The 144,179-nt window shown below is 44.7% G+C and overlaps 2 protein-coding genes and 1 long non-coding RNA gene across 7 annotated transcripts; 2 read left to right on the top strand and 1 right to left on the bottom strand.

Annotated features, from left to right (window-relative positions):
* Positions 1 to 25,641: 25,641 nt before the first annotated feature.
* On the top strand, positions 25,642 to 30,968 carry SOD3 (superoxide dismutase 3). Of its 2 annotated transcripts, XM_010963047.3 has the most exons (3): positions 25,642 to 25,796; positions 27,288 to 27,428; positions 29,414 to 30,968. In XM_010963047.3, the coding sequence occupies exon 3, from the start codon at positions 29,430 to 29,432 to the stop codon at positions 30,159 to 30,161; it is 732 nt and encodes a 243-aa protein (XP_010961349.1). In that variant the 5' UTR covers positions 25,642 to 25,796; positions 27,288 to 27,428; positions 29,414 to 29,429; the 3' UTR covers positions 30,162 to 30,968. The 2 variants fall into 2 exon arrangements, with proteins under 2 accessions (XP_010961349.1, XP_010961348.1); XM_010963046.3 differs by lacking the exon at positions 27,288 to 27,428 and having other exon boundaries at positions 25,645 to 25,796.
* A 3,594-nt stretch (positions 30,969 to 34,562) lies between these two features.
* On the bottom strand, positions 34,563 to 130,873 carry CCDC149 (coiled-coil domain containing 149). Of its 4 annotated transcripts, none has more exons than XM_074349701.1 (13): positions 130,673 to 130,873; positions 97,785 to 97,946; positions 95,794 to 95,832; positions 82,051 to 82,158; positions 66,611 to 66,727; positions 65,626 to 65,798; positions 64,840 to 64,912; positions 63,323 to 63,407; positions 61,172 to 61,316; positions 52,563 to 52,639; positions 51,129 to 51,161; positions 46,448 to 46,564; positions 34,563 to 35,091 (listed from the first exon to the last, which is right to left on the bottom strand). In XM_074349701.1, the coding sequence occupies exons 1-13, from the start codon at positions 130,718 to 130,720 to the stop codon at positions 34,931 to 34,933; spliced, it is 1,338 nt and encodes a 445-aa protein (XP_074205802.1). In that variant the 5' UTR covers positions 130,721 to 130,873; the 3' UTR covers positions 34,563 to 34,930. The 4 variants fall into 4 exon arrangements, with proteins under 4 accessions (XP_074205802.1, XP_074205805.1, XP_074205793.1 ...); XM_074349692.1 differs by lacking the exon at positions 34,563 to 35,091 and adding an exon at positions 36,810 to 39,691; XM_074349704.1 differs by lacking the exon at positions 51,129 to 51,161.
* Positions 130,874 to 130,896: 23 nt separating this feature from the next.
* LOC123619161 (uncharacterized) lies at positions 130,897 to 132,489 on the top strand. The gene is made up of 3 exons (XR_006727706.2): positions 130,897 to 131,191; positions 131,879 to 132,092; positions 132,255 to 132,489. It is a non-coding gene; the product is annotated as an uncharacterized LOC123619161 (long non-coding RNA).
* Positions 132,490 to 144,179: the final 11,690 nt, after the last annotated feature.

Below are 144,179 nucleotides of genomic sequence, written 5' to 3'. Positions count from 1 at the left end.
GATCGCATGTATACTGTCATTGGAGCCATACACAAGAATGGGCATATGGGAAACATCGGAAAGAAATGCAAAAACTATTGTAGCTATTTTGTTATTAAGGATGATTTTTCTTCATTTATTTTACAATGGGAAAGAAAGAAGGAAGGAATGAAAACAACATATATAGCATATATCTAAGTGATTCCATGTTTTTGCTTCCTAAACTCTGCTCCATTTTTCTTAGAGTTGACATTTAGGGTGCTTGTGAGAATCTTTTTAAGCTGGGTCTGGACATGAGATGGAGCATTGAGAAGATGACTGGCTGGGCATGGAGGCTGCCCTGGCTGTGGTGGGCAGACTGAGCCTTGGTCTTCAGGCTTTTATATGACACTTCTAGGACTATCTAATTTGTGGCCATGCAGAAGCCCATAGGTGCTACCTTCTTAGTTGCAGGTTTAATGCCTCCTAAAGTAGGTTCATACGTTTCATTACAGTCAAATTCTGTTTCTTCTGTGAGAGAATTAAAAGGAGACATAGATCAAGCGATGCAACTGAAAAATTGTATAAACCTGTCCAGACAGAATGTTCTTACATTCAGCCACCCAAGCAATGCAGAGTCAAACGCCATCTATGTGTTATAGCTGTACACGCCACACCACACCCATCTTGCCCCCCCCAACATTGTGACTTCCAGGAAGCCTCCTTGAGCTACTTTTGCTCGCACATCAGGACCTGGATCATAATACAAGTGGAAGAACTCTCTTGGGCTGAACTGGGAACTCTCAAAATTCCTATGTTGAAGCCCTAACACCCCAATGTGGCTATACTTAGAAACAAGGCCTTAAAGAGGTAACTAAGGTTAAACAAGGTCATCAGGGTGGACCTTAATCTGACAGGACTAGTGCCCTTATAAGAAGAGGAGGAGACACCAGAGATCTATCTCCGTGCACACAGTGGAAGAGCCATGTGAGGACACAGAAAAAGCGCAGCAATCTGCAAGCCAGGAAGAGAGGCCTCAGCCCCTAACACCTTGCTGTGAGACTTCTGGCCTCCAGAACTATGAGAAGCTAAATTTCTGTTGTTTCAGCTCCCAGTCTGTGGTACTTTATTTTGGCAGCCAAAGCAGACTAATACGAAGCCCATTAAGCTGGTTCCTGGTGTCCTTTTGACACGTCCCCATAGGTTACTGGTCACTTCTTTACATTCTGGCACAGTAAGATGTTCTAGGTTATCTAATACTTTCCCTGCCTATGACAGGCAGAACAATGCCCCCCCACCTCCAAAGATGTCCACATCTTTACCCTCCAAAACCTATGCATAGGTCACCTTGATGGTGATCAGCCCGGTACGTCTGTACCACGTGAAACTGCCCTCAAGGAGAACCAAGAAAAGAATTTTGAAAACCACAAAAAACACAATTACAAATTACCATTTGTAATTTTTCCTAATGAGAGAAATGTTGAAAATGAGCTTAACTGAAATTTAGCAAAATGAGAAGCTGTTTGGAGGATGAGATAGTTCATTTCTTCCCATTTCTGCACAGCAGAGATAAGTGAAGATGGTACAGAGTTGCTGTCGGATGGACTTGAAGTGGGTGCTAAGGAGAAATGGAGGGCTTATGCCATTGCAGTGGGGAAGGTACAAGATCAAAGCTATCCTCTGAGGGAAGACCTGCAACATATGAACCAATTCCCAATGATTCCAATGTGTCTCCAGTGAGGCACAAAACCAGGAGTTGAGAAGAAGCCAAAGATGCTTAAGACATAATCCCTGTCCTCAAGGAATTCACAGTCTAGGGACAGATTCTTATCTACATGGGCAACCAAAGAGATGACCAAGACTACATAAGGCATGTTTCTGGTGCCGGCAAGTAAATCAGAGAACTCATTTACTGACCCAAGTGACAGAGGGATTTGAAGATACAAGGCAGAAAGACAGCAGTGAGGAATCTGATTTGAAAAGCTCAGCAGAGGAAATCCCACTCATCTCAAAAGGAGCTTTATCACAGTTGATAGAAGCCTGATACAAAAGAAATGGGAGAATGTGGCAGGTCAAGGGCTTATGAAAACACATAGCTGTTTGTGGTCATCGCACATGTGTTTGCTGATCTTAAACAGCTGCAGGAGAATCACGCGAGCAGGAACATGGCAAGTGAAGAACTCAAGGATGCTAGCTCCGTGGCTGAGGCCACCTCTCCTGACATCACTGATAATATGGTGAAGAAATCAGCTGGAAAATTTCAAGAATTCTGCTGATGTGGGGGAGGCTCTAAGCTTCTTGTCCTTGGCTTCTGTTCCATAGGAAACCCACCAGAGGTCTCTAAGCTCAACTTTATGCTTAACTCATGAGTGCCATATTCCTTTTGCACATTTCTAACAAGTTGATAATTGAAGATTTTTAACATTTCCCCAGATTCACACAAGAAGAGTGCTTTGTGTAGTGGTTAAAAGCTCAGGTTTTGAAGTGATTGTCCAGGTATAAGGTCTTAGAAGCTTTTCAGGCTGTGTGAGCTAAGTTGAGTTACTAAACCTTCCTGGGCCTCAGTTTTTCTTCTATAATATTTGGATGACAGTATAACAAACACTCTCATGGTAAGTGGGCTCTGTACTTGGTTGACTCCATGTCAGACTCCTTTGCAGGACGCTCAGACCCTTGGTGAGAGACTGACTTAAACTGGTGCTGTTTCACCTCAGTCGAGCTGTTGGTGTCTCACCTCAGGCCCTAGAGGTGGGAAAGAAAACCTTTTCCTCCCTATTGTGGAGTTTGGCTGAGTCAGTGGGAACATCTCACTCAGCCTTTCTGATGGCAGATGAGGGAAGCTTGTCCTAGCTCCAGAGCAACCAGAAGGTGCATGTCAGGGAAACTGACCTGTTAAGGATGCCCAGACAGGCATGCCCAGATAAAAACTATGAGGTTTTATCTGTATTTCACTTCCCTGTCATTACTCCCACACTTACACTAGGTCCCATTAAAAGTGACATCCTGGTCTCTGATACCTGGTGGTAACCAAGTGGAAGAGCCTGCCCATGACTGGGATTCAGTGAACATGATAAGGGGAGCCTTTGCTTCCTTGAGGTCAGAGTGGCGGTAGTGGTGGAGTCACCAGCAGAGGGTCACTGAGGGCAGAGTCACCGTATGGTGGCATGATGAAGTGGCCTGAGTGGCCAAACTCAAGAATCTGTGTCCTGGCACATGGGAGATGGCACTTAGAGGACTAAACTAGCTGGAAAATGCTGTGATGAAATGGGGGTGGTGGTATTTTCCACTAACCAAGTAGACAGGGTTGAGGATACAGTCCCTTGGGTTACCAGCCTAACACTTTTCTTTGATGGAACACACACATACCCACACCCAGTGTTAAGGTCACTGTATTTAACCACTGCTGTGTAGACAAGCACTAATCTCAAAGGATGTAGCTGGCCCTGGTGCTGAAGCTTCCAATTATTTATGGAAGAAAGAAAATCCCTCTACTGGTGATATGGAAAAAACTCCAAACCCTTTTATAAAGGAGAGAAAGGATAATTGGGTTGGCCATGATTTTCCCCATAAACCGTGGATTCCTTCCTGTTGAGACCCAAAGAACTCTCACCACCAAACTTTATGAATTCTGAATTGACACTGGGAATTTTTTTCAACAGAACAGAGGGAATTAAATTTTCTGGATGCCCCACTGTGCCAGGAATCAATCCTTTATTTGCTGGGTCCTGGGGAAATCGATGAGATCCCAGAGGAGGTCCTGGAGCTGATAGTGGGAAGCAAACAGAGGGCTAGGGTCAATGTCTCTTTACAAAGGAGTATGAAAATATTCCAATGTTTTAACAACAGGAGCAGCTGAGCACTGATGCACGCCAGTCCTGCCTACCTGTACCACACCTACACACAGCAGAGAGGCCCTCACCCCTGTGTCCTGTCCCGACAGGGCATAGATAGAAGACTGAGGCTCTGGGTGCTCCAAGCTTAAGCTAAGAAAGGGGTAGAAGGGCCACCCTGCTTCAGTTCAGCCACCTTCCACGCTCTGGCCGGTGCTTCTACATATCCCCCTGCGTGGGCAGGGAGGCTGTGTGGGAGGGGCTTTGTGCTACTGCTCCTTTCTCCCGAGTTTCCAAAGCGGGGCAGGTCCGCATGCCCCAGTTCCCATTTTAGGGCTGTGCTCTGCCTTGCCTAAAATTAAAAGGTTGACTTATTTTTAACTTTAGCTCTTCTGCTTCTGGGCCTGCATGAATGCTGGTTGATTCGTAGCTGGCAAGATGAAACTATTTCTATGACCACAAAACCCCATTCAAGGTCCCACAAACTCAACCCACATCCTCCTACTCCAAATCAATGAGGCTGACTCAGTTTCCCGCTGACTCATGGCAGTCCTGGTTTCATCCGTCAGCTGGTTCCACAGGTTTAAAGTACCGCAGGGCAGAAACCACGATCTCCAGGAATCAGCCACTGTGAGGGGCTAGGTGTGGTCCTCAGACCCCCTGCGTTGTCCTCATGGCCCAGATCTTCTCATTGGGCTGAATATGCCCAATTTGCACTCTGAAATGGGAGTCTGAACAAGAGTAGGGGGAACAGAGCCACACGGGGAAGCCCAAGGCTGAGATTGCTCCTGAGCCAAAGGCCTCCAATTCCCCATCCAATTCAAAGGCAACTTGAAATCCAACTCCTTGGGATAGTCAAGCAACCTGATGGTCAGCTGCTTAGAAGAACTAGATTCTAAACTAAACCGTCAATCATGGGGAAATCACTCTAAAAGGAAGTAAACTCTGTTGCTGGTGACATGGAAGGAATTTAAAGCTGTTTTATAAAGGAGAGAAGGGAAAATGAAAATTTTCCCAATAAACCACATATTACTTCTGGCTGAGACTGATAGGATTCTCAACACTAATATTTTTAATTCTGGGTTTTGATCCTGGGGTTCTTTCAAGAGAGCAGAGGAATCAGATTTTCTTAAAGGAATATGTTCCTGACAAAATCAACCTTTTTATATCTACTCTAGTAAATCTCTTCACACAATTAACAACACACACTCCTGTTGGCCGAAAAAAGTTGATAATCTTTTAATAAAAACATCCAATTCCAAGATGATGGAACAAAATACTTTATCTTCTCCTAATTCTTAATTTTAATAAAATCTATGGGCTCTGGGAATAGGGATTATGAGTGACAGGTAAATGGTTTCTCTTGTGGGAGCAGCTAAGGAATTTAAGAGAGAACCTGTCTGTAACCAAACCAGAGAAACACACTTTCAAATAACCACTGAATTCCTGTGCTTACACCCTAAAGATGCAATTTTTGAGTATCCCTAAACAACTGTTAAATTGTGGTGATTAATTCTGTATGTCAGCTTGGCTGGGCCACCATGTCGATATGTGCTCAAACATTCTTCTGAATGTTTCCATGACATTCAGTGTTTCTGGATGAGATTATCCTTAAACCAGTAGACCCTGAGCAAAGCAGATAGCTCTTTATAACATGGGTGGGCCTCATCCAATCAGTTGAAGGCCTGAATAGAACAGAAGACTCACCTCTCCAAGCTAGAGGGAATTCATCAGCAGACAGCCTTTAAAGGTGAACTATAGCATCTTCTCTTCCTCTTCTCTGGTCTCTAGCCTGCAGCCCCATTCTGCAGATTTTGGACTTTCATCTTCATAATCACATGAACCAATTCCTTAAAATAAGTTTCTGTGTACGTACACATCCTGTTGGTTTTTCTCTGGAGAGCTCTGACTAATACAGATGTGTTTCCCTATTTCCCTAATCTGATCCCTGCACATATTCGCTTCTCAATCTTGGTTGAACAGTTGACTCACCAAGGGAGCTTTAAAGACACAGATGCCTGTGTCCCCGCCTGATTTGATTTGTCTAGGCTGTGGCCTGGACATCAAAATTTTAAAAGCTTCCTAGATGATTCTAAAGTGCAATGAGACGGTTGAGAAACACTGTCTTTCAGTTCCTTGGTCAAATAATCTAAGTTAGCACTGGGCTAAAACTCCTCAACTACCCTATTTCCTCATCAGCTGATTGGCTCCCTCTGCTGCAGATCTCACCCGTATGGACTCCAGAGCAGGGTCACAGTGTCCCAGGAATGGATTTTTTTCCTCACCACCTACTTGTGAAAGTGCTTGGGGTCATCAAGTATAACCCACTTTACTTTGTATTTATACAAATTCCTATCTTTAAGGAGAAAAACATACTTTTTCACGTCAATGTTTTACATTAATTCTTTGACACTGGCAAGTGGCTAGTTAATTTACATATTTTACTCACAAGGAAACAGGGATAAAACAGACAATTTCTTTACACAGAATTATTCTTAACAGCCAAAACTGTCCAGTGAAGGAATAAATTGTCTTTTGAGAATTTTTTCCCGTAATGGTTCTTATGAAGTCATGGAACCATGTCTACTGCTCTATTTGCACATGAGCAACACATACAAGGTTATCCATTAAAGTCTGGATTGTGGAAGTAAAAGACTGGAAACAACCTAAGTGTCTACCACGAGGGACTGGTTAAAAAATTATAGTACATCCTAAAATGACCTGCTACGCAGTCATAAAAGGAAATGAGGCAGCTCTTCATGCTCTGATATGGAAGGATCCAGTCGTGCGCTGGAGGTGGTTTGGACTAATTCATGAGTGCAGATCATTAGCTTCTTTTCCTAACTCTGTAGTCAGTGACCTCACATAGCTTGAAATTGACCATGGTGGCAGTTACACCATGGAAATCTGTAAATGCTACCCATCAAGGCACTCCCTACCCAACAAGAGCTGGTTGTTAAATATTTACTAGCACACCACTGAAAAGGTCTCCAGAACCCATTGTCAAACCCCTTATTGTGAATAAAGCAAAGTGCAGTACAACATGCTTAGTATGCTAGCAACTGTGTAAAAATAGGGGAAATTACAAGTTAAAGAAACCTCTTACTCCTCAACATTTAAATACAAAATTACTGTATGACCCAGCAATTTCACTCCGAGGTATACACCCAAAAGAAATGAAAACATATATCCACATAGAAACTTGACTATAGCAGCATTATTCATAATAACCAATAGGTGAAAACAACCCAAATGTCATTTATCAACAGATGAATGAATAAACAAATTGTGGTATATACATAGAACAGAATGTTATTCAGCCATAAAAAGGAACGAAGCTGTGATACACGCTACAACTTGGATAAACCTTGAATACATTATAAGTGAAAGAAGCTAGACAAAAAAGGTCATGATTCCTTTTATATGAGATACCCAGAATAGGCAAATCCGCAGAGATGGAAAGCAGATTAGGAGTTACCAATAGGGGGGAGGGGGAAACAGGGAGTGATAATGTAATGGTTAATTTTGATTTTTGCTTTTCCTGGGGTGGTGAAAAAGTTTTAGAGAGAGGTGATGGCTGCACAACGCTGTAACTACACTAAATGCCACTGAATTGTATACTTTAAAATTGCTATATAAGAATTTCACCTCAAGTTTAAAAAAAAACTTCTGGGCAGCTATACATAGAAACCATATTGTATAAACTAGTTGTCTCTGGGGAGGAGCACTGGGTACCTAGGAGACAGGGCACCAAGGTGTCTTTTCATTGTATGCTTTTTTTGTACTTTAAAATTTTGAACCATGTGGACAAGAAGGGATATGAAGGTTTAAAGATGTATGTGTCCTCTCTACAAAGTCCAAGATAAATAGGTAAAGAATGAGTTAGTGGCAGGTCACAATTAATTCAAAGTCTACAAACAAAGATTCTAGCTCAGTTCTCCAAATACTTGTTTTCTAGAGGCTCCCATTGGTTGGGCTAAATTCATCATATCCCATCAGGGAGAGCATCATTTTGGAAGGCAACTGGGCATCTGGATTGGCTCTGCCTTGTGAATGGAAGATGCAGCAGAGTGCTCAGGAGACTTGGTGGTAGAGTGCGTGAGGCAGATCTGGGGAATGGCTACATGTCCTTGGGTTAGGTGTGTGACCTCTCTGAGACTCAGTTTTCTCTCCATAAAATGGGGATGATCAGACCTACTTCTCAGAGTTCGTGTGGCAATGTTATAGAGTATTAAGGTAATATAAGGATGTTCCCGGTACCCTGCAAGCACGCAGCAATGCTAGTGTCCTTTCCCAGGAAGGGGGCAGTGCTGCAGGTTTCTGCCTGCTCAAGGGACTCTACCCAGTGACTTTTCATGAAGATTCGCTCAGCCTTCATTGTTCGACTAGCCCAGCTACAAGCTCAATCTTTCTCCAGTATCTTTCCGAGCCCTCCATTTCCTCCATTTTTATAAGTCAAGACTGTATCATTGAAGTAGAGAATGAATAAAAAAGTAAAGAATTAGACTCCTAAGGGTGACTAGAGCTGTGATTCATTGAGTGCTTACCTTGGGCCTTGTATTTTAAATTTTATTTCTAACTCTTATAACAGCCCTAGAAACAATAGATTTCAATCCTCACTTTACAAAGCACAGAGAGTTTAAGTAACTTGCTCACAGTCACACAGCACTAGTAAGAGAGCAGAAGTTGGAACCCAAGACTGCCTGACTTTCTACCCTATCGCATTCCATCATGGAACTTAACTTGTAAACTTCCAAAGTCAAGGCTACTGCTCCAGGTGGACTTAGAACAATCACAGGATCTAGATGAAAGTTAGAGGAGGCCCCAAACAAAATCCAGTCTAACCGCCCCTGACAACGATCCCTTACTTCAACATCCCTGATTCTCTAATGGGGAGCTCACCACCTCATGTGACACCCCTTTCCATTTTTAGACAATTCTAATTACTAGGAAGACTCATAATGTGCTATTTGCCAGCCAGATTCACCTGCTATCTTCATTACAACTTCATACACCCTGATGAGGCCATCATTAAGACATCCTCAGTTGAAATACTAAATCCATTACCTCCTGGACGTGCAGAAGGTCCCTAACACCATTGCCAAATAAAGTCCCTCCAGAACACCAGCAATGCAGACAAAGTCATGAAGGGATGTTGATTGCTGCTCCAGTTGAGTCTGGGATAGGTGATTACCTCTTCCTGAGAAAAGGTCTTTCTGGATGGGATGTATTGTCACTTGGGATGGAGGTAGAGCATGTATTGCAAAAGTTTAAAAATAATCAGAGTCGTGTGTATGCAGCACAATTCCTTGGTTAATTAAAATACTGCAAAAAGCAATGAAAGCTGATTTTTGTGCTTCTCTTTCTTCCTGATTTTCAGCTTCTCTGGCAGTTTTCTGTTGAGTTGAAGGACAGTCAGCGCTAAATAATAAAAAAATGAGCTAATGTCATTAGCTTCCCGCACCATGAGTTTACTGTAAGAGCCACCTGCTAACAATGGGGATTAAAAGTGGATAAGAATTAAGAAGGGGGATCCAAGGTCTTCTGCGTGCATGAGCCGTGCTCACCTGATTCTCCGCAAGGGAAACGAAATATGTTTATGTGATTGTGCAAACTGCGGGAAACGAAAAGATGCCAGGGTCAGAAAAGGAATGTGGTTCCTCTGGGATTTCAGGTGGCAAATAGGATTGAGAATCTTAACGTTAATGAAGACAACAAAAATCACATAATTAACACACACTGTTAACACCTCATTAGTCTCCCGGGGCTTAAGTTATGCTAAAAATAATCAACACATTTTGCTTAAATAAGGTACTCTTACAGGTGGTGATGAAGGCTGCCTTGGCCACAGCAGAATGAGGCCATTTCTTGGCATTTTCTTCAAATGCTTTAAAGCAAGATTTATCTTCATCCCGAGGAAGGGATTATTAAAAACATATGTGGAATTACAGAATGGAAATGAGTGTATTATTATGAGCCTCTCAGACTCTGAGCCTGACTCCAAAATCTTACATAACTCTATTTCACAACCCAGGTCCCCTAAGGCAGGATTGTCTCCTAAATGAATTTCCTGGGGGACACTGGTGCTGGCTACCAGTCAAGCTGTAAAATAGGCCAGTTTTGTTTGGTGTCTCTCTTCCCTGTGACTCTCTAAGCATTAAGACTCCTAAACATTATATATTCACTTCCACCTAATCTGGCCTATGATGGTGGAGGAAGTAATGTTGCAGGACTCTGGGCCCAGGAGTTAGGAAGGCCTGAACCTTTCGCCATGCCTTGAGCTACCAAGTAAGAAGTCCAAGTACCCCTATAGTAAAACAAGGCCACACAGAGAGGCCCTGGAGGCTGAGTCATCACACGAAGGGCAGCCACATGGAGGAACACCTAAGGCTTGGATATCCAGCCCAGTGGCAGCCCCAGTTGCCCACTGACTGTAAGTGCAAGAAAGAACCCAAGCAGAACTTGCACTTGTAGGTCTGCTGTAGCGGAACTGCCAGGAGCCAATTCGCAGCCAGTGCACTATCAAAACCACCTATGAGACGTGATAAAAATGGTTGTCTGGGGTGAATGCTGCAAGGCAATAAATAACCAAATCTCTCTCTGCCCCTCCCCTGTGATGATGTCCTTGTTCACCCACTCTTGACCACCTCTCTGAGCATTTCCAAAATAGCTCCTGACAATCATGTAGATGATTTGGGAAAATCATCTACGTGGGTTCACACATGTCCATGGAAGAGGGTCTCTCCACATTTCTTGGCAAAATAATTGTATTCACTGGGATTTTGGGAGATGGGACAACAGACTTCTTTTTCTAAGCTAAGAAAGATAATGCTAAGTTGTTCCTTAACTTCTCTTGCTCTTGTTTTCTCTCTGTGTGAAAATAGAAACACTACTACCCCTGTGGGGTTAAATAGCAAAATCCCTGAGTTTAAGGGCTGATAGTGCTGGTTGGGGAGAGGGGTGAGAGTTATTGCTTAATTCCGCTGCACTGGACAGCCCCCTAAATTTTAGAGAGTCAGTGATGGCTCTCTAAAGGGATTTTTCAAGTAATCCTCAAACCGAAAGCTTTTCTTTTCCTGTCAAAAGTCAGGGCAGACAACAAAACTGCTCCTATTCCCCCTGTGAAGATTGGAGCTTGTGCTCAGAACAGAGAGATTTTTGTATATTAATCTTGCATCCTGTACCTTGCTGAATTTGTTTCTCTGTTCTAGTAGTTTATGTGTGGAGTATTTAGGGTTTTCTATATATAGTAACATGTCATCTGCATATAGTGACAATTTTACCTCTTCCTTTCCAATTTGGATCCCTTTTATTTCTTTTTCTTACCTTATTGCCATGGCTAAGACTTCCAATACTATGTTGAATAGAAATGATAAGAGTGGGCATCTTTGTCTTGTTCCAGATTTTAGTGGGAAGGCTTCCAACTTTTCACTGTTGAGCATTATGTTGGCTGTGGGTTTGTCATAAATAGCTTTTGTTATGTTGAAATATGTTCCCTCTACAACCACTTTGGTAAGAATTTTTATCAAGAATGGGTACTGATTTTATCAAATGTTTTTTCTACATCTATTGAGATGATCATGTGATTTTTGCCCTTTCTGTTGTTAATGTGGTGCATCATGTTGACAGATTTGCATATGTTGAACCGTCCTTGTGACCCTGGGATGAATCCAACTTGATTATGGTGTATGAGCCGAGAACTATAAAACACTGATAAAGGAAACTGAAGATGATTTAAAGAAATGGGAAGATATTCCATGTTCTTGGATTGGAAGAATTAATATTGTTAAAATGGCTGTACTACCCAAAGCAATCTACAGGTTACCTATAAAACTACCTATGACATTTTTCACAGAACTAGAGCAGATAATTCTACAGTTTATATGGAATCACAAAAGACCCAGAATTTCGAAAGCAGTACTGAGGAAAAAGAACAAAGCTGGAGGAATAACACTCCCAGACTTCAGGCAATACTATAAAGCTACAGTACTCAAAACAGCATGGTACTGGCACAAAAACAGACATATGGGTCAATGGAACAGAATAGAGAGCCCAGAAATAAACCCACACACCTATGGTAAATGAATCTTTCACAAAGGAGGCAAGAATATACAATGGAGAAAAGACAGTCTCTTTGGCAAGTAGTGTTTTGGGAAAGCTGGACAGCCGCATGAATATCAATGAAGTCCGAACACTCTCACACCACACACAAAAATAAACTCAAAATGGCTTAAAGGCTTAAATATGAGACAGGACACCATAAATCTCCTAGAAGAGAAAATAGGCAAAACATTCTCTGACATAAATCATAGCAATGTCCTAGGTCAGTCTCTGAAGGCAACATATATAAAAGCAAAAATAAGCAAATGAGACCCTATCAAGCATAAACTTTTGCACAGCAAAGGAAACCATAAACAAAATGAAAAGACAACCTATGGCCTGGGAGAAAATGTTTGGAAACAACGCTACTGATAAAGGCTTAATTTCCAAAATATACAATAGTTCATACAACTCAATATCAAAAAAAAAAAAACAACCCAATCAAAGAATGGGCAGAAGACCTAAACAGACATTTCTCCAGTGAAGACATACAAATGGCCAACAGGCATATGAAAAGATGCTCAATATCGCAAATTATCAGAGAAATGCAAACCAAAACTACAATGAGGTATCACTGCACACCAGTGAGAATGGCCATCGTTTAAAAGTCCACAAAAAGTAAATGCTGGAAAGGGTGTGGAGGAAAAGGAACCCTCCTACACTGTTGGTGGGAATGTAAATTGGTGCATCCACTATGAAAAACAGTATGAAGATTCTTTAAAAAAACTAAAAATAAAGTCACCATATGATCCAGCAGTCCTAATCCTGGGCATGTATCTGGAGAAAACTCTAATCCAAGAAGATACATGGACCTCAATGTTCATAGCAGCACTATTTACAATAACCAAGACATGGAAGCAACATAAATGTTCATTGACAGATGAGATAAAGAAGAAGTGGTGTGTGTGTGTGTGTGTGTGTGTGTGTGTATAAAATGAATACTACTCACCATAAAAAAGAATGAAATAATGCCACTTGCAGCAACATGGAGGAACATAGAGATTATCATATTAACTGAAGTAAGTCAGACAGGGAAAGACAAATATTACATGATATCACTTATATGTGGAATCTAAAAAATGATACAAATGAATTTATTTACAAAACAGAAATAAACTCACAGGCATAGAAAACGAACTTATGGTTACCAAAGGGGAAAGGTGGTGGGGAGGGATAAATTAGGAGTTTGGGATTAGCAAATACAAACCACTACATATAAAATAGAAAAAGAACAAAAGACAAATATCTGAAAGGGAACTATATTCAATATCTTGTAATAGCCTATAATGGAAAAGAATATATATGTATAACTGAATCACTATGCTGTACACCAGAAACTAACACAGCACTGTAAATCAACTATACTTAAAGAAAAAAAGGAAAAAAAAAAGAACACAGAGAGGTAGATTGGCAGAAAATAACCACAAGGCTTTGATAGAAAGAAAGCAAAACAAAGAATTTTGAGAACACATCAAAGGAGCATTTACACAGACCTGTGCAGTAGCCTTAACATTAGGAAAGCTAAAGTTTCAGAAGTATTGTTGACAAGACTTCTTTGACTGACTTTAGAAAACTTACATTGAATGAAAAAATGGATGGATCATTGGATGTCCTTGATGGGCACAGAGTACAATTTGCCCACCAGCTCTGCTAAAGGGAAACAACCATTTGACGCTGTCTGTGAATGGTGCAGAACCAGGATGATGATTGAGGTGCAACCTTTCCTTCAGCTGCAACTGGTTGAGGCTTATATCACTCCCTCCAGGTAAGGAGTATGCAAGACTTTGTTGTTGTGTTTCTAGTCTGGCGCTTCTTTATTCATGCTTAAGCTAACTGTAAGCAGTTAATTCCATGGGATGAGCTTGGTCCTTCTCATTTAATCTTGCTATCTTTATAAAATCCCAAATTAAAGAATTTCCTTAGTTCCTTAAAGAACTAAAGAAAAATATCTGAACTAGAAGTGGGACACCTACCTAATAAACATTTTTTCCTTCTTAATAAGGAAAACTCCATTTTGTTAGGGTAGCTGTGAGACTAAGAACACTTGCTCGTCAGATTCCCATGAATCTAGGGATGCCCTGCGATACATTTCTGCCATGAGACATAAATGGACAGCATCTGGGATATAGGGTGCTGCTACTGCCCCCGCTGTCCCGAGTGAGAAGCACATCTGGAAGTATAAAAGCCAACTTGCAGCAATGAGGCAACACGCGTGAAGTCAGAGGTCTATACACTGATGACGGTGGATAGGAAAGATGTAAATGCCCTAAACCCCAATGGTATAACGGAGCTGTGAACTTGCTGTTCCATGAGACTAATAGCTAGATGTTTAAGCAATTTGAAAATCATATTTTCAGCCAAAAGCATTCCTGGCAGATCCTCTTGGGTTGATCTGATTGAAAACTGTAGTCCGGGTTCTAGTGCCCATAGTAGGTAAGGGGGAAAGCATTCTTAATTGAACATTGCCTGAATAAAGGTGAATTCCTTACAGGGTACATTGTATTAGTTTCAGCTACAAATAAAAGAAACCCCTGGCTTGCACTAACTTATATAACAAATCACAGAGTGGGAAGTCCAGAGGTAAAAATGATGCAGAAGCAGAACCATCAGGGTCCAGATAATTCCGCCTCTCTGCTTGGCCATCCCTGGAGCACCTCACATGCTAGTTGAACTAGATTAATCAGAAACTTTCCTAGGTGACCCGCTGAATCCTGTTGGGTAGAGTTGGATCCTTGAACAAAATGTATGCCTGTCAGAAAGGAAAAGCAGGGATTGATAATCACAGCAAACCCAAAGTGTCCACAACACACATGTTACATAAGCACTTTGCAAAATGTGGAAAGCCCCGAAGTACGAAATGATGATGATTCTACCAGCCCAGTGCCAACACTGGTTTGAACACTTTCTGTTGCCATTTGAAAAAAAGAGGGCTTGTTTTCTTGTCCATTCAGTTAACATTTATGGCTTCCAACTGAATGGGCTGATTCATTCATCCCATTTGACTAGCCTCATAACAGGAAGTAATGAAAGTATCCCAAGGGACCAAATAGCCCTCTTGTAAAACTGGAATATTTGAAGAAAAATAATCCCCTCCTTTTCTTCCTCCCATCTAAGCCACCTTCACTGGTGGTGCTGAAGTGAACCCAAACTCCGTTTAAATGAAAAGAAAGAGATTCCAAAGTCTGTTCAATAACAAGACAAAGTCATGGATGTTTATTAGAAATAACCTTTTTTTTTCAGTGTGGTGCTCATGTTCTTAGGAATTTTAAGAACCAGCGCCTCACCAGGAATAGATGTGAAAACTGAGTGACAGGATTGTGTGGTGTGTAGGCAGCTTCACAGGAGTTCATTTCCCCCAGAACACTAATCTGCTTGTGCATAGCCCACTGTGGTACTCAGTGTGGCATACATCAGGGAGAAAAATTCGCAGGTCCAGGAATCACCTGCTAGATGTACAGAATTCTGACAAACCAGAGCAGCACCTGTGTTTTCCTTTGGGGAACTATGTCTTCCTCTCTCTCCCTCATACGGTTCTGGTGGTGCTGACCCCGCTCCTGGCTATAGGGGGTGGAACTAAGACACAGTATAGTATTCCATCCTCATTGATGCATTGCCTGGTTCAGATACGGGAACAGGATCCAAATACCCCCGTGAGACTCAACTTGTGATAATTATTAGAGCTACTAGAATATAAGATTCTGGCTTTTTCAGTTACATGAGCCCATAAAATCCCCTGTTTGCTGAAGTTGGCATGAACTGTATTTTTATCACTTGTAACTGAAGGAGATGTAGCTAATACAGAAACATAGGTACTAATATCGAGTCTTAAAGAGGAGGAAGGGCTACCTGCGGTGAGATAAAGAAATTCATTTTATATTCACAAGTTTCCCCATACTGATCATGATAGCTTTGTGTGCTCCCTGGCCTGATTTAGAAAATGAGTAATCCTCAAAAAAACAAGTGATAAAATGACAGAGTGCAGTGGTTACTGTATGCTAAGCACTATGCTGGTTATTTTTGCACACACTTCTCATTTAATCCTTACACGGTGACTGTCCCTGTTTTCACATGGGAGAACCCTAAGGATCGGAGTGGATAAAGGCTCTGAGTCAGTGCCTGGTTTAGTTAACCCAAGGTTGGGAGCAACACTCACCACTCGAGGTCTCCATCAGAGACCAGGGCGGAAGGTATGTCTAACAGTTGCTTCCAGGGATTGATTAGTTCCTCAACAAGATGACCATTCAGCAATCAATAGGAAAGCCTTCTCTTTTTACTCTAAAATCCTTACTCTTTAGAGGTTTGATCTCAAACTCTCCGAGGCTGAATTTTAAGGACCAACAACATAAACTCCAACTCCATTTAGATGACTTTGTCTGGAAAGAATTTGAACTTGAGATTATTCTCATACCAGTGAGGTCAGCCCAAAAGCTGCCAACCTGGTAATTCTGCTAATGTTTACAAATGCCTTTGCTTTTCAAATTTATTGAAGTACAATTTATAAGCAATAAAATGCGTGTTCTTTGACAAATATAAACACTCATGCAAGCATCCCACATTCAATATATCCACTTCCATCTCCCCAGAAAGATGTTTTATGTCCCTCTGCAGCTAACTCTCACACAGACCCACACCCAATGCTCCTTCACCTCCCTTCTAGGAAACCATTGTTCTGATTTCTATGACAATAGATTAGTTAACCTGTCCTAGAACTTCATTTGAATAGACTCATATGATGCATATTATTTTGTGTCTGGCTTCTTTCTCTCAGGGTAATATTGTTGACATCCATCCATATTGTATGTACCAGCAGTTTATCCCAGTGGAAAAATTAAGAATAAAACTCCTCTGTATATTCTTGTATAAGTCTTTGTGTGAACATATACTTTCATTTCTCTTGAGTAAATATCTCTATAATGAAATTATTGGATCACATGTTAAATATATATTTAACCCTATAAGAAACTTCTAAAGAGTTTTCCAACATGGTTGTACCATTTTACACTTTCACCGATAATGTTTGAGAGTTCTAGCTACTCCACATCCTCACCAACATTTACATTGTCAGTCTTTTTATTTTTAGCCAAGTACATGATGTACAGTGATGTTCAATTGTAGTTTTGTTTTCCTGATGACCAGTGAAGATTCTTATTGGCCATTTGTATTGAAGCAGTGGTTAAATTCTTCGATCAATTTTTAAAAATTGGGTTATCTTTTTTCTTATTATTTCATTGTAAGAATTCTTTATGTATTCTGGATATAAGTCCTTTGATAGATGTGTATTAGTAATATTTTTTTCTGGTTGGTGGTTTGCCTTTTCAGTTTTGCAAAGATGTATTTGAAGAGCAAAAATTTTTACTTGTGATGAAATCCAATTTGGCCATTTTTTCTTTTATGATTTATGCTTTTTTGTTCTACTAAGCAATCTTTACCTACTTGAAGGTCACAAAGATTTATCTCTGACACTTGATTAGTAGAGTTTTCTAATAGGTCTTGAAGTCAGGTAGTATGTCCCCTGACTTTTTTCCCCCCAAATTATTTTAGCTATTCTAGATCCTTTGCTTTTCCACATACATAGTAGAATCACCTCTTCAATTTCTGCAAAAAAATCTGCTGGACTTATGACCAGAATTGAATTGAATTTGAAATAACTGACATCTTAACAATACTGAATTTTGTATCCATGAATATGAAGTAACTGTATATTTAGATTTACTTTAATATCTCTCAGAAGTATTTTGTATTTTTGTACATTTTGTACATTTTAAGGGTTGATGTATTAAAATATTTTTATAAATTTATTACTTAATATTTTATTCTCTTTGATGCTATTATAAATGGTATTTATTTCATTTTCAATGGTTTGTTGCCAGTATGTAAAAATCCAATTGATCTTTACTGACTTTGCATATGTGACCTTGTTAAAATCTCTTACTATTTATAGCAATGTTTTAAAAAATAGCTCTTAGAATTTTCTATCAGGTTGATCATGATGCTTGTATAATATTTATTTCCTCCTCAATATTCATGCTTTTTTCTTGTCTTATTACACTGGCAAAGACTTCCAGTACTTTATTGAATGGAGGTGGGAAGACCAGATATCCTTGTTTTGTTCCTAATCTTAAGTGGAAAGCAGTCAATATTTCTCTATTACCTGTGCTATTACCTGTAGGTTTTTCATAGCCTTTATTGAAGGTTGCCCTCTATTCCTCATTTGATAAAGAGTTCTTATCATGAATAGGGGTTGGATTTTGTCAGATACTTTTTCTTCCCCTGTGGAGATAATCATGTGATTTTTCTCCCTTACTCTGTTAATGTGGTGAATTGCATAAATGACTTTTCAAGTGTTAAACGACTCTTGCATTTCTGAGATAAATTCTACTTGGTCATGATATATCTTCCATATCATATGTCTTCTGGATTTGTTTTGCTAATATTTTGTTGAGGAATTTTTCTCTATGTTCATGAGGGACATTGGTCTATCAGGATTTTGGTTTCAGGGTTATGCTAGTCTCAAAAATAAATTGAGAAGAATTTTCTCCTCTGTTTTCTGAATCCATGTGGGCCTACACTTTTCTTTGTGGGAAGGATTTTTTAAATTACAAAATAGATTTAAAAAAATGTATAGGGCCATTTAAACTATTTTTTCTTGTGTCATTTGTGGTAAGTTGTATTTTTCAAGAATTTTTCCAATTTCTCTCAGTTGTTGAATTTATAAACAAATTTATTCAAACTATTTACTTACCCTTTTTATAATCATAGGATATGAAATGATATGCTCTCTTTCATTTCTTATATTGGTAATTTGGATTTCTTTCTTTTTTAAAATTTGTCTTACTAGGACTTAATTAATTTTATTAATCTTTGCAAAATATCTACTTTTGGCTTTTTAAACTTTCTGTAAAGTTGATCTGTTTTCAATTTCATTGATTTATATTATTTATTATTTCTTTCCTTCTACTTACATTGCTGTGATTTTTTTTAGCTTCTTAACATTCAAACCTTTCTATTTTTCTAATATAGGCATTTAAATTTATATATTTTCCTCTAATAACTGCTTTGGCTGCATTCCACAAATTTTGATATGTTGTTTTCATTATGATTCACTTAGAAATATTTTCTAATTTCCCTTATGGTTTCTTCTTTGACTCAATGATTATTTAGTGTGCATTATTTAATTTCCATATATTTGGAGATTTTCTAGATATCTCATTGTTATGGACTTCTATTTTTATTTCATTGCAATCAGAGAATATAGTCTATAAGGCTTTAACCTTTTTAAATTTAATGAAACCAGGATAGACTTGCATATGATGTATCTTGGTGCATATTTCATGTAATCCTGAAAAGAACATTTATTCTGCAATTGTTGGGAAAATATAATTTCAGCCATGTTAGTTGATAGTGTTCTAATAACCTATATGACAACGATTTTGTCTATGTCTTCTCTCAATCAATAAGAGAGTATGTTAAAAATGTTCAACAATGATTATGGATTTATTTATTTCTCTCTTTAGGCAAGTTTTTGTTAACATATTCCAATGCTTTGTTATTGGGCATATAAACATTTAAGATTACTGTCTTCCTGGTAAATGTGTCTTTTATCATTGTGAAATGTCCAGTTGTTGTGATTATCTATAGCAGTCATCTTTGTCTTGACATCTACTTTGTCTGATATTACTATAATCATGCTCATCTTATGTTATGGTTTGCATGGTAAATCTTCTTTCCTTTTACTGCCAGTTTATCTGTATCTTTATATTTGATATGTATCTCTTACAAGCAGCAAATAACACTACTGAGCTATCCCTCAAAAATGAGAGATATCATATAAAAATATGAATCTCTGGCCTCTCTTGAGAAATAGAAGATCTGGTAAGAATAGGCAGCTTTCTCATGTGGCAACATCTGGCTGAGCAGCTGCCGCCCCCTCTGGATTCAGCATGTTCTCTCTAGTCCCCTCTCTTCTCTATTGTTTCCAAGGCACTGGGGTTGAGTTGCCATTTCTCAATGAGCTGTTGTTGTCTTTCCCATAGAACAGAAATATTTCTTCAGGCAAATATCTCCACTAAAATATGAAGATGAAATGTAGATAGGAAAGTTGAGAGTTTAAAGACGAAATAAAGACAACACATACGTGGCCCACTTTATTCATTATGTGACCTGTCTGGTTCTCATGGGCGTTTGCATTTTCAATTCCTGTTATAGTAAATATTCAACTTCTGTTGGAGACGCTGTAACTTTGAGGGTTAGAATTCAAAAAAGAGGATGGTTTCAGCCTAAGCACAGGCATTTCCTTTTACAAATGGCTGTTCTTTCTTTGTAAGACATCTTAAAAACAATTTCAAGACTATATTAGTATTTATATAATAAATACATGCTCACAAATGAGAAGATAACTTTATTCTGATCAATAATACCCAACCAGAGCAATGCTCTGATTATTAGAATACATCTCCATAAGTAAAATAAAGTAGTTTGGCCAATAGTTAGATCCTATCTTTTCTGCCCTGGTTTTTGAGGGAAATAGGCCAACAGGAGATAAACTCCTGCTTCTGATGTAAAAGTGTGGTGATGAAAGACCAGTGTGAAAAGCTTCTTATACTAAGATGGGCAGAAGATGGAGAAACATTCAAAAAGTTCCATGTCTTGGTCCTCAGAGGAAGTCCTAAGACCCTACACAACTCTTTCTGTTTTCTCCAGGGAGGACAAGATGGAGTCCTGCACAGCTGGGCCCTGGGCCCGGAAGAACTGTGAGGAGGTTGATTGCTTTATAATATTGCTCCAAAATTCTGTGAAATGAGATTCAAAATATACTACTAGAGCTATAACACAGGCCTTCTCATCTTCCAGATGCTGCTGCCCCTGTGGATTCACTCTCCAGGTGGCCTTGGTGGGTGATGGTGGTTTGGAGGCTGTGAAGGGAGTTGCTACCCACTCCATTTGAGACCATCACTTAAGAAGGGCCAGAACCAGACTGGATTCATTTTCTGAAAGAGAAACATGGATGCTTCTCTATTTTGTTCTGTGGGCTTCAAATCTGAGGCTTTCTGAATCCTGTCCACTTCCTAATTCCTTTTCTAAAATAGAGGCTGAGTCAGAGGACCTCTCTGTCCTCTACAGTTCCTTCTAGCATCAATTTTCTATAATCCTAGGAGGAGAGAATGTTATACCACTTCTGTCCCTACATTCTGTTCTCTACATGTTACAATGTTTGTGCATCTCACCATCTTTTCTGTTAGTTTGGTCGTTCTGAGGGTATGGAGAAAACGGGTGGGGACAGGCTAGCCTTCTGAGTGGGGAGTTTTTCTTCCTTATGGTGAGGCTGCAGGGTGTGTGTAAGAGGGGTCAGCAGGGCAAAGGTGATGAGATGGTCTATGAAACCTCAGAACTGGTGAGGTAGAAGGTCACCAATCTGATGGCTCAGTGATCTGGGCTCAAGTCCCTCCTCTACACCTAACAGGTGACACTGGACAAGTCAATTAACCATGGGGTCTCAGTTTTGTTATTTGTAAAATATGGCAGTGACACTGGGGAGGATTCTATGGTCACTCATATATAGATCTCTTCAAATAGATTACAAGCCACTTGAACTTAGGCTATGATTTCTACATCTTCATAGTCATGATCCCCAGTGCAGAGTCTGGCACATAATCGTGTCACTTAGGCATGAATTTGGCTGCAAGTAACCGAAACTCACTAAAAGTGAAACACATTGTGGTTATTTTCTCCTATCACAAGAAAACTAGAACTGTGCTGGTGCTGGTTAAGGTGCTCAGTGAGACACTTCCACCCTCTTTAACTTTTAATTTAATTAATTTTTTTCAATGAAGTTTTTGAGGACTTAGTTTCTTTTTACCTTTTACCCTTCATCCTGTGTATGTTGGCTTTTGTTCTCATTCTTACCATCTTACAGTCCCAAGGTAGCTGTCACATTGCTAGGCATCAAAGCGGCGTTCAAGACAAGAAGAATGAGAAAGAGGCAGCACCAACAAGCTGCCTCTTTTATAATGAAGGTAAGAGCTTTCCCCAAAGTCACATCAGGTTATGTCTCATTGGCTGTAACTGGGTCACATGACCACCACTAGCTGAAAGGGATGCTGGGAAAACAAGTGCCTGGCTTTCCAGCTCCTATAGTGGGAGGCAGGCAACAAGAAGAGGGTAGATGTGGCCACTGGGTCAACAAATATTTTAAAATAAATATGGCTAGAAAGTAAGCTGAAAATGCTTCTCTTTCCCCAAGTGGAGTGTACCATGCAGTTATTTTGAAGAAATAAGCACTTCAATGGATATGCTTTTAAATTATTTACACTGCTATTTTGTTTTTAGATGGCAAAGCAGTAATGACCTAAGTGTACTCTCACAGGTATGGGCAGAAAATGGAACCAGAGGCAGGGTCAGAGGCCATGAAGAACTGAGCTTGGAGGGATTCCACTTTGGTGTTTTCCTGGGAGAATACTTTGCACACTTTAACCTTCTGGTCAGAAAGGCACTGCTTTCATGTGCTACAATTGGATTTCTCCTCACATGGCCAGCCAAGTGTAACCAGTTGAGAAGTTCCTGGTTCTGACTGGTTTTCATCACCTTCTGATTCACGCACATTTGAACGGAAGGGTGACACGTTCACGGTGAATAGGAAACTTCCCAGAACATGGTGTGGACCCAGAATACAGTCTCTCTTCTTCCCTGAAGAGCAACGCTATTACTACAATGAAAAGGTGCATGTAAATCACTTAGCAAGTGCCTGGCACGCAAGAGGCACTTAATACATGTGAGATGGTATTATTTTATGACTGTTAATAAGAATGATGATTCTCTCCTCCCTGTCCCCTTGCCAACAAGTATCTCCTTTTCCCCAGATTACCCTGATGTGTTTAGACAAAGAAACAGGATCCAAGATTGAACAGTGCAGATCCCTGATCCCATTTCTACTCCCCAGGGGGCTCCTGGGAGAACCTCAGGCAGGCAAGTCACACTTGACGTATTCTCGGGTATGTCTGAAGTACTCTGGTTGGGTAAACTGTCTTCACTCAGAACCTGCCCTTTGAAGGAGGCAACCTGAAGCCCTAACGGTTGCTTTCAAAATTTTCTCCTCTTGGTAACTACTTTATTTCTTTATGGTAGAATTTAATGCTACCGGTTTTCTGAGCACGATAAAAAGGAAGCGATTCACAACTGATACCCCTGGTAAAAGAAGTACAACGTTCTCAAGCAGAAATTTCTTCTACAGAGACAGGAGGCTTTTGACTGAATCTCCTAATACGGCTGCTTTATGACGCTCGCTTGCTTTTCTGTGATGTTACACACTGACGGGTGGGGCAAGGACGACAGGTCAGTGGTTAGGCGTCCCGTCTGCAGAGCAGTCACAGATGTTACAGAGATAACTCCGAGGTGTAGACGCACTTGTTTCTAACTTTCTTCCATCTCCCCTTCAGGCCGGGAGGTAATAAAGTGCAATGGTTAAGGGGCCAGGATTAGGAATCAGTCTTGTGTTGAAACTTTGACTTTGCCATTTTCTAGTTCTGCAACTTTGGGCCCATTATTTCTTCTCCCCCCACCTTTTTTTTTTTTTTAACTTTAAGTATAATTGACCTATTATTCAGAAAGAATAATTGCTCTTTCTGAACTTCGTTTCTTTATCTATAAAGTGGGCAAATTAACACCCATCCCACAAAATTATTGCGAGCATTAAATAAATTCTACACAAGAAAGTGTTCTGTTAAGTGTTCAGTTGCAGATGAAGAAAACTCAACCCAAACAACTTAAGCAAAACGAGAACGTATTTGACTCACATAATGAAAAGAGAGTTTTAGACAGAGCTGGATCCGGGGGCTCAAACAGAGCACTGGGTCCAAGTTTCACTATTTTTATTCCACTTCTCCCCACCGCCCCATCCTCAGACAGGTTCTCCCTTAGTCGGGGCAATAACGCCACTCCTTCTCCTCCAGTTTTAAGTCTGCTGGGAAAAAGAAGATGCCTCTCTTACAACACAGTCCCAGCAGAAATGTCATTGCATCTCATTGGCTCTGAATAGATTATCCTGGAACCAATGCAATGTTATGACTGGTCAGGAGTCCACCTCTGGAGCAATACTCGTGCACAGACTGAAAACACAGTGGTTCCCAAGCAGGAAATTGGGGTGCTGTTGCCAAAGGAAAGAGGAATGGATGTTGCCAGGGTCGGGTGGGAAAAAAGGGCACATTTCCTGTAGAATTCCATAAAAAGGAAAGTGAATATAAACTTTCAACACCAATCCTAGCCTACTGTAATGGAGGAAATCTTTCTCGGCCTTTAAAAGAAACAAAATTAGGTTAAGTGAAGAGAGTGCCACTTGATATAATAGTTATGCAATTGTATACTTATTACTTCAAGAATTGAATGAAACACAGATTTTTTTTTTTTTAAGTTGGATGAAAGGTTCACAATGAGAAACCAGAATGTTTTGGGGTGGGGCAGAGTGGCAGGCAGCATCTGGAACTCTGAAAAGTCATTGTCAAGGGCACCCATGCCCATCAACAGACTGCGGAAAGGCAAGGATTGCGCTGATGATGCTTTGGGTCTCAGTGAGCCAGAAGGACTGGTGTCGGGGCAAAGGGCTGGAGGCTCTGAGTTCCCAGAAATCTTGTCTTGCGAAATGGCTGCCCCAGGACAAAGATCTTTAATTTGAGTTCTTCCTGCCAAGTGGAGGTTCCCAAGCCTGGTTGTCCCCTAGAATAACCAGCTTTTTTAAAAAGATGATTCCAGGAAGCCCTGCTGGCAACTGATTCACTCAGCCTGGGATGGGGCCCAGAAGTCTAGTTTTTTGAACAAGCTTTCCTGCGGCCAGGACCAGTGTTTGGGTGTCTAGGGACCCTGTCCATCCCTCCCAGCTGTAGTCCCCACTCTGTACTGGAGGGATCTGTTGACACTGCTGCACACTCCCCAGAGCATGAACCCCAGAGGGCAGGGACGCACACAGCTTTGGGTACCGGCACACAGTGGAGTGAGCACCCACTAGGCGTTTATTGAAGGAAGACTGGAGGGCAGACAGGCAGGCGGGCAAGCTGCCTTTTCCCATGTGGGCTTTTCTAGAGGAGGGGAGAGCTTCTATTTCTGGAAAGAGCTTCTGTGATTGAAGAAAGATCATGGCAGCAAAGCAAGAAAGACCCCTGGAGGAGGGAAAGACTCATGGTACTCCCAAACCACACACTCTTTTAAAAGACTCCTCCATCACTTGAATAAGGAAGTGAGAACAAAGGATGAGTGTGATTACGTGCCGGACACTGGGTTAGCCTCATATCCCCATTTTACAGATGATGAAACAGAGGCACAGGGAGCTGGTCCAGGAGCACATCCTAAGGAAGAAACGCAGCCGGGATTCTGCAGCATGAGAGTGTGACCACTACCCCACCTGCCTCTCACCTCTCACAGGTGCAGCAGCAGAGTTCTGGAGAAAACATCACACACATTTGCAGGGTGTCCATTTCCACCTTAGAAGCATCCAGCAAAAATAAATCAGTAGCTGAGGAAATCAGGGGAGAGCAAAGGGCCTCTCAAGAAAAGAGGCCATTGTACACCTCTCCAAACAGGCTATTTTTTGTCGACTTTTTATTCCCTTGCTGCACCCTGAAGGTCACTTGCTAAGTCTGCACAAATCAGTTACGTCACGAAAAGGAATACTGGGCCAGGGAACTGAGGTGGGGGGAGGAGGGGGCAGAGCTGGAAGAGGTGAGGCAATTCAGCAAGGCCCGCCCGGCCTGCTCCCCTCCCTAAGCCGGCCCAATGACCTTCTTTCCTCGCGGTGACCACTCCTCCCGCTGCTTCCCTGCACGGCCACAAACAGCCGGGAGTCTGCCCACATTCCTGCGAACTGCGGCAGGGTGCTGCTCCCCATTTCTCAGGAGGAAAAGCTCTCTTGGAAGAGCTGGAAAGGTGGGTGCCAAGTCAAGGTTCATTTCATGCTTCTCAGAGCCTGCTTACTGAGTCTGATCCTGGGGCGGGGCATCCGACCTCTTCTTGGAAGAGTATTTGTTCATCTTCTGGGGAGAGAAACACACTTCATGACCGGGCCCAGCTGCTCTGAAGGGGAGGAGTGGGGAGGTGGGGAGAGAGGTGAAGAAGGCAACTGGGGAGAAAGTGACTGTTCTGGGATCTAACAAGGCCAGTCCGAGAGGACTCTGGTGTCCTCAGGTTAGAGATAAGAGTGAGGAAGGCGGCTTCTCTGGATATTGCTTGGCGTGGGTGGCTAGGAAAAGCCACCTGTTTAGGAGAGGCACACGGGGGTGGGGGGTGGGGCTGACTGGCTTAGGGTTGCAATCAGGGCCCTTCTCGGAGAGAGCCCTGGCCTTAGAACCTCCCAGAGCCTTCAGGGGTGTGCAGTCTTCCCAAACCCAGACCCAGGAAGGAGGCACTGGCTTGGTGGCTTGCATTGTCTCTGTGCGGTGATAACCTTGGCCTCCCCACCTCTGGACCAGTGAAGCCTTCAAAAAAACCACTTGGCCACGCACAGCTCAAACTAAGTGGGAGACTGTGTGGGAAGGGTGAGCCTTCTGCGGGCTGGCCTCCAGGACTCGAAGGGAAAGTTTAAGACCCAAGGAGTCAGGACTTCCCCTGGTTCAGGATCCAAGAAGAATTTGCTTTTTGTTAAGAGGACAATTTCTCCTTCAAGTGTTAATTAATACCCAATCATTCTTCAAAAGAATGGCCACATCCAAAACAATCTGATTTTGCTCCATGTTTTTAAGAAAAAAATCTTCCAATTGGCAGAGCCCTCCTGAAGGGCAGGACCAGCTCAGAAGGAGGGGCATGGTCACTTGATGATGACGGAGAGCTTGAGGCCAAGGTCTGGCCTCAGGGTTGGTCCCCTCCTTCCTGCACCCACTCCTTGGGGCTTCACCATAGTAACCAGGCCACATCAGAGGTGGTTCCTTTGAGGTCACTTTCTAGACTTCTCCCCCTACCTGTCACTCCTTTCCGGAGCCTTTCCTGGCTACGTCCTCCTCCCACGGCTTCAACAGCATCTTTCAGCTTTCAGGTCCTGAAATCTATCAGCAGTTTCTTACTAAGAGCAGCCATTAACTGAGAATTTTCTACATACCAGGCTCTGGGCTAAGTGCCTTAGGTAAACAGACCACACACTTTCAAATCCTGCCTCAGCCATTACTGAATGTGTAAGCTCTCGGGCAAGACCCTCACCTAGGGTCTTGCCCCTCGCCTCTCGGTGCCTCAGTTTCCCACACAATAGAATGGGGATAAAGGTAACACCCATCCTATAGGGTTTTTGTGAGGCTTACATGAATTAACATATGCAAAGTGCTTTTAATAGTGCCTGCCCTTGTCTTCAGCAAATATCAGCAATTCTAATTGTGTCTTTTAAGCCTCACAGCAAGTCTCTAAGGGAAGTATTGTTACCTCTATTTGCAGATAAGAAAACCGAGGCCCAGAGAGGAGGGAGAGAGCCCAACTTGAGTCTGCAGTCCAGCGTTTTCTCTGCTACTCTGCAGTGAAAATAGCAATTCAGCTACCCTTAGAGACTGAGTGGCAGTCAGGCTTCAGATCCAGCCAGTAAGTTTCGGATTCCATTCTCTCAATCACCATACTAGACTGCCTTTCTGTAATGGTTATGGAAAGAATAAACACTCAACCTCAGAATCTAATTTTAAAATAGCACCTGCTTTGGGACTGGAGAAGGACTTTGAAAGTGCAATTGATCCTCAAATCAGTCCCTTGGAGGCAGTGATGATCCCTGTGGACAGACTTTAAAATGGGAAAATAGCCTGGCGTATCATATCTCATTTAATCCTCTCAGTGGCCCTCGGTGGTATTATCAGCCTTGTTTTACAGCCAAGAGAGAGTCAGTAACTTCCCCCATGATGTTACAGTCAGTTTATGTGACTGATTCTATGGTTGGGTCCCAGAATCTTTGATGGAGCTTTAAAAAAACAAAACAAAACAATTCATGCCCACTGAATCAGAATCCCTTGGGTGAGGCCTGGGCGCCTGATTTGTAAGAACCAGAATCTGATGTGCAGCCAACACTGAGAACCCCTTCCAGCCACTGCTCCTTCCGAGCACCAGAACCCTTGTTTCCAACCATCTGCTGAACATCTCACCTGGGCAGTCACCAGCATCTTGCCCTCTGCAGGCTCAGGCCGAATTCGCCCTCTCTCCCTTCTTCTCAGGGCCTGGTACCACCATCCAGCCAGCCAGTCTCTCCTGCTGGGAACTCAGTCATCCTCAGTTCCTCTTCCCTGCTGCCAGTGCTAGCCAAGATGTCTCCTGAACCCACGCCCTCCTCTATCTTTGCTTCCATCTCAGGAAAAGCCTTCATCTTTTCTGGTCTGAACTGTTGCTACTGCCTCTTAAAGTACCTCCTTCTGTCTGTATTTCTCCTCTGTGTCTCTATTTCTTCCTAGGCTATTCCCATTCCTTCTCACTGTCCTCTCCATCCCTGAAGTCCAGCCCAAACTTTCTCCAGAGTTAATAAACTAAAAACTATCTCAACACTCAGTCTTCTGCTTAGAAACTTCCGCCAGCACTAGCCTCCTGGCTAATAGCCACACACCTTAGCACAGCAAACCCAGCTCCTCAATCCCTGGCTCAAAGTTTTCTCTTCAGCCTTGAGTCCTCCCTGGAGGCACAGGCCATGTTCCAGCCACACTGAATTTCCCCCACCCACAAAATGAACTGTGTCCTTTCACAGCCGGTTGTGACTCTTGCCTGAAATGGGCTTCTGACCTGGCTTGGCTGAAAAACTGCTACTTGTCTTGTGAGACCCTCAAAAGTCACCTCCTCTGGGAAGCCCTCCTGGAGTCTCCCAGGGAGATAGGCACTACTTACTCTGTCCTTTCCTAGTACAACGCTCCATCTTCAATCACAAGATGGCATTGGAATGATTTGATGACATGTCTGTCTCTCAGTGAACTCCTCATTCAACATTTACATATTAAATGTCTCCTGCTGCCAGATGCAAACCCAGATGCTGGGGATACTGATGAATAAAACTGAGTTTCTGGATTCAAGTTCACAGAGCATGACAGGGAAGAGGGGTAGGGCACTTTACAGAAAAGGCACAGGAAATGCAAGTAGGCAGGGGCAGCAAGCCTTACCCATGCCTGCAAGAGAGGATGCAGAGGGAAGGGGGGCAGAGATGAGGGACGGAGATGGGGAGAGGGAGATCTGGAAGGGCCATGAGAGCCTCCCTCATGTATCTGGAGACAAGCCCTACCCCTGGGCAGACTGTCCTGAGACTCCCCATGCCATGGAGATGGGGCTTGGGAGGTCCTTGCTCAGATCTGTGGCTCAGAAAGACTCCTGTGAATTTTCTGGGATTATGTCTCATTTATCTTTACCACCACAGCACCGAATACAGTTCCTGGAACACAGCAGGCCCTGGAGAGACAGGGGCCGAAAGAACAAAAGCACGCTGGGCAAGGAAGCCCCCTGGTGGGGAGAGGGGAGGTTGGATTCAAGGACACCAGGGTCCCTGGGATTTCAGGTTTCCAGTGACTAAGTCTCGCTCTGCCCCCACCCCCTGCGGGTGCCCGCAGGTGCCCGACTCCAGCCATGCTGGCGCTGCTCTGTGCCTACCTGCTCACGGCGACACACGCCTCGGAAGCCTGGACCAACCCAGACCCGCAGGACCCCGGCTTCGGCATGGAGGAGCAGATCCGCGACATGCACGCCAAAGTGACGGAGATCTGGCAGGAGATGAAGCAGCGGCGGGCGGCGAGTGGCCAAGATGCTGCGCTGCACGCCGCCTGCCGCGTGCTGCCGTCGGCCGCGCTGGCCGCGGCGCAGCCCCGGGTGAGGGGCCTCGTGCTCTTCCGGCAGCTCCGGCCCGGCGCCCTGCTCGAGGCCTTCTTCCACCTGGAGGGCTTCCCGACCGAGCCCAACGTCACCAGCCGCGCCATCCACGTGCACCAGTTCGGGGACTTGACCCAGGGCTGCGACACCACCGGGCCGCACTACAACCCGCTGGGGGTGCCGCACCCGAAGCACCCGGGCGACTTCGGCAACTTCGCCGTGCGCGACGGCCAGCTCTGGAAGTACCGCTCCGGCCTGAACGCCTCGCTCTGCGGGCCGCACGCCATCGTGGGCCGCGCCGTGGTGGTCCACGAGGGCGAGGATGACCTGGGCCGCGGTGGCAACCAGGCCAGCGTGGAGAACGGCAACGCGGGCCGCCGGCTGGCCTGCTGCGTGGTGGGGCTGTGCGGGCCCGGGCCCTGGGCGCGCCAGGCGCAGGAGCACGCCGAGCACAAGAAGCGGCGGCGCGAGAGCGAGTGCAAGACCAGCTGAGCGCCCTCCTGCCGCGGCCAGAGAGCCCCCTCCACCTGCCCCGGGACCCCCTCCAAGCCCCGACACCCCTCCAGGCATCCGGGATCCCCTCCATGTGCCCCAGGCCCTTCTCTAGGGACCCCAGGATCCCCTCTGTGCCCTGACACCCCTGTAAGCACCTGAGACCCCTCCATGCTCTCTGGAATCCCCTCCACACCCTGACACCCCTCCAAGCGCCCGAGATGCCCTCCGTGTGACCCAGGACCTCCTCTGTCTATCCCAGGATCCCTCTATGCCTTGACATCACTCCAAAAACCCCCGGACCCCTCTACACCCTGACACCTCTCCAAGAGCCCAAGATCCCCTCCATGTGACCCAAGTCCCCCTCCCCACCCCCATCTTGATTTTTCTCCTGCTCCCAGAGACACTCTCCATCTGAGGTACCACTTCTGCCATGGCTGAGATCCCCCCAAATCCCTTCCATCTTAAGGTCTCCAACCATGTGCTGAGACAGCCTCTTTCATCCTGAGGGCACCCCGAGCTCTGAGGACCCCCAGAGATACTGAAATACTCCCATTTACCCTGAGGGTCTTCCAGACTCCCTGGGGTCCCTTTCCACCCTGACACCCCCCACCCCCACTCCCGCTTGGAGACCCCCTCTTGGGCTTGCCCAGCACTCCCACCCCCAGCATGTGCAGCCTGCACTTAGGAGCCCCTGCCCAGTGTCTCCAGCTATTCCCCCCACCCCTGCCCCAGAGAGCTGCTCCTTTGGGGGCTGTTTGACAGTCTTTGTGTTGCACATTAAAAGCTCAGCAATTCAGTACTGCATGGGGGCTTTGGTTACTTTTTTGGTTGGTTTGAGGCTTCTCTCCCTGCTCAGCAATTTTGCGAATGATAAAGGTATTTCCCAAATTCCTACAAGACCTCTCCTTCTCCCCTCCCCAGCTCCACTGGCTGAAATGTTTAGTCACTGTTTGTCATGCCCTTGGGTGTGGCTTGCAAGGTGGAGGAAACCAGGATCACCCAGGGAAGTGAAAAGAAAAAAAAAAAAAAAAAAGATACAGCTTCCTGGGCTATATCCCAGAGCTGTGAATTCCAAAGGGAGAAGAGAGAATCTATTTGCAACAAGCTTCCCAGTAATTCTAAGGCTGGAGCCACTGGCCAGGCACGAGATGAGCACCAACTCCCTGGGGCCCCGTGGCCTCCCACATCTGCCTCTGTGCGAAGCCTGTGGGCCCCCTTCCCGAATGGCAGAGACAGGGCCAGTGAGGCAGTGTCCCTGGGCAAGTTACAGGGGTTGGCATCTCCACAACCAGGGCAACGCTCTTCTTGACTTCTTGGCGTGAAAGCGAGTTGGAAGCAGTGGGGTCCAAAGGCAGGCTGGTTTTGATTAAGGCTAAATGAAGGTTCTGCCTCTCTTTTTGAAAATTATTCTCTATTCACAGGCAAGAGCAGTCTTGTGTGTTTGCTTTTATATACTGACTAGAAGTGCCCATGAGAGCTTTTCAGTCACCTGGGGCAGACTCACTTTCCAGCCTTTCCAGGCTTTGCCACCCTGGTTCCTCAGACTTTTAAGGCAGTGAGTCAAACTGAACCTTAGCCAGAAACCCATCCCCAGTGGTTATTTTTACCTTTTACAGGACTAATGTGTTATTTAAAAACCTTTCCTTGAACCCAACTGACAACTGAGAAGAAAGGCTATTGCCTCGTGAATTTGCTCCACCAACTGGTTCTCACTGGTTTTGAAACTGAGCAGGACTCTGCGGGGCCTTCTTCGTGGACCCCTCGTGTTCCCATCCTCTGGTTTATGGAAAACCTTTAGCCTCCTAGGCGTTCCTCGAGTTCCAAAGAGCAAATTTAATCAGAGAAGTGAGAAGGTGCAGAAACGAAGGAAAAGAGCCAAGCAAGACAAAATAATAATACTTTAGCCATCAAACAAAATTAAGGACCTTTAGTTCCTCCTCAGGGGCTATAGATAATATTCTTTGAGTTGTTTTGCAGATACTAAACCCCCACCACGTGAAAAAAGTTAACAGCATGCTAACCTCAAGCATGTAGACCCTGGACCATTTGGAACCAGAAGGTTGATGATGGAGATTTCCACATCACCCTATCACCTCACCACCAACCTACCAGATGTATGTACATGAGATGACCGCTCACCCCGTGACCCCCCTCCCTCACCTTAACTGTAAAAATCTTTCCCTGAAAGCCATCAAGGAGTTGGGATCTTTTGAAGATGAGCTGCCCGTTCTCCTTGCCTTGCCCCACATTGGGCACCTTGCAGTAAACGCTGCACTTTTCTTTGCCACAACCTGGTGTCAGTAGATTGGCTTTACCGCCCTTAGCCAAGTAGACTAGTTTGATTTGGTAACAGTTTGAGATATTAACTTGAAACTGTACAGGTCAGCACTGAGAAGGAATTAGCAAACCAAGCGTTTAAATATCCCGATTGCAAATAAACGCATTTGCCTATCCCCACAATTATAAATTGCGAAAATGAGGCAGCAATTACATCGGGACACACGACGGAGAGGGAGAACAGGCCGAACACCCCATCTTCAGCTCTGCTGCCCAGGTTACAGGGTAGTTCAGGGTCATCAAGGGAAGTGGGGCTTATGTTTCAGAAAGAGACTGGTGCTTCTCATCACTTACCTACTATACAGGTCCGTTCGAGCTGCTATCCCAAAATGCTGCAGACCAGATGGCTTACAAACAATAGAAATTTATTTCTCACAGTTCTGGAGGCTGGGAGTCCAAGATCAGGGTACCAGCATGGTCAGGCGAGAGCCCTCTTTGGGACTCATAGCCCGTACCTTTTTGCTGTGTTCTCACATGTTAGAAGAGGTGAGCGATTTCTTTGAAGCCTTTTTAAAGGCACTAATCTGATTTACGAGGGCTCCCCCTTCATGACTTTGGGACCCCCTACCAAAGGTCCCACCTTCTAATACTATCATATTTGGGGGTTAGGATTTCAACATGTGAATGTGGGGGGAACACAAACATTCAGATCATAGCACCTTCTGTTTTTAGTTTCTCTCTTCCCTACCCTTGACCCCCCAGATTGAAGAGATACCCTCACAGATCCGTTCCATTTCTGTTCTGTCCATGCATGGGAATGGGACTGATAAACTCTTCTATGGGGCTTCAGAGCCAAGAAACAAAGAGAGGAAATAAAAGGAGGACAAATGACAGTTCACTGTAAGGGCAAGGAATGTAATTAGCATGGTGGTTGACAGCTCAGGCTCAGGTGGAAAGGTCTGTTTGGAACCCTCCCTCAGCCACACTTACAAGCTGTGTGACCTGAGCAAGTCACTTCACCTCTCTGAGCCTGACTTCTCACATCTGTAAAACAAGGCTGTCACATTGGATTGTTGTGATGACTAAATCAAGTGTTACTCATGAGCAGTGTGTAACATTCCATGAAGACCTAAGGGTCTGATGCATGCCTAACTAACAACAATGGCTAAAGGTCAGAAAAATAGCTACCCAGTAATGGATTGGATGACCTTGTAAGGTAGTGAGGGCTGTGCAACCAGAAGGATTCAAGGAAAAGCAAGGCTGCTACCTCTTAGGAAGCAGGATTGGAAGGAGGATTTCTGCATCCATTAAGAGGCCAGCTGAGATGAATTCTGTGATGCCAGCTCTTGCGGGGAGGGGATCCAAGATGAAGGAAAGACTGTCAGCCTTAAGGGCAGGCATCTGGTTCTTGGCACAGAACCGGATATGTGCCACCCAACCCGCCCACGGGACCCCACTCGGCCCCTGGAGGCTATTTTTACTCCTTGCCTTTTCCAGATCTATTTTGTTAATCTCCTTATATTTGCTGTTTTGACTTCCCAGCCAGCTTGCTAATCAGTTTGCCTGTTTGACTCACAGGGTTTGCATTTGTCACTGAGACTTAAACACACGCTTCTTTTGATTTCTTTTTGTAAAATTAGAAGCGTTTGATGTAATGACTCTACCTAGACACAGCTGGTAAAGTGAGAATAATGCTCAAGTTTGCACAGTTTAAACACAATGTAGACAATAATTAGAAATGCTATCTTTAGATGTTTAGGATAAGCTTTTTCTCAGAACTGCAGTCAATTTTTTTTTTCCAAATAGGGCTTTTCAGTGCATATATATACAGAAATACTAAAAACTAAGAAAATAGAGCAAATCAGTGAGTGCTTTGGTCAACTTGAAAGCCTGCAGGAAATAAACCCACTGGTTTGAGATCTGGTGCTTTTGACTGAATGCATAAAACCTTTACATTCTCCATCTTTTTCATGACTACCATATGATCTAATAATTTTAGGTGACAGATTGCAAGTGATAAGTTGCTACAATATGCTAGAAGCTACGCTCAGCCTGGGCTTGGCCTTCGGTGAGGGCGGAGGAGGGAATGATGCAAATAATAAAGAGAATTCATCATCTATATCAGGAAAATTACATTTTAATTTCAGGGAACAAAAAAGGTATAGTTATGATACGTGATGGTCTTACACTCCAGTAAAGCAAGGTCTACAACTGAGTAGAAGTTACTTCTTTTTTTAAATCAAACTATAAAACAGCAGTTGTTTGCTTTTTTTTTCCCCAAAGTCAATTGTTTTAAATTTAATAGGCTATCTCTGGCCTCCACTAAGATCCCAAAATCTATTCCTGGGCTCATATAGATTCCAGAAAGTCATGCTTGCCAGTATTATGCAAACTTTCCCTACGCATCCAAAAAAAAAAAGTCCTCGTTTAGTAGAGAGCTGATATGAAACGTACGGCAGCACATCTCTATCTATCATTTTAAATTGCCTTCATGCTTTATCAACTTGTTCGGCTTTGTATTCGTGAGCAACTGTAACATAGGGAGACGGGGCCTTCTTACTTTTCTGCTTCTCATTTCTAATTAGATTCACTGCTGAGCTCTCTACTGCATCTCTCTGATCTTCAAATTCTTCTCTGTTCAGAACGACATCTGGAAAACAAAGAATGTATTAAAGTAGTGAGTTGAGGGGCATCCTTTGGCTTTTTGACATCCTAACTGAGCCGTGTGAAGGGAAGGTACCCTCAGTATTATTAAGGAGGGAGATTGTCCCAAATGGAGGCTTCCAGAGTGAAAGCAGAGGGCAGAGGGGGAAGGCGCTCACATAGAGATCTTTTTCCAAGAGAAATAAAGTACCAAGATCCAGCCAGGAAAGAGCTGCAGCCTTTTGGAGGAGCAGAAAACCGAGAGAAGCAAAGGCTTGCTGTAATTCGAAAGGGACAGAAAAGATAACCCCAATGACGAAGTAGCTGGTCTTCGAAATTCTTTCAGGAGAAGACTGGACCTCTTTCTGGAACAATTCACACGGCGAACTGGGGTGCAAAGGTTCCAGCAGGAATAACACATCCAAAAATTCACTCCAACACATGAATGACTGGTACCAGAACCCTTTTTTTAGAACTTCACTTCGTGATGATGGTGTGTGTTTGGGAATGAGGGCACAGAAAGAGGAACAATGATAAGAAAACAGATTTAGCCTAGTTAAGATTGCTAACTGGGAGGAGGTTCCAGGAGGGACTGAGCCGAACGCCACCAGGGACCTCCTAGCTAGAGAGGCTTCAGGAGTCACTGTTCCAGGAGAAGAAAGGGGGAGGGGGAGAGGAAGGCAGGTAGAGGAGGCACAGCAAGAAGAGTTAGGGATGAGAAATGCCTGTTTTACAAAAACCAATCCATTTCCACCAGCCTTAATTAAAAGAACGACAAACACTCATATGTAAAAATCCACACCTACAGGCTCTCAGGTACAGAGCGATCATAAGAAATGCAGTGTGTGCAAACAAGCTTTCATTAAGAGACCTGTCAGCTCTGTTTCATTTATCCAGACTGTTCTGCATTCTGCTGGCAACTGAGCTGGAAAAATAATGGAAGGACCGACACACTTGAAGAGGTAAACAAAGGAGGGAATACTCCAGCTACAAAACAGGTCGGATGCTAAAGAAGCCAGGGAAATGGAGAGATGAGATGGTATTTTTCTTAACAAACAACAAACAACAATTGCCCCTCCCTCCAACTCCATTCTCCTCAGTAGCATGATATTCTGACTTTTCAAAGAAACAAGAAAACAAAACAAGAACAGACATGTGGGGGGCGGAGACAATGCTGTTGGTGGCCTTCTCAAACCTACTCCCAACTCCGTACACACAAAGACCTGACTTTGTTTTAGTGTTCACCCTTTTAGAGTCTGCATCTCCAGGGACAGGACCCCTGCCCAGTTCAGAGGGTGATCTTGATGAACGTAAACCCATAACAGTAATAATTCCATCTTCCTTACTAAGGATTGTTTTAGACATAGGCATGTGACAATTCTGATCAATGAAATGTGACAAGAACTGGGTTACCTGCTTTTAAAATACACACACACACACACACACACACACACACACACACACACACACACACAGTGAGAAACTTCCTTCTGCCTGTGGACAAGATGTGTGAACAGGTGATGGCTGGAGCTGTTGCAGCCAACTTGTTAGCACGAGAGAATAGCTGACACTGAGGCAGCAGAGCATGAAGACCAGATCCTTGATAACTTACTTGAATGAACCAGCCCTGGAATGCCCTACTTTTGAGAGTTATCTAGTAGAGTAGGGGACAGAATAAAGCACACTTCCACAATGACTCTTAAAAAGACAAATGACAACCATAAGTAATTGCTGAAACTCTTTTTAATGTCTGTGGAACAGAAGAATCATGTTGGGTTAGGATAGCAGAGGTGGGACAGTGTCACATCTGCGTATGGGGCGTGGTCAAGGTTACAAATGTGACTGGATCAACTTATTGGCTCCAATTCCACCTAATAACAGAAGACCTCCCCCTATCAGGCTGACTGAACACACAGAATTTAGGTTATCGCTCCCTATGACCCCCTGCCCTGAGCCCCAGGCTCTGGGACTTCCTGCAGTTTTCTTGCCCATGATGGAATGTGTTGAATTTTACTACAAGCCCTGCTTTCCAGAAGGTGTTGAATGGGCCCTCAAGACGGACACCTGGCCAACTATGTGTCAAAACCAAGGCTTCTGTAGGGAGAGATTTTTCTTTTTATTATTATTGTATTCAATCTGGCTGTGTTTGCTTTTGGTGGCTCTGGCATCATATGCAGTAGTGCTGAACATTTACAGAGAATTTAGGCCTGGTGCGGCAGGAAAATTATTTCCATGGCTGCTGGCCGGGGCAAGCTTTGCAGCTGCAGAAGTGACCTTCCTGGAGAGAAGTGACCTTCTTGGGTCTGGGGAAGGGGAGAGGCTGGAGCACAGAGGGATGAATGGGGCATTGGGGCCTGGCAGGCAGGGGCCGATGTGTGTCCAGCTCACCAGGGGCCAGAGTGCACAGATGCAGGTGTGCCCACGTTCCGCCAGTGGGGGTGACCTCTAGTGAGCGGGAAGAAATCAGCTGGAGGTCCACCCAGGGTGCTTCTGGCAAAGCATGGGACCTTCTGGTCTGCACCTTGCCCTCCTTCAGAGCGAGACAGCAAGTGTGACAGGTCCTACCCTGCTGTCCGAGTGATGCCAGGAGATGACATGTGGCAGGGAAGTGGTGGTGGTGGGGTGGCTGGCCACCTGCATGTGGGATTCACACTTGAGATCACAAGCCTGGTCTAAACAGCCAATTTTTAGGATGAATTGCTGAATTTTCTACCTCTCCCACCTCGGGAGCTTCTCTTTTCCCTGCAGGAGAGTCTCTCAAAGGAGTGATTCTGGTTCTCAGGGGCGTTTCAAGCTTTGGGATCTGATATTAGGTCTTTCTGGGGAAATGAACTGAGTTCAGCACAAAGAAAGGTCTGTCGTTTGATGAGCCTTCAATGTACTGCAGTGCCAGATGCTGCCTAGAAAAGCTAATTTTATCCCCAAGTAAAGAAGCAGGTAGGGGTGACCACTCTGCTTTCCTGCTCTTGGAGCTTGAACTTGGTTCCACAGTCCCCTCCCCAGGCTGACGAGGTTACTTTGTTTTCTCCTTTCTTTCCACTCTAGGGTCATGAGCTCTGTCTTTATTTATTTATTATTTATTTAATTTTTGGTAATGCCTTTTTTTTCAAGTTTTTTTTTTTTTTAATGGAGATTCTGGGGATTGAAACCAGGACCTCGTGCATGCTAAGAATGAGCTCTACCGCTGAGCTACAGACTCCCCAGCGCCTTGTCTTTAAAACCCCAGTACCTGGCGCTCCCGAGGAGGCAGCCACAGTGCTCTGTCGGAGTGACGGGTGGTGGGGGAAACTGGCTTGGCCCTAAGCAGCTGGATTGGCTCCAACCTCACATGACCATAGAACCCTATACCAGCCCAGGCTGAGCGGAGAGAACCAGCACTTCCAGGTTCTGCTCTCATCTCAGAAACAAAAAATCAAACACCACTGGAGTCCCCATCCTCCCTGCTTATCCACAACGCCCCCATCACTCCAGGTCGATTAATCCTCTAGAATTACAGGCTGGAAAACTCAGCTCTCGCAGTCAGCAAACGGGTCTCCACGGGGGCTGCGGATTTCAAACCGGAAGCCTAACCTTCTGAGCCCTCTTAAGCCCCTTTCCACCTGCTGGTCGCTGCCACGACAGACAGTGCACAGACAGTGCTTCAGGCAGGCTGCCAAGAACACCCACGCCGGGAGGCCCGACGGGCCCTGACATGACGGAGTGGAGCGGGGCGCCCTCTGGACCCATTATGCTCAATTACACCTTTCTCTACATTACAAAGACAGGGACCTGATTAAAAACCCCATCCCTTTCAAGCTCTTCCTATAATTTTGATTGACAACTTTAAATGCTAATAGAAAAACATCTTATGTCTAATAAAACAAATGCTGACAGAAAGATGGAGGCCAAAAACCAGCCATATGGCCGACCCACTTCTGTGCCTGGCCATGTTCACAGCAGCGCATCTTCAGCGGAAAGAGATGACACCGAGAAGCTTGAGGACCCGCATTTAATAAATCAAACTGTGCTGGCCTCATCAGAATATTCACAGTTTGCGACAGGATCTGTGTCCTTCCTCACTTGCAGGCTTGGGGGTGTTTTAGGAGAAAGAGACTTTGGTGAGCTGTTCTGAGGTTTAGTTCTTTACTGTCCCCAGTGCCGTCAACGTGTCATCATGCCCGATCTCTTTCCCCTTCATGTTTTCGTGGTGTTCCTTGTGCTTCCAACCTCTGGGGTCTCCTTGCCGTCTTCCAGGGTGGAAGCTTCGGCCACTGGCTGGCTGGACTCAGAGGAGTTGTGGCAAGATTTGGGGCACGCCCCGTTGGCAGCTAAGCCAGGCAGAGGTGGCCCCATCTCGTCCCTCTGACCCTGCAGGGGACTCTCTCTTCCAACCCCTGCTGGTCCTGTAGGCTCCTGCTCCTCTGTCAGTTTCACAATTTCCCCTCCAGGCCTGTTTACTTCTTCTCCCTCAGAAGGTAGCTGGGCTAATGAGGCAAGAAAGTGTTTGCGTTGGTTCCTGGGGCTCTGATTTGCTGGGGAGCTGACAGCGGGCCTCCCAGCATCCTCCCACGCTGTCAACGCCTCAGCAGTCATGTGACTTTTGTCTTGTTCTTGCTTCCAAACCTCCCCTGAAACAGACCGGGGACAGCATCAAACCTTCTGCTGGAAGTCAGCCCTCACTTCCCATCTCCTCCCAACCTCTGGCCCACTGTCGCAGGGCCTCTGGGATAGAAAATGCTGTTAAAGGGAACACAGGACCCACAGAAAAGAAAGCAGCCACTCTGGTGATTACTGTGTCATTAATGGAGGGAAGGGGAGCACGTGGGCCATGTCCATAACCCATCCTTTCCAGGCACCTGGTTATCTCCTCCTTCGCTCCCTGATGATGGCTCGTGCCCATTAAATATTTAAACTGAGGACAAAGGTTTCATAGGTTCTGTAGCTCAGGAAGACCTTTAGTAATGAAAAGAGGTTCTGGCTGCTTTCAGTGTGGGGAACAGAAGGAGCAGTTTGGGAGGGACTGAGTGCCCCACCTCCCAATCTCCATCAGCACCTCATTCTATGATGCAGACTGCTGGTACTTCCTCAATTTCAATAAAATGTTACATGCAAAAGCAGCTTCAAGCCCTCTCCCCCTCCCCACTAAGTTGTTCTTTCTAAACGTGGATAAGAGAAGTTCTTCAGCTGTAACTGGAAGGGATGGGAGAGGATGCGGGACCCTCAGAGCCAGAATCTAGCCCCCATTTTCCTATTTGCTTGCTTTGTAATCAGGAGGACCTGCCTGGCCTCCTTTTCTCAAATACAAAATGAGAGACAGGACTCTCTGATGTCCCTTTCAGACCTAATAACCAACAGTGGTTCTGCACAACTGGGAGGTATTCGGGGAGTGAATTCTTAGCGCATTCAGCACCAGACCTGAGGTTCCCAAGATTTTCTTAGTCCTCAGGCCGAACAGTGAAGAAATGTGTGGAAGAGTCTTGCTGGGCTGATTTCAGCCTGGGTGAGGGGCTCCAGGGGTGAGGGGGCCCGGGAACACTTCCTGGTTCCTCCGACGGAACCAGGGTAGAACCCACTGCCATCAGGCCTGTATCAGATACATGCAGGTGTGCTTTCAGGCCAAAAGCTGGGACTGGGGGGAGCTAATGGAGAACTGTAGAAGGTTTGGAAGGAAGTTGATCTGTTCTGACCATGCATCCATTTATTAAATTAAATAACTGGATGCATTTTAAAGCATTTGTTTACCTAATCAAGTGTTTAAAAGTCTTAAGAAACTTTAACAAGGCTGAACCCTGGCAAAAACTCTGAGAAACGCTAGAAGACATGAGATATTAGTGAGATCAGATGGACCATAAGACTGAAATGAAACAGCTAAGATGAAGAAGGGGTGGACAGCAATGAAGGAAGAGAAGATGCTTGTAGACAGAGTGGTGGGTGTGACAACCGATAGGCTGGTCACTGGGGAAGGGGACTGTGGGTCAGCTCAGCCAGGCAGAACTTGACTCTCACACCCCAGTCCTCTAGTTCTTCTGATATCTTTTTGCTTCTCACATTCAAAATAAGCTGTTTTCTTTCTCTTTAGCCTTTTTGATGACCATAGAAATTCCCCAGGGACAGAAATTCGACCCAATCTTTTATACACTCGAAAGCCTGTGTTTAGTCACGGACAACTATGTTATTACTCTCCTAAGAACTCGCTGGCCTCAGTGTCACACCTGAAAATGAGACCATTACTCGTGTTTACAGTGACATTCGTGAATGTATAAATGAGTGAATAAAGCAAGCCTTAATTTTTAAAAAAATAACCATTCAGATCTGTTCCGCCAGGATAACGTGGGTTGGTTCCTGACAGGTTCCTTTGCTGGTAGTCTCCTCTTGCTGTCATCCAACCTGTCAGGAGAGGGGCCTTCCCTAAAGCTTTGCTACTCAAAGTAGGGTCCAAGGGCCACCACTGGCAGCCTCATCTGGGAGCCTGTTAGACAGGCAGGGTCTCAGGCCTACCCCAGACCTACTGGCTCAGAAGATGCATTTTGATAAGATCTCAGGTGACGCGGGTGCACATTACAGTGCAAGAAGCACTAGCACTGAAACAAGTCCAACCATGCGTTCCTTTCCTCGGCTCTAAAACCTTCAAAGGCTGCCCCTGCCCTAGGAACAAAGCCTAAGCTCTTCTCCTGACAGTCGAGGCTTTCAGTGACCCAACATCCATCTACTTGCCATGCCAACTCCCCTTCCATCCCTACACTCCAGCCACACTGAACCCTCCAAGGCATGCAGCCCTGCCTTCTGCGCCTTTGCTTTGGTGGTTGATTCCTCCATGACTCTCATTCCTTGATGCACCCAGATGACCAACCTCAAAAGCGAACTTGACCTCCACCTCCTTCATGAAGCCTATTTGATTTAATCTGCTGGGAAGTACTCTCCCCACTGTCCAAATCCCCACAAGGTTGTGTCTGGAACTCTAAGGGAACTTCATACTTTTTACTTTTTTACCTTTCCATTGTAACTTATGTATAATTAGCTTATAAAAACCACCTGAAGTATAAAATCTCATCTGATTAATTTGTTAATGTTGCCAATGTTTTATGGTGGGGGTGCAATAAATAGCTTATTAAATGTTTGAATCTACAGACATATACATGGATGCGTGAATAAGTGAATATAGGAGTACATATATTTAAATACCATCCATTAATAAATGGAAGCAATCCTCGAATTCGTTTGCTCCAGGTTGCATTCAGGTTGCTACCCTAAAAGTTCTTAAAATGGCACTTGCGAAAAAAAGAGATTTCTAACTCACACAAACGTTTAGCTACATCTGAGGTCGCACAGAGAAACAATCACATCATTTTCATGCTAACAAATGACAAATGTTATAGTGGTTGTGCAGGAGACATGGGAAGCACCGAGTCAAAATGAGCAAGTTTCTGGCATCGTGCAAGAAGCTTTATTCAAAAGGAGTAAATTATGGTCCTTTCCGTGGCTGAATTTTTCACCAACGTGAGATGAATAAACTCCTTCTGGAAATTACTCTTATGAAATTACTTCTTCCAGGACACTTAATAGTATATTCTGGTGCCCCTGAAAAATTAATTAACCTTATCCATAACAACCTAACCCCTAAACCATTTGCAGTGTTTTCACTGTGGGTCAGGTCAATCTTCTGTACCTTAATTTACATCTAAGGGAAGGTGGTCTCATTACACCGGGGCCTTTTGGTCGCCAGTCCTTTGCCTTGTGCGATTTCTTTAGATGACATTCCGCTCATGTCCAGACGCATGAATCTTTTTTGAAAATGGCAAACCTCTGAGATTACCAGCGAGAACTTCTTAACTTTTTGGGGATGGAGGGGAGAGCAACACCACTGTCATCACCATACGTGCAGACACAGCTGCCGTAAGAGGATGGACAGGGCTGTAACTCTCTTGTTTGGTCCTATCTGGGTTTTCTCTGAGAAAGCCTAGATTTTCAGTCTCAGGGCTACAAAGCTGTAGGGGCCAGGCTGAGACTGGATTACGGGTCAACACCAGGATTTACCAATCTTCTTCTCCCTTTTGTTTATCCAGAAGATATCTAAACAGTATATTCAAGTCACTCTCAGACGACAAAGAAAAGTTACTGAAGATACTTTGACTGTTGCTCTTGGAACTAGGACCTCTGGTTACTTGCTGTGGGAGCAAAATTTTCCTTTAACTCTCTGATTCTGTTGACTCTTAAGCTGTGGGAGTTTTATTTTTCCTTTGAGAACAGACGCATAGCATTGCTATTTCCAAAAAGAAAGATTTCAGATAGCTCAGAACAGGAAAACATTATTACCCCCAATAGTAATTATTCTGTGCTGTTTTAGCAAACAGAATTAGTATCATTAATACTTATTAATAACAATACACACGTCAATAATGATGAAGCAATCAGCCGATACAAATGCATTAGCACACAAACAGTGCGGAAACGAAAAATATTTTCTCTAGAAGATGAAGAAACAGTAGCTCTTTGTAGAAAAGATTGCTAGTCTCCTAAAAATGGGTCCTCCCCCACCCACTGGCCCAAAGGGCACATTTGTCTTAACTGGTCTCTGACGGCTTTGTCCTCCCGAGTGTGAGCTGATTTCAGTCGGAATTAATCAGAGACGCAGCGGTGATGAGGCCACCCCAGATACCGACAGCAGCTACATAAATGCTTCCTTGTTGCCACCCGAGCTGGCGAAGGATGGGTTTGAACAATGAGAGCTAATGATGGAACTCTGGAAGCTATCATTTTGAATCAGGCCATTACTTATGCCACCCTTGTGAAAATCAAGCCAGGCTCAGATTCCATGTCACGTTAGAAGGCATGGGCCCTCCGGGGACTCAGTGAGCCCAGAGAAGGCAGAGGGCGTTGGATCTCCACGGGGACACTGGATGTTTGCAGGGGATGAACACCAGCCAAGTCATGTCCCAGACTGCACAGCGGGCCGTGGCGCGTTACAGGCCAGCCTTGCAGACAGCCACATGCTGCTGGCTGGAAAGGCCCAGCCTGATCTTCCGGCCAGTGTGGAAAGCACCGAGTCAGGAGCTCTCTCCTGGAATTCTCCTCGTGTGTACTTGGGGAACCTCTCTGGTGAAATCCCAGACTTGTCCTGGCTTCTCCTCTTACTATTCCGTGCACTAATCTGTGTGATCTGGATAGGTTTCAAAACACAGCTGTACCGCAGCATGAGTGAGCCTTGCTGAACCCAGCTCAGACTAGCAGTCTGATTCAAAGCCTCATGATAAATAATACATAGCTGTTGCCTTAAGTTCTAAGTTTGGGGGTGATGTTACATAATTGCTAACAAGAGACGGATGGAAGCCACTGGAGATTTGTGAGCAGAGTACAAGCATGATGGAAAGCTGCACTCTAGAAGCTTTGCCCTACAGCAGCAGGATGAAGATGGGATGAAGCCTGGAGATTCTGGGAGGCAGGAAAACCTCAAAACTTAGCAGCTTAAGACTCAGAAGCCTGGGAGCAGTTTATCTGGATGGTTCTTGCTGGTGGTCTCTAATGTGGTTGTCATTAAAATGTTAACCAGTGTAGTCGTCATCTGAAGGCTTGACTGGGGCTGGAGAATCTGCCTCCAACATGGCTCACTCACATGGCTGATCGCTGGAGGCCTCAGTTCCAGACCACGTGAAGAGCACGTAGGGCTGCTCAAGTCCCTTTAAGACATGGCAGCCAGCTTCCTCCAGAGTGATCCAGGACAGAGCAAGGCAGATGCCCCGTCTTTTATAACCTAGCTCAGAAGTCACACACCATCACTTCTGCCATAACCTATTCATTGCCCAGACCAACCCTGATACAAGATGGGAGAGGATGACACCAGGGCACAAATACCAGGAAGTGGAGCTCATTTGGGGCCATCTTGGGAGCTGACAACCACACTGTGGGTGGAGAAGGAAGGCGAGCAAAACCAAGATGTGAAGGACAGTTTAGTGGGGGAAACAAGGCTGCCACCTAGGAAGAGATCTGGTTCTTCCCCCTGTTGTTTCATCTGGCACCCTAAATGGGGCCTTGATCCCCTTCAAAACACACTGCCTCCAGAAAGTGTGCCTGCCAGAGAAGGTTTTTCCCTCCAGTCAACTGATTCCCGGACCACTTACCATGTGCCAGGCAATGTGCCAAGACTTCCCTGTGGTTGGCACCATCACCTCACCATCTTGTAGGTAAGGAAACTGAGCTAAGGTTACTAGTCCAAGTTCTCACAGCCAGTATGATGTGGGGCTGGAATATGAACCCAGTGGTTCAAATCCTGAGCCCTTGCTCTTTTCTTTAAGTATAGTTGATTCACACCGTTGTGTTAGTGTCTGGTGTTAGCACAGTGATTCAGTTATACATATATGTATATATATTCTTTTTTCATATTCTTTTTCATTGTTGGTTATTACAATATATTAAATACAGTTCCCTGTGCTATATAGTAGGACCTTGTTGTTTGTTTATTCTGTATATAGTAGTTCGTATCTGCTAATCCCAAACTCCCAATTTATCCTCCCCCCTTTCCTTTTTGGTAACCATAAGTTTGTTTTCTGTGTCTGTGAGTCTCTTTCTGTTTCTTTTTTTTTTTTTAACTTAGATTTTTTTAAAAATTATTTTTTACTTTTTTATTTTGGGGGGAGGTAAATTTATTTATTAATGGAGGTACTGAGGATTGAACCCAGGACCCCATGCATGCTGGGCATGCACTCTTCCATTGAGCTAAACCCTCTCCTCTCTTTCTGTTTTTTAAATAAGTTCATTTGTGTCATTTTTTCTTCAGATTCCACATATAAGCAATGTCATATAATATTTTTCTTTCTCTGTCTGACTTCACTTAGTATGATAAACTCTAGGTCCATTCACGTTGCTGCACATGGCATTATGTCATTCTTTTTTGTGGCTGAGTAGTACTCCATTGCATATATATACCACATCTTCTTTATCCAGTCATCTGTCGCTGGACATCTAGGTTGCTTCCATGTCTTAGCTATTGTAAATAGTGCCGCTATGAACATTGGGATGCATGTATCTTTTCGAATTGGAGTTTTCCCTGGATATATGCTCAGGAGTGGGATTGCTGGATCATAGGGTAAGTCTATTTTTAGTTTTCTTAGGAACCTCCATACTGTTTTCCTTAGTGGCTGCACCAAATTATATTCCCACTAACAGTGCAGGAGGGTCTGAGCCCTCACTTGTCACCTCTGTGCCACCACACTGAGAGTGCAGGGGCCCATGTTCTTCTGCCAGAAGCTCCAAGCAAGACAAACCCACGTATGCAATAAGAGGAAACACGAGGTACCGCAGAAGCCATGGGAAGGGGAAGGACTGATGTCCGCTGAGCCCCTGTGCCGGGCACAGTCCAGCCAAAGAGCGAGAAATCAAGGTCTGCTTACCGTCCTTGGGACTCGCTTTGTTCTCAGTGGGCTGCTCCACGAACTTCAGCAGCGGGGATCTCGACCTCTGTGTGGTGGGAAGAGTGGGGTCGCCGAACAGTATGGTGTCCTTGCCCCCTGTTACAGAAAAGGGGAAAATGGACATATTATGTCACCAGTGGAATCGTGGTCACATTCAGCCCTACACAAGAGGCTGGCTGTTTGGGTGACAGGGCACCTTCCTCAATCATAGGGAGTGCTGGGGAAGGGAAACAGCCAGCAGGCCCTTTCTGCAGGGTGAGGTCAGGGCAGTGAGGTCCAGGGCCAGCTGTCTGTGAATCCTAGAGTCCACTCAGGACATGGCTGCCCACAAGTGCCACCAGTAAGGGGCCGCCTGCTATGTCTGCTGAAATTTGGGTGACTCTGATTTGGGTGCGACAATAGCAATCGCAACAGCAGTGGAGCTTCGAGGGCCACGCTGTCCTCTTTGTGTTCTGGACCCCATCACTTGCTAGCTGGGTGGCCTCGGGCAAGTCACTCTGAGCCTCAGAGCACCTCATCTGTAAAATGAGGAATAACAGCGCCCACCACGTGGGAGGGCGGTGAGAAAGTAAACGGGTCCACATAAAGCTCGGAGACGTTACGTCAGTGCTCAACAGATGTCACGTGTTGAAATGACTACTTTAGAGTGTAGACTGAACTGCCATACTCAGCAGGTCTGATTTAATTCCATGTGGTCATTTAAACTGAATAATAACTGGCATAAAGCAGGTAGTATCAGGTTCCCCAAATGATAACAGCGAAACTCTACTTAGAACACAGAGGCGCACACCAGGCAAACGCTTTTATCGATTCATATGAACTCCCTAAGGGGAGAGAGACAGTTTGAGGCAAAGAGAAGGAAAAGGAAAACCATCACAACTCTGTTTTCAAGGCCATGGCAAGTCATGGAGGTGAGGAGCAGGGAGGTGTGGCTTTGAAGCGTGAGCTTGGTGAACACAGACACACAGACACAAAACACGTGCACATGAGGTGATGCTGCCCCAGTGGTCAGGAAGGCCCCACACGCAGGATTTGATCCCAAACCCCTGCCAATGAGCCCCGAGGATTCTCTCAGTGGGAACCACCATGCCAACAGCGAAAAGCCCAGGGGCCGTGGCCCAGCCCACGCTCCAGGCTCAGCTGTCTGACTTTGGGTGAGACCTTATCTGAAGCCAAGTCACTGAATGTCTCTGGGGCTCAGATCAGAAGCTCTAAAGTTCTATGAATCTGCTCAGTTTCAGGGTTGCCAGGGCACAGAATGGTATTTGGGTAAAGATGTTCACTCTTGGAGAGCCAGGCAAACCGCGGACTGCACCTCTGAGCCCTCCACTTGTTTAAATACTACCCTCCCGTAGGCCATGTCCTATTAACTCGATTTCCAGTTCCGTAGTAGAGAGTTGGGTATACACTAGGTGCTTCGTAAATAGCAGATGGCTGTTTGAATACACAGCTGATGCGTTCTTGGGAATCCTGACGTCTTGGTAAGCATGGGGCTCGCAGCTGCCTCAGGCCGATGGAGAGTGCTATGAGCAGCCAGCACTCTCTGGCTTCTGCTATCTGAGGGTCATCCCAGGAGAAGAGAAATCTGATAGGAGCTGACCCTGAAGTCTCATGTGGAATAAATCCAGAAATCTTCAGGGCCACGGTCTGGAGAGGCTTCCCAAAGAGGACCATTGAGCTGCAGCTTGGGATATTGTTAAGAGGTTTTCACAATGAGGTCAATCCAATCAGGTCTCCCTTTGTGCAGCAAAGATACAATCTAGAAATACCTCGAGGGACTAATGGCTGTTATGAACCCATAGCAGATGCCTCAGTTCGACTTCTTTTCTTTCTCTCCACCAGGGCAAGTTACTGTCCCCAAGTCAGGGACAGGACGGCAATTCCTGACTCATCTTTCTCTTTCAAGTAGGCTGGAAACTCTCTATCCTTACAGGGACTCAGTAAGAGGCACACTCTGCCCTCTGTGTTGCATCCAACCTTCCAAGTCCCCTCTGTGCTGGTGGCCAAAGAGTCAGAATTATGGGCAGAGTTGTGAGCTGGCTGCAGCTGGGTGACGACGACAGCTGGAGAGAAAGCCTCAGTCCTCCTATTGTGAGGGACTCTCTAGGGCCCAGTGTCTCCATGGTCCCCCCAGCTACAGGGCATCATCAGTGATGCCTCAAGAATGCTGGTACCAGCACATTAAACTCCTCCAAGAATCTGAGCACCAGGCGTGCGGAGAAGGGAAGCAGAAGCCACTCCTCATCCATGTCCAATCAAGGCGGGGGTTGAGGAGAAAAGAAATACCTTCTGAATTCCCTGCCTGCAGAGACCATTTTACCATTTGGTAAAATGTCAAGATTGGGTTTTTGTAAAATATTTGAAGAATTCAAAGACCTTCCTTAGAAGGCTCTCAGCTCTATTGTTTCTGACTAAGCCCAGGTTCTATCTGTGTTGACTAAATTGAGGTCTAATCTGATGGTCTGCTGTCTCCTAGTTCCATTTTGGTCCTTGGGACGGGGCGGGGTGGGGTGGGGATGAGGAGTGACATGAGGGTGATACACAGACTAGATTCAAACCACAACCAATGTAAGTCACACAGGCCCTTCCCTTCAACTGGTGTCTGAGTTTTTGGAAGCCCTACTGGATTCCCCATAACACAGCATCGCTCATCTCCTTCTCCAAAATGTATCAGCTACTTTCAAAATACACATTTTCCTTCTCAGGCTGATGCTGAGAGTGGAGAACAGAGAATTAAAATGAAAAGCTTCAAGAGCCAGGCTCTGCTCTTGCCAGATTTTTTTGTGGCTCTCAGTGTTTCTTGTCAGAGTATGCGTGCATGCAGGAAACTGCCCCTCAGGCCCCCCAAACACCATCCTCACCTGCAGACGCCAGGAAACGGCTGGGAGAATGAGGACGATATGTAGGGAGCTGGGGAGGATGGAGGGTCGTTCCTTCCTGAAGCGTGTGGCCAACCAGCCTGCCCTGTGGATTCCTCAAAATAGCCCCATTCCTTTCATACCTCTCAGGGACTTGTTAAATAGTCTGGAGGACACTTTGCTATCCAGATGATCTCTCTGTGGCTTTGACATCTGTTAGACTTGTCTAGTTCCCAGCAAGATCACACATTTGCCCCAACTCTATCAAACAACGTTGAGAGCTATATATTGTTGGCAGAGAGAGTGAGGGAAAGAATAGAGTCAAAGAAAAATCATAGCACGCTCCAAGCCCAGCATGCTCCAAGTTCACCGGGGTCCATGAGAGTCTCGGAAGAGATTGTTCCAGCTTTGAATTCTTCTCCAATCCAACTTGCTTTGAGAACCAGTCCCTAGCTGATCTGATCTATCCCCTGTCTCTCTCCTCTGAATTGTACTTCCCCAGTACAGGTGGAGCATGGAAGTGAAGATCTGAACACCTGAATTCTAATACCTGCTTCTGTGGCCTTAGGTATCATCTAACTTCCTGAGCTTCTGTTTCCTAATGTAAAATGAGGGGATCACACTAGATCAGGAAAGGCAAAAATATTTTCTCTCACATATCAACTCTGACCAGGAGGTAGCTGCCTGGAAAGCCAACATGGAAGACTGTTTTGAGGGCTAACATGAAAGATCAGCAAAGAAGAGTGATGTGATGGATTAGGAATGTCTGCCACTGGCATGGGAATAGTGTTGTGCAATGTACACCGAGTATTTGCCATCCTTGAACTTTTTGCTCTCAGTCATCCTTCACGGTCTAGCATCTGACGACTCTTCACATTATTCCCTCACACATTAACATCTTTATCACTTAGTTAATACTTAATCATGTACCATTTTGTGCTTTCCTCTCACTGTTTGATGTATATTCATCTTACTGCCCTAGTGGGACTGTTGATTCTCAGAGGGGGCAAGGGGTACATCTGCAATGCTTGGTACAGAGTTGAATTCACAAAAGTTGATGCTCAAAAAGGTAACAACATATTATGGGCTGATTTATTAGAGGGGACACTGATCTTTTCAGGATGCTGGTAAATAAGAGAGCACAAACAATTTTCTGAAACCACTGGAACTCAGTCCCCTCCAGGTGGCTGAAATACTATGATTTGGCTCTTACTTGGGGGAAGAGGAAGAGGAAGAAGAGGAGGAAAAAGTGGAAGAGGAAGAGGAAAAAGAGGCAGAAGAGAAGGAGGAGGAGGAAGAAAAGAGCATACTTCCTCTTGCTCCGCCCTTCAGGATATTAAATGGAAACCTGAGAACAATAACGGATAGAGGGGACTGGTCTGATCTGCCCTGAAAGAGGCCTCCCCTCCCCCCACCCACGGTTTGAAAATGATCATTAGGTGATGCCTCATTACAACATCCTTCATCACTGCACCAGGGCAATGCTACTGCCTTTACATAAGCCATGTCAGATCGGGGGAATTGCCACTCTTTTTTCTGTTCTCCTACTTTGTAACTATGTAGAGGCCAGAGATTAGAACAAACACGACTATGGCATAAAATCCATTCAGACACCACCCTGAAAACTAATTTTACCGTTTAATATTTGCTTTGTACTAATTGAATTCTCTATTTCAATGGTCTATCCTAATCAGAAAAGTGCAAAGATACACAGAGAATACATTTCTATTTATTTACATGCAGGGATGATATTAATGCACTGCTATTTAGCCACAAACATAGATATTTCAAATAGAACATACTCCCAAATCCTACTGAAACATTGTAGCTCAGGCCTTCAGGCAGCAAAAAAAAAAAAAAAAAAAAAAAAAAAAAAAAGGAAAGGAAAGAAACAATTGTTATTGCATAATAGCCATTCTAACCTAGACCAAACAACAGCAGAGACAGAAAATTCCCAGCATTCTTTCATTTATTCAACTCCCATCTTTTTACATAAGTTGTAGAAATAAAACATTGTGGAATCTCACTAAGTCATTTGGAGAGAAAAAAAAAAAAAAAAAAAACCCAAACTCCAGTACATGCACAGAAATAGCAATCTGATTGCACAAATAAATGATAAATTTGCCTGAGTTGAAATTCAATGCAATAAAAGAAAGACCTTCAAAGAAGATAAGGTTTTAACTGCATCAAAAGGTTCTTGTGCAAAATGGATCATTCAAATCCCCAGGATGGCACTTGCCATTAATTAGGTCTGTTAGGTCTTTTGACATCAAGTTCAAGGGATCTCTGCTAAAAATTCCAATTTATGAAACACACTTCCAGGCAACCTAAGGCGGCTATTCAGATTTACATTAAGAAAACATGTGGTTTTGTCCACATCCCTGTGGCAATTTTCATTTCTCATATGTTACAAGGAAGCAACCGATAGGATTCAAGGGGAGAGAAGGGTTTGTACGGAAAGGTTAAGTAGCTAAAAATATATGTACACAGTTGCTTCCAGGGAAAGAGGAGGTGGTAGAAAATGATAAATACAAGTTTCTGGGAGAGTGTAAAGAAAAAGGGGAATGGCTGACGGGGGTCTCATGACGGGAGCTATTTTTCCAAGACAAACAGGATAAATATAGCTAATTAAAGTGAAACATCAGTTTCTTTACACCCTGTACATCTGGGAAAAAAATCTCTGATGGAAATTTTGATTTTCAAGCTATGTAAAAATGGGGTGAGGAAGAGAGGAGGTTATAAAGTGCATTTGGGTTAAAGCAATTGTTGGTTCTTATGTTCATTTTTAGGACTGATGATTAAATTGAACAAGTTTTTGTAAGTTTGTACATTCATTTTTAGAACTGATGATTAAATACATTTTTTTGTAAGTTCTTATATTCATTTTTAAGGGGTAATGATTAAATTGAACAAATCTTTATAAGACACCTACGGGTGAAAAATGAAGCAATTTACCATATCCACGAAAGTTAAAAATAAAACATATACAGACATATAGAATGACAATTTCAGAATTTAGGTTAGCAAAACTTCATAGGTCCACGGATGAGAACTTGCATATTTATTAATTTTTTTCTGATTTCCTCCAAAATGGTTTCTAAGTTTAAAACATTTCTCAGCAATGATCTTCAAATAAAAGAAATTAAAAAGGCAAAACCTCCTCTGCAAATTATGTGAGAGCTTCCTTTTTAAAAAAAAAAAAAAAAGTAAAACAATTTTCACAAAGTTCTGCTTACCTGGAAGGCTCCACAAACCAGAAACTTCCAGGGTTCTTAATTTTTTCTCCAGTTCAGCCACCCGATTCCCGAGGATTCTGGGAAAGGGGAGAAAAAGGCGGCAGACAGATCAGTGAACATCTGTCTCATTAGCTCTTAGGGTTGTGGGCAGGCAACTTGGGAAGCCTGCTAGTGCCCTAATAGAGGAATGTTTTGAGATTTAAGACATATGCTAAAAACAGAGTGTGTGCGTGTGTGTGTAGAATATATACGTGTGTATATATGTGTGTATGTATATATACATATGTGCACAGACACATAGTCTAGTGAAGTATGTATGAAAATATAAGTGAATGATTAAAAATGATTTTAAAAATTACTAAAATGTTGCCATTCAAGTGAATCTTCTCCCACAAAGACAGCTGGGAAGCCAAACGAGTCCACCACTGCCCCAACATCTGACATCATTTCTATCTGGGAATTGCTCATTGCTAAAGATGACATTTAACTTTAAATACTCTTAGTAGTATAACATCTTGATTCTTTGAGGGTGGGTCTGAGTTTTAGAAACAACCAAGATAACAAGTAAGACGGATGAACATGCTTTGTAATGTTACTTTGAGTCAATAACGTAGTAAGATCCACCGTCTGAGCCCTAACCTACGTCTTAAGGATAGCCATAGCCCTGATCGCTAGCACAATGCACGGTGGACGGCAGGCGTTCAATAAAAACATGTGATGAAATAAATGCTTTCCTTTTTTTCATGGCTTGTAATTATCTCTGGAGAGAATTTTAAAAAACAGGCATTTCAGAAGTACTTTCGGCAATTACAGAATCACTAGAACAATTATATTGCTTTCTGAGGTGACCACCTTGGCTCCCCCATGATGTTTAAGCTCTGGAACGTGTATTTGAAAAGATCACTCTGTTTACTTGGAAGGCAAATGTTGTCTATATGCATGGAAAGACATAAATTTGGGCATATATTTCCCCTTCGTCACTCTACACAAAATTAAATATACTTGGGAAATGATTTGATAGTCATCTAAAACTTCAATCACTTTCCATTGGCCTGGAAATTGAACAGCCAGTCTTCATCTTTGGGGGATTTTCTTGGCACTGCTGTGCTAAAATGATGTGGAAATCACCTTAATAGTGAAGTTTCAAATCCTTTCAGCAGGAGAGACGAGAACACCAGAATTGTTCTCCTACCTCTCTTTATATTCCAGAGATAGCTGCACACACCCACATACATACCAAGACATGAATATGCATATATCTGCACATATATAAATGGCTTTGGATGCATCCTTATTTTACCTGAATTGACTTGCAGCATCTTAATTAATATTCCCTTCGAGTTCACAGGAAACTCTTTGACGTTACTATATGTGGTTTTGTTCATCTAGATACTTAGAGCTTTTCCCTTTTCTTTTCCTTAAGTCTTAAATTCTGCATAGTCTTTATCAATTACTTTCAATTTTCCCTCCATTTGTTGGGTCTATTTTGCTTTCATGTCTCTGACCCTTCAATAAACACCATTCTTCGTAATCTCACTTTCAATATTTTGCTCAGACCTTCTGATCCAACCTCCCTTTTCACCAGCTGATGGATTTGAGATGCAGTCACAGCCATGTTCAAGTTGATGCCTGTTTCTTAACGAGATCAGATCATCTGTATGTGGCTGCCTCTTGGAAACAAAAGATAAGGCTTAACTCTTCTGTGTACACTGAAGGATCAATGTTCAAAGGCGTGGTGAAGAGACATTCAGTTGTATTTTTTTCTGATGTTCCTGGATAAGACAGCCGTGTCTCCCAGAAAAGGTCTGAGGTGAATTTGCTGGTGTCCCCAATAATCTATTCTCAGGGACTCTGTGGAAGTTTGTCAGTGCTGACTGCTTTTATCTTTAGCCTGACACAGGCATCTGATGCAGGGCTGGAGGTAGTAAAATGGATCCAGTGGAAGTTGTGGTAGTGGCAATAGTAACACCAAAGCCACCAATGACAACTGCACTGTGGTTAACACAAAACAGCAACTAATCTTTCCTGAGCCTCAGGCATGAGTCAGAGCCCCTGCTGAACACATACTGAATGTGCAGTTTTTTTTCATTTTGACCTGACAAAAACTCTGCATTTTAAAAAATTCTCCTTTTACACATGTGGACCCTAACAAACAGAGAGGTTAAGCAAGTTGCTCAAGGACACACAGTTCATCTCAAAGCATGTCTTTTCCTAACCCCCAGTGTTCTCACCCACCACACTCTACTCCTCCCATTAAGAAACAGAGGTATGGAAGTTAGTTAACTTAACCCCACCACATGCAGGACTCAGCTGGTGGTGAGTCTGGCTTTTAACCTGCACCTCAGTTTGCCTCCGAAGTGCATGCTCTTAACCGAGAACACCACAAGGGCCCTGTAAAACCAGCGTTGTCATGCCTAAGGCAAGTTCTCTTTAAGTTCCCTTCGTAACTGAAACACGAATGCAGCCACAGCTGGCTTGCAGAATACAACCCAAGATGCTTCAAGTGACAGAGCATCTTCCTGGTTGGCTTTACACCGAACAGAATGCCAGGTGGGCCACTGAACGTGCTGGGACACAGCCCAGGGAGAGAAGAGGGCCAGCTGAGTCTTAACAGCTGGCAGTATTCACAGATGGAGACAGTAGAAGTAGAAACAGGGTCCGATTTCAAAAAAAAAAAAAAAAAAATATATATATATATATATATATATATACATATAAAATATTGAGGCTGTAGGGGACAATGAAGAGAAGCAGACCCTGTCCCCATATTTGAGGGACTCCGTCTGGTGGGAGACAGATGGACAGAGGTGTGCGCGCAGACGCACACGCGTACTCTGCCAGTGGGAGGCCTTAATAACGGTGGCTGTTTACTAATCACATGCTCACAGATATGATCTCACTTAGACCCTTGAGACAATCAGTGCGGTAGCTCTTAATTATGCTTATTTTGCAGATGAGGGAGCTGAGACCCAGAGACTGACCAAGTTGCCCTGGGTGACACAGCTGGCAGACAGAGGGGCCAGAATCAAACCTGGGCCTGGAAACACACAAGCGCTTCAGGGGAACTGCGGTGCAGAAGCGAAGATTAAGTGAAAGACGAGCCCAGGGCAGCTGGTAGGGACCCAGATTGTGAATGATCTTGTGGCCATATTGAGAATGTTGAGACTTTTACTCATTGGCCGCAGAGGGAGACTGAAGGCTTTGAAGCAGAGAAGCAGCATAATGAAGTTCAGGGAAACTGTTCCTGACATGGGGTTGAGAATGAACCGGAAGGAGTGTGAGGTGAAGCAGGAAGAGCAGTTCGGAGAGTACGGCCCAGGGCGGTGACAATGATGGCCCCAAACAAGCCACTGGATGCAGGGAAGCCAGAGGTATGGAGTCGTGACAAGGAGGCAGGTGAGGAGTTTGAGATGCCCACACGACATCCGGGTAGACAGCTGGCCACGTGGGAGATGGGAAAGATCTGCGAGGGCAAAGATGAGAGTGTGCTGGGGGGTGGGTCTACTCATCACCAGAGTGGGAGAGGTCAGGCCAGGGGACCGGAGCACACCTGCGCAGGCAGGGAAGGGCTAGAGACACACAAGGGGAGAGGAAAGAGGAGGGCCTGGGCAACGTGGGGCCCCGAAGCCAGGGGGAGAGAGAGTTCCAGGTGGGGCAGTGTGCGGTATTGCCTTAGTCTAGAAAGTGGTCACACGGGATGAAAAAGGTCAGTAAGATGTGCCTGGCCCTTGAGAGAGCTGTTACAAGACGGGAAGGGTGGAATCCAGAATCCAAGTGACAGGGCTGAGGAAAACAGACTGTGAGAAAGTTGGAGCAGTGTATATAGATAACTCTTCAAGTAGTTTAGCAGGGAATCCAAGGAGACAGGCAGGGCCACAGCTTGAGGCATAAACAGGCTTGAGAGAGGGTTTGTTTTTTTTTTCGGTAGGATGAGGGAAATTTTAAAATAAAATTTTTAGTTCACTATGGCTTGTTTTAGGACAGGGGAGGTTTTAGCACATGTCCACCTAGTAGTCCAGGAACATCCCTGGGACACCAGGCCTCTGGATGGATTTGCAGGGGTAGTTTCTGATAATAACAACGTCACAGGGGACCTGCAAGATGGAACTAACTCAGGAACTGGCCACCACTGTGCCTCTGTCTCTGTTCTCTGGACAACACAGAGAGCAGGAATCTCTGAGTGAGGGTCCTGGGGGGAGCTGGGACCCAAAGAGGAGGAGAGGCCGTGGCCCCACACAGAGGGCCCTGCTCCCAACCTCCACGCAAGGAGACCTTCTTTTGAATCTCTGCTCTGATCCGAGACAGCTTCTGCTGCTTCCACGGTCTTGAAATTCCAAGCGACTCACCATTGGCTGGAGAAGGGGGAGAGCAGGTACCAGTTTGAGGCACAGCACAGAGGCTGGTGAAAGGGCAGCATGGCCTCATGTCCTGACTACCACCGCTGCCACCCCACCCGCCAAGTGACGGCTGGCTGGGAAGGGCTGGAGAGCCAGACGTGTTCTGTAAGATAGTCCTCTTTAACATCTGCCTCTTCCATTGATGCTCTGCCACCATAAGACACAAGAACCACATCCCTTCTTTCACAGTAGCTAGACAACTGTAAACTCTGGCAGAGACTACTTCAAGCAAAATGCTTATTAACTGAACATCCTCTCAAAATATAAAGTCCTGGGTTCATTCATCAATTCTTCAAGATGTCCCATTGGCCACTGGGCCTTGGGGGCGGGTGGTGGGTGAGTGGTGGGGGTAGTAGAGGGTTAACTGCCAGGCCGGGGGGGGGGTGCCGGTAGGGGAGCACACACTTACAGAACAGAACACCTGTGTTACTTCTAATGCTACACCCAGACAGAGCTGTTTTACTATTTTAATTACTAAATCATTGGGGATAACAGCAAGCAGATCAAATTTAAATTTTATTCTGAGCCCCCACTCCATCTGTTGTATAATTTGTTTCTTTCCATACCACAGATAAAACGTTTATTGAAAAGTATGAAAACTTAAGACCCTCAAAGTATTAAAAAAAAAAAAAAGGCACATTAGGTACTTTATGTACTGATAGGGAGCAATCTTCAAGATCTATTGTTACTAGAGAAAAAAAGGAAGGTTGGAGATGGTGAAGAAAACTTTTTTTGACGAACACTAGCTACAATTTGTAAAAAAGAAAAAAAAAGAAAAAAGAAAATCTATATCTGTATAAATACATATGAGCACTTATGTGTGTCTATATAAATGTATTATGCATTTGCTTATATATGCATCTTTGGAGAGGATACATAAAAAGTGATGAATGGTGGTTTCTTCCAGGAGGGGGAATTGGGTGGCTGAGAGACAGCTGTAGTTTGGAGATCTACTGTTTAGCTTTTTAAAATGGGAACCATCCGATGGTTCAAAATTATTAAATAATAATTTAATAATGAAAAGGTACTTTAAAAAATAAGCCTAGCAAAATGAAAATGTCTATCTTTCTCAACAGAGTGTGGGAGCCCATGGAACCTGGGGATGTGTGGTTGCAGTGGGGGATGGGAGGAATACATCAGGAAATCAATCTGTCGTAAGGGGCAAGAGGGTCAGGCCAACCGCGTGGGGATGCTGAGCTTGGTAGGCAGTGGGACTCGGCCTAGCTCTTCAGTGGAGGCTTGTGTCATGATCAGAACTGTAGCTGTCAAGTGGCTATGAGAGTGTCCAGGTAAGCATTGGAAGAGGTGGGGCTGGGGTCTGAGGATGGAGGACTGATGGGAGAATCTTCCCAAGGACGAGGTGATGGTCCGGTAGGAAGAAAGCAGAGGGGGCATTTAGGAGATGTACCTTGAAGGACCATGGCAAGCACTCAGGAAAGATATATTGAATACATGAATGCATGAAAACCATAAAGCTAAATGGCCACCGCATATGATTATTAGGGCGGGAACAAAGAGTTTGAAGACAATTCAATCGTCCATTCATCAAACAATGAGCACCCACTGTGGGCCCAGCCCTGTCCTATGTATTGGGAGAAAAGAGCGACCAAAATAGACATTCTGGCCTTGGGACAGATTCAACCCGAGTGACGTCAAACCTAGTTATTTGGATGGTTAGCAGAGCACATTAAATATTCCTCAAATGACGCTTTAAGTGGCTGAATAATATTCTGCCTCATGGATTTTCTGTAATCTTAATCATTCTTCAATTTTAAAATATTTGGGTTGTTTCCATTTTTTTCCCCACTCTTACAAATGAATCCACAGTGAACTACTTTATGTATAAATCTTAGGGCTTCATTCTGATTTTTTTTTCTTTATGATAAATTCCTAGAAGCAGACCCTTTGTGTGAAAGGGCACAAGCATTTTAAAATGTCTTAAAACGTACTAAGGAATGCATGCTCCAGATTCTAGACTCATCACATTTGAGGAACTGAAAAAGTATCAGGGGAAACTGTCAACCTAGCAGTGGGAAATGTGGGTCTTGCTTTTGGTGGTGAGGTGGGGACAAGAGTTCTACGAAGAGTTGGCAGAGAATGGAAGCAAAGACAGAGGGAACAAGGTCCCCTGGGGGGGTGGTAAGAAGATGGAGGACTAAATACAAGAGGAGGAGGAGGAGGAGGAGGAGGAGGCCTGGGGTGGGCAGGAGGGGGAAAGAGAGAAGGAGGGAGAAGGGAATAAGGCAGTGGAGAAAGTTGGAGGAATCCAAAAAGATGGGAATTGGGATGTAGAGAAATTATAGAAAAGAGAGACTCAGAAAGCGGGGTGTAGGGGTCCTGGTGACCTTCAGCAGAAGACTGTTAGGAAAATTCAGAAGAGGTCTTGGGAGGTATTAAAGCTGAGGTGCTCTTCTGTTCCTGCCCAAGGCGTCACCAGGCGCTTGCTAAAATCCAGAATCCTGCCGTTCCCTCCAGGACACCCTCCAAATCCACATTTCTAAACAAGCACCCCCTCTAAAACCTCCAACATAGGTGCCCCTCCAAAACACTTTGATGGGGTGTCTGTTAAAGAAGTAGAGGTGATTTCCTGTTCACAAAGATCTGAGGTGAGTGGAATTCATGGGAACCCTTTTGGGTGGGTTCAGGAAGATCTGTGAGGCTTCCTGGTGAAGATGCAGAAGCAGGAGGCAGGACCGAACTGAAGAGACTGAAAGAGGAGGTCACAGGAGAGCCAGGCCCTGAGGAGGGAAGACAGTGGGGATGGCAGGTCCATGTGTTTCCCCGAGACCAGAAGGAGAGCATGGGAGATGTGGGTTTCAGGGGAGCAGTAAGTTGTGGGCTGACAATAGGCAGGCTTTGTTTTCTCAGTAAAAGAGGGGCTGAGGCCACCTGCTGAGAACAAACTAGGGTTTAGAAGACCTGAGAAGGTTTGCAGGAGCCCCAGTGGGTGCTTTGCAGGGAGCTGGTGAGGACAAAGAAGGCTCCTGGGAACGCTGCCGGCGGCAGGGGATTTCTGTCTGAATAAAATAGACCTCGTACCTATTCTGGGGAGATTCCCGTTTCTCCTTCCTCCCCTGAGGAGTATTTCCGTTTTAGCATCTGGCCGTTTCAGTCCTTGGTTAAGATTTCTTTTAAGAGAATTTTTAAAACTTCTGTCAATCAATTACCCTTGTCATTCCTTTAAGATTGCCCAGACTCCCTCCACTGCTCTCTGCCTTCTTTTATATACATCTTCATCTCCGGCGCGATCTTCCCTTCACTCCCGGCCTCTCTTTTTGCTATTTTGTTTTTACAATACCCTTCATCATTTTCTGGCTGCCTCTCTCCCTGCGCCCCCACCTCGCTGGGGCCCCCGATTCCCCAACCCCTCTTCTTCTTGCTGGGAGCCCAGCCTTTTGGTACCTGTATTTCATTTTGGTTCCCCTGGTAGATCTTATAAGCAAGACCAGCTATGGAATTTGCAGGGCTCAGTGCAAAATGAAAACTCGGGGCCACCTTGTTAAAAAAAAAAAAAAAAGAATTTCAAGATGGTGACCTTGGAGCATGAGACCAAGTGCAGGGACCTCCTGAGCACTGGGTGGTGTGTGACTGTGGGTTGCCGGCCCTGTTTGCAACGTTTGTTGCTTTAATTTGTTGTTTAGTCGCCATTCTCTGAACACTTTAATTTTTGCTCCTGTTGTCTCTAATGCTACTTTAACTTGTGTGATTTTGCCCAACATAGTCCACGTGTTTGTAGTCACCAGATAAGAGATTCTGTTTTAATTATTGTTCCTTTTCACCATTTTGTTGTTGATCTGGAAAAGTGGCGTGAGATTCCCTTTGAGGCCCAGCTGCTATTCAGAGCCCCAGGGAGCCATGCTGTAAGGTTAAAATGGCACCGAGGAGGTGCCTTTCCTCAAGGAGACCTGGAGGAGAGCAGGTTCAGTTACCCAGGCAGGAACACTGTCAGGCAATGTGCATTACGCAGGGCGTGGCTCAGGGTAGGCATTCAGTACGGGATAATCAGCATTACTTTCAGCTGGTTCCAGCTGAGAGCCAGGATGCTGTCATTATTCCGAAGCACAGCTGCAGTTGAATAAGTTTCCTTCCAGATTTGGGGGCTCATCCCTCCTTCCCTTAAGGTTTTAGTCCCACCTGGTTGCCACCCACTGCTGCTGGCCCTCCTCCCACACATCTCCCGCCAGCCCCCAGCCCAGGGGCCCAGCCACCTACTTGTTGGTCTGCCTCTGGTGCTGGATGACCATGTTTTTCTCGTGGATCGTCTCCAACAGGGCCGTTGCCAGAGATTTCAGGTCAGAAATGGACTGCGGAGTAGCTGGGAGACTGCACCCATGATCCTCAGACAACAGATCCTGAACTAGGCAGGATATAAAATTTACAACTCAGTCTTAAATCCTTCTGGAGTGTTGGAATGCAAGCCGAGGTCAGATCTTCCTGAACAGTGAAGCTGGCATCTGTTCCCGGCTTCTATATGCAACTATATTGTAATTGAAGGGTCCATTTCAAGTGTCAAAGGTAACATAAAATAAAATTCAGTGTGAGGGGTGAAGTTTAAACAAAAAGGAGGAAGCCCTTATGGACTTTTAACAACATGTGTTTTAAAAGAATAATCATCTTTTGCATTTGTCCAGTATTTTACACTTTCAGAACACTCATAATGGCTAGCTCATTTGAGACTTGGAAAAAAAAAAAACAAAACCTGGAAAATGTTATTTATTCCCATTTCATGGACAGAAAAGCAATGTGCTGATGGAGTAAAAACATTAGCTGAAGGTCACCCAGCCATGGAAATGACCGTGACTCCAGTCCTGAGCTCCTTGCTTTAAATATCAGCTTCCCATGTGGTATGCTTGGTGGGTGGCAAGATAATACAGGAGATTATTTAGAATATAAAATACAAAATGTAAAATATTTTATATATGCACATTTTTAGAAACGAAGAGATAACCCCAAAAGACAACAACTATTTGTACCCTTACCAGACAGAAAAATATATATATAAATCTCTCCTTATACCTCTGAACATCATTTCTTATATGCCTATACATAGACCCACAAATTCATCCGTTTCTCTTCAAAAATGGGAAAAAGCTCTGCTTTTTCCTCTTTACCTTATGCCTCATCATGAATATACACTAAAATGTAAAATGTAACAGCTGCTTAGAGCTACAGAAATTTATTTAATGACTGCTGGACATTTGTGTTGCTTCCATTTTTTGTTTTTTTTAATTATAACTAATGTAGGAAGAACTTTCTTGAAGCAAAGTGCTTGCATATGTCTGCACTTATTTCTTGCTGGCTCAAAGGGTTTTTAAGGTTTTTCATAACAGGGTGCCAAATGGTTTTCTAGAAAAGTTGTGCCGGTTGACCGTTTGGCCATGGTGTTGGAGTGTAGCTGGCGTTCCCCACGTCAGTAACAGGACTGGGCCTCAACATTCACGGACGTCTGGCTATCAAGGGCGCCCAGAGGTGTACTTGGATGGGCTACCTCACATCTCTATAGAGTACTGTAGTTTTCTTTTCAAAAAGAATTCTAAGGTGTCCTTTTTGTGTTGAATGAGAAAAGAGAGGTTGCTTGGAAAAGTGCACTGATTATTAGGTAGGCTGGAGATTCAGCACTTTTTTTTCAATCCGCTGTAGCTCTGATGAGGGCTGTCACGTGATCCTTGCTGGTCCGTATCGCCAACAAGCCCAAAGTGGGCCAGCCCAGCATGGTCCACTTGAGGCTTATGTTTAGAACTGAATTCCCAAATATTAAGTGTCAGAAGCAAGCTCTCTGCTATTTATTCCCCTGACTGTTCCTGGACGATCATTATTTTTCATCGGAATCGACAAGAAGGAGGAATAAAATTGCAATCAATAAAAGCTTCTTTGAAAAAGGCACGTGTGCCACGAGAAAATGCTTCCAGCAGCTATGAGACTTTTCTAGTCTGATCATAAAGGCCGGGAAAAGTGGAAACTTGACGAGGCTGGCACAAACACTGGGAGATGCTAACCTCCCTGTGATTAGAGAAGGGAAAACATTCTGGAAAGGAGAGCGTAGTTAGGGGTCTAATTATTTGAGAAACTCTAATGCAGCAGCTCTCAAAGCAGGGTTCCCAAACCAGCATCGGCATTCCCTGGGAACTTTTTAGAAATGCATATTCTCTGGGCTCATCTCAGACCTACTAAATCAGAAACTGAGGTGGGGCCCAGTAATCTGTTTTAATAAGCCCTCCAGGCAATCCTGATGCAGGCAGAAGTTGGGGGTGGTGGTGACTGTTCTAAGGATCACCTTGGTTCCTAATCCACAAAACCAGAGGTGGACTCATGGCTCTAGAATTCTGTGATCATAAATGGTCCGTCCCAGAGCATGGACCCTACCTTGCTTTGCAGACAGGACTCCAGTCAGAGCACTGCTGCTGGATTTACCTTGGCCTTTCGAGTTTTTCCGTCTCTCGAGAGCATTCTAAAGCAGCATGGGGAGAAAACAAAAACCTCTGTCAGAAAAGCCAATATTAGAAAAAAGACCTAATTACAGCAGATGCCTCCTATCCGGCACACAAGAACTCTTTGCAAACTCCAAATGCTGGCGCAACTTTTAAAATTCAGAGTCCCCGCCAAAGAGTTATGATTTTTATGGACCTGGTAAAGAGGTGTTTTTGTTTTTGTTTTTGTTTTTTTTAAAGTTAGTACCCAGTAGAATTACAGCAATTACATCTGCCTATTTATAGAAGACACTCAATGTATATTCATTAGATTAAATCAAATCTGAAGCAAGAACTCAGTCTAATGTGTGAAGTCACTAGTTTTAGAAACTCCTTCTGAATAGACATGAGACAGAGAAGAGGTTTTCTTGCATGGACCAATGCCAAAAGATCATTAGTGGTGTTTGGAAGGATTCTGTGGTTGGACTGGAAAAAGAGCTGTGAGTGATTAATGAAATCTGCTGTGGACACAAGATTAAGGAAGTATGTGTGTGTCATTCATAGAACCGACTGTTACATTGAAATTGATACGTGCTGTATAGCCAGTGCTTGGCACATAGAAGAGCTGAATAAATGTTGGTAAGTGAATGCATACATACATTTTAAAAATTATGTATTAATTATACAACTTTAAAAGCGGTATTCTTCTTTGGCTTGCCTGTGTATATATAGACTGGTATAAACTCAAGCGTGGCCCCCACAGAATGGAAAGGCAGAACAGCATGGAGATTTCTGAGAAAAAAGCAAACCTCGAAAGCCAGGAAAATGAGACGGCTCTCCCCAGCATTGAGACTGCTGCAAAACTTCACCCTCAGGAAGAGAAATCAATCTATTTTCAAAGCAGAGAAACCCAGGAGACTTTTCTAATTATAACACTTAAAGCTAACATCTGCAGAAATAAATATTATCTAACTAATGGCGCTGGAATTCGACTCAGTAACAGTGGGGAGAATTCCAACATTCTGTCCTTTCAGTGTGACGTGGACATTATCATTTCGATTGTGATTTCCCAGTCTTTGCTTCTTCCTCTCTCAGAAATCATTTTCTTATGATGATGATTAGGAGACAAAGAGCATCTGACGACAGAACATTTTATTAAAAAAGCCAGATAAGAAACATAATTGAATATGGACTGAGGCTGTAAAGTGGCCACGTCCAGATTCTGGGGGGGGGTCTCAGTGTACCCTGCCCAGACAACAGCAATGAATACAAGGAGCTTTTGCAGAAGCTGTTTTTGTTGTTTGCTGTTTTGTGTTTAATTCTTCCTGGTTCCTCAGTTAAAGCTCTTATTGGACTCTGTCAGGGACGGCAGGCAAGCACTGGGATGTCTTTGGCACATAAAAGAGAATTAAAATAGAATGACATTTAGATGTACAATAGTGAATCATCACCGTCATCATCATGATTTTCTACCTTGTACTTGGCAACGTTAGATTTCAAGAGGTTGACCTCTTCGTGAAGTTGCTTTAATCTCTCCTGAAGGTACCTGGAAAAGAATATATACAACTAGGAAGAGTTTGGGGGCCACATAAAAAAACCTACACTCAAGGAGGAGAGGAAACAAAGAAAACCACTCACTCAAAGAGCCATCTTTTACATACAGCATCTTCTCACCACCAGAAGGGGGAAGAGAAAAGCACATCTTTGTGACCTCTTCTTAAATGAATATGATCAAGGTCAAATACACCGAAATCACAGAAAGCCCACTTTAGAGCAGCCCTCTGCAGAGATCCCCTACGGGATATCAACACAGTTTTCACATAATTCTCATTAAGACGATTCCACTGGGGAGCAAGTCAGGAAGAGGCGACACCAGACACAGCATTAAGTTAGTCACATACACACACTGAAGTCTGCCTCAGGGAAAAGAAACAGCTAAGGGAATTTCTCAATTTATTTTCTTATTCTTTTCCATCTTCTTGATAGCAATCACAAGCAGCTTCCACTGACTCCCTACCCTTCTCACCCAACTGGGGAAGAGGGAGGGTGGGGGGGGGGACAGAGCACACATGGAGGCGTGTAAGCATGTGGTTTTTCTTTCTTACTTTTACCACTAATGTGGAGCGTTAATACCATTGTTACAGGGTTGGGATTTTCCTTTCACTGTAAGGCAATTTCTCAAATGTAAATAGGGCTGCGGCAGCTGCCAGCCTGCAGGTGCGTGGAGAGCCCGCATTCTCCCTGAGCCTGGCCACTTGCCTGTTCTCCATACACAGGGCATCCACATCAATGATACGGTTCTCGTGCCCGCTCAGGATGTGGTTTAGCTCCTGGTTGAGCCTCTCGACTTTGTCCTGGTAGGAAGACCGCTCTTCTTTAACATCCTGAAGCTCATCCACAGAGGCCTGCAGGTCATGCTCCAGAGATTCAATCTGAAACCAAAGGAGGCGCCCTCACTCAAGACACTCTTCAGACGCCGGCTTTATGGCTAAGACAGAGCCTTCTGCTGGGCTGCCTGGCTTTCAGAGAACTTCTCCAGATCACCTGCATGCTATAAAGCCACCAGCGCCACACACTGTAATATTACAAAAGCAAAAAGCAAGGGGATGACTTCTGGCCAGACACTTATAATATCTAAGGTGGGAAGTGGGCAGGAGCTTGGAAACATAGACCCAATCGCTTACCCGCTGCAGCACGGCCTAAAGCCAGAGGTTCGGAGAGGGCAAATCCAGACATTGGGAACAATAGCCAGTGGCTTACAGATATTTTCCCAAACCATTCTAAACCCAGAAATCTTGTTCTGCTCTTCAAAACCAATTAGTAAGAGAAGAAAATCGAAATCTAGGCTCTCTGAGCTGTTTCCGAACTAGGGCTTGCTACCCGTTGAGATTTTGCCTAAAAAGCATCTCTCAGCATTTCAGCGGAAACTTGCAAATTAAGGCCAGTTTGTCACGTTTTGTCCTCTCCCTGTCTATCCTGCGCAGGGAGGATGTTTCTTGTGTTCAGAACAATGGTACCCAAAGTAAGAGTACAGATCTGCTGGAAGCCAGAAACGGAAGAGGTCACTTGGGAACCAAGCAAAGCGCAGAGGGAGTAAACACATTCAAACTGTATCTTCCTTCCTCCCCTGATTGCATCCCAGGCACCCCACACTTTCTGAGAAACGGGGCACAGTCCACTCTCCTCTGTGTTGTGCCCAGCTGTGCAAACAGCCCCCCCACTCTTAATAGGTGTTGGCGATAACCTGTTCTTTCGCTCTCTCCAGCTGCTGAACCAAATCCTCACGCTCATGGGCTGCAAAGTGCCGCACGCCAATTTCTTCGTCTCCAAGCCTCTGTTTGGCAATCGTCATCCTCAACAACTGCATTTTCCATTGGTAGAAAAAGAAGAGAGAGAGAGAGAGAGAGAGACAGTTAGATGAATAGACATGAATAAAATTCCAAGCACACTAGGCAGAAAGCTCTGGAAGATAAGCTTTTCCAAGAAATACTGGGGAAAGATACAAGACAAAGAAATTTCTTGCCAATATCACACATTAAAATAAAAAAAAATCCACATTGTATTCTGTACATGCACGCACAGACACACGTGTGCATGCATACACTGCATAAAGCTAAGGGGAACACAGGCCTGGGAATCCGAAGGTGGGTGTCCTGTGTAGCTCCACCATAGTGAGGGAAAAACTCTGGGTCTCTTTTAAACTTGGCAAAAATTAAGGTTCTGCTAAAATGGGCATGCTCCCACACTCTTAATAATTAGGCTATGTTATCAAGAGCCTTAAAAATGTCCCTACCCGATGATCCAATAACTCTGCTTCTGACCATCTGGGCTAAGAAAAATCCCAGACGTGCACGAGCTTTAGGAAAAAAGAAAAAAAAAGTCGATTGTGCTGTTATTTATAGAAAGTGTTAAAAGAAACTAGAAACACTGTCTAACAAAAGTAGAATGGCTAGCAAAGGATAATGTAGTCAGTCAATGGGCTAGTTTACAGCTGTTTGGAATGAGGGTGATGTGAACTATGCAAGACCACGGACTAACTTTTATATACAGTATGATTGAAATTTATTCTAAGAACCCATATACGAAAAAAAATTACCAAATACACTAAACTTTTAAAATGTGTATGTTTAGGTGATGTGAGACTGTGTATGCTATCTGTTCTTTTCTTCTCTTATTTTTCAAAGTACAGTGGGGAGAGTGTAGCTCAAGTGGTAGAGTGCATGCTTAGCATGCACTGGGTCCTGGGTTCAATCCCCAGGACCTCCATTTGAATAAATAAATAAATTAAATAAAAATGCGTGACTTTCATAACATACTTTTAAAATTGTTTTTAAATCTCTAGGAATTAAATTCTAGTCCTCAAATTGTAATTTTCCAAAGGATCCCTGAAGAACCCATGGCTTTTCAGACTCCGGGGCCAGTCTCCACATGTAGCTCCAAACCTTCCAGTAGGGCCATGATGGAAACTGTTAGAGACCCCAGGAAGAGCCAGTGGTCCCAGAGCACCCCCTACATGCCCATCAATGCCAAGCAGGTTGCCATTAGAGTGACTTTTTAAAGTTAGGGCACTGCTTCCTGATGCTTCTTCTAAAGAGATCGTAAGCCTGGTTCCTCTACCTCCCTGTAGGGTGTGTGAGGATGGACTTCATATACAGATGAAACCCTGGGCACAGTTTTTTGCTGCCACGTAGATCTGACCCATCCAGGAGTACCTACTGGGGCAGGCTTTTCCTTGTTCCTGTGTGAATCTTAAGGGATTTGTTGCCAATAGAGAAAATGGCTTTATTTTCAAGTGTCTAAAGAACGTAGGGGCAGATGAGAAAGTTAAAAGCCAAGGTAGACTATTAATTAGATTGAAATAAGAAAATACAGCAATGAACTTTGAAAGACATGATGACTATTGAAAAGTAAAAAGCATTTTCAAATGACAGCTACTTGGAGTCTGTGTTTGAAAACTAGTCAACTGCACTGGACAAATATTCACTGTGCACCTACTATGAGCGACAGCATCATTAGAATCAGCAGACAACAATCAAGGCAGGTGGAACAGACACACGGCACTTAGGTATGCAGATGGCCGTGCTTAATGGAATCCTCATTCCAACACTCAAGGATTCTGTCATTGTAAATCTGCCTACTGCAAATTTATCTGCAGCCTCAAAATCAGCATTCACAGTGCTTTTGCGTCATGGGTGAACATGCGCAGATAAATGCAGAGTTGCGAACAGTGGGAAACGTCCCACAGGAACGTTCCCAGCTGAGCTAGAACAAGGCAATGTTTTGTTTTCCTGTTTCAGTTCATACTGGAAAAAAGTGTCCTTCTCTTGGTCTCTTTCATGCCACATTTCTTGTTGGTTTTTTTCCCCCCCATATTTTTGTGCTTTTTGTTGGTATTTTGCTGTTTAAGATGGCCCCCCACCCCGGGCAGGGCCGGAGTGCTATCCATGTTCCTAAGCACAAGAATGCCGTGATGTGCCATACACATGTGTTGGATAGGCTTCATTCAGGCACAAATTACAGCGCTATTGGCCATGAGTTCAGTGTTACAGAATCAACAATATAAATTAAATACGGTGACTTTACACAGAAACACATAGAAAACAAAGTTATACATTGATTAGGTGACAAAAATATTATGACCAGAGGCACAGAGGAACCTAATTGCACACTTCCCCTAGGAGCGATGGTTCAGCATCCCCTAACCAGGTGTCCGCAGCAGATTTAGAGAAGATAACTGCAGTCAACAACAAGAATCTGCTGTATTGGGCGGAACTGGTTCATTCACCTGAAAGCCACTGTGTGAAAACATCTTTCACGTTACAGTTTCTTGACTGAGGGTTTTCACAACCCCAAGTGGATACAAAGAAATACAAACAGCTAACTAACTAAGAAACATTTCTCAGATCAAAGGGTCTAGGAACAAGAAAGCCTGTGCCTCCTTTGGCATGAGATGACAGGAGGCCTGAGACCTGGCTTTGAAAATAGGATGCTTTTCTTCATATGTGAAAAGTCAGATTGACAGCCTGAACTTTAAGTAATAAAATACCACTGCGGTTTTCCATTCACAGTACGCTTCACCGAACACTTAATTTAGAATCACACAATTATGTTTGCTTAATGCCAATTAATTATTAAACATGTTTATTGAGGTCTGACAGCCATATAAGAGAGTCATCTTTTATATACTGGATGCCTGTTAAGCTTCAATAAACATGTTAACAATCATTTGCTGTTTAATGTGCATACGATATCGGCTATTAAATCTCAGGGCTGGACTGGTTGAAACATTTATTTTTAAAAGTGAGGCCCAAGTTGGTAATAGCCGGATCACTGGTTGGGTCTGACACTCAAGTTCCATCAGCTGAAGGGGCCCAAGGAGGCCATCACAACAGCTGACAGCTCACTGGCTCTGGAGTCCGCCTGCTTGGGGATTAGTGTCCTGGGACCAAGTCTGAGAGCTGTGCACCCTCAGACATTTGCCTGAACTTCTCTGAGCCTTAGTATCTTTCACTGTAAGAATACAATAGTAAACAGATTTTTACTGTCCAGGGTTGCTGTAACTTTGGGGCCCAGAGTAGGCCACCCCAAAATGTACCTTGGTGGCATATTAATTATTTGGAATTAAAGTTACTTAAGAAATGACCAACACCAGAGGGACACTCTGACCCGCCTTTCAGACAAACTGCAAGCAGGAAAGAAATATCTCCTGTGAAAGGCACCTGAAGGAAGGACCCTCTTATTGCCAGAGAGAGGGAATTTAGTCCAAGAAGCCAATATAAACAAACCTTGTTACTTCCTTAATTCACTACCCAAAGCTCAAACTCTGTTTAGATTCTTCATTAACTCGGCACCCAAAATCTAAGTTTCTTTGTCCTGTCAGTTCCTCCCAAATTTATATTCCTATGTCTAAAAAGTATTACAGCTGCCTGATCTGTTCTCTTCTTAGGTCCCATGTCCATGAGACCAGCATGAATTAAAATGGGTTTCTTTTTCTCCTGTTAATCTGTCTTGTGTCAGTTTTATTATTAGTCCAGTTGCAAGAACTCTAGATGGGTAGAGGGGGAAATTTCCCCTCCCCAACGTTACACATAAAGTAACAGAGAGCGAAGTTGCATTAAATGAGCAATTAACTTACAGAAATTCAAATGTATGTGTTTGGCAAAAAGATGAGGGGGAGAATCAAGGGGAGGAAGAGAGAGATGGAGAAGAGGGGATGAGAGAGAAATGAAAATTTTTTAGATGGGCGACTCCACCCATTTCTGCTTTCAATGTCTCAGACTGAGAGCGAGGTGGGAGAGGGACTGATATGTTTAGGCAAAATCCTAATGTTCTTATTTATACATAAGACTCTTGTTCAGAGCATGCATGACTACATGCTCTCAACTTTATGGACAGTTTAAGGGACCATCAAGGTGAATTTTGGATAGACATGAGTTTTTGCCTCTTACACGCTGACCTCATAACCTAGTCCTAAGTCAGAGAAGGTGGGATTTCTCTCCCACACTTCGCACAGCCCCTGAAACATAGAAAGTGCCCGATAAATGTCAGCTGCTATCATGATCGTGGCTGTGAAGATCATCAATGTCACCCTCCATGTGCGCTCCCCTACACAGATGCCCACTGGGGAAATCCGATCTTCCTTCTCAGCTGAAGGAAGCGGCGCTCCCAAGCCAACCTTATCTGCAGACTGCAGGTGATGACGTTGATTTCCGACCTTGGAAGTGGCTCTGAAGCAACTGCTCCGAGCACTTAATTTCCTCCAATGGGGCCGTCAAAACTCCACAGCCAGCCTCCCTGTGCCAACCCTCGAAGTGGATCGGTGCCCCAAGAGGCGCGTGCACTGCCACCAATAGATGCATTCATTTGCTGATTTAGATGGAAATAAACGTTTATGAATGAATTATGGGTGTGAGCCGTCTGCTTATGGATGAGGTGCAGCTGCAGCTGGGAAGTGGCTGAGGGATGTGGTCGCAAAACGATGTGGCAAACGGCTCTTGGGCACCCTTCCCCCACCCTGCTGATGAAATCTGATTCCCCCCGCCAAGGCCCTGCTCAAACGCTGGTCTCCCCAACCCCCCCCGCTCCCCAGTGGGAATGACTCACTCCTTCCTTGATCTCTGCTCAAGCTTCCAGACCTCACAGCCCTCAACAGTCTCTCCCTCTTCTTATTTTCATTTGCTTGAATCTGTTTTCCCCAAATGGCAGTGGGAGGGAGGCAGCTGGGGGCAGGAACAGCTGTTATCAGGGTTCAGATCCTGCATCTGCTGATCACAGTCACTTCACTGAACTCCAGGTGATACCAGCTTTTTTGGAAGTGGAGGTTGTCTTAGTCCATTCGGGCTGCTATAACAGACTGCCATAGACTGGGTGGCTGACAGACAACAAACATTTATTTCTCAGAGTTCTAGAGGCCGGGAATCCAAGGTCAAGGTGCTCACAGATTGCTGAGAGCCTGCTTCCTGGTTCCTAGAGGGCCATCATTTTGCTGTATCCTCACATGGTGGAAGGGAAGAGGGTCTCTTGTATAAGGGCACGAATGCCACTGATGAGGGCTCCACCCTCATGACCTAATCACCTCCCAGAGGCCCACCTCCTAATACCATCACACTGGGGCTGAGGTGTCAATATATGAATTTGGGGGGGACACATTCAGTCTACACCATTCCACCCTTGACCTCCTCCCCCAAATTCATGTTCTCCTCACATGCAAAACACACTTACTCTATCTCCACCACCGCTGAAGATGAACTGATTCCAGCATCAACTCTAAAGTCTTCAGTCCAAAGCCCCATTTAAATATCATCTAAATCAGGCATGGGTGAGACTCGAGGTGAGACGCACCCCGAGGCAAATTCCTCTCCAGCTGTGAACCTTTGAAACTGAGCAAGTGATGTGCTTCCAAACTGCAAAGGTGGGAGACACATAGGATAGGCCATCTCATTCCAAAAGAGAGAGCTAAGAAAGGAAGGGGCGACAGGTCTCAAGTCAACACCAAACCTAACGGAGCTCAAGACTAATCCTCTCTGGCTCGATGCTCTGCCTTCCAGGCCCACTGGCAACATCACCCCCAAGACCTGGCAGGACAGCCCTGCAGTAGCTCTCTCCTGGGGCCCTGCAGCTCTGCTGGGCTGGAGTCTCAGGCCTGTGGCTTTAGAAGGCCCCCTCCTCTGTAATCCAGGGGGAGGCAGCCTGTCCCGCAGGGCTCACACCAGGCCTGCAGTGGGACTGGCAGCCTAGTTCATCTCTGAATTACCTTCAGGGTTGTTCTTCCCTGGTTCTGAAGAACATGTGTCTGAGCCGCACTAACCTCCTTATCAAATGGCCATTTGACCAATACCCACAGTGTTCTCAAGTTTTTGCAATACAGACAGGCTGATAATTTTCCAAATCTTTAAATTCTCATTCATTTTTGCTGAACAACTCCATCTTCAAATCATCTCTCTTTTCTCATTTTAGAAGCAGTCAAGAGAAACCAGGCTGCTCCCTCAATCCTTTGCTTAGAAATTTCCTCAGCTACATACCCATTTTCATTGCTCACAAACTCTACCTTCCATAAAACCGTAGAACTTGAACACACTTCAGCCAAGTTCTTTGCCACTTTAGAACAACGATGACCTTTGCCCCAGTGTTCATTACACGTTTCCATCTGAGGCCTCATCAGAGTGGCCTTTATCGTCTGTATTGTTACCAGCATTCTGTTCAGGATGACTTACGTATTCTCCAAGGAGATGGAAGCTTTCTCTACAGCTCTCCTCTTTTCTTTCTGAGCCCTCACCAGAACTGCCCTTAATAGTCCCATCACAGCAATGTTGTGAAGGGCCACTGGCTTTTTCCCGCACACACCTCAAAACTCTCCCAGCCTCCACCCCCTACCCAGTTCCAAAGCTGCTTCCACATTTTTAGGTACTTGTCATAGCAGCATCCCACTTCTCAGTATCAATTCCTGCCTTAGTCTGTTTAGGCTGCCATAACAGAATACCACAGAGTAGCTTATAAACAAGCATTTAGTTCTCACAATTCTGGAGGCTGGGAAATTTAAGAGCAAGGTGTTAGCAGATTTATTGTCCATAAGGGCCCAATTCCTGGTTCACAGTCAGCTGTCTTCTCACTGTGTCCTCATAGGGCAGAGGGGGCAAAAGAACTCACTGGGGTCTCTTTTATGAAGGCACTAGTCCCCTTGATGAGGGCTCCACCCTCATGACCTAATCACCTCCCAAAGGCCCAACCTGCTAATATCATCACATCTCAGATTAGGTTTCAACATACAAATTTTGGGGGATCACATTCAGTCTATAATAAAAATAAAAAACTATCTTGTAGACAGGTCAGCTATGAATGGTTGCCCTGCCCGTGCACTGCACAACTCCAATTCTGGGGGTCTCTGTCCTCACAATGTGAAGATGAAGTGCAATGATCACCGTTGATATAACTCTCTGAAGAGCTTTAAAAGTACAATCCCCAGTGATAGTTGGTACGGTTACAATTCTTAAACAGTGACTCGCTATTGGCCAGAGTTCTGGGAGGATCAGATGGAAGAATTAATAGGAAGGGGATGCTAGCCGTTCCTTGCCCCCAGTCCTTGCATACTGATGCAAACAGCATGTGGAGGGAGAGGTCAGCGCCAAGAATCATTTATTAAACATTCATCTGGCCCAGTGTTGTGCTGAGAGACTTAATAAACAAGGTCCTGCCTATCTTTTCTTTACTCTTCCTGTTGGCTTTCTCCACATCCTCTCCAACTGCCCCCTGATCTTTTGAAATACCCTTGATAAAATTAGACAAAAGAGCTTAAAAAGGCTCCAAGTAGGCAACTCTATTGTGTATACCAAAGGTCAAATTCCTAGACCTATATGACAAATCCAGCTCCAGCTTTAAGCAAAAGAATTTATTTAAAACAAAACAAAACAAAACAAAAACAGCAGTTTTCATTCTCTTCTTCCCAGGCCCTGGAGATCACGATGCACACACTCATTAGAGTGTGTATCAGTGTTTCCCAGTTAACAAGAACCCAGTTTGGGCCAAACAACATGCTAGAAGCTTTTCTTACACATGATAACCCCAGTGGATTTTCACTGCACTGGAGTAAATTTGGAATAAATAGCAAAGCCCTTACGAGAGCTCACGCATGAGCTGCCGCACCAGCCTCCTGACCCCAACACCTCCAACCTCCTCCCTTGATGCCTGGCCACGCTGGCTCCTCTTCAGTGCCTCGAGCACACGTTGCTCCTGCCAGCCTCTCAGCCTTTGTACATGCTCTGCCCTTGCTCTGCCCACAGGTCTGTCCAGAACCCACTTCTTTTGTCTCTTTCAGCTCTCAAGTCAAATGTCACCTCCTCTGCGAAGTCTTCCCTGGAAACCATCGCTGAAGCTGTTTACCTTCAAGTGCCCCACTCTTCACCGTACTTACGGAAATCACCTCGTTCATCTGTTCCTACCCTCCCCGAGGTCAGCAATACTGCAGGAACCTCGCTCGTCACGTGCACTGAAACACACCAGCACCCACGGCAGTGTCTGGCCAGCTGTAGGGAGCCCTCATATACATCTTAAATACAGGAAGCCTCTCGTTTGCTGCTTCCCACAACTGTGGGAGGCAGACACTGCCCTGCCCTCTTCATGGGGGTAGCCCTCGGAGAGGCAGACGCAGGGCTCTGAAGCCATGTCTCTGTGCCCTGTGCTCAGGCTGAGATCCGAGACTGCAGTGTCTCCTCGCCCTTAACCTGCAGAGCAGACACATCTGTCCTAGGTGCTTACACACATTAACCCAGTAAGACCAACCAGCACCCTGTTACGATCCCCGTTGTCAGATGAGAGACTGAGACATGGAGAGGTAAAGGCCCACATCACCGACCTTACCCTGGCAGGGCCGGTGACAGTTCAGGAGCTGATGCCCGCTGCCTCCCTCCACACCAGCACTCACTGCCTGGCGCTCCCCTATGGAGTGTGTTCTGCATTACGTGCTGTATGTAATTTCCCGCATCGAATTCTCACCGAAGGCGGGCGCACTGGCCCCCGTGTCGTGCCTCTGTCACCCCAGGCTCCTTCACTCAGGGTCTCTGCACCTCATCCCCCAGCTATTTGACTGCCTCCCACCTCAATGCCTTCATGCCTCTGAGAGAAAGACATGTGAACAGCAATGCCTTCCCTGACCACTCAATGTAAGTAGTCCCTGCCAGCTGGCCCGACTGCGCTCCTCAGCCCCTTGGCCTGCTGTCACTTGTTTACTTAGCACTTAGCACCTTCTGATATATTATTCTGTATTTCATCAAATGTAAGACTCTATCAACTCTAGGATCCACCATTATGCACCTCTAAAAAGACCAAAAAGTACCAATCATACGTGACACCAGAGCCTAGACACCATGACACCGTGATCAGAGATGTTCAAATGTGAAAAACTGTGCTTTGCAGAATCTGTGAAATATGATATATTGATTTGTCTATTTGCTTACTGCCCATCTGTCCCCACTAGAATAGAAGCCCCATGAGAGCAGGGACTCATTGGTTTTGTTTACTATCCTGTTCCCAGACCATAGAGTCAGGTCTTCAGTAAAGATGTGTTGAAATGAATTGAACCGAACCACCCTCCATGAGGCAAGTACTACTGTTATCTCCATTGCAGAGATGAGAACAACTGAGACACAGAGAAGTCAAGCATCTGGTCCAAGATCACACAGCTACGAAGCCCCTGAATTACCTTCAGACAGTTCAGAACACATGGCTTCCAGAGAGACAATCTTTACAGTGTTGCACCAAGCAGTTTTAAAGCTGCTTCAATTTGTTTTTATTTTAGTGTGATTTGGGTATGGTGTACTATAAACTAAGTCTTGGGCAGAGATATCTTTCAGAATCAGTTCTCTACAAAGTGTAATTACAACACGTGGTCTAGGGGATGAATGTCCAAGACAACACTGTTTTGGTCGCATGGTCCACCCAGGCAATGAGTTCACATGAGCCAGAACAGGCTCAGATATGGTCTCTGAGACCACATGAATTTGCTTAATTCACCTGACAATAAAACGTGAGGAAATGCTGAACTGGTCTGGCTGCTTGTTGAACTAGCTGTGTCACCTAGGTTCACCACCGAGATCCCAGTTAGAGTAAGACATGATGGAGTGGGTGAAGGGTCCTTATCGCTCATTTTAATGCTTTGTAATTAATTTCTGTAGCGCCCCAAGGTGAGAGCTTTTCACTGAAGTGCCCTTTTCATGTGGGTTTCCTACAGGTTAGGACATCTCCTTTGAAGCAGAAAGAGGAACTGTTTACAAAGATCCTTGATCCCTCACTCTGGACTGGTACAAGCATCCACAGCTGAGCACTCTTTTTCGCTCTTTCTCTCTCTCTTTTTTTTTTAAACAAAGTATACTTAAGTTAGTCGTCTGCATGCTCATTGGTCTGTCTTTACGGGCTCGTGGCTTTGACTTGATTGGTTTGCTGGCCGAATCCATCCCAAAGTCCCCTGTCAACAGAGGTGCATTCACAGAAGGGGTCTATCATTCTACGGTGCCAACACCCGATAAAGACCATCGGCTGGCGTAACATAAAGGTCACCATCAAGGGCAGACCCCGTGTTCTGCACTGTCACAGGCAGCCACATTTAAACTGGCCAGCAGGGGCCCAGGAACTGTGACTGCCTGACCCTGTTAGGAGCACTGTGCCCCCAAAGTTCCTCGCTTGTGAGTACCTCGCATTGCATTATTTTCTTCTGCCCTTAAAGCGCCATAATCTGTAAAATGAAGAAAGATACAAGCAAATGGACAGGAAAACCATTTGGGATGGGGACATGAGATGCCGCTGCTGACGCACCCTATTTAGACGATTATTCCACAAGGGCCACACAAAATGCGAGGAAGCTTCTGGGAGCTCAGCACCAAAGTAATAATGTTTGGGGTGGTGATAAGGATGGCTGAGTTTGGGGGATCCGTTTGCCAGGTACTAGACTTCTCACCCCAATCTCTGTCTCTACGGGGAGATACATAGCCACCTGCCTCACTGGAAACAGTCTATCAACAGAAAGGAAGACCTTGAGATTCCCGGTGGGATTTTGGCACAAGACGACTCTAAGCCAATCTGGGCCCAGGTTGTGCTAAATATACCAGCAGTGTCTACCCTTTACGGAGTGCTTACTGGGTGCCAGGCACTGTGCTACACGTCTTATAAACATCGTATTTCACACGCACACACACACACACACACACCCCAATCATTAAATCTCATCATCAGCTTTCTTGTCTTCCCAGCACTAACCACTGTTTGATGATCTTATTCAAGTATTTTATTTGCTTACTCTCTGCCTCCCCGACTAGACTATAAACTCTGTGAGAATGGGTAACCTGTCTTTTTTATTTCTTGATGTAGCCACACCTCCTAGAACATTCATCAGCACACAGTGAGTTCCCAGTTATGTACTGATGAATAAACGATGACATCTGACAGCAATTCTACGTGAGGGATTATTACTCCCATTTTACAGATGAGGAAACTGAGGTCTCGAGAGACACGTGACTTGCTCAAGGTCACACGGATAATAACTGGCAGAGCCAGACTATACACCTGGGTCTAGCAGTTTCCAAAGGTGGACCTCCTGGACCAGTCTAGACTACATCACTTGGCAGTGGGAGGCTAGAGCTGGCTTCTTCTGGAGTGCTAAGCTTTCTAACTCCTATTTTAGAGACTTCACTTTGCTAGCCTGATATTTAAATGTCACGGCCTCAGTATTTATACCATGGAAATGGGCAAAGCTCTACCGGCCAGGCTTCTTCTTCAGAAGAGCTCGCTCCCCAGCTCACCTCTGGATGTCTGTGATTCAAGCGTGGGCTGTTAGTTTTGCTGATTGCCTCTTACTGAACCTTAAATTCTCAGAGACCTCCTTCCTCCTCCTGGTCCCCTTTCCCAGAAGCATTCTTCTCTTAATGCCCAGAAGAGGAAGCCGGCATACCTCAGGGGCGGACAGTGGGGCTGCAGTTCTCTCTGGGGGCTGCTTTCCAGACCTGGGGCCTCAGCACTGTCTGGGTCTTTCCGAGTAATTGGTCCTTATTCCTCCCAGCCTGAGAACCCCAGGTAATCCATGCTCGTGAAGAGCTTTTCCCTGGGTGATTTGTGGAGATGAGTCCTCCCTCCCCCACAGGACTTCTCTTTCCTCGTTAACCTTGCAGAGCCATAATAACCAGGGAAGGAGAGCGTGCTAGCTAGGTTTCCCGTTTCACACCCCTCGTCTGGCTTGGACTGGGGCTTTATGTCTGTCCGGGAGCCCCGACAAGTGCTCGGGCACTGTTGGGGGAGATAATAGGTGATGGTGATCATGGAATCCCACCCTCCACCTTCAACCCCATGTGAGTGCTAAGCTGCTTGTAAGCCAGGGTGGCAACAAATCCTTCAAGAAGATGTTGGAAAATGCTTTATGGCACATAAGGTGACAAGGCTCTAGCTGAACAAATGGAAAAATTAGTCTACCTTAAAGTATCCAAGGCAAGTAATTTCCTATCACCTTGTTTCTTAAATGTACTTAACACCTAGAATCTGGACTTCCCCAAATACGGCTAAGGGTCATCAGTTAAAATGGCAACTTGGAGATGAAAAAGAAACTTCCACTTTAATAGTTGCTCATAAAATCATGCCATCAGCCCTTCTGTTTGGAATAGGGGGAGTTAGGAAACCAACATCAATTATTAAGTATTTCTGAATTTAAGGGGCTTGAGTCAGCCTATGAGCCAGACCCTTCCCCGAAGTCCACCAGTGCTCAGCGTCAGATATCCTGACCTCGCCACAGCGGCTTCCAAGTTCTCACACCTTCGGTTTGGTTTTGTTCTGTTTTCTCTTGGATGGAATGGTTTGCTCTGCTTGCTCCTTTCTCCAGATTTCTAAACGACTCCTTACCCCACAAAGAGAGTTACTGATGACAACCAGAGAGGCAGTCTGTCTGCTATTTTCTTTTATTCTTCCCTTTCCTTTTTCTTTTCCTCTTTCTTGAGCTTTTTTGCTCTTTTTTACATTCATTTTATTCATTTACTCATTCGTTTGTTGATTCTATTCCATTCCTTCAATAAAGATCTATTAATTAATGTCTATATATCATGAACTAAGAATGCTAATTCCTACAGATTCAGGAATTCAGCCTACAAAGAGTTTGCCCTTGGGGTGGGGTGCCACACAAGTAGAAGAAGTTGGGAAAGAGCAGGGCACTGTAGGTGTGTGAAGGACCTGCCCCTATGAGTTGGAGAAGGCTACATTTCACCTATGACCTGAAAGGAGACCAAGAGTTTGCAGGAGAAGTAAAGGGGAAGAGTGTTCCAGGCAGCAGACAGCAGGTGCAAAGGCCCTGAAGCATAAGGCAGTATGGTTCACAAAGGGGCTGAAATTAGCACTGCAGGACTGCAGTGTGAGGTGACTAATGGCAAGAGATGTGGCTGGAGAAATTAGGAGGGCCACATAATGTAGGGCCTAGCACACCATGGCAAGGAGGTGGGGGTGAGAGTCAGAAGGCAATGGAAAGGCTGGAGCTGCGAGGGTCACGATGAATAAAAAAGCAAATGGAGGGTTAACCCATTCTCCACACTCAGTCACAGCCACCCTTGAACAGAGCCTCTGAGTTTCTCAAGAAGGCTGGTGTCATTATTGAATGAGTAATCTGGCCTTAATGTTGATAACTGGGGGTGCGGGTGGGGGGAGGATGACCGTGACTCATAGGGGGCTGAAAATAAACCAGCCCTATGACTTTAGATGCAAATGAGAATAAATGGAATCTCTGGGGCTCACAGCAGTTGGTCTTTTTGGAGGAGGAGAGGCTGAGATTGAGATACAGGGTCTGTTGAATATTATAACATCTTCCCTGCACCTTTTGGCAGGCAAATTACTTCACAGGCCATGAATATGAGTCACTAAATTTTAAACCTTGGGTGAGAAAACCAAGTTTGATAAATGTGTCTAGCTACTGGAATAAAGACCCATGGCGCAAGCAAATCATGAAGTTCTGACAGTGCCAATGCAAAAACAGCCCCGGACCTGTGCTTAGTGCTACACATACACTCACAAACACACATGCACACACGCCCTCCCTTTCTTGCCTTGGAATATCAGTTGCAAATGTCAATTCCTAAAATATCTCATGCCTAAAAGGCGATACAATTAAAAGTGACCCAAAGACAAAGCAGAGGTATGTTTAGGAAAGTTGGAGATGGGGAAGGGGGGTGTGGTGGCTCAGAAAACAAAAAAAAAAAGAAAAGAATGAAAAATCATCAGTCAGTGACGAAGACCCCCATGAATCCAAAAATCACATTTCAAAATGTTTTCAGTATTTTGTGGATTTGTATCGTCTCCAAAATTCTTGCAGCATCTTTATGGGTTTAAAGGAAGTAACTACACATACTTCATTTTATTCTCTAGAAAAACTTGCTCTGATGTTATCACTTGAGAAAGTGACTAAGAAGGCCTGTCCTTTAATTACTGACCGGATACCTAGGTTACAGAGCTCAAATTCTTTTAACGATGCATAAAACCACATGAGAGGCCTGACTAGCTTGTCCAGCGTTAATTAGCACCTTCCTTTGGCGTTCTTGCCCACCCCCGAATTCATGGCTGAGAACAGTAGAGCCTAATTTTTTAAATATATTATGTTAAATCCAAGAGGGTTTTTTTTTTTCTTAATTTAAAGCAGACTAAGTGTAGAAGAGGCACATTAAAAAAGAACTTCCCAGTATGCCCCCAGATCGAGCCTCTTAAGCCAGCAGTAAGAACACACCCCTCTGTTCTTCGTCATGGAGGAGTTCTCTGGATAAACCAGACGCTTTCATGCGCTTTTTTTTTTTTTTTTTTAAGAGTGAGCATCTTTCAAAATGGCGCCTTCCAATAACCAACAACTCCCAGAAACAACGAATGACCCCATCATTTGTCAAAGAATTCGGTGCCATTCAAAAGACATTTCCCAAGAAAGCACCTCCTCCCTGCCATGTAGTTTTCTTGAGTCAAACTTCAACGGCCATCCCTGTTGAGAAAAGTGCCTCTGGCAAGAAGTTGAAATTGAATCTAACTTGGCAAAATGAGAAATTATTTGGGGAGGGGGGCGGAATTAAACTTCGGTAGTTTTTCTTCTCGATTGTACTTTTGTTCACAGCTTCAGCTGGGAGAGAGAGTGCACACATTTAGTTTGGAGTTTATGAGTTCATATTTTATAATTAACGTTGCCAACAGGGGAGTTTGATTAATACCAAGCAGTGGATTTTGAGCAATGTTCCATACAAATTGCCAAATTTAGCAATAAAATAAATTGGTTATGTGAACATAATTAGTAGGATGACTACTTAAAATTCAAAACCGAATGTGAATAATTCCAAATCATCTGAGCCACAAATCCATTATTTGTATAGAAGGGAGAAAGTATAGCACTTGGGTTTTATTTTGCCCTCAACCACAATGTTATTCACCACCAAGCTGAACATAATGAAACGTCTACAATGGATTGTGACAATATTTTAGAGCAACCCAGAAACACACACAGATGCGTGCGCACGCACACACAAAGGGAATGCAACAAAGATAAGAAATGCTAAACTGAATTTTCATTGCAAATGTAAAAATCTATAACAAAATTTTCAGCAAATGCTGCATTACATTTTTTTCTGACGTGCCACACATAAACCTCTGGCACAAAATTATTCAGGAGAGCTTTTTGCTTTTAAATATTCATGGTACCTTATTGTCGCCCTGGACTTCTCCAAGCCTTTGCTGAAGTTCTTTAATTTCTTCTCCCAGATGTTTATTTCGGTCTTGAGAATCTCTCAATAGTTGTGCAAGATTAGCCTGGAAATATCAACACATTATGAAATACAATCAGAAACCGAGGAGTAGAGAAATGTGTGGCTTTATCAGGCTCATGGTGGCTGGCATCCAAGTCCAGCTGAACCACATAAAGCCCATTAGAGTATGTGCATATATGAACAGCAAGTGTGCAAATCACACCACTACAACTGCATGGGGAGAAACAGAGTTGGCCATGAACCTCAGTTTGGGGATGTTTTTGTTTCCAGAATGAATCACAGACAGGTGATGGAGGAGTTGATCATATTCAACTTAAAAAAAAAAATTAAGGGCTCTTCACTTAAACTCTTGAAAGTGGACACAGAGTTCAATTCTAACATTTGGGCCAATAATATAGGAAAGGTTTCATTTTCCTGTTTGTGTGTTTTTTTTCCTTCAAATAGATCTTGTTTCATGAATGTGTCTTTGCCAACCCAATGTCCAGAATTTCTATCACAGAGGAGGCAGCCAGAGAAGAGACCAGTGAGGTGTCAGGACTTCAGAAATCAGGATCCAGAGGGAATTCAACAGTCTCCTGGGCTGGTTTTCTCACCTCCTTCTTCCCCTGTTCTAGTTCCCATAGTACCGAACAAGCAGGGTGAGCACCTTCCAGTCCCATCTTCATGGTGTCATCCCTTTCTTAAGATCTCCTTCTGCTCAGACCACATCCCCTGGCCCATGTGGGCAGCTACCCACCAGGCAATGCCCCCACCTCAATCCAGCTTCACCTACACATCACGGCCGTCTCCCCAGAGCACGTGAGCACCCTTTACCACCCTCCCACCCCTTCTCGGGTTCCCTGAACCTGAATTTGCTTATGCTGCCAAACTGTAGACATGCTTTGATCCACTCAAGCCTGTAGCTTACTATTCCACTTCGCCTCCCATGGTGTCTTTTCCATACTACCTGAATTCTGCTAATTTGCTCTAATTCTTCCCTTGCTTATTGCGCTCTTATCTAACCTCAGCACAAAGAAATGAGTTATCGAAAGGCAGAGATGCTTTCTCCTCCCTCCTCAGCACCTGCGTACACTGCTCCAGGAAGTGCTCGTGTTCCAGCAACTGTTTTAAAGACTCAAGATGAATAAGTGAAGGAAGGAAGCAGGGAGGGAAGCCAGCAAGCAACTGGAATCTGACTCCTGAAAAGGAAACTTTCAGAAACAGTCCTACGGGGGAATTTTGAAGTCATCTTTTAGACTCCCTTCATGTAATAGCTGAAGAAACCCAAATCCAGAGACATTATGGACAAGTGCAGCTGGAGGGGCTAAACCTCCAAAGACTTCAATGCTATTGCCTTCAGGAATACTCAGTCATGTTAGGTGATCAAGGGGAATACAAGCGAAAGAATATAAAGGTTAGACCTTGGCTTATCCTTGACTCCTCGCTTTATCTCATCTCCCACGTCCCATCCACCGGGATACTCAGTGTCTCCACGGTCTAGGCAGCCCCCCCATTCAGCTCCCCCCAAGCTCAGCTCCCGGCTGTTCCCCACATACTCCAGGCGTGAGCCCATCTCAACGCTGCTCTCTCTCACTGTTCTCTCCCTCCAGAACTGGAATGCTCTCCCTGCAGAACACCTCTTGGCTCACTCCCTCACCTTTTCCAGGTCTTTGTTCAAAGCTCACCGTTTGAAAGGGGCTCACCTGGACCACTCTGTCTCCTACTGCAGCCTGCCCACCTCCCCCCTGAACTCCCAGCCCCCTTCCCCTACCCTACTTTTTATTTCCATAGAACTTGCCATCTTTTCACATACTGTGTGATTTACTTCATGGTTTATTGCCATATGTTTACATATGTTTATTGCCTACTGTTTATCTCCCCTCTCTCTTCTTACTAAGACAGAAGTTCCATGAAGGGTGAGGAAATTTGTTCTCTCTATGGTCTACCTCAAGCACCTAGTGGATACTCCATAAGTATTTCTTAAATGAAGGATAATATGCTGAGTCTGGGAGTTGTGGTCTCAACCTAGGGAAGTATCTGAAATAATAAAATACTGAAACGAGTGCCTGACACACAGCCTTGCATAGAAACCCCACTCATCTCTGTCCGCTGAATTTAACCGCGCCTGATTCCCACTCACTTACTTGTGAACGTTACTCAGTAATGTGATCTAATTCTCAACCGCTTATTTGCAAAGCTCATACCATGCAAAGCTGTGTTCTAATTTTCCCAGATTTCCATTCTCATCAGATACAAATTTGGTGAAGGATGAGGAAAGTTAATCCCCAATTTATAGGCAGGAAAGCAGAGACAAGAGACACTGTGATCAACTGACTATTTTGGCAGTTTCTCCCAAAGGAATCAGATAGACTAAGTTGGAACCAGACAGACTAAGTTGGAATCAGAAGACTAAGGTGGATCCCAATTCTGCCTCTTCCTGGGCTGGGTGAGCTTGGGTGAGTTTCTTAACTTCTTGAGTTTCCCCACCTGTTAAATGAAGCTAATCATACACACTTCATGTGGTGATTTGACACTTCAATTGCATAATGAACACAGGACAGACACCTACCACAGTGCTTGGTATACAGCAGGCACTAGTTAAAGGCTGGTCACCTCCCCTTGACTCTGCCCTTCCAGGAGCTCCAACTCAGTCACTCAGTGGACAGTGACTGGCCGCACAGCTCCTTGGACACAGCCAGCTCCTTGTCATCCTGCCCTTTGCGTATTCATCCTTTCATTTAAACCACAAATACTTATTGGGTGCCTGTTACATGTCAGGCACTGTTTTAGACTCTGGAGATACAGCAGTGAGCAATACAGACAAAGCCTCTTGCCTTAGTAAACTCACATTTTAATAGATGATATTATGTTCATGACATTATATTACAATAAAATGAACAATGGCCCAGGAGTTGAGTAATAAGCGCTATGGAGAAACTAAAGCAGGCAAAGCGGTGAGCGTGTGCCGGGGGAGAGGCCACAGAAGGCATCACTGGGGAGGCCACATGCAAACCAAGACTTGAAAAAGGAGAGAGAGTGAGCGTGAGCCTTGGGGATATCCCAGGGCAAGTTCCAGGTGGGGGCAAAGGCAACCAACTGGCTTCTTTCTCTCCCTCTCCTCTTCCCATCGCAAGCCTTCCATTTTTGAAAGCCCTTCAAGGCCACTGGAGCAGGCTGACCCCCAGGGACTGCAGTGAAGTGGAGAGATGGTTCAAGTCTTGATTTTCTTCTCCTGGTTCCTCCCCTCCATCCTCCACCTCTCCTTCTCCAGCACAAGGTATCACAAGTGGGCAGCCTCTCCAGGGAACGCCAGAACACTTCCCAGACACCAGCTCAGCAAGCACAACCCCTCCCCAGCAGATGCAGGGACAGGCTCCCCTGGCTGGCCGGAGGGACTGGCCTGGAGGCGCGGCAGGAAGAGCTGGCTTGCACACAGCATCTCAGCACCCCATCTGCCGAAGACACAGCAAAATCCACCTGCACAGGAGCTGCCTTTTCTTAAATAGTGGAAGAGATGTTCGGAAGGAAATGTTTGTAAAAGCATCAGTGAAAAGTTAACAAAAGATTAAAAAAAAAAATCTGCAACAGCCCTGACCTTCCCTTTTTGAAACAATAATGGTTGGCTTGAGCCTCAGGTGAGTAGAAAGACCCTGACGTTCGCTCATCGGTGTGAGCACAACAGTAAACCAGTACAACCCGAAATGTCCGTGGTGAAAGGCGTCCACCTCCAGTCTGTCACAGATGAGTGCTTGTGCAAAATACGACAGAAATCAATTACTAGGAAAAAAAGAATTGAAGAACACATCAAGGTCCCAAGTGTTTGTTAGATTCAGCTGACATAAAATCATGCTGTCAGACTGCTATGAAAAGTTTCTGAATGCTTATTCTCAATGTCTGCACTTGTCTTGGACCAGAAACAGCAGCTCGCAGCCTGGCACTGAGCCCAGTGATGCTCCCAGGTATGTGGATGTTAGAGCAAGGCAGGCACCCAGTTATATATCAAAGGTTCCAGTGATACATGAAGCTGGGGACAGGGCTGCTTTAGGAGACAGCGATTCAGAGACCAGTGATGTGACTGTCAAACATTATTTACTCTGCAGCCTGGCTGAAAAGAAATCTACCAAAATAAAGTCAAGCATTTCTCCAGTGGCTGCAAAACAATGGCTAATTAGAAACACATCCCTTCCAAGGGAATTCACAGTAAATCTACCCCAGCTTTCAAATTGACCCCCGGGGTAAGGTAGGGTGGGGGAGACTCCCATTTTAAAGCAGGTGACTGTAATTTTCTTTCACATTTCACAGGCTGGCTTGTCAACACACAGTTCTTTTCTATTCAGTCCTTCCACCTCCTCAACTCTCAAACAATAACTTTGAAAACTAGAAAATGACTGTTCTGATATGGTGCCTAATTCCTTGACATATACCTTAAGGAACAAAAAGGAAAAAGACAGAAAGAAAGAAAGTAGTACATTTCAAAGCACTCAAAATAGAGGAGAAAAGTTCACACTATTCTTTTGACCAAAAATAACACCCATGACTCACACACATTCACTATAACAATCCATCAAGCTAACACGCGGCGCCTGCTTATAATTTATCAGCTATGCAGAGCGTTTTGTCTCTGTGTTATTGAGAAGGACTCTGTGACCATCAGTTTAGAATAGCCGCACTATGTAAAGGAAATGTCAGGGAAAAAGTGTCAGACCGTCTAACACTGGGAAGAATTTCATAGGGAAGGAGAACGAAATCAAGAGATTATTTCCTCTAAATCTCTGGGGCTGGGAGTAGCATAAATAGTAAAAACATGAAAAGGTTTCAAAAGAAGCTTCTTTTTAAATATTCAGATCTAGCCAGGGCTGACGTTCAAAGGTTGACATTTTAGCTCTGATAATAGTGGAATGCTGAATACAGCACAGTATACTGTAGAATCTATATGCATAAAAGTCACTTTTTCTAGCTAAGAGTTTATCTATTAAAATTGTGATGGGGATGGGAGAGAAAAGAGATTTGATGAAAACATACTGGGAGATCCGAGGCCGAAAGGACATTATAGCCCTCCATTCAGACACATCTTCCTTTGTCAAGGAACAACTCAAACTCCAATTACAACTGATGTCTGCAGAAGCATCCAGCCAAGGCCAGCCCTAGTGTGGGGACAGTGATGCTCACAGACATGCTCTCTGCACAGAGATGGAGACTACAGATCCTGACAGCTGTTGCAAAAGCAGAGATCTGGGAGCTGAGAGAGCTGTGTGCCTCTCGCCCCAACCTCTCTGCCATTTTGCAGAAATTCTCACTGCGGCAGATGGGTTGGTCACCCAGGCAAGGGGAGCTGTTCCTCTACATTTCTTCAAGTCAAGTCCTACTGCATCTTCAACTCTAGGTCCTGCCTCCACCGCTGTTTGAAATTTCCTTACAAACGCCACAAAATATGTCAAAGTTTACACTATAGATGCAATACATTTTTTTTAACTTATAAGACAGGATGGGAGATTTTTAAAATGCTATATCACATTTGGCAACGACAATCACTGTGAAGGAACCTGATTTTCAATGATCAAGTAACCAATACTGGTTTATCAGGAAGGCAGTTCAGGGTACCAGTTGTAAGAAATAGCCCAACATCTTTTAGATAGGGGGAAAAGGATCCACTATAATCCATTCTTCTCCCTGATGTAAGAAATGAAAAGTTGGGTACGAGGGGCTCAGAATATGCTACCCCCCAAATATGCTCCTTTTCCAGGAGGATTATTTTGATCTGAAAGAAACTGAGAATCAATAGATACAGAGAATACTCTTCTCTCCCCTATTCAGCCTAAAAACAGGGTATAAATTCCCCATCGTGAGGATGTCCCATCCTCTCCCGTACCTGGAAGAGAAGAGCAACTGATCTAGACACGAAGAGTCGTTACCATGATGAGTCTGCAGAAACAAACCTTACTAAAATAACCCTGTCTTCCATTAGTTTCCCCATACACTTCCTCATCACTCTCCCACAAGGTTATCATCCCTTGATGTCCAAACCCCTTTCTTTTATTGAAATGGTAGATAAGCCCCTGAATCTAAGCCTTTCTTTGAGTTTCACTTCTTCTTTGTGCACGTCTGTGCACGTCTGTTCACATAAAATGCTCATGAAATTGTATGCTTTTTCTCTCCCATTAATCCATTGTTTGTCAGTTAAATTTGCAGGTCCCCATGCACTGAACCTAAGAGGGTAGAGGAAAAGATTTTCCTCTCCAAAAGATAAAAATGAAATGAAAGAAAGCGATGAAAAGTTTAAGATTAATCCTTCAGTCTTGCGCTATCCAGACACCAGGAAGGGCAGTAAAATGCAGAAGGTCACGCATTTTCCTGAGTCCTTAAATAACTCAGCTCAGCCACCAGGAGGGGAGAAAGGCAACATTCCAGTTACAGTTCCTCAAGTCATCCCAAAATCTTTGTAATTTACTAGATACACAGCACTTCAGTAACTTAGCTGTGGAAACGTCATCCTCCATCATGATGTAAAAATTATGCATATTAGCAAATCCTATAATTTACTCCTCAATTTGCTGACATATCAAAACTGGAATTCAAAAATGAGAGGTGGAAAAAAAGAATGAGAGAGACAGGTAAAACCTTGGCCCAGGCACTTCCTCACGAAACGTTATTAAAAAAAAGTGTGAAAAAGAGAGAGACAAGATTTAGAAACTGCTGCTCAACTACACGGTGTTGACCCCTGAACCCTTTAAACCCGCACCTTCGGTAGGGTAAAGTACTCGATTAAGCAAGAATATGTTAAAAAAAAAAAGTTTGATGAAATGTCAAGAGTGCTTGAACGGTGTGATTGATAGCAAATTTAATTGCAATTTCTACTCTGCTGCTTTGGTCTACGGCTACTCCTGTGTTAATAGAGTGAAACTTGCTTTGCTGAGCAAAGGCTCCCTATTCATAGCGACTGCCAAAGTGATGACCTCTGTCACAGTGACAGTTTTCTTGCTTACAAAAAACAACCACCCAAGCGCCTAGACCACATGCATTTTTTGGCTGCTGCAGCCTACTCCCACCTCATAATCTCAAAACACATTTGCGAACGAAGGCATTTCCGGGCTCACAGGCAAACACTCTTCAATAAGTCTGGGAGGTTACTATTTAAATAAATGTTTGCTTAATCTTGGCCATTATGCTTCTGCAGCTGCAGCTGGCCCCACTAAGGGGCCATTAGTGGCTCCCTTAATAGCTCCCAGGTTCTGACTCCTTGAGCCTAAATGTCTCCATCTATAAATTGGGGGGTGCTCTCACCTTCCCGGCAAACATCGTTGCAAGGATCTGAAGCGCTTATAAGCAGGAAGCAGGAGTGCTCAGAATGAATTTACTGTTATTATGATTTTGGGGGGGGTTCCTGCAGGCTGAACCCTGGATTTCTTCCCAGCTTCCCTGGTGTAACAGTAAAATCGTACTGTTCAAAGTGTTATAAAAAGAAACATCTCAAAGCACTCGAGATATTTGAAGGAAGTTTTGGGTTCTGAGCATCAAACCAGGACGCATGTACAAAGTTGCTCTGATTTGTGGTCACTGGGGACAATAATAAGATTGACCAAGAAAACGTTTCTCCTGAAGTAAAAGGCTGCCTCCCATCCCACAGAGGGCCACTCTGTGCTCTGATTTCTCCAGGGTTGTCATCCTGGCACATGTCACCATCTAAATAAGCCATGACTTTTTAAGGGAAAAAAGCAAAGGCTCCCTCCTGGACCAGGAGGAATACCTCCCACAGTACATTGACTTGAAATCAAAACAGGGGAAGACAAAGATGTGTTTGATTGTTTATTCAAGGAAGAGTTTGCAAGGGGGAAAATGCGTTGCCGTGACCCCAAAGAATCCCGTCTTAGAAAAATATTAACCCAAGATAATTTAAATTCCCCTTTATCTCCTTTGGAGGAACTGCTTGTTTAGCAAAAGAAAAATATTTAAAGGGTCGTCTGAGATCTTTCGGTGATCTCGCACTGCACTGAAGAGAGGTGCTCTGTGTACAGTTCTGCCTGGAGTATCAAGAAGGAATTTTCATTTCAATATCCCATGAGAAGCTATTAGCGAAATCACTGTTGTCACGATTTCTTCACAGCTTTTTTAACGGATGATTTGCCATTGGAAATTGAGTTGTTTTAAAAAGGATTCTAAGTTCTAAAAGACAGCCTCAACAACCATTATTTCTAGAACTACAAACATGAAAGTTCTGTCCTGTCCTGTGAGGAGGAGACAATAAAGGAGGAAGATATTATGGCCAGATATTCGGTGTCATGAGAGAGAACCCTGGCTTAACAGGTAAAGACTCCTAGCTCAGTTTCTGGTTCTCAGCCACTTCTAAGCAGAGGACTTTGGATAAAGCACTTCATCTCTGAGCTTCCAAAATGGGTTGGATTAAATATTGTCTATGCTTTTTCCTTGCTCAGGCAGCCTACGAGTCAAATCTGGAACAAAACCCTGAACTAGAACATTGAACTACAAGTCAACAGATCTGGGTTTTTCAGTCCTACTCAATTAACCTGCTGTGTGACCATAGGAAAAGTAAAAAAAAAAAATAGCCAACACCCACTGAGCACTCACCGAGTACAAGGCAACAAGCGTTAGAAGCATCATCACACCAATTCCTCATAAAAACTTTATGAACATATCTCATTATTATGTTCATTTTGGAGAGGAGGAAATTGAGTCTCAGAAAGGTTACACAACTTGCCTAAGGTCAGCCAGCCAGTAAGTGGAAGTATTAACTTTGAATCCATATAATTGGATGTCAGAACCCGAGCTTTTATCTACTGCCAACCATGACGCTGCCTTGAGACTTTATGAGAGACCTAACTTGCCAGTGTGACCTCAGAAGACAGCCGGGAGGTGACACACGTGCACAGACACCTACGTTCATGCATGTGTCCACACGTGGTCTCTGAAAAGTACAAAACATCGCAAAGACTGAAGACGGGGTATTTCTACTTATATTTGAGAAGAACCCTCAATACATTTACAGTCAGCTTAAGCGACTACAACAAAATGCCAGAGACTGGGGGGCTTAGAAACAACAGACATTTATTTCCCATAGTTTCAGAGGCTGGAGATCTGAGATCAGGGTGCCGGCACAGTCAGGCTCTGGGGAGGGCCCTCTTCCAGGCCGCACATCTCTTGTTTCCTCACATGACGGAGAACAGAACAGAGAAGCCAAGTTCCTCGTGACTCTTACAAGGGCCCTGAAGCCCATCATGAAGACTCCACCCTCATGAGCTCATCCCTCCCAAACTACCTCCCAGAAGCCCTACCTCCTCATAACATCACCCTGAGGAGTAGGGTTTCAACATACGAATTTGGGGGGACATAAACATTCCTCCATAACACAGTGATCACAGTAACCTCTCCTTCTGAGCTGAGACATGAACAGGGAAAGAGTCTGTAGAAATTCCTCCTTCAGCTCAAGAAACGGGAGCCACAGCTCCAAGGCCGACAGGCAACGAGGTGCTCAATGCGGCATCTTCTCCTCTTCCAATATGTGGATCCACTGACCCCCGTGTACCATCTGTTACCCCGGCAGCTGGTTCCCGTTTCGTGCCTTCTGCTCACACAAGGTACATTCACTTTGCAGCTGGAGGGGTAAATACTTCACCTACTGTTTGCCTCTGGGATAAATACGCGATGTAAGGCGATACTAGGTCAGGGTGCACGCTTCTACCCTCTCTTTCTGCTGATGAACAAGTGAAGAAGGTAACTGCGCCTCTCCCTTCCAGTACTGGCACATGGATGCCAAAGCAGTCTGCTTCTGGCCAAACGGAAAGTTGCACTGTAACCAGTGCATGCAAATTTAAGGGTGCATTTTCTTCCCCACACTGAGCTAATGAAGAGGGCATCTTAGCACCTGCCCCCATCCAAAAACCATCACATGCCTTTATAAATAACTAAAGGTAAATAACACTTGAAAACATGTCTTTTAAACAGGTAAGATTATTTTTCCAAATACTGGAGCTATTTTCCCTCACTGTTTATCAAGACATTTCTTCCATTGCTCGGCCAGAATTCCTCCCTTGACTTTGGCCTCTAGTTTTCCTCTCCATAGCACCTATTACCATTTAACATCCTATATACTTTAATCGTTTTGCTTATTGTCTGCTCAGAGCACCCCTACCAGAATTAAGATGACTATACTATTAATCATCCAAACCAAGACAATCTGGAGTGCGAAAGGGGCACTAAAACAAACCATGCCGGGACAAGAGGCGAAACCAACCCTGAGGTCACCCAAAGTCTGGTCACCCAAACTGCAATGCAAGGTCCACACCCTCAGGGATCTGGGTCTGACTTTTTTCACCCTATGTCCCTAGTGTCTAATTAGCACAGGACACCCATGAGGTGTTCAATATTTACCGAGTCATGCTGGCTCCCAGCATGAGCTCTGAGTGGACTGCAGGACTTTGAACTCTGGCTCTGTCAACAATTACGTTATTCCCCTTGTGTAATTGACTTGCCTGCCACAGGCCTTGATTTCCTCATTTGTCTGATGGCCCCCACCTCCCATGGCTGTGTGAAGATTCAATGGGATCGTCCACAGTGTGATGCTGGGCACAAGGGCCGACACTCAAGAATGTGCACTCAAAACTACTGGCTGCTATGGTTATCACTTGTCACCCCAAGACTGTCTTAAGAAGGTGTCCAAAGCAGATGGTTAAGGCTCGGTCTACCCATCTCTTCAACATGACAACAGCAGAAGCTGCCTGGCATCTATAGGATGCCTGGCCACACCCGTCTGACCCTGAAATGGGCCCCTAGCCTGAGCCTGGCCTGGGAGAACTCTCCTCTGGGACCAGGGAGCAGCTTTCTTCTAGTGGTCCAAGATGTGGCGTCTGCAGCTCTCCTGTGGTCAGCAGCCACGCTTCCCATTCCACAGAGAAGACAGGTCCACAAAAAGAAATTACAGCTGACACAGAGAATGCTGAGGGCAGAGGAGAGACCTGGGGGCACCTGAGCCCTGGTGGCAGCTGGTCCTGAGGTCTGGCTGCAATTCTGTCCCACTAGGTGGCTATTCAACCAACCTTTCTGAGGCCCTTTGAGCCAAGAACTTCCTCTTTGGCCCCAACTATTTCAAGCTGCCGAGTATAAATAAAAAGGGTCCCGGTGCTGAAGACTCTACCTGCATTATCTCATTTATTCCTTACAGCCACACTATATGGTGGGCACCATGTTTACTCCCACTTTGTGGATGAGAATGCTGAGACTCACACACCCAAAAGACTCTTCCCAAGGCCACACAATTAGTTTGGTGGGTGTCACTGCTCACTCCCGAATCCCTTCTATCCTGGTGATTAGGACAGTTAATGTATAGTACCCCCTGGTGAATGTTAGTAAGCCAGAAAGGGGAGCACATCCTATACTGGCCCAATCAGACCAGAGGGAAGGACTTATATTCCATGGCTGGGTGTTTTGCCTCTTCTGTTTGGGGAACCAGCCTTTAGAAGAAAGCTGATGTTAAGTTCAAGAGGAAGCTGACGTTAAAATTGGCGCAGCGATAGAGTCGTCAGATAAAATACAGGCTTCCCAGTTCCATCTGAATTGTAGATAAATAACCATTAATGTTTAAGCATAAGTATGCACTGAATATTGCATGGGACATACTCTTATACTTAAAAAGTATTCATTGTCTACCTGAAATTCAAATTCACCAGGGTATCCTGTATTTTTATTTGCCAAGTGTGGTACAGAGGGGAGAACAAGTCATGATGACTGTGCAGCATCTAAGGCCCGCACCACCTCTCAGCTTCTGGTTATGCGAGGGCATCGATCCCTTTATTGTTTAAGAAGTTTCGAACGTCTATCACTTGCACCCCAATCCTTCCTATGTCATGCAGCAAGGCACTGGCTCTAACCCAGGCAGGAAGGATGCAGAGCCCAAGCTCACATCACCACACTAAATCCTAAAGGGACAGAAACTAAATGCCGTATTGAAAGCTACAAAGCCAGTGCTTAGGACATTGAACTCGGTTTTTTTTTTTTTTTTTTTTTTTTTTTAGAGCTGTAAAAATGCAGCTTGACAGACTTACTGGAATTCATCAGATTCTCTCCAGTCAATGTAAATTTTTTATTAGAAAGTCACGGAAAGTGAATTCACTTACACTGTAAAACTCCTTCATGAATACTAACAAATTCTAAAATCACCAAAGATGATGGCACAGAGCCACCCAAAAAACAAAAACAGCTAGCAATTCCAGATGAAGGATCCCAATTGTTAAACATTTATGATAAATTTCCATGTCATTTTGTTTGGAAAAAGAAGACCATCGATTAGTTCCACAGAAAAATTTGACTTTAGATCAAAACTCGAGCATAACAAAATAATCAAACAGAATAGGAAGGGAATGTGGGAGTGAGTAGAACTGAATGACTGAAAGGGTAACCATAGGACCAAGTTGCTGTTTAAGGGTAAATGTCGTGTGTGTGTGTGTGTGTGTCTGGGACATAGTTTACTCAGCATCAAAAATCACAAGGTAATGGATCTAAGGAGTTTATATGCTGTGCCAAGTAAGTGATCAATGAACAAAAACAGGTTGTTGAGTTAGCCATTACAGCTATGAAGCCAGCAACAATTCCTGTATCTACCAGTGTTGAAGCCCTGCTCTGGTGCAGAGGCTTTTCCACAACATGGAACACGCAGGGCTGACATCACCATCTTCCAGGCTCCCTTCAACCCCTAAAAGTCTACAAGCTACATCAGTATAGAACAACTGTGAAGTTGAGGAAAGCTGCAACAAAGGTACCTTTGGAAAAAGCAATTATATACATGTGTGTGTATATATGTATATGTATATATGCATGCAACTGGATTAAAAAAATTAAACGTACAATATTCCTGGATGTAATGTTATGGAAATGTTTACTGTTCTAAAATTAATCTATAAATTTAACAGAATCCCAATCAAAATATCAACAGGTTGGGTTTTTTTTTTTTTTTTTTTTTTTTTTTGCAGGGAGTGGGATCAGGGGAAGACTTGATAAAATATTTGTTAGTTATATCTGAAAAAAGTAATAAGAAACATCTGAAAAGAAAGAGCAAGGGGAAGGAGTCTAGCTCAAACAGGTATTAAAAGTATTATAAAGTAAAAGCAGAATAATGTGGTACAATCATAGGACGAAACAGGGAGCTCAGTGGACAGAATAAAAAGTCCAGAAACAGATTCATATACATATATATACGCACACACATATGAGTGTGTGTTCATTGATAAAAGTGGGCATCTAAAATCTGTGGGGAGAAAATGAATTCATCAATAAGCAATGTTGGTTACCATTTAGGAGAAAAGACATAAATGGCTCAGGAGTTTTGCTGGTAAGATGGCTTTTAAAAGTCTGAAGTGGCAGAAGTGACTGGCAGAACAGTGTCCACCCACGAAACGGTAAGCTGAAGTCCTACAGCCTCGAGCTCTCAGCTTGTGGTTTCCCCACAGAATTCCCAACAAGAAAGGGAACGCAGTCAAGCGGTGTGCCCTCCTCCGCTGTGTTGGACTTCACTGGGTTCCCTTCATCCCAGCCCATCCCATTTCTCTACCACCCACTCCCCCAAGTAATACAAAAGGATTCTGGGAAATTAAAAGATTTCTCTACCCATTTTGGGGTTCCCTGATTCCCCAGTTGTTGTAAGGCATCAATACAAACATCCTGAGAGCTCTCAAAGATCAGAAATAAGTCTTACCTGTTTCCTCTTTTCAGGGGGAAGCGATGGATCGCCATCCTACAAAGAAATCAATGTTACATTAAAAAAAAAATTAGGTGTGCTTAGATTCAAAGAATGGAAGCAAACTATGAATTAAATTTAGACCCTCCCCTCCCGCACCCCCTGCAGCTAGTAATATGTTGAACCAAACTCTAATATACTTGAAAACATTTTAACTCTAAACTGAACCAGAGTTATTTTGGGAAAACCTCTAAGGAATCAATTTCCAGTTAGGACCAAATCTATGTATTTTCTAAAACTATGTGAGCCAAATAAATAAATAAACTAGATTTATCAAAATTACTTTTGAGCAGAGCCTAAGCTGAAATAATATTTCATTTGGTTTGAGTTGGGTTCCTCTTTTTAATAGTTAGATCCAAAGAAATACTACTGGACACACCCCCACACACAAGCGTACACCTACCCACACACAAGCAGACACACCCCCACACACAAACTCACACACCTCCACACACATGCCCCCCCACACAAACACACACCCACACACACAAACACACATACACCCACATACAAGCAGACACACCCCCCACACACACCCACACACACACACACACACAAGCACACACCCACACACAAGCGTACACACACCCACACACGAGCAGATACACCCACACACACAACCCCCCCACACAAACACACACACCCACAGACAAGCAGACACACACCCACACACAAGCAGACACACCCCTACACACACACACAAACACACATACACCCACATACAAGCAGACACACACCCACAAACACACACACCCACATACACAAATACACCCCCACACACACACAAGCAGACACACACCCACACACAAACGCACACACACACACTTGAGGTTTCTCTATGTGCAGAACAATTTGGGGATGGGGTAGGGATAAGATATGCTCAAAATTAAGGAAAATTAACTGGGAGCTGCTAGTCCTATCCGAGTTTTTGTCTTAAAAAGATTCAGTTCCTCTCCATCGTGTGCCACCTGGGAGTACATAAATACCTCAGGTGGATGATAAACGCTCAGAAACTGAGCGCTCCTCTATCTGACGGCGTTTACGTATGTCAGCACGATTTTAACCTGAGGAATCTTCTACTGGATTTCTATTCCAGGACAGTTCAGTGACCCCAGCACAGACAGTTAAACGTAAGCAGTAGTGTCAGCACTTAAACAAGAGGCAGCATCCGTGAGGAAAAAAGAAGCAAGGACGCAAAATAGCACCAGGCAGTTGGGATCCTCCAGTATAATTTGCATCCTTAAAGATCTTGCCATCTGAAAACTAGAGAAAATCGAATTGCCCAGGAAGGGGAAAGGTTTAAAAATTACGGAAATATTACTATGCAACTGCTTTTTAAATTGAGTTAAATCTGTATGTACGGCCTAGGGAGATGTCCAAAACAAAGTGCTGAGTGAAAAGAGCAAGTTGTAGAACAACATTTATATAATGCTGTCCAATAGAACTCTCTGCAATGAGGGGAATGTCCTAAACTAACTGTCCAACATAGCAGCCGCCACGGAAATGTTCTGTTATCAACACAACCCCAGACGGTTGCCACCAGCCATCTATGGCGACTGAGTGAATAAGTGAGACTGAGTGTTCAGTTTTATTTAATTCTTATTAATTTAAAATGAAATTTAAATAACCGCATGCAGCTAGTGGCTTCTGTACTAGTGCGGATTTAGAATACAAATCCTCTCTAAAAACTCCGTATAATTAATTAACAAGTCAACAGGCATACAAACACATCCGGATACGTGTGTATGTTCACAGGCACCAGAGCAAGCAGCCTATCAACTAGAGAGTGGGTTGGACTGTGGAGGAAACAAGGGTGAGGATTTTCACTTCTTAATTTTTCCGCTTTGGAACTGTTCTAAACCAATCTTCTTTTGAAGAAGCCGCGTGAACAAGGCTCCTCCTTCTATCTGGAGGAGGGAACAGGGGCGTCACCATGACATCGTACATACGATCAGCTCGCGGTACTTCTTCTTCAGGGACTGGTGGCGCTCCCGAAGCTGATTGGCCATGAGCTTGTACTGGTCCCTTTCCTGCTGGCATGTGTCCAGCTCCTTGGAGAGGATCAGCAGGGCTTCCTTCTTACTCTCCAGCTTCCTTTTGCACACCAGGTACTGCAGGACAAACAGAGGCACACGACGGCTCAGAAACGTCAACAGGTCCCCTCTGTTTCACACGCGCTGGAGTTCACACAGCCAGCGGGGCTGGTTTTGTTTCATTTTATTGCCTTTTTCATTTTCAGAGGTCATATACCCAGAGACATTTGTCAGTCAATGACATATGAGCCCAAAGGCTGCTACAGTATCTGGTATATTCATCTCATGACAGAACCAAGACCTTGGATGTTCATGAACTTTGGCCAACTGGGAAAGGGAAAATACCTTAACTGATGAATAAGTTAAAAAGCAGAATCCTTTTAAACAATTACAGAGATAAAGAAATAAATTGATAGACCCCAAATTTTGTTTAAAAAGGGATCTATACATCCAGATAAAGATTACATAAAATTCTGTTAAATTTTTATCAAACGATATGATGCAGAAAGATTTAATAAACATTTTGTATATTACTAACAGTTACCTCTTGGTAGCAAAATTATTTGCATTTTTTTTTAATGTTTTATACTTGTCAGTGTTTTCTAAATTTTTTAGAATAAGCCTATGGTGGCTTCTATAATTAAAAAAAATACCAACCATATAATAAAAAATAATTTAATTGAGCCATAAATCACTGCTATAGATTGCACCTGCCCATGAAACCCAGCAGACATTTTCTCACTTGAGAATTTTTATCCACTAAACTCGGTCAAGATGTGTACATCTTCTGTGATTCCAGTGAAGACACCCACCACCAGAGACCAATTTTCTGAGCTAAGTATTTTAGCCGCACTCTGAATTATCCCCGCAAAGTCAGGTGTACCTTGCTGGAACTCTTCCTCAGAGTCAACAGGATATCTTTGTCCCTCCTTCTTCCCACCGCCCCTGCCCCCAATGTGACCCACCCTCCCCTGACAATCACCCATCACGTGGGTCAGCGTGAGCCCGACTGGGACTCTGTACTTTTATTGGCTCTATTGCACCGTCTGGTGTTATTCACATATGTGAAATGTGGCACTAAATACCTTTTGAATTTGCCCCGTAAAAGACCAAATTCAGAGCATTCATGAAAACAATTTATAGTTTCATTATCCACTCTGACATGAGCACTTTGTCATTATGGACGCTCACACAAAGCAGAGACAGGATCAGCACTCCCATACCATTCGAGTCAATGCTCTTTTATGGACAAAAAGCATTACTCATATATAGTGCTTGCTTGGAACTGACTTTGTTAAGTTCAATTTTAAATAAATGAAAGGGGAAAAAAGAGAGTTTTGTGCATTAGCACAATTTTTTTTCTTAAAAAAAAAGTAATTGCTTAGCTTCAAAAACAAAGGAGAAAGAAAAAGCCATTCTGAGACAGATTTGAGTTCTAAGAGAGGACACTTCCACCTTGCATGAATCTTATTTCTGGCAGTAATGAGGTTGGAATCTTGCCTTAAAAAGTCCTGGATTTTAAGACTTTGACACAGTCTTCGTGGAGGAAAACGGTTCTGTTGCCACAGTGATTTCTCAAGAGTAAAATCCCCAATGAGTAAATATCAGAGGAGAGTAGCTCAAAAATCTGAACTGCAATGTCCTAAGGGAGGTATTGAGACTTCACAGGAAAAAATGCCATTTACACACAGTTTAACAGATCTGCCCTTGTACCTTCAGGTCTTTGCCCATGATCCACCTCGGTCAGCAGGGCTATTAGTATGGGTGGCGCAAAGACGGCCACTTTTGTCCCTTCAATTTATCAGATCGAAATCTGAGGCCCCAAAGATATTCCGTGTCTTCTGACTTCGGGGAAGAAAATTGCAGTCATGTGGAGACGTTGTAACGTGGGGCCGGCAAGATCAGAGTCACATCCAGTCTACTAGAAGGGGACAGGTAAGAGCCACCACGTACTGGCAGAGTGGAATCCCTGACCTTGAACTGCAATCTGTTAGGGTCCAAGAGAGAACCCATTTTTCTCTGATAGCAGGTCCAAATAGGGCCTTGGAAGCTGTGAAAAGGTCAGTAATGGGCCTCCATTCCCTCTGGGTCTAAGATTCCTGGTAGAAAACAGGCAGAGAAGACTCTGCTAAGACCCAGGGACCCAGGTTTTGGGGAAGAGAAATGTTGCTGTTCGGCTCTCCTTGTGGCATGGAAAACGGGACAACGAGAAGCTGCCTCAAAGGATAAGAAACTCATTCTGTAAAGAAGATGAAGCTACACCAAAAAAAGGGTGGTCTTCAGAGAGTCACTGCTGGGCTGTTCTTTCTTCTGCTTACTACGGCCTAGAACAGGGAATTTCAAATGCGTTATTCCATGTCATTTATTTTTATCAGTGGAACACACCTTAGGCTAAAACCTCATTTATAAAACAGCTCAAAGTGGTGCTGTTCTGGCTAAAGGCGGGACACCTCCTATACGGTCCTGCCACTCTGGTGTGGCAGCATCAACCAGGAACCCTGCTCTACATCACCCTGGAAAGCACCCTGCTTGTTTGTGAAAATGCAGATTCTTGGGCCCCAGCTCAGACTGCTCACCCCTAGCCCACACACTGCCTGAACCATCAGTCTCTGGTGGCTGGCTCCGAAATCTGCACTGTTAGCACAGGGCAGAGGTCATTCTTACCCCATCTATACTTTGAAAACCCAGGCTCTGGAGGCCTCCAGCTTCAAAGAGTCTTAAAAGTTAGAAACAACTAAAATAATCTGGAGGGACTGAAAGGCCAGCGGCAGCCTAGAGGTTCAGGGCCGGGCTCAGTCTCAGAGCCAGTCCAGGGTTGTCTGTGCCACTTCTTGTAGCAGGAGGGGTTCTGAACATGTACAAGCACCGACTATATTTTACCATCTGGCTAAAGATCCTACATACGCAGTCTCATTAAAATATCAGTAGGAAACTCTGGGAGGTGTGCGTGTGTGTAACTGGGGAACAGGATGGAATTTCTTGTTCTTATTCTAAAATAGTGGTAGTTAAGTCCCTGTGGTGGCAACTGTTCAACTGTCCCATTTCCTATCCCTCCAATTGGTAACAAACAACAACAAAAAAAAACTCGAAGGAAAGAAAAAGGTGCTGAAGAGCCTCCTCCATTGGCAGCTCTGAACAACCAGCGAGTGCCTGGACCAGCCTCAGCCTTAGGAGGGAGCAGAAATAGAACAGAAAGTGAGACAAGCCAAGTGACTGTGCTTGGGGTGTTTCTGCTTCTAGAGGAGGATGAATAAGTGCAGACGATGGAGTAGGCGCGGCAGAAAATCACCAAGCAGAGTCAGGAGGCCTCCGTCCAGATGCAGGGCTAGCCATGGGCTCATCATGAACGGGCGGAACCCTGGGAAAGCCACGGGATGCAAGGAACAAAACACTACCTGGACCTCAGATTACACACTTGGAAAATGAGTGGGTTCCCGGGGTGCCCTCCAGCTTGAGGAAACCACGATTTTAACATCCCATCCAATATCACTGGGATGCTGGGTGCCGGGGAAAACGCTAGGGGGAGGGGCTCCAGTGAGGGAGGTATGAGTCACTTCGAGCACCCAGAAATTGCTTCCTCTGCCTGGTCTAGGGTAGAGCCGGCTCAATGATTTTTAAAGGTCACCTGCAGCAGTGGCAGTTCAGAATCTCCAGACAGCGATGGCTTCAGGACAGCCACCTGGTTGGAAAGGGGGCTGGGGCTGAGGCTGTGTTTGCAATGACAATTTACAACAGAGTGAGAAAAGGCTAGATGTCTGTGTGGTCAACATTAGTGCCTCTCCTCAGTATTTCCAGGTCTCCTTTCCTTCCAGGCACTTGGTAGGACTATCCCTCCCCATTGCTTTGGAGTAAGGCAGAGCCATGTGACTTGCATTATCCAGTAAAAGGGGACTGGAAGGGATGTGAGTCACTTCTGGGATAGAAGCTCCTAGGAGTCAAGGTATGAATTGCCAAGCTTTCTCCTTTCCTACTGCAACATCTGGGGAGGCATGTGTTGCTCTGGAGGTGCAGTAAGAACAAAACAGCCCAGAGTGTAGAGTTGACATGACAGACAGTTGCCCTGAAGAGTCATTTGGATCCACAGAAATTTGCATGACTCAGAAATAAAATTTTGTACAGGTGCAAAGGTACCTTTGGTAAGGTACAAAGACTTACGGGGTGTTTGTTACCAGAGCATAACTTAGCCTATCCTGATTAATACAATCCATAGCAAAGAATGTGAGGATAGGGACACTGGTGGAGACCATATCTGCCCCTGCTCTGTGCTTCTGCTCAGTTGCCACCATGATGAAGAAGATTAACATCATCACCATTATTATTACTAGTAACAACAACAAAAACCAAAGGTGAGTGGCAAATGCTTTCCATCTATGAGCTCCTTTAATCCTCACAGCAACACAAGGAGGTTACTGTGTTATTATCATGGACATTTTCTACATGAGAAAATGATGCTTAAATTGAAGAGTTTATATATAACATGCCAAGGGTTTGGCAGAGCCAGAATTTGAACACAGAGTTTGGTACAGCCAAGCCTTGGAACCCCAATTCCTGACAAATGAAGCCTTCTGTGAGAAAAAAAATCAGAATATTCCTGGACTCAGTTACTACATCCAGTTGGTATTTTCAGCATAAGGAAGCTAAGAAAGGGGAATTTTGAATTTGTCTACTTTTTATACCTAGAATTTCTTTAACCATCGTCTTCTAAAACTAGTGGATCTGCCTCTTCTTTTCTCAGAGCAAGGCCTGAAGGAAGAAGGAAAGAAACCAAAGAATCCACAAGCATCTCCCCTCTACTCCTCGTAAGGGACAAGTAGAGGCAATAAGCTTTCCATCCACTTAAAAGAAATGGGGTAAAACTAGAGGCTGTTTTTGCAAAAGCAGCTTGGTCGTAACAAGAGTTTTCTATAAGCTGTAGTCGATCTCGATCATTCATTCAACAAATATTTTCTGGGTGCCCTCTGTGTGTTAGGCACTGAGCCAAGCATTTGGTCTCCTAAACAGATAAATGGTCCTAGGGATTCTGAAATGGAAAACACGATATCTGGATAACAAAAACGTTATTTCCACAATTCCTTATGGGTTTTTCTGAAACCCTAAAAGTTTTGAAAATTAAAAATGCGTTCACATCTCGTTAGTGACCTCAGGTGAGATGAGGATTTTTACCAGTCTTTGTGCCACAGACTGTGAATATTCATGCATTTGCTGAAGACAAATCAATGTGTTTGATTACCAGCTGCTGCCCACAACTCTACGGGGGACGGTACAGAATACACCGTACTCTTACTGCATTTCCTTTCAGATGCCGAAGACTCCTGCATCCGAAACACATCTGGAGCCTGAGGATTTTGAATAGGGAACTTGATTTTTATTTGAAAATCACCCTTGCAAATCTCTACATAGTCTCTTGGACACATGTGTGACTAAAATCAAATCTTTCTCAAACGGTAATTGTCCAGAACCTAAGAATGTATTAGATTTTTGACTTCTTTGTGTATGCCAGAAAAACACTAAAAGCATGTTACATACAATCAATGTGCAAGCTGCCATAATGCTTACATTAATGCCTATTCCCCTAGCCTTGTAACGTCTTCATTCTTGAGAATTAGCATGAATGCTGGAGCAGGGACAAAACTTCCAGATAACCCAAGTGACCTGCCCAGTTGCAAAGAACAAGGTTCCCAGGGGTCAGCATCTTCCATAATGATGTCTTCCAAGTTGTGGGTCACGATACATTAGCCTGGGGAGTGAAATCAATTCAATTGCAACCCTCATTTTCTTAAAACAAACAAACAAACAAACAAACAAAAAAACAGAACAGAACAGAACAGAAACCAGCATGAATCCCATGCAATGAAAGTAAGTGTGGTTTCATGAAACTTCTCTTTTTGAATATGTGTGTAGGAATAAACACACATATGTGCCCGTTTTCACACATTTATTGTGGATTGCCATTTTAAAAGTTTGAAACTGTTCTTCTATAATAAGCCACTCTGCACATTTATTCATTCATTGAATAGATATTTTAGTGAGAGGCAAGAGTGGGGCTGGGGGGTGGGTGCTGGGCAGGAAAGGAAAGTTGCACAGAAGAGGTGATGCTTGAAATGAGTTTTGAGACATGCATGGGTATAAAAGGTGCCCGAATAAAGGCCATTATGTAACAGAAATAATTAACCAGTTCTTTGGGATTGAGGCATCACTCAGATTAATTAACACTTGCCCTGCTCACCTCACTGAGATTACTGTGAGCTTGAAATGAAAGGTACTATGTTAAAATTTGGCTTTGTAAACTTTCTTAAAATTAAAGGCATTCGTTTGACAGCATTTAAAACTTACAGAACATTTTCCCAGAGACTCTCTCATTCGATAGGTGACACTATGGCATGTGGGACAAAAACAGTCTTCCCCAGTTTACAGACAAGACAGGTGAGATTAATTGTCTTTCCCAGCATCACGTAACTAACAACTACCAGCTCAAACTAGGGCTCTAACGACAAATTCCAGGCTCTTGTTAGTAGTCTATATTGGTAACAAACAAATTATTAGCAATTCCACAAATTACTTCTCTTGGGTTCAACCATATTTTTAACAAGACACTCTCAGAGATAACTGTGTACCTGAAAGCAACGCATCTTCATTCACAGTATTTTGAGACCCTATTTGGAAAACAGGCGGCCCTCCTGGGGACTTTTCAGTCTTACTCCACAGGGCATGGCTGAGGTTAGAGAGGCCACCTACAGTCCTGTTCAGTGGCCAGCCAGCTCCACGTCCCCAAAAGCTCTGGCTAGCCACGTGTCGGATGACTGGGGTCTTCACCAGCTCAACTCCACAGTTGAGCTGAGTTACCTTATTTTCCAAAGTGCCTTTGAACTCATAATTGTCTAAGTTGTGACTCAGGCCCTCAGATGTGACTTAGGCTCCAAAATCAGGCCTACAAAGAACACACTGGCTTTGCTGTTTCTTAACGTGGGGTCTGTTATCACCTTGTCGAATGCACTCTTGACAGGCAGGGTGCTACCCAGGCAACCAGAGGCACACATGGGTCTGGCCTCAGCCTCCGCAGCTGGTATCAGAATCACAGGAGTGGGTGAGCGGGTCACGTGATCGCCCGACCCCACTGCAGAGGGCTGAGCTGAGCAGGGCACAGGCAAACACCCCACTTTCTGGCCACTCGGGTGGGGCCAAGGGACACACACTGGATTCTCCTTAGGCCCCTCTATTTTTGCCCTTCAGTCAAGGTGTAATTCTGTTTGTCAAGTTTGTGTGTAGTATAGGGACCAGGGACATTTGCTCTCCTCCCTACCCTGTAAAAGGAGGTTTTGTTTTCAGGAAAGGAGGAAACAAATTAGTATTTTTTGAATGTCTGCTATGTGCCAGGCACTGTTAGGAGTAACAATAATGAGAAGACCTTTATTTGATTATAAGGGTAAGTGTGGCAGCCACTGTTTAGTGAACATTAATTACTATTTCCAAATTGTGCAAAGTGCTCTACTTGAAAGATCTCATTTTACCCTGTGAAATAGGTTGTTTGATTAGCCCATTTTAGAGATGAGGACACTACTGCTCTAAGAGGTCAATTTATCCTTCATCATGAAGGTAATAACCAGTACAGCCATACTGCTCTCTGCATATATCTGGTTAGGATCCTTTGGTTGTAGGCAACAGTAACTGACAAAGGAATCTGTTGGAAAGAAACTGGAAATCATAGAATTGGCAGGAAGACAGAGAAGTAAACTTGGAAACAGGTTGGCAGCAAGTCTGGAGGCAGGACCAGGAATTACCAGATCTCAGTGCAAAGAAGTTTGAGTCAGAGGCTACTGAATCCGGTAAAAGTGAACTCTGTTATGTTTCAGGCTCTGTCTCCCTGCTCAAGTGTGTCGCCAACTGGCCTAAGGCTGATTGTGTGCCATGCTTTGCCGGGGGGCGTACAGGACACCCGGACTGTATCCCTCCGACCTGTCCCTCCAGATTACACCCAGTGGTAATACCCTCCAAATTGGGGTGCTGTTGAGAAAGAGAAATGAACACTGGGAAGTGAGAAACAGCAAATGTTCACCACGTGAGTCCAGGTAGGTCCATTCTACTGAGCTTATTTCTCAACCTTGCTAAGGTTCCCCTTCTAATGCTTCATGAATAAGGGGGGGGGTATTTAATAACAATTCCTTTTATTTGAACTAACCTCTGAGCCTCCACTAATCATACACAGAAGCACATATACAGTGGTGAAGTTTACGTGGCCGCAGTGCGGCACAGACACCTACCAAATGGAGAAAGGAGAAACCACACACCAGGTGTACTGGGTAATCAGTGAAACATGGACGGATAAACTTGGTAAAATATGCCCAGTTTCTGGCATGTATACTAGATACCATGAAATGCTTTCATTATTTTCTCAAAAATAGATTTCTTTTGAACTGCATTTCAATTATACTTTTTAAAGCAGAGCTCATAGCTCATTTGTTGATGTTAATTCATGCCCACACACCAACACCATGAAGGTGGCCTTGGGTTTCTCACCTTAAGAACTCAAACCTACCGTTTTCACCACTGAGTGGCTTTTATCTACCCATTCACTATTATCTGCAATAAAGCAAGTCATAATTGCTACAAGGAAGATCATAATAGTTAAATGACTATCTGACATACCACATTACTATTTGGATGGCTTTACAACCAGATAACTGCAGAGAGAGATGAAGGTAGCCAGGGTGTCAGGGAGGGGACCTCTCCGCTAAGGGACCCTCTCTGTCAAACAACGACAGTGACTTTTACTGATGGGATCAGGCTAGACTTTATTAGCTGCTGCAAGAACAAGGTTTGCTAATCCAAAAGGCTTCTCAGACGAAGATAAACACATGTGGCTGAAGAGTTCAAGTTCAGGAATAATTTAGAAACTTCTCCACACCATACTCACTCTTTCTTAGAGCTATTTCCTCCCCAGGTCCCCCTCTACTTTCTACTCTGTTACTGCTCTCTTCCTCCCCTCCCCTCCCTCCTCCACCCAGGAATACCTCATCCCCATCCAATCGGCAGCACCAGGTAAACAGTTTCCAACAATCAGCAAAACCTCTCTAACCTCAAATAAGCTGCTCCCTCCATTCCTGGAACCCCTCCTTTGCACTGCCCCGTAATCTCGAGCTGGGACCAACGTGGCCACCAGGTCTAGTCCAGGTACCAGGTCCTTTGAAAAATCATAAATCAGGTCCTGCCACTCTTCTTTAAAAATGTCGCCTTTAAGAAGAGTGGCAAACAAGAGCCTTTCAATATCTGGCTGCAGTCCACCTCCCTGGCTCTTCCTACTCGCCATGTGTCGTGTCTATCAGGTGCCACCTATTGCTACCGCATGCTCACTCTCCATCACCTCTCTCCTTTCTTGTCCTCCCCTGGACCCAGCTCACAAGCCCGCAACTGGGAAGCCCTCTGCCACTCCCGGGCAGAGTAAGAGCTGACTCCTGGTGGCCACACGGCATTCAGGGTGCACCTTGTTTAGAGCCTCACAGCCACGTGCCCACCCGCCTGTCTCCCCACAGACGGAGGCCTCTTTGCAGCCAGAGCCTGACTCATTCACCTTTGCATCTCCAGAGTTAAGCGCAGCTCCTGACCCAGAGTGCTCAAAAAATATTTGAGAAATAAATGATTTCAGTTAACACGAAGCAGAAAAAAATGTATTATATATATATTTATTTATATATGATATTCATAATATATATTTTAGTAAGATAGCCATCAATTTATTATTAAGCCTACATCTGTAAATCCCATTTTAGCATCACGTTTAGGGAAAAAAAGAAGTCCAGTTACAAAAACTCGATGTATATAGAGAGGTCACAGGACAGCTCCCACAGAATCATCAGAATGATATTTGTATTTAACCTCATTCTTATCACTTAAAATGAGCACTTTCCTACATCATCTGGGCATATGTCCATTCACCAGCTGTATCCTTTAAAATCTTGCAGAATCACTGCTCCAGGTAAGCATCCTGGACTGTCACCTGGAGATACGTGTATACTCACAACTTCGCCAGATCGAGTGTGGGCATCTGCAGGGTAAGTGCCACGTGGGGCTGACCACACGCTGATGCTTATCTCGCTGAAGTCCTCCAGCCCGCGACAGTCCTGGCAGGACTGCTAACCTTCGTGGGAGTCTTTCCTGTCCATAGCCACACCCCCGTCTCCAACCATACAGCTCCCTGTGCATTTCCACAGCCTTTTTAAAAATCTGTGCTCGCCTCTGTAATTTTTAGATAACATTTCAGCAATTTCAAGTTTGTAACCTAATGATTCTAATGCCATTCTCTAAGATGACTTTTTTTTTTTTTTTTTATGATCTATCCTTCTTGGAGTCACCAGGGCGGTTTCCCCTCTCTGGTATTACTTTCAACAGGCAAACTTTGATTATTTGACTGCCCCAGGGGATGTGCTGAAATTTAAGTTAAGTGAGATTTCAGGTAATTGAAAGAGTTTATAATGTGAACCACAGTAGCTGGGGGGTATGTGAAATTCACTGACAGTCTTGGTTAACTGAAGTTTTGAATAACGAAGGCTGGCCTGAATATCTATTTCAATTCTTTCACTCCTGTTACTTATTTCTCTTTTCCTCCTTCTCCCCATCTTCTCACTCTCCAAAGAGTGTCCCGCTGTCAGGCCTATAAAGATGAGAAAACACAAGGGAAATGACTGGCTTGCCTCCTAGTTGGCCATACATGGGCTAGGAAACCCCCTCGCATTCACTGAAGAGAGCATGTATTTTTAAAAATCATTGCTTGCCTAGAGTGAATTCGCTCTCTCCTCCGTGCTAGGCTGATCCGACCTTGCCTGGGGCCGAGATGCTGAAGGTGGGGCATGCAACTCTGGTTTGTTTCAGGACAGAACACTGAAATTACCCAGGCATCTGAGCCTCTTCCTTTCCATTCAGGTTGCCAAGAGCCTGGGATATGCTGGATACAGGTGACAGCCCATGTCACCAACCCTCACATATGCAATGACAAATTAAAACATATGACAGTCATATGTGGAATACGATGATGGATTCACTGGCTATTCATTATAGGATAACAATTCGATTCAGTTGCAGAGGGCTCCGCCTGTGGGCTGGGTAGCAGTAAGAAGCCAGCAGAGTATGGACCACATTTTGGTCCAGCATTCTTTAAAAGGTGTGAAAATGCTCTGGCTCTACTTCCCCTTGTCTCAGAAAAGAAATTATAAAAGACCCAGCACTCCCTGATACAGCCCCACTGCATATCTGTCAGCTCTGAGCCTTTCAGATCAGCTCCCAAACACCACGGGCAGAGGGACCGGTGGCAGTGCCTGCACTTTATAGGTGAGGTACTGAGAGGATTAAGGGTGGCACTGGCTCAACTAGAATTGATTCCTGGACCATCCTTTAACAAGAGGGAATTGGGGAGATAAAGAGACAATAGTGTCATTAATAGAAGCAAGATGGCACCTAGGATTTAGAGAAAAGTAAGTTTCACTGCCATCACCTACCACTGGGCCATGAGAATCCACTCACCCATTCTGAGCTTCAGTTTCCTCATTTTACAAAGGATGATATGAACAACCATCATTTTGGAAACTACTCCATGCCCAAAGATGATTCATCATTTTATGAATATAAATCATTAATCTTTATCACAACTCCAAAAGGTAGACATCATTACCCCCTTTTACAGATAAGGAAGCTGAGGCTCTAAAGGGGTAAAAAAAAAAGCATGCAGCTTGCATGTGGCAAAGGTGAGATTTGAACTCAGTGCTTTCCCCTGCCCTCTCTGCTGCAGTGGCCTGCCTCTGTCACAGAAGAATCTAAGGATTTTATAAGACAATGCATATTTTTAAAAAGCACTCAATAAAGTCTAAAGGCACCAATCTTACTAATTATCATGGTATCAAAAGAATCAAAAGAAGAGTGTCTGTCCTATTCAAAGAAAGAAAACAATCTCCAATCCTAAGTTTGTCAGCAGACCTTGCCTTTCTGAGAAATGTCATCTCCCTGCTGGGATGAACTGTTCCGTAAGAGGGCCAGAGCGCTCGGGATGAAGATTCAACCCAAGATGGAGCATTTTGTGGGAATAGTCCCTGGCTCCCGTCTCTCTGATACTTGAGTCAGGTGCAGATACTCTAAAGCAAGGAGGTGTTCATCCCAGTCTGCCCCCAAAGGCAGTCATCTGCAGCCTAGAGATCTTGAAATCAGCCATGCAAATCTGTCACCATTTTAATTATCCAAGTAAATAGAGCTCTTACCACCATCTGCCAAGGTTTCAACCAATTGCGATCATTAAGCTCCCCCAGTGGTTCTCTCTGGATGAGAACCACGGAGTTATCACTAAAGGGCCACTTGGGCCCCAATTTCCGCCTACAGGATGAAGGTGTCCCCAGCTGAAACTTGTGGCTGGAAGCTGTTTTTTCCCCCTCTCTCTATTCCTCACTCACATTTTTCTGAGCACTGTTAACGTGCTCCTTCAAATTAACTTCATCTTCATCATTCTTACTGTCTTTCCACCAACTCCAGGCAGTACTGATTAGTGAGAAATTTTTCTCCACAAGAACTGTCAGTCCAGAACTCAGCCCCACAGCAAAAAGTTAGGAGGTTTATTCTGGAACATGGGTGGGTGTGCAACCCCAGTGATTCAAATCACCAGAGATTTCAGAGACCAGACTAAATTGTAAATACTTCTTAAGGCGAGGACTCTGTCCAGGTCTGTTTCTCTGGCTGATAACTGTGCAAATGAGCTGATTATGTTAGTGAAAGTCTCCCGTGGGTGACCAGAGTTAATTATGGCTTTCAAGGAAGATGGCAAAATCCTCACTGGCTACAAATCACCAACTGACCACATGGTGATGCTGGAAATAATTTTATTTGCTTTCCTGACAGTCTGTTCACTTACCCACTACCTCTGTCATCTCCGTTCATCAGGGTAGCATCTGAATGACAATAAAACATGTTGCTCCAGTCTACTCTTCTGCAAGTGCAGAATTAAGACCTGACACTTAAAAAATTCCTTGGGGAAGGACACACAGACATCACTGATGCAGGTAATGTCAAGGTTCGGGCATTTCTCTTTCAGCAAAGAAAATTCAGTAATAATTCAGGATCACTACAGACAGTAGCATCAGATTGCAAATTGCTGAATATATGATCAGTCTGACCACTCCAAAAGGAGATGAAATTTCAGAGGCAGACAGGCCTAAAAGGCTACAGAGGGCAGTGGATATCCTGAGTAAGACCTTGAGCCTGAGACCCAGATATGCTCATGGAAACATCCCTCAAAACACAGATGGGACCCTCTCTACCAGTGACTGTGTACCAGGCAGTGCTCTGGGCACTTTGCACACATTAGCTCATTTGTCCTCACCATGTCCTCTGTGAGGTAGGTACCACTATGATCTCCTATATTCATATACAGTGCTGGTCAATAAGATGGAAACAGAAGTGTCCTTTGGGATTTCAGGGATGTTTCCTTAAGGGGGTGGGGGGATACCCTCCTTTGCCCATCTTCCCCAGTCCTGCAATATATTGGTCCACAAAACGGAAAACCTCACTCTTGGAACGGAGTGGTAGAGTGGAGAAATGGAAGGTACCTGGATCCCCGACAAAAGGTGAGCCACCACATCCACCCAAACTGCCCACCTCCAGATGTACTGTACATGTGCTGGTTGTTAGCATAACTGACGCCATCTTGGGCCCTTATAGTTTCTTCTGTCCTTTTGCTGACCTTACCCAGGACAATAGTGTGCAGTAAATCACTTCTCTGTCGTCAAAGGCTTTGTAGTTAATAGAAATTGTTTAATAATCAGTAGGATCAAGTGGCCTCTATGCTCTGTTAGTTCCCAAACAATGATGAAAACCTTCCCTGACGTGTTCTCGGTGCCCATGAGACTAGTTATCTATTCATGAATCTTGACTTAGGCACGCACGTCCTGTTTCCAAGCACCTACCCCCATACTCCAGGTTAACTATAAAATTGTCCCAATGGCCCCTCAGTGGTGCAGACTGTATCTGTGAATGCTTCCGGACCATTGTCCCCTGATCCCACTCTGTGAGTAAATCACCCCATAATAAACTGACCCATTTATTATATAGAGCTGCCTGCCTCATTTTTCAGTCTCAAGATGCCTTCTTAGTTTTGTGGGCACTTTTCTTTCCCTCTGTCCTCCAACAACATGAACTAGAAATACAGATAATTCTATCTTATTTAAATCACTGTTATTTCTGGTATTACATTAAAAGTAACCCCAAGTAATATACAGATATGCCCAAACAACTGATTCTGAGGAAATTTCAGAAAGAGAAATTAAGAATACAACTGCATCAAAAAGAATAAAATTAGGAATAAATCTATCTAAGGAAGTAAAAAAAACCGTACTTGAAAAACTATAAGACAATGATGAAAGAAACTGAAGATGATGCAAACAGATGGAAAGTTACATCATGTTCATGGACTGGAAGAATTAACATTGTTAAAATGACCATATTATCCAAGGCAATCTACAGATTCAAAGCAAGCTCTATCAAAATACCAGTGGCATTCTTCATAGAATTAAAACAAATAATTCCAAAATTTGTATAGAAACACAAAAGACTCTGAGTAGTCAAAACAATCCTGAGAAAGAAGAATACAGCTGGAGGTATTATGCGCCCTGATTTCAAACTATACTACAAAGCTACAGTCATCAAACTGTATGGTATTAGCACAAAAACAGACATATAAATCAATAGAATAGAATAGACAGTCCAGGAATGAACCCACACTTACAGGGGGAATTAATCTATGACAAAGGAGGCAAGACCATACAATAGAGAAAAGACAGCCTGTTCAATAAATGGTGTTGGAAAAATTGGACAGCTACATGCAAAAGAATCAAACTGGAACACTCTCTCACACTATATGCAAAAATAAATTCAAAATGGATTAAAGGCTTAAATACAAGACCTGAAGCCACAAAACTTCTAGAAAGAAGCATAGACAGTACTGTCTTTGACATTAGTTTCAGTAATTTTTTTTTAGATATGTCTCCTCAGGCAAGGAAAATAAAAGCAAAAATAAACAAATGGGACATCAAAATAAAAAGCTTTTGCATATCGAAGGAAACTATCAATGAAACAAACAGGCTACCTACTGAAGGGGAGAAGGTATTTGCAAATGACATATCATTTAAGGGGTTAATATCCACAATATACAAAGAACTCATACAACTCACCATCAAAGAACACAAACAACCAAATTAAAAAAATGGGCAGAGGACATGAATAGACATTTTTCCTAAGAAGACATACAAATGGTCAACAGGTACATGAAAAGATGCTCAATATTACTAATTATCAGGGAAATGCAAATCAAAACCACAATGAGATATGACCTCACACCTGTCAGAATGGCTATTATCAAAAAGACAACAATCAACAAGTGTTGGTGAGGATGGAGAGAAAAGGGAACCCTCGTGCACTGCTGGTGGGAATACAAATTGTTGCAGTCACTATAAAAAACACTATAGAGACTCCTCAAAAAGTTAAAAATAGAACTACCATATGATCTAGTAATTTTACTCCTAGGCATTTATCAGAAGAAAATAAAAACACCAATTAGAAAAGATATATGCACCCCATGTTCGTTACAGCATTATTTACAATAGTCAAGATACAGAAACAACCCAAGTGCCCATCAAGAGATGAGTGGGTAAAAAAGATGTGGTACATATATATACAATGGAATATTACTCAGCCATAAAAAGGAATGAAATCTTGCCACTGGTGACAACATGGATGGACCTAGAGGGTATTACGCTAAGTGAAATAAGTCAGACAGAGAAAGACAAATAGTGTATGATTTCACTTATATGTGGAATCTGAAAAAACAAAACAAGTTAACAAACAGAACAAAACAGAAATAGAGTTACAGATAGAGAGAACACGTGGTTGGTTGCCAGGGAGGAGGGGCGTAGGGGGAGGGGGAATTGAATGAAGGTGGACAAAAGGCACAAACGTTCAGTTAAAGATAAATAAGTACTGGAGTTGTAATGTACAACATGATAAATATAATTAACACTGCTGTCTGTTACATATGAAAGTTGTTAAGAGAGTAAAACCTAAGAGTTCCCATCACAAGAAAAAAATTTTTTTCTATTTAATTTTGTACCTATATGAGATGATGGATGTTCACTAAACTTACTGAGCTAAACATTTCATGATGTATGTAAGTCAAATCATTACACTGTACACATTAAACTTATATAGTGTTGTATGTCAATTTTATCTCAATAAAACTGGAAGGAAAAAAGAAACTGGAGACATGGGTAAAAGGTAAAAAAAATCATCTATATTGTCACATATATTAGTTCATTCCTTTTTATTGGTGAATAGTGCTCCATCACATGGATGTAACACAATTTGTTTATCCAGTCATCAAGCAATAGACATTGGGATGGTTTCCATTATTTTGCCTAATATGAATCAAACTTCTTTGTATATTCAAGTAAAAAAAAATCCTAAATAATATACCTAAATGCCCAAGCAACTGATATTGAGGAAATGTATCACCTTATAATGTAACATATGTGACTGAGTTCATAATAGAACCCTATGTCACCAGTGAGAGGTGACACTGGGTATCCATAACACAAAAGTGTATAAGGACTATATCAAGGTACTAAATAGAGTTTAAATGAAAGAACATTTCCCTTCCAACTCCATAATTCAAAATACATACTTCCTAAAAATGATCACTCCACTCTAGCAGGTTGGTTTGTTCATTCATTCATTCATTCATTTACTCCCTCCTTCATCTGGTGAGGCTGTGGTAGAGTGGGAGAAATGCAGGCTTTGGGATCAGGAAAACCTGGGGTTCAAATCCCAGCTCCTGCCTTACTCGCATCTTCCCTCACGTTCACGCATCATCTCAGCCCTGGGGACCACAGCTGTAAAACGGTGGCAACTCCAGCTGCCTCCCGAGGCTGTTGTGAGGAATAAACAACATTGCAAAACTAAAACATCCAGCTCATTCAAAAGGGCTCAAAAACATGTTTCCTTTTTCCTTTAAATATGTGCCTGAACTGAATGTTAAACAAAAAACACTTCATGAGCTTAGAGGCCCCCACTTCTGCGGAGCCGGGGCTCAGACAGGGCTGGGTCATCGGGCACGTCTGCCATGTGGTGCCTGGCACACAACAAGTGCCTAAAAAATGGAAACAATTTAAGTACAACTTTCCTGCTAATGGTAATAATGCTGATACTAAGAGGCACAGCAGAGGAGGGATCACGGTAACCGTGGCAGTAAAACAATTAAAAGCAAACCCAGAGAGGGTGAATCGGAGGTTCCCAAATGTGCGTGGTCCGAGGCCACACAGTGGAGACTGAACTGCGTGGCACTGGGTAGGAGAGTGTTTCTGGGAGACAAGTGGCATTTTTCTCCTTGTCAGTGTCTTCATGGATGATTCCACCAAACAAAACAGCGATTTCCCTTGCTCACCAATGTCACCTTAAAAGCATCTCTCTCTAAACCCAAGTGTCTATAAATTGTCCAATGAATTCCCCTCCTCTTTTATGGAGGAATTTTTTTGAAAAGAAGTTGCAGAATGAGATGAATGAACACCCTGGAATTCGCTCTCCCGTGCACACCTCTATACCATGCGCTACCTACAACTTGAGGTGCCCTTTCCAACACACACGGGCTGGTAATTAGGACGTTTCGCATAACACACATGTGTTCAAAGCAACTAAGCGAGCCAGGGAAGGCACAAGCTGGCCTTACAAACACCACAGGAAGATCTCGAAGTTGCTGGAGCTAAACAGAACCCCTGATGTCAGACATCTGGGCTTTCTGATAGTGGGAGACGCTACAATAAGTATTCCTAAAACAGAGCTTCGAAGTACAGCAGATGTCTGGCTTGTCAATACTGCACGCCCTGTGCTGCCTTTAAGACAGATGCGGATGCTGATGACGAGTTAAGGACCTACTCACTACTTATTGAGGAGCAGAAAAAAGAACAAGTTATAAAACCAGCCTGGAATGACCCAGGTCAGAACAGTGGTTTCCTGGCTGGGGGAGGATGCTGACTGGGAGAGGGCACACAAACTGTCTGGGGGCCTGGGGCCGCTCTCCATCCCGATCTGGGCGGCGGTCACACAGGTGTGTAAAAATGCATCCAGCATTCACCGTGTGCATTCACGGTACGAACGTTAGCCTCAATACAAAGGAAAAAATCAAATAGTATATGATGTAAACTCAGTTTTAGAAATAAAGGTATGGGGCAATGTCTGAAAGTTTATACACTAGAATGTCAATAGCAGTCAACTCTGGCTAGTGGAATTATGGTTTTTCCTTTGAAACATACCTATATTTTCTAAATTGGAGGGGGCAGTGAATTCACATTACTTGGAAATTTAAAGATAAATCCATCATGACCCAAGGTCTTATCATCTCTGAGTAACACCTTCAGCCACTTAGTTTTCTTCCCCGACCTTTCCTCGTTCACTGATTCAGGACATCAAGGGCAGGGCCCCGCTGCTGCAAGGACCCTCTGTGATGGGGGTGAACAGGTGGGCATGGGAGGTTAGAGGCCCTCACTTCTGCGGAGCCGGGGCTCAGACAGGGCTGGGTCACCTGGCACGTCCGCCTTCAGCCCACAACACGCAGGGGGCGTCCTGACCATCTTTCAGGATGTGGTCACAGCTGCAGGTCTTCTGACACCACTTTTACTCAACTTCCAACCTAAACTGAAGTCTTGGCAGGAGTCTGCAACCAGACCCCAAAGGTCTCTTTTTCAGCTTAAGTTCTTAGGTGGAGAGCTGGGTCAGCTGACCTGAGTGTGCAGAGGTCTGAACCCAAGGCTCCCAGAGAGAAAACCTTCTGACCCTCAAGTGTAAAGGCTTAGCTCCACATGCTTGCTTCTTGCTGAGTAATCATAAAAAAAGGACTCTGTATTTTTTAATATTTCATAAACACTCTGAATTTCCATTTCTTCGTCTATAAAATAAGGACACTTCCCCCTGCTCATTCTAACTGATAAAGTGGCTACAAGAATTAGATTACGGAACACAGAGGACGGTGATGACACCCTGTTGGGTTTTGCACCCCAACTTTTAGCAAAGTGCCTGGGACCTAATCCTCTTAAATACCAGGGGAAGAAAGACAAACTTAAGGAGTTATTTTTATGACTTCTCATGATAAGAAAATGGCCATAGGGATCCCCCAAACTGCATAATTTCTTTGCATGAGAGGCATTCGTGGGTGGCAAATAATCTTGAAACAAACTTAAATTCTAGTCCAGAGCAGAGTTAAAGGCTGGCAGATGTTCAGACACACTATAACACAGGTCAGAATCCATGACAGAAAGTAGCTCTTTATAAACAAATGATTTCCCACCAGCAGCTTCTGCCTGACGCTTTTCAAGTAATAGATCTGATGGAATAAAATTCCAGTCTGGAAGAAAGGAAGGAGAAGGAATGGTGGGAGGGAGAGTGGGAGGGAGGAACCGACTTCTAGTAAATTCAGAAACCCCTTAGAGCTTATTAAAAGGAGATCTGACTTATTACCTTAATCACCATCTATATTTTGAGAGTCAGAAGGCCTGTGACATCAAATGGAGGGAAGGGGACCTGGGGGAGAGGAACAAGTAAACATGCTATTCTGACAAACAAAAAGGACACCCTTGTTTTAATTCAGTAGTTTTCCAGTTCAAGCAGTAGCTGAGAAGCCAGTGGGTTTGTCGTCTCTTTTAGATTTGATCACTACATGCAGGACATGGTTCTGGGCACAATGGGAAATTGAAAAATGAATCCGCCCATCCTGCGCTGAGGAACTCCAGGCTGGAGGCAAGGCATGGACAGAAACAATTCCATTGTGTGGCACCAGGGAGCTGCTGGTCACGGAGGTGTGTCAAGACGCTTGGGATTGCAGAAGGCAAAAGACCTTTCAGGTGGGGATCAAGGTGGTCATGACCAAACCTTGAAAGAGGAGTGAGGAGAAGGAAGAGAACAGGAGTTCTAGACAGGAGCACGGCCTGAGCAAGGCCAGGTGCAGGGAAGCAAAGACCCCAGGGGGTTCTGTTGGCTGGGAGCACAGGACTTGCGAAAAGGAGAAATGCGAAATAAGGCATTTTTGTTTTGTCTGGACAAAAGAAAGGCCTTAAATGACAACAGAGTCTGAGCCCAGGTGAGGGCCAATAGGACCTTGGAGGTTTCTGAGCTATAAAGGGTCAGGATCACAGCTGTGCCTCCAGACCCCTGACCAGGCAGTGATGGATGGGATGGAAAGGCAGAAAGAGATGCAGGAGGCAGGGAGGCTGATGGGGAAGCACCTGCAAGAACTGAGGAGGGAGGTGAATGCTAGTTCTTTGTGAGCAAGTGCTGTGTCTTGAGCACTGAAATCAGCGGACTGTGAGGCTCATTCAAACCCCCAACAAACGATGACAAATACAGAGTGGTCGGCAGGAGACTGGACTGAGGGAGAGTGAGAAGGGTCCAGGGTCAGGAGGTGAATAAGGGGAGCGCAGAAGAGGCCATGTGGTGGAAGCAGCCCAGGAGATGACTGATCGAGCAGCCTGCAAATGTGCTGGAAGTTCTGGCAAAGCTGGAGACAGTCGGGAAAGCAGAAAAGGTTACAGATTGACCCCGATAGCACTTGCCAGTCTGGAGCAAATTAAAAAGCAAATTGGACCTGGCTGAAAAAAAAAAAAGGGAGTCCCATTGCTGCCACCTCCAATATTGCCTTGGTCATGGGGTCTGCAGATGGCAGAGCAAGCAGGTACGTCACTCTGTGCCCCATCGATATGAATTCTCAATGGCATCACGTTGACAGCCAGCAGCTGACCCATCACCTCCCTCTGCTGAAGCATCTCTGAAGCCCTGGGAAGGGTTTTCCTAAAGCCCGGGCAAGGACAGGACCACCACCTCGGCTGCAGATGGTTGGGGCCATTAAAACACACTTTCACGTACCTCATCTCACTTTATCCTCATCTTAGGTGAGGGACGCAAGGCAGGTACTGTTACTCTCATTGTATAAAGTCCAGAGAAACTGAAGTCTGGAAAAGTCAGGAGATTTGCCCCTGACCACGTAGCTACCCAGTGGTAGGGTTTGATGACTTATGTAACCCACTGCAGCCTGAGACAGGAAGCTGGCCAGGACACCAGGCATATGCTGGGCCATGTGGAACTCACTCTCAGCTCCTTCACAGCCATGCTCAGCTTGGGGAGAGGTTGGAAGTGCGGCACCCTGTCAGGTGAGCAGGGCTGGTTTCACAGAGAATGTTGGAAATGGCAAGGAAAACTGTCTTTCCTTCCCTTCATTCCTTCCATCCCTCCCTCCCTTCCCTCTCCAAGTACCTGCCCAGTATCATGTGCCTGGCGCTCTGCGAGACGTTGGTGACCACCCACCTCTCTGAAGGTCCCTCTTCCTCAGGGACCCCATTCCCTTACCTTCTCATCCTGATCGCAATCCCCCATACCACCTTCCTAACTGAAATTTACCACCCACTTCCCAATCTCTTGAGGTAGGAAACCAAGCGGAGGTTATGACATTTGAGCTGAGCTTTAAAATGTGAGTAAGAGTTAGTCTATGGACATAAGCCAAGACCTAGAGATGCCTCGGGGTATGGAATGATCTGGTAGCAGTTCTATGGCGGGGGCGGGGGGGAGGCGGTGGCATTAGGGACACAGAGCAGTTACTGAAGGTGAGGTGAGGGCAGGCCATTGGAGGACACCTGAGGAATGGCTCTCCCTCTGCAGGCCCTGGAAAGCCATCAGAGAACTTTAGGCAAAGGAGTGGTGAATCATGTCAGTGCTGGGAATGACAACTCTAGTACCATCATGGAAAGATCTTAGAGGGTGTTGCAAATATGCTGTGAAGAGTGGATGAGAACCTGGGTGGTGGTGGGATAGTAAGAAAGGTGACACAGAGCCCTGATTTGAGGACTTGTTCTAAAGCAGAAAAGATGGGCCTTCATAAACAATTAGATGGGGGGTGGAATTTGGGAAGAAGAATCAAGGATGCTTCCATAGTGATGTCATTAACTAAGATGGGATAGAAGAGGGGAAGAGGTGGGAAGGGCGGGAGGCAGAGGGAGGGTGAACTCAGTTTAGGGCACACTGAGCACGAGGGTCTGGAGGACACCTCCAGCGGCCCCGTGGAGAGAGGCAAAGCCCCGTGTGCAGGGGAAGCAGCATGGAGTATCAGGCAGGTTGAGGCCAGAAGAAAGACCATGAGGTGTGGCAAACAGGAGGCTGGTCTTGGGAGGCCTTGGCAGGAGCATTTTCAGGAGAAAAGCAGAGGTGGAAGGCAGACCCAGGTGGGTTGAGAGTGGATAAGAGCAAGGAGACGGAGGGACAGGGACAGGGGCAGGTGACCTCCTATGTCCTGCTCAACCCTCATCCCCAGGCAACCTCTTACTCATGCCCTTTGAGTTGCCTCCAGAATGAAGGCCATTCAGAACCCCAGGACTCTCTGTAGCTATCCGGGCACTCAAGGTCAGCTTAACAAACAGCACCTGATGCCCCACTATGTGTCTCAAGCAAAGGAAGACATCTGGGATTTCCCAAGCAAGCCTGCGTTTTGCAACCTCTGTGCCTTTGCTATCTCCACTCCCTCTGCCTCGAACATCCTTCCTCTGCATTTCCCCTGGCAAAAATCCTGCCAAACTTCCTGGCCCAAGTGCCACCCTCATCAAGAACCTCCTTAATCCACCAATCCAAATGATCTTCCCCTTTACCCACAGAGCACTTACCACAATGTGTGCCCCTGTTCTCCATCACCACTAGACTGTAAACCCCTCGAGAGCACTGTCTCACACACAAGGCTTCGCACATAGCACCGCTCATTACGTCCCTAGTACGCTGCATGCTGACCTCCTCCTTTGCTAACCATCTATCCCACTGAGATACCCCGGGCTATGTTTCATTCTTCTTTGATGCCAACCCACCAACCCAACACAGGGATGGATCCATCCTGATGTCACTGACCCCCTACCTGTAGGTCTGTCACTAATAAACTACAGGTGGGCAGGCATGTCTGTGAGCCTCTTCCCACAAATGAGAATGTGAAATCAAAGCAGAAGCCCTGCAAATGGGCCAGAACTAAGTCATTAGGAGGATGCTCTATCAGTATCCTCACTCAGGTGCAGGACCACACCTCTTGAGCCACAGCATAAAGCCTTATCATTCTAGAATTCCTGTCTTCTACCCCAACCCCGGTGGTCACGGTCCCTTTACTCAGGAGCTCACTAACTTGTACAGCAGTTAAGATCCACACACAGAGAAGGTCCTCTCCTTGCCCAGGGAGCACGGAAGGGTTCCACGAGTGGTTTGGAACCTACATCACGTAAGGCGACAGGTCGAAGAGCTCACTTTGCGCTGGGGTGGTCACAGACGACTTTTATGAGGGCTGTGGGTGTCTATTCACCTTGAAGGGCTGGTAAAGGCTGTGGTCAGGGAAGAAGTGGAAGGCCCACCAGATGAGGTCAGGGTGGGAGAATAAGGGAGGAGCCAGAATGCAGAACAGACCAGTTCAGCTGGAACAGCCAGCTTATGAGAACAATGAGACAGATGGCTAGAAAGACAAGTCAAGATCAGCTTGAGGAGGGTCTTGAATACCCAGTAACGGGGAGCTATTGAAGGCTTCTGAGTGAGAGGACCTGGTGAAGTGCTGTTTTCTTCTTTTTCTTTTTTTTTTTTTTTAAGATTGCTTAATAAGCTAGTTGTGAAATGGTAGATTGGCTTAAAGAAGTCTGATATTTTGAACAAACTTACGATGTTTGTTACAATGAAATACCATAAGATAAAAGAAACAGGGTAAGCTAGAAGATGTGAAATGAAAATGGAAACACTTCTAAAAATCTGCTTAAGGTCCGTGTTTCTTGGGGACCAGGTGTCCTCTACCACTGGCACTATTTTACCTAAAGGACCAGAGAGAGATGCAGGCTCCCAGGTAAGCCAAGTCCTCTGCCAGGAGGCACCCAGAGCCTCAGTATAGTTTTACTGGTGGAAAACCAGGAAGTGGCTAAGAAATATTGCTCACTTTGGTCATTTTCATTCAGGGACTAGCCAAAGTCCTCTTTTCATCTTCAGCCAATGTATTTTATTCAACGTGAAAGTCGCTAAATTAATTTTTTTTAACAGAATAAGAGTAGAAATTGTCAATTTTAGAAGCACATATGCGAATCTCCCTACACAGGAGAGAACATGATCCCATTAGGTAAAAATAGCAGTTCTGCTTGCTTTCCCCCACATGCTAATTTTAATAAACTTACTCTGAAATTAGCCCGCCACTATGAAGATAGCTGCTCATCAAAAATGTTCCCGGGAAGCATGGAGTTTGCCTCGTAAGAGTTCAGATACTCCCAGGAAACTCTCAACAATGCAGAGTTCTAACTGGAACCTGTCCTCTTCTCCCCAGATGCAGTCCCCTCCCAGCCCTTGGTCACATCCAGCACCACCACTCTCTAGCCACACCTCAAGGGTCATCTTGGACTCATTCTAGTCCATCTTCTCAATCCCATTGGCTATGAAATCCTGTAGATGTCTTCCTTTGAAAATCTTTCTCATAGCCATCCCTTTTCATGTCTCCCCACTGATGCTGCATCCCCTTAGCACCTGACTTACTCAGATGTCCAAGCATTCACATACTCCCCATTTACTGAGTACCCATGAAGGGCAAGGTACAGTGCTAAGTGCTAAGGTCACAAGTTAATAACATATGGTTCCTACCCTCAAGGAGTCCAAGATCTTCTGGGTCCAGTGGAAGGACAGACAAGTGGTCAAGGGTTAGTTAAAAAACTACATGATAAGTGATATGACTTAGGTGCCATAGGGGTAATTGGTAATACGGATGGTGACAGAAAATACTAGATTACTGGTAGCTCATCTTCACTTGTCTTTCCCTGACTCCTGGGAGAGCTACCGAATTTGTCTGTCTGTCCCTACTGCCTGGCACGGTGCCTTGTGAATGACAGAGGCTCAGTGGTTATTGAGTTCAGTGGACACAAATGTCTTCCAGGTATTTCCATCAGCTTATACTCTAGCTAAAAAAGCATTCAGTGGTTATTACCAGCTACATGAGAACGCACCTTTCTGTCTTGCTTTTGAAGTTGCTCACCATCTGGTCTGCCTTGGCCACCCAGGCTCAGTTTCTGCTGTACCTCCACCTACTAGTTTCAGCCTCTATCCGGAGCATCTCCTCAAAGGCCAGCCACCGGCCTAGTGTTCAGGCCTGCTTCCTGTCACCATCGCCCACGCCCCCTTCAGCCAAAGGGGAGGGACCCAGTTCTACTTGTCCTAAGAAGTTTTCCTCACTTCTTCAAGCCTCGCGGATTGCCTGTATATGTGTGTAAGAATTGTTCATTATTGTGCAGTTTTTTTCATTTAATAATATTATTAATATGAATAATGCTTTGAAATATTAAATGATACTCTATTTATCTACCTTGACTCAAATTCCTGTAACTCCTACCTTGTTTCTCCTCATATATCCCTCTCCCTTTCAAAAGCTAGACATTCTGCCTTTGTATTCTAAGGGAAAGAGAGCTCAGCGGAACACTGGTCACAAAGTGACTGGCTTTTCAGTTTTGAAAGCCTGGGCCTTAAGACATCAGGACAAAGAAGGGCCCCCCCAGGAGTTCCTTCCCCCTCCACCCTCCAAAAGTCTAGAAAGATCAACAAAGTTGAGAAAAAGGCAGACTGAGTGCATGGAAGGAGAGCTTGGTTATCGGCGAGTCTCTAAGAATGAAGATTAATCACCCTGATATGGGGTGGGGAGAGAGAAGTAAGGACCATGGGACTGAGGTACCAGGGGCATGGCTAGTCGTTCAAGGGCAGGAGATGGGGAGCTGATGAGCTGGGGAATCAGAGAGATAAAGAGTAAAGCTCTCTATAGCAATGGCTGTCTTGAATATCCATTTCCTCCCTTTTAAAAAATTAGGTTTATTGAGGTATAATTTACATAAAGAAAAACTCATCCTTTTGAGGTGTACAGATCTACGGATTTAACAAACTTATGTAGTCATGTAGCCATTGACACAGTTGAGGTGTAGACTCTGCCCATCACTCCAGAAAGGCTCCTCGTGTGCCTCTGCAGTCAATCTGCTCACCCACTCCAGGCTATGGCAACCACTGAGCTGTTTTTCTGTCCTTTTAGTTGTGCCTTTTCAAGAGTTTCACATAAGCAGAATCTTCTAGTCTGTGTAGGTGCCAAATGTTTTTAGGACTCATCCACGTTTTTGCATGGATCTGTGGTCTGTTCCATCTTATCGCTAAGCAGGATTCCGTGACATGGATGTAGCAAGTTATCCACCTGCCTGTTAGTGAACACTGCTTGTTTCCCATCTTCGGCAATTATAAATAAAACTGCTATAAACATTCACATACAGGATTTTGTGTGGATGTGTGTCTTCATTTCTCTCAGGTCAACAACTGGGAGTGGGAATGCTGGCTTGTTGGGTTAAGTGCGTATTTGACTTTACGAGAACCTGTAAAACTGTTTCCAAAAGCGGCTGTACCATTTTATATTCCCCTGGCAACATAGGAGTCTTCCAGTTGCTCTGCAGCCTAGTCAGCACTTAGTTTTTCCATTTTTGACTTGTGAGTTTGTTTTTCCATTCTAATAGACGCGTTGTGCCATCTTATTGTGGTTTTATTTTACATTATCCTAATGACTGATGATGCTGAGTTCGTGTGCTTGTCTGCCATTGGAATCTCTTCTTCAGTGCAGTGTCTATTTAACTCTTTTGCCCATTTTTAAAATTAGGTTGTTTTCTCACTATTGTGTTGTGAGAGTTGTTTATATATTCTGGATATCAGATATGGGTTCCACACAAAATTTCTCCTAGTCTGGCTTGTCTTTTCATTTTCCTAACAGAGATTTTCAAAGAGCAGAAATTTTTAGTCTTGGTAAAGTCCAACTTATCCTTTTTTTCCTTTTATGGTTTGTGTTTTTCATGTCCTACTTTTCTAACTTTTTAATAGAACCCTCCCAAATTTAAGCTGGGCACATCCAGCTAAAGCGGGTATTTCCTAGCTTCCCTTGCAGCTAGGTGTGGCCATATGACCGTGCTCAGACCAATGGGATGTGAGAAGGGATATGTACAGCTCTCTAGTCATCCCTAATTAAAAAAAAAAACAAAAAGCCCCTTGACTTGGACTTCCTCTTTCTCTCTCTCTCTTTCCCCTTCCCATGGGCTGGGACAAAACATGGCAGGAACCCAGCTTTAATTACACAGTTATACAGAGGACCACCCTCTAAGAAACGGTAGAGAAACAAGATGGGAGAAACCTGGGTTCTTTACTGACTCATGGAGCGGGGCTGCCTTCCCAGCCTGAACCACTCCACTATGGCACAAAAGAGACCTAAATATCTACCTTATTTAAAACAATATATTTTTGGGAGTAGGTATCTTTGTTAAGTGGCTTAGATTTTGACGAATATACCCTTCTTTCTTAGGAAGTGAAAAATAATCCTCAATTTCCTGGACCCAGCCTGGTGAGGTGTGGTGCATCTATGAAGAGAACTGCACCATAGTTTCCCAAAGTTTCCCTCAGCTCAGGAGTGACTCAGGGACAGCAGAACATGACTGAGGTCCCCCACCGTGGGCAAGGGAGCAAAGTCCCCCATGCCCAGAGCAGCAGAGGAGGAATCCATCACCTTGTTCTCCATTCACCCAAAGCAGCATGGGTGTGACAGGGGCCAGAAGAGGCCCGAGAGGGAAACAAGGGAGGACACAACAGTGACCGACAGTGACCAGTGACCAGATCCTAGACTGATATGAGGAGGATGTGGCTGAACACAAATAGCCCAGCCCAGGTGTGTGCCCCCATCCCATCATGCCTGCCAGTGGCTGAGTACTACTTATAGCCCCTCGAACTCAAATACAAGTTCAGGCAGAGGGGTGACTCCAATCCAGATTACGTTCCCACCACCCTTACCATGGGAGTTTATAATCATGATTCAGGTGTTATAGCAAAATAAAGAAGCTTTCATTTCGTGAACACCTGAGTTTGAGTCCTGGGGTTCACCCTCATTGTACTAATGTTTGTTGAACACTTCTGCTTGCTGGGCAAAGAGCAAAGAGCTAACAAGAATTATTTCATTGGATCCTCACAATCATCGCACCTGTGCAGAAGGTACCATGTTATCCTGTTTACAGATGAGAAAAAGGAGGCTCAGAGAAGTCGCACGGTGTGGTGATTCTCTCAGCAACCATTCCTCTTCTTCTGGCAAACAGTCCCAACAGCCCCAACCCACTCACAGTCCACGTGGCCTGGGCCAGGCCTCCCGCACAACTGCAGGCCTGAGGCAATCAGATCACTCCACTCCTGAGCAATTTCCTCCAGGGCAGGTGAGGGACCCAAGTGGGTTCCAATGGAGTGACTCCTAGAGTTTTACAGAATCTCCTGCATAAGACTTTCTGTCTTCCCTTCTGGTCTTGAACTTGAGAAGGTGGGAGGCTGACACTGAAGCCGGGCAGCAAGCAACCCCCAAAATGGAGAGAAAAACATCTGTTTGTGTGCTGAATCCAGCTGTGCCCAAAGCCACCCCCCTCAGGGAATTATTAGTCATGTCGGCTATATTCATTTGCTAGAGGCTGTCGCAACAAATTGCAGAAACTGGGTGACTTAAAACAACAGAAATTAATTCTCTGATAGTCATGGAGGTTAGGAGTCCAAAACCAAGGCGTTGGTAGCTCCCTAATAAGGCTCTAGGGGAAGATACTTCCTTCCCTCTTCCTAGCTCCCGGTAGCTGCCAGCAATCCATGGCTGGGCCCTTGGCTTGGGGCAACGTAACTCCAATCTCTGCTTCCGGCATCACACGGCCTTCCTTCCTCTGTGTCTTCACGTTGTCTTCCCTTTGTGCATCTCTGCACCCAAATTTCCCTCTTCTTAAGGACACTGGTCATTGGATTAGAAGCCCATTCAAGTGACCTCATCTTAACTTGATTACATCCGCAAAGATCCAGTTTCCAAACTGGGTCTCAATCACAGGTTTGGGGGTGTTTGGGACTTGAATGTATTTTGGGGAGGACACAATTCAACCCACAATATCAGTCAATAACTTCCCTCTGAGCTGAACCTCCTTGGGTTGGGTTTGTGACCATTTGCACCAAGAAAGAAATAGAGTCAAGACTTCCCCTCCAATCTCAGTCAACAAATGAGACCCAAAGCTGCGCCCTTAACCGCAGGGTCAGACTGCAGGCTTGCTCAGCCTCTCTCCCAAGTGTCAGCTGCTCTACCTTGGGCAGAGGCCCAGGGTGAACCATCTTCTATATCTGCCTCACAGACACTGCATACAACGTGCTCAAGGAATATAGGATTGATTGCTATCTAATTAATTAACCAAAATTCAAATAGTGAAATTGAATTGGGCATGGTTTATCACAGGGCAGCAGGCTAAGAGATGACCAGGACTTTTATCTTAGAAATAAAGTTATTGATTGTCTGCACGACTGCATTTCAAGATTTCCCCCTGATTTTTAAAGATCACCTCAGGTGGTGAAGAGGAACACACTTCCCCCTCCCCAGACGGTTAATTTCCAGAAGAGAACACCAGCCACGCTCCTTTCACATGCGTGGCCGTGTTTACTTCAGGGCCTGAGAGACGGCTGTGATTTCGCCTTGTTACACTAAAACTCTGAAAACAAAACTGATCTCTATAACATCATTTCCATAAAAAATGTTTCCTGGAGGCCAGCCGAGGAAGCAAACTGATTGAAAGAGAGCACAGGGCTCTGGGCAGGAAGGGCGATGGCGTGTGGACACAAGGCGGGAGGCAGAACCCGGGACTTCTGCAGAAATAGGCATGAGCTGTCAAAAGCCCATCTGACCCAGGTCAGATGTCTGGTGATGCCTTCCCCAGCTCCTTCCATCGGCTTCCAAAATCACTTTCAAAGACCACTAGCCACTGACCATACTCTTCCTTGAATCCTACTTTCCTGAGCCCCAGATGATTTCTCCACACCAGACCCAGTCCACACCCAGGGAAGCCAGGTCAGCAGAACTTGAGTAGGCAGGGGAATTACTTGGGGAGCCCCGTTGGTGAGAAAAGCAGATTTGGGGGCCACACCCCTAAGCACTTTCATGCAGATAAGGTCATTAGTTTCCTGTGGTTGCCATAACAAATCGCTACAAACTGGGTGGCTTAAAACATAGAAATTTATCCTCTCACAGTTGTGGAGGCTAGAAGTCCAAGAACACACTGTCGGCAGGATTGGTTCCTTCTAGAGGCTATGAGGCAGAATCTATTCCAAGCCTCACCCCGTTTCTGATGGCTGCCGGCCACCTTTGGCATCCCTTGGCTGTCGCTGCCTAACTCCAATGTCTGTCTCTGTCTTCATATGGACCTCCTCTCTGTGCATCCCTGCTTTCCCATAGCCTCCTCCCTTGTATCTCTGTGTCTCAAATCTATCTTTGCTTTCTCTTATAAGAACACAAGTCATTAGATTTAGGGCCCCTCCTAAATCCAGGATCATTTAAAGATCCTTAGCTTGATTATACATACAAAGAGCCTGTTTCCAAATAAGGTCTTATTTCCAAATAAGTTACTGGGACGTTAGGACTTAGATGTTTCCATGGGGGAAAGAACACGATTCAATCCACTACAGTAGATTTGGGGAGGGACCCAGAAATTTGCATTTTTCCCCAAAATTCCAAGTGACTCACTGTATTTTTTGCTCACAAAATGACTCTGATGTAGGTGATCTGTACATCATATTCTAGAAACACTGATCCCATCCCGTTGCTGAGGATTTAAAGAAGAGTAAGACGTGGCTCCCTCCCTTGGGGAACCTGCTGCCTAGGGGAAGACACAGATGAACCGGAGATTAAAATACAAAGCGTGGCCTAGGAACCCCGAGCCCTGGAGTCAAGGCGGACCAGGGTTCAGATTCTGCCCTCTCCAGCTGTGAGACTCTGGGCAAGTTCCTTCGCTGGTCTGAGCCAGTTTTCTCCTCTGTAAAATATGAAATAACTCCTACCTTATACCATTATGAGAACGAGGCCATGAGAAACGCTGAACATCAGGGATGGACTCAAGAAATGGCCATAAGCTACTATGAAGGCAGGAAGCACGCTGTGTTCATTTTCACATCCCCACAGCATCCTAAGCTTTAATGAATTATCTGAAGGCAAGAAGGCATTACTCTGGAGAAACGCAGCTGGGGTAGACAAGACAACTCCTAAAAGACCCATTTCCAGAACTTGACTTATTCTAGAAGTATTTTCTGAGCAGCTGCCGTATATGGAGCTCCAAGAATGGGCACTTGGAGCAAAGAGCCAAATAAAAACTCCCAGCCTAGTGGGGAGACCATGAGGCCACAATCCCACGTGGTCAGTGCAGGGTAGAGGTGTGCTCGCTCCAGGGACAGCCATGCAAGCGAGCACTGCCTTCTCTGGTTTCTCATCCTTCACATCCACCCTTTAGTATACTCTCAGTGTTTACTGTGTGACTCTCCTCCCAAACCATACCATGTGCTTCAGGGGTTCTATGATGGCAGAAAGGGCTGTCTGTCTTCTTGGCCACTACATCCCAAATACCTAGCGATGTATCTGAATCCTAAAAGGCATTCAACAAGTGTTTGTTGGAGTAGTAAACATTCTGCTATTTCAGAGCCCAGCACTGGACTTCTATGAAGAACCGCCTCCAGCTTCCTTGACTACTGGGAATGATTCTTGATGGGCCAAGAAAAAAGATCCCCGAGGATCTTTCCTTTGACATAAAGCCTGACAGAGGAGATGGGGACAATGTACCCTAGTACTGTATAGTTATTTTGTACAGACCGAGAGTGAATACACGAAACTTGGGGAGAAGCTATGACAGTACATTCCTCTTCAGAAATACAATGCTTTGCACACAGTGGACATTTAATAGTTATCAGACTGACCTGGAGGCCCAAACAAATGATTAAAGGAGAAAGACAGTAGGTTTCACTTCCAACACCCAACATGGGAAGGAAGAGAGAAAATCACTACATCCTGCATTGTGTGCAAAGGAGAGTGAAAAAGAAGACCCAAGGTGGCCTTGGGGATGGGGGTGTCCGGGGGAATAGTCAGCGTGGCTGGGTAACGTGGCTGAGTGCCGTCAGCCACGGTGGGACATCAGGACGAGCAACTTAACGCGAGAGAAAGGCATCAGCACCCCCTCTCACCTGGAGAAGTCAGGCAGCCCCTCCCAGGCCAAAACACCCTTAAGGTGACTGAAGAGGGGACAGCATGGGAGTCCCGAAGCGGACCCCAGGGGTGTTTATGACAAAATAGTTTGGGGGGCGTGGTATTCTCTGCTTTCACAAGTCGAATGACTTTTGCACCAGCGTTGTGTTGACTGAACTGAATGAGTGAATGAACAAAGGCTTTGGAGGACCCCGAACTGCTCCCGCCCCAACCTCCGCTGCAGGCGATTCCACCTGGCCCGGGTGCTGCCCCGGGACCCGGATTTCCCCCCACCCCCACCCCGGCACCACCTTTCCGCTTCAGCCGCGGGCGACCAATCGCTTGGCTCCAGAACAGTGGTAACCGAGAAGGCAGGTGGGGCTTAGCTCCTACTCCTGGATCCCCGCGCTTCTCTCTCCAATCCAGGGCCAAACCCTGCCCGGAGGGAAGGCCCCTCCCCAAAGGCTGGCACCAGCTGGCGTGGAAGAAAGTGGCGCCCGCCGACCGGAAAGTGCGGGAGGAACGGCGCACCTGGCCGGGCGCGCGGGGGCAGCGAGCCAAGGCCGCGGGGTGCGCGTCCCCCGCGAGTCGCCGCCCGGGCTCGCCCACCGGGGGAGGGGGGGCGCGGGCTCGGGGCTGGCGGCTGCTCGGCCCGGCCCACCCCGCCTGGCCGGCGTCTCGGCCTCACCTCGCTCACCAGCCCCTGCCAGTCGCTCTCGGTCCGGTCGCCGTTCATGGCCTTCTCCTCCGGGCGCGGGGCGGCTTCATGGACGCCGCCCTCCTCCTCCGCCGCCGCCGCCGCCGCCGCCTCCTCCTCCTGCCGCACCACCGCGGTCGCAGCCACCTGGGCCCCGCGCGGCCCCGAGAGGGCCCGGCGCCTCCGAGCCGCCGCACCGCCGCCTCCTGCGGCCGCCCGCGCTGTTGACTCAACGTCAGCCTCCGCGGGAGGAAGGGGAGGAGGAGCCGCGGCCCGCCCGGGCCACAGCCACCGCCGAGCGGGCCCTGGCCCGCCCCGTGCAGCCCGGGACCCTGCACAGTCCCAGGACCCCGCGCAGACCCCCGACCCCTCGCAGCCCCACGACCCCGCGCGGCTCCCTGACCCTGCACAGTCCCGGGACCCCGTGTACCCCGCCCCCTGTGCGCAGCCTGGGACCCCGCGCAGACCCTGGACCCGGCTCTGGGCCTCCTTCGGGGTCATAGGTGGCAGGTAACTTCTGACTACAGGATTACCGCTCTCCCGGTGGGAGGCTGGCTTGGTGGGCACCTCTTGTGACCCCCACAAGAAGCAAATCCCCAAATCCAGCCATTCCCTGAACATCAATGCGGCTCCCACCGCTAGAATGCAAGCCCCACTCGGGCAGAGGGTTGCTTCCTTCTCTGATGAACATTGGGTACAAGGCCTGGCACATAGTAGTTGCTCTACAATTATCTGTTGAACCTATGAGTGAATGAACCGCATGTTGTTATATAGTTAACATGATTTTTTAAGCTACTCATATGTATTTCTGTTTATTTCTTAAATTATCAACTGTCATAAATAGACAACAAATGAAAACATTGAAAATAAAACAGTAATGAATTCTAAATAGAACCAAAGCTCCGAGTGTGATGCTTAGCACGTGTGGAGAGAGGTGTTAAAGACATTGGCATCAAACTGAGACGTTCTTCTAAGAGGATGGACTGAAAGAGAATTACAGAGGGCAGGGGACTCTTCACTCGAGTCCATACTATTCAAGGTGGTTTTCCCACGTCACCTAAAATCCTGTCCTGAACCAACACCAGTAGTGAGCTTTCCGTACTTGCAGAAACACTTCCTGTGGAGATGAGCAGGTAGACTGAGAGGTTCTGAATCCATTTTACAGTTGTGAAAGCCATCATTTATTTAATGTTTCAGCGCCTGTTAATCTTGGATCAACCCTGCAAGATGGATGTTATGTCCATTTGTCAGGAAAAGTGGAGAAACAGTGTCTCAACTAGGACTTCTAGCTCCCAGAGACCCTCTTCAGCATCTTGGAAACCTGAAAATGAAGTATCACCCCTGGGAGATGGAAATACTGCATTCTGTTCTTGGCCTTGTTTTGTTGGCGTGGAAGATTGTTTGCAGAATGGTATCAATAATCCCCTGCCTGTTTCCCAGCCTCTGTCTGTAACTTTGACTCCAAGCTTAGCCGTGTGACTTGCTCTGGCTAATGCAGTGTTTGCAAATGTGCAAAACCAAAAGGCTTGTAAAGGACCTGTGAAGTAAGGCTTATCCTTGCTTATGCCCTTAGGAACCTGTGATCATCGCCACAGAAATAAGCCCAGAATATCTTGCTGAATGATGCAGGACTAAAGGCCACCAACCAGCCAGCTGCCACATATGCGAGTGAAGCCATTGACCCCCAGCTGCCACAGATGCCTGCATGAGCCCAGCTGAATTCAGCAGAAGAACTACCCGGCTGAACCTTGCCCAGTTTGCTGACCTGCAGATCATGGGCTAAACAAACCATTGTTTTAAGCCACTGAGGTTTGGTGTGGTTTGCTATGTATCAACAGATAACTGATATAAATGGTTTCACCACTGCTAAGGAGCCTGGATGGCCGGAACTCTCCCTGGCAGCCCTGGCACCATGACCTGTTGGGTCCTCATCTAAAGAGGATTCTACAGCAGATTCTGGAGGGCCAGGGGCTATGAGAAGGAGACAGTAGGCAGCACTTTGATTCAGTGCCTATTGCCTACAAATTCCGTACCCATTCTGGACACATTCAACAACATTGCAGACCACGGTCCCTGTACTGGAAGGTTTGCAAGCCTTACCATCCAAGTTTTGCAAACAAATGCTCTAGGGAACAAGAGAAAACAAAGGGGCTACAATACAGCTAAGGCTTCTGGTCTTCTGACCACTTGGGCCACCTACTCCATTCTTTGTAATCCAAAAGTGTGGAAAGAAGGCCATCCCTGAACTGAATGTCTAGGGTTAACTCAGCACCAAACACTTGTTCCTAACGGCCCGATCGATGTCTCATGCTAAGAAGAAAGGTACTGTCTGCCAATATATTGCCCTCTGGCAAACCATCTGGTTTTGTTCCAACTTGTCAATGAAATAGACTGTAGGCTAATAGAGTGGGCATAACTTAGTCCATCTGCCTTCCTGCGACTCCTGGTCTGCGCCTTGCTCTCAGCTAGCATTCAGGTGGGAAAGCAGCCGGCCCCTTTCCGATAGCACATTTAGCTGAGGCTTTCAAGTACTGCTGCAGCTTTGGCGCCTTCGCTGGTATTTCAGGCAGTACGACCATCAGCACACAAGCTGTTGGGAGCCAAGGAATCTTCATATTAGAGATCATGTACCTTTAAGACAACTCTCTGTATGACTCTATTGCTCCTATTTGCTTTTCTTCTCTGAAGTCAGCCAGTTATTAAGGTGTTTAAAAATAAAACTGGGGAGGAAAATCAAAGAGTGGCAAGCCTCTACCCTCCTCACCACGTGGAGAAACTTTCAACTCAGTTGAAACGGCATCTCCAGTTGCCTGGGTTTCCCTTAGAGGTTTCATGCCCCGAGTGCCAGCTCGAACCTGCTTAGCTCGTGAGATGTGATGAAATCACAAACCAAGGCAATGTAGCTGGGAGCAATTCTTTTTTATCTCTTTTCATTTATGTAGCCTGACATTGAGTAATAATAATAATTAAATGCAGTTTAAGCTTTCAGGCACCTATACCAGAAGGCCTTCAGACACCACGTCAACAGCAACCCGGGCTGACAAATACAAAGCTAATTATATTGTGGTTAACTTTTTTCAAAGAAAAAACTAAAACCACTCATCGACTGTCCTCACCAGTGATCAAAGCAGTACATTAAAAGTTCCATCGCACAGTCCATTTGCACGGGATCCATTCAAAACCCGGTGCCCTCATCTGAAATTTGCCACCCTGGCACTAAGTATTGACCCATTGTCTTTTTAGCCTCTATTTTTCACATCCCCTTAACTCTGAAAAATCTCTAGGGACCCAATTTTTCCATATATTTTCATAGCCCCAGGGCTAGTTCTAGTTATTTATTTATATGCACATATAGTTAGAAGAAAAGTGCTTCGATGCTTTTGAGCAATGCTCTAAACTTTCAAAAGTTGGAGAGGGTTTTAGATGTGGAAACTCCAAAATAGCTTAATCTAAGAAATTGAACAGGCAAATGCTGATGAAAACAAAACAAAACAAATCTCTGGAGATACTGGGCAAGAAAGGATGACTTGAACTTACTGTTAGAAACCTAGCCTCTCACTGTGGGTTCTCTACTGACTTGCAAGATGACTTTGGCCAAGTCCCAACAGCCCCAGACATACAGGAAAGCCCTCCAGCTTTTGATACAACTTCTCTAGACAGTATTTTCAGTTCAGATTCTGGCTGCCCAAGCAAAAATATCAGCGTTCTCATTAAAGGAAACTAAGCAAAATTGCAGTAGATTTTTGGCTTGGCTTTTCTCTGAAATGTACAACTGGGGCAATTTTCATGGCCACTCCTATCCCCAGTCATTTTTTTCCTGAATTAGGAAACCCAATCTGACGAGCCTGGGAAGAAAATGATTGTTAATGACTGTGGTTATAGGGACAGATACACACACACATACACACAAAATATATATATTAATTAGCTCTATATAAGCCAAGGTCCCCAATTCTTGCTCTTGTCAAGGGAGGACCATTTAGACAGTAATGCCCATAACCTGGTTGCTAACTGCCTTCCTTTGTTCTTGACTTTACCAGGGGCAGGGGACTGCAGGTCCCAATGCGTACTGCAGTCAGGCACCTGCAGAGCCCTGAGACCTGAGGTCCTCTGGGCTATTGGCCTCAATTCTGTAAAACATAAGCCTCCTCTCTTCCCTCTACCTGGGATACTCTGCAGAGGGCTTCATCCATCATTTCCCTACCAGGGCCAGCAGTCAGACATGAGACAGACAGACAGGGGATTCTGGCTGGGTCCCTGACTCAGAGCATCCTCTGTCTCTTAGCCCCCTGAGCTCCTGGGCCCTTTCTTGGCCCCCACTAAGCCCTCCCTGCCCAGCAGCAAACAATCAGTTGCACTCTGCCCCCGACCCCTGGCCCTGCTGGCTGCCAATCAGCCAGGCAGCAGGGGGTGGAAGGAAGTTCCACCCCCTGCTGAATCTCCACCGAGGTGCTCAAAATGACTGAGTGGGGCTGATAATGGCCTGACAGGCCGGGGACCTGCGGTTACCAACCTGAAGGGACGCAGGCATGGGCGTGATTGACTGGTGCATTGCAGGGACTGGAGGAGGGGCCGAGGCCGAGGCAGTGGGGCAGCTGCTTTTGCTGATAGAAGGGTTCCCATAAGGGGGACCAAGATGTCAGGAGGAAAAGGCGATGAACTGGAGACTGAGAGGAAGGAAAGGAGAGACAGAGGGAGATGCGGGACACGGGGCTCCAGATAAGAGGAGAGAAGAGCGGGAAACCTTGGGCACAGGAATGGGTGGGGGTAAATCCAACCCTGGCCCATGTGAAAAGCAGAGTGAGCCTGTGGTCCAAGGAAAGGGTTAAATGGAAAAGAGATGAAGTCACTCAGCTCTTAGATTATTCAAATTTGTTGTACTTATTGATAATGTATTTCATTTCTTCTGCGTGGGGGGGATATGATTCAGCACAAACTTGATGTAAATTTATGGAAATGGAAATGCAGAGAGAGGCTGCAGGCCCGAGGCGCTGGCGGGTGAGCTGCGTGGCCCTCACCCAGGCGGAGGTTACCGCTCTCCGGACTTGGGGAGCTGAAAATAGAAACGTCTGACTTGGGGGCCACTGGCCTCTCCTACAGGCCAACAGAGGGACTGATCCTGTCGCTCTGCAAGGCTTTTTTTTTCTATAGAAAAGTCTGATGACTGCCTAAAATAGGATCCCCTACATTGTCCTCTTGTCTGATGCTTGTCTTAGGGTAGGGGGATGATTTTTACCCAGTAGAGATGGGCAGGCTTATTTCAATGAAAGGGAGAGAAAAAGAAGAGAATTAACATTATCTAGGATCTACTGCGGGCACAGAACTCGCTAGCAAAGCGACAAAAATGTCGTTTTTCCTCTTGTGCAGTAGAAGAATCATGGAACTGGGGGTGGGGAAGGAACCAAGAAAACAATTTGATAGAGAGGGTGAAAAGGTAGCATTCCACACAAATGGCCGGGGCTGGTCAAATATTTATTGCCCCTTGGGCTGTCCTTCGGAGCCCTGGGTGTTTCTTTCTGTCTTCCCCCCTCATACCAGGTCTTGGCATTTATCTAATGATGTGCTTCTCCCGGTTGGTCACAGCCTCTGCATCCTGGCCATGACTGTGACAGCAAAGAGAACCTTTCACAGTTTGGGAATAGCTTCTCTGAGCCAGGCCTTGCTCTGCAGCTTCCAATTGCAGTGAGACGGGAGATTCCAGCGACCCAGAGACAAAGCCAGACTGTAGGGTGTTACTGCCCATTCATTCCCATTAGGAAGATTACTGGCACCGGTTCTTACTTTCCACCGAAGCCGCGATTCCTTTCCATGTCCAGACAGAGGTGGGGCCCTGAGCTGCTGTGGCTCACCTGGTCCGGCGGCAGACAGAGGTGTTTGCCTGCAGCCCACAGCCATGGTTTGTGGGCGTATTTGAGCAAATGTTTCCAAGGATGGCAGTGATCTGCGCTTGTATTATATCTGTGGGGCAGAAATAGTCAGCCCTTGGTAACACTGATTATAATGCTTTGACCTCATTCAGTCACCAAAGGGCAAATTTCTCTTTGTTCTCTAACAGGAACACAACGTGGCAAGTAAACATGATTTCTAAAGAGAGACTGTCAACAAGGGTATTTACAAGCTTATCATGACCCTGCTGTTCCACTGAGTAGCTTACCTTTGGGGAAAGAGGCATGTTTACGCCACTTACGTGCACACATGTGACACAGTTGTTGTCATTTATTAACACTGTTTGTTCCCCTGAGACAGGAAAAAATAATCTTAAGGTGATATAAGGTGTTTGAGAAAGATCTCCTTTAACACGCAGGGTCATTCATTCACTCGACAAACATTTCTTGAGCGTGTCCTATATGCTGAGCAAGGCAGTGGGGATGACAGTGAGGCTAAGACCTGGTCCTCTGTCATCGAGGCTTTTAGTCTAGTAACTGAGTTCCCCAAGCAGCTGAACACTGCAGAAACACAGAGAGATTGCCCAGAACCGGGCTCTTCAACTATGAGATGTCATACAGTCAGCCTCTTCAGGAACTGGGAATGAACCATGAAAACTAGATCCATTTGGTACACTTATAATGGTTAAAATGGCACATTTTGTGTTATATATTTTTTACCATAATAAAAAAGGTTTTTTTTCACCTTGAAAAAATTTAAAAACACAAATAAGAAAAACCAGGGCCATTTGGAAAGCTGGGAGTGGACAGAAGACGACAAAGACACAGAAAGCTTGAGTTGGCAGGTTTACTCATCAAATCCCAGAACATTTGTAAAAGAAGAAGCAAGAACTGCTTTCCAAGGTGAAGGAAAGTTGTAATTGGACAAAACGTTTGGAAAGGGAGCAGTGGGTTAAAGCAGTGAGCATGGGAGCTGTGGCTCCCATGACCTCTCTGTGACTTAGTGTTCTCAACAATACATGAACAGATGTGGCCAGGTGACCTTGAAGGTCATGACTCCATGACATTAAGCCGAATGTTACATTTGGGTGGAACTCTGTACAAAAGGTTAGTGAGGGTGCTATTAATATCACTAAGTAAGATTGCAGCACCATAAAGTGTTCCAAAGATGAGGAATCTTAGGTAGCTGGACCTCTTATTGTACAAGAGAAGAAATAGAGGCACAGAGTGATAAAGCACTGTGCCCAAGGTCACAGAGCCTGTTAGGGACAGAGCTGTGGCCAGAGTCCAGAACTTCCACTTCCCATGCCCTGGCTCCTTCACAATGCTCTGAGAATATCTGAGATTCATGAAGAGCAGAGTTCTGGTTTTCTATTGCTTGCTATGCAACAAACCATAGAAGGTGCTTAATAAACGTGTCTTCACCTCTATCTAAATACCATGCTTCTCTAAACTAACATAAACTAGCATTTATTGAGCACTTGCCATATGCCAGGCACTTTGCTAAGCACTTGACATGTGTCATCTCATCTGATCTTCACAAAGCTCTGTAATTATCTGTAATTATCCCAGACCTGATATTCAGCAGGTAAAAGCCAGGAAGTCTGGATTGGTTGTTGAAATTGTAAAGTACTTCCGTACAGGCTGATAAATAACAGCTGCTCTGTTCCCCTGGAATGAATCCCTAACCCTTACACCTCTTCCCCACCGAACATGCCAGCCCAAGAGAGACCCGAGTGGGCACAGCCAAGGAGCCCCCATCATGTCTGAAGCCCTGGGTGCTTCCCCCTCCTTGGCTCCCGTCCCCATGTGTCCCCCGTTCTGAGCTGACTGCATGCTGAAGGGGCAGACAGGAGGGGTGGACAGTACCTGGCAGTGCTGCTGGTACTGGTACTGGAACCTCAGTAGATAAGTGCTTGGTGCCAGTCTAGCCATCCAAGACTAGAATGAATTTTTAAGAACTCATGTGCTTGTAGTCACTCTCCTGTGGCCACTTGTGGGTCTGGCAGCCTCTGCAGGGTGCCTGATGGGCTGTCAAATATTTTGAAGATCACTCCTGATTATCTTCATTTGATAGAAAAGGAAGCTGCGAATTTTAAATAATTTTTCAATGACTTGACCGAAGTCACATAGCTGGTAAGCGGGGATCCGGGACTAAACCTCTGAGCTCCATGCTCTCTGCTATTGTGCTAAGCTGTGATATTAGTGGACCACAGACCGAGTGGTTAGAATGACAGAGATTTGTTGTCTCACAGTCCTGGAGGCTAGAAGTGTGAAGTCAAAATGGGCTGTGCTGGTCCTTCCTGAGGGCCACGAGGGAAGGATGTGTTGCAGGCTTCTCTCCCTGGCTTTAGACGGACGTTTTCTCCCTCGGTCTTTCACGCTGTCTTCCTTCTGTGCCTGTCCGTCTCTGTGTCCCAGATTCTCCTTTTCATAGGACACCAATCATATTGGATTAGGGCCCCACCCTACTCCAGTGTGACCCTATCTTAACTAATTACAGCCGTGATGACCCTATTTCCAAATGAAGCCACATTCTGAAGTACTGGGGGTTAGGACTTCAACATATGAATTGGGGGGGGGCAATTTTTTTTCAATGAGACTTCCCCATCTCTGTGTATAACAAAGTTAATTAGGTGTCTACATAGATTATCTGGAGAAAGTATAGGACTAGCTGGAGAATGTATAGGTCTACCAGCTGCCCAGTTAATGCTTAACCATTGCCAAGGCCCCCTTTACTTCAATCAGAGATAGTCTGAACTGTTACTGACTTAGCCACATTTGCCCCTCCAATCCCATGCCATGCAGTCCATATCTTTCTGTTGTGCCCATCCATATTGCTGTCCAGCTGCAGGCCTTGAGATGAGTTGTTCTTTTTTTTTTTTAATTCTTATTTTTCAGTGACATGTAGTTGATTCACAATGTCAGCTTCATATGTATAGCAAAGTGATTCAGTTATTCATATACATACATACATACACATATTTTTTCAGTTTCTTTTCCATTATGGCTCATTACAAGAAATTGAATATAGTTCCCTGTGTTATACAGTAGGTCTTTTTTGTTTATGTTATATATAGTAATGTGTATCTATTAATCTCAAATTCTTAATCGATCCCTCCCCCCACTTCCCCTTCTGGTAACCACAGTTCGTTATCTATGTCCGTGAGTCTATTTCTGGTTTGTAAATAACATTTGTATCTTTTTTTTTTTTTGATTCTATATACAAGTGACATCATATGATATTTGTCTTTCTCTGACTCACTTCACTTAGTATAATAATCTCTAGGTCCATCCGTGTTGCTGCAAATGGCATTATTTCACTCTTTTTTATGTCTGCGTAATATGAGATGAGGTGTTCTTTATTCATATTTATTCTTCTTCATGCTATGTTAGTGTCCTTAGGCTCACTGCTTTTTCTGCAATCAACGTGGGGAGTTGAAGTCAACCTTTGTCCCTTCAGCAGTTCAGTGAACTCAGCAGCTTGAGAGATCCTGGAACTGCTGTTTACATGTGATGAACCCCTTCTTGGTCTCAAGGAGATACTGAAGACGCCTTTCCCAAGAAGTGCTATTTGGAACTTTCCTCTCACTGGGAGCTCCCGCTCTATTCTGTGTCCATGAGATGGTCGTCTGGTTTGCTTTCGTACCTTCCATTGAAACAGACCACAACCTTGGTCTCAGATGCAGTGTCCTCGGACTTGGAAATTCGTTGGACCAAAAATGTCTACAACTGATTTTTCCCCTTAGATTTTCTTTTTTTATTATTGATTTTCCATTTTTAGCACAAGATTGATCACCAGCAAAATACCAATTTACATACAGATTCTGCTAAACTCAGCATCCTATATACTTGGGACTTTTTCATCCATAAACCAATTGTTTAAAGAGAGAGATTCTATTATCAGAAGTGTCCCTGATGGCACTCAAGATGGCTTGTAGAGAGCAAACTCACAGCCTGGTGGGGTGAGCTCAGCTGATTTGGGAGCATATTAACTATGAAGCCAAGGTCATAGTTTGATACCCATATGGGCAGGTTCATCTTTTGCTTACTTCTCTGGCCACAAGCCTAAACTGCAAACTTTGGAAGTTGGAATTTGTCACACAAGCACTGGGAGCCCTAGAAGGGTCTATTAGGATTAAAGTGAAGTGTGGCTGCCATGGGATAGTGAACTGTTTTACACATCAGCATGGCCCCAAGTGCCAGTGTTCAGGTGGACAAGGCAGAAGCCGCATTGCCTTTTATGACTCAGCCTCAGAAGTCATGTACGGCCACCTCCGCCACATTCCATTGGTTGTCCGAAAGTCACAGCCCATTTGGATTCTAAAGGAAGGGACATGGACTTTTCCTTTTGATGGGAGAGTGTCGAGGTCACATTGCAAAAGAGTATTCACAATGTGAGAAGTTTGAGGCCATCTTTGGAAAATAAAATCTGCCCCAATAAAATCACCCATTACTGGTGAAGCAGAACTGAAATTGGGTTTTTCAGCCCAGACCCCTATTCTTTTGCTGTACCACGCTGATGAGTCAATAGCGTTATTTGCATGAATGAAGGTCCTGTTATTTAAAAGAAAAGTTGAAACATAAGGCAAGACGCCAAATTCAGTCTCAATTGAACATTCTCTATATCACAAATGCAGCATAAATATATGTTTTCCATAGCTCTTGCAGAGCAAACAGCTGCATTTATTTGCGTCCAAAAACATGGAAAAATTCCAAACTATAAGCAAAAGGAAGGAACTCGAGAAAACTACTCAAACTTCTGTAAGTGTAAATCTTCATAAAAATAGTTGTAAGGTTGATTAAAGCAGGTGCTGAAACCTTCTCCTTGTCTGAAGCGTTGCACGTACAAAAAATCTCCTTCCATATAACGATGTCATTCTCTACGTACTGCTTCTGTATTTGTCTATGCAGTCAAACGCCTGTTAAACTTTCTTATGTTAACTTGATCCAAACCCCCCCATCTCCAAAACACATGAACTTAGTCCCTCTCCTTCTCTCTCTCTCCATGTGCACACACTCACACACACAAACATACACAAACTTCCCTGTACCCCCTTGGAGTCCTTTAGAGTTCTTAGCTCCTTTACATAACAAGTATATTCTCTGTAGCTAAGGCTTGGCTTGGACAAAGTCAGGGCACATACCCCTGTGGACATCCATGAAGTCTACTTTTACTCTATGTGAATTCCTTCCTTTTGGCCCATGAATAAAGATTTCATCTGGAAGGAGAATGGGACCAAAGAACCTTATAAAACTGCTCGCCCCTTTCCCCTCTGGATCATATTCTATCTCTGGTCTGGGAATCTGCAAATGTCAGGAATGCATTGTTCCCTAAGATTTAGCATTAGCAAGAGAGCTCTTTGAAAGGATTCTATTACATCTTTATGTCTTTGCACATAAACTAGGTCTTCTCTGAAAACTCAGCTCCAATTTGATTTGCAGTGAAAACCCCTACAATTGTGGTAAGAATTTTAAGAACTAAAGAAGGAAAACATCACTCAGGGCTTACTGTGTGCAAAGCAGCATGCTAGGTGCTTTTCTAGACATACGTGCCTTGGATGGGTTGGCATAAGAGAGGTAAGATGTGTGCTGTGTGGAGATGGGGCAGATGTGCAGTAAGGAGGAGGTGATGGAAGAGAAAGGGGGAGGTGGAATCAGGGGAGATGAGCACAAGCTGGTTTGGAAGGATTCTTAGGAATTCCAACAGAGCAGATGATATGCATAAAAGAAGAAGGCTTGGCCTTGAAGTCCTGAATTTCTCTCTTTCTTAATGAATTTCCTGACTCCTTATAAGTGCCTGTGTGAGGGCCTGATCACCACTGGGTGACCCAGGACTCTCACCTCCACTCCCTCTGCTCCAATCACATGGGCTAGGCACACTCCCACCTCAGTGCCTTGGCAATCATTGTTCCTCCTGCTTTGAATGCCTTTCCAACACTGTGAGAGGGACAGCTGCTGTGGTTTTCAGTCCCCACTTAGCGGTACTTGGTTGTGTCCACTCTAGGAAACTAATACAGACATATCATGGTCTTCACAGAACAGAGATGCTTTCCTGTCCTTCCCTAATATGTCCGGGAGCTGAACTGAGTCCAGAACGTAAAGAAGGCAAAGAACAAGAAGAGTGGATTGCTCTCCACGTAACAGGCTGGGCAGCAGGCACCCTTTGTTGGGTGACATTTGTGGTCAACTGAAACGATGAATTACTGCTGAACTTCATCTGCCAGGTGGCTACAGTGTCATGTGCTTAGCTGGTCCGCCTGCCTAACTGAAATGAAGAACAAGCATCCTGAACAGCCTAGGACTCCAGCTCTTGGAGCTGGCCTGAGTGCGCTGTTTTGTGACTTCTGTGTTCTCCAAACTGATTGCCAAACAGCCCCACTCTGCTGATTGGCAAAAGCAGCCCATCATCTGCCGAACTTTTTCTCGTGTGGGCTCCCAGGGAGTGGAAATTGGCCCACAGCACCTCGTGAGTGATGATCTCAAGGAGACTTCTCGGGGTGAGGCAGAAGGATTTCTGGGTAGATTAGGAAATTTTATAAAATCTCTTCTGCCTCCTCATCATTAGCACCACTACTATCATTTCCATAATCATCTTTATAATTATTTGAAGTGGAAAGGGATCAAGGTACCTGCGTAATGAAAAACAGAAGGGAGAAAAAAATAGAAACCGTGAAGATAGGTGACTGAATAGCCTCTCTCAGAAATGCACGGCATCGAATGTGATTAGTGAGAACTTGAGGGCATGGGACCCCAGAAAACTTTTCCAACTGAAACTTGCTCTCTCGTCTTCTTACACCATTCACTCCAGTCGAATTGAATCTCTGACTTCTTCCCATAAAGACTCCCTGATTACCTGCCTCTGGTACTCTGCTTATGTTTTGCTTTTGACACACCACTCCCATCACAGAATCCTCCATCTGTCACCCCTTCTGAACTTCCAAAAAGCCTTATCTGTACCTGTCTTGGAGATTTTGTCATTGCCTGCCATAGACAGACAGATAGATAGATAGACAGACAGACAAACAGTTTTTCTCCATCTACTAGATTATTAACTCCTTGAGGGACACTTTCTGTTGCATCCCCTTTGTCCAAGCCACAAAGCATGTGCTTTGAACAGAGTAGGTGCTTCATAAATGTTTGTTGAAAGAATGAGAAACCAGAAATTGACTAGTTCATTTTTAAATAGACATGTTAGTTAAGAGAGAGACCCTATGACCAAGTTCTTGTCTATGGAATGTGAGCAGAAAGGATGTGCACCACTTCCAGACCTGGCCCATCAAACCTCCACGCCTGACCCTCCATTCTCTTTCTCCTTCTGCCAGCTTGATGCATATTAACACAGTGACCTTGGAAACCGTTGCTGGAAGATGACAAAGCTACAGGTTAGAAGGAGCCTGGCTTCTTGAATCGTCACCTGGAGAGAAGGCTTTTACCAATCAGAAACACCATTTTGGGATTTCGTGTCAGAAATAAATGTCTACCATGTTAGAGCCATTACACAATTAGGGGTTTATTTGTTACAGTAACTAGGATTACCTTAACCAATATAACAGGTTTTAGTGTTTCCAGAAAAAAAAGTGCGAAAATCATGACTCTTGGTGTACTTAAGC

The sequence above is a fragment of the Camelus bactrianus genome, chromosome 2 (assembly GCF_048773025.1).
Source record: "Camelus bactrianus isolate YW-2024 breed Bactrian camel chromosome 2, ASM4877302v1, whole genome shotgun sequence".
In the NCBI taxonomy this organism is placed as follows: Eukaryota; Metazoa; Chordata; class Mammalia; order Artiodactyla; family Camelidae; genus Camelus; species Camelus bactrianus.
Note: the sequence above shows the minus strand (reverse complement) of the source record. Positions and strands in the feature narration are given on the sequence as shown.

What these genes read in the sequence shown, in the direction of transcription:
- SOD3 (XM_010963047.3), top strand. Translation starts at nt 29,430, where the DNA reads ATGCTGGCGCTGCTCTGTGCCTACCTGCTCACGGCGACACACGCCTCG.
- CCDC149 (XM_074349692.1), bottom strand. Translation starts at nt 130,720, where the DNA reads ATGAACGGCGACCGGACCGAGAGCGACTGGCAGGGGCTGGTGAGCGAG. An exon ending in GGCAGGGGCTGGTGAGCGAG is followed by an intron (nt 97,947 to 130,672) that starts GTGAGGCCGAGA and finishes TTTGTCCTGCAG; the next exon opens with TACCTGGTGTGCAAAAGGAA. An exon ending in AGTCCTGTCTGCAAAGCAAG is followed by an intron (nt 61,317 to 63,322) that starts GTAGGGTCCATG and finishes TATCCTGCCTAG; the next exon opens with TTCAGGATCTGTTGTCTGAG.